This window comes from Lampetra planeri, chromosome 78 (assembly GCF_965212315.1).
Source record: "Lampetra planeri chromosome 78, kcLamPlan1.2.h2, whole genome shotgun sequence".
In the NCBI taxonomy this organism is placed as follows: Eukaryota; Metazoa; Chordata; class Hyperoartia; order Petromyzontiformes; family Petromyzontidae; genus Lampetra; species Lampetra planeri.
In genome coordinates this window covers 3,993,590-4,137,768 of record NC_136183.1, presented here as the reverse complement: position 1 = coordinate 4,137,768, position 144,179 = coordinate 3,993,590, and the positions used below count along the sequence as shown (strand labels likewise).

Sequence of the window (144,179 nt, the reverse complement as noted above, 5' to 3'; positions counted from 1 at the left end):
GGCCTGGTAGGATAAAAAAAAACTGTAGAAATAATTAAAAGAAACAAATTTCAAAGTAGTGAGCCAGATGAAGACAAATTAAACTTGAGCAGATAATTAAAGCAAATGCCATCAGGCGAGGGCAGGAGGCAAGGCCCCGCATGGCAAGGCCCCGCGTTGTAATGTTCCAACCTGGACATCGATTCCATATTAATTTGGGAGCTTTCGTGACTGCAGGAATTATTCTTTGGTTCTTTTCGGTTAAGTCACGTCTAAAAATAAAATAATAAATCAAAATAAAACAACACATTACGACGTTTCGATTGCAACACAAGCAATCATCATCAGGCATAAAATAAATAGCAACAAAAATCTAACTAGAAAACTATAGACCGACATACAAGCAGACAGACATCACAACGGCACACATAGAGAGGAGTATACAGGCACACGAAAATTAAATAACCTAGTAAAATATTGAAATGTGATGTAATACAACACAGAGAGTCGGTTAACACACAATTAACGCATGGCCTGGTTGACTACGTGTTTCAAAATTTGCTAAGTTAGAATTTTAAGTGTGAGCAACAAATATCTAACTAGAAAACTATAGACAGACATACAAGCAGACAGACATCACAGCGGCACACAGAGAGAGGACACAAATCGGCTGTGTGAGCAACAAAAATCTAACTAGAAAACTATAGACAGACATACAAGCAGACAGACATCACAACGGCACACAGAGAGAGGACACAAATCGGCACAAAGAGATGGTCGTTTCTGTGACGGTCCCTTAAATATATAGAGGAGGGGGAGGGGACGGGGGGAGGGAGAGGGCGGGGAGATCAATGAGTGCACGCCAACGTACTCCCATTGTAAGTGAGATGATAGACGCGGCACGGGAGGCAAACCTGAAAATTAGGACAAACGCGGCACGGGAGGCAAGCCTGAAAATTAGGAGACAAGCACACGAAAATTAAATAACCTAGTAAATTATCGAAATGTGATGTAATACAACACAGAGAGTCGGTTAACACACAATTAACGCATAGCCTGGTTTATTACGTGTTTCAAAATTTGCTAAGTTAGAATTTTAAGTGTGAAATTTCAAGGAGAGGACACAGGCAGAGAGAACAAATAGCCAGAAAGAAAAAAGGATAAGTTTAAAACTTCCCCGTAGAAGTGGTTCAATCTTAATTTGGGAGCTTTCGTGACTGCAGGAATTATTCTTTGGTTCTTTTCGGTTAAGTCACGTCTAAAAATAAAATAATAAATCAAAATAAAACAACACATTACGACGTTTGTCCTAATTTTCAGGTTTGCCTCCCCTGCCGCGTCTATCATCTCACTTACAATGGGAGTACGTTGGCGTGCACTCATTGATCTCCCCGCCCTCTCCCTCCCCCCCGTCCCCTCCCCCTCCCCTCTATATTTAAGGGACCGTCACAGAAACGACCATCTCTTTGTGCCGATTTGTGTCCTCTCTCTGTGTGCCGTTGTGATGTCTGTCTGCTTGTATGTCTGTCTATAGTTTTCTAGTTAGATTTTTGTTGCTCACACAGCCGATTTGTGTCCTCTCTCTGTGTGCCGCTGTGATGTCTGTCTGCTTGTATGTCTGTCTATAGTTTTCTAGTTAGATATTTGTTGCTCACACTAAAAATTCTAACTTAGCAAATTTTGAAACACGTAGTCAACCAGGCCATGCGTTAATTGTGTGTTAACCGACTCTCTGTGTTGTATTACATCACATTTCAATATTTTACTAGGTTATTTAATTTTCGTGTGCCTGTATACTCCTCTCTATGTGTGCCGTTGTGATGTCTGTCTGCTTGTATGTCGGTCTATAGTTTTCTAGTTAGATTTTTGTTGCTATTTCTTTTATGCCTGATGATGATTGCTTGTGTTGCAATCGAAACGTCGTAATGTGTTGTTTTATTTTGATTTATTATTTTATTTTTAGACGTGACTTAACCGAAAAGAACCAAAGAATCGATTCCATACTCGCTGCTACCCAATTGATATCCCTACAAGAGAGAGACGGAGCGAGGCTCTACCTGGGTAAACAACAACAACAACCACCACCACGACAACAACCACCACGATGTCAACTTCTCACCTCGGATCTCAGTGAGAGCGCGCGCGGTGCAGCTGCTTTCGGATATGTCGTGACGTCACGCGGCAGCAGGAGGTGACATGACGTCACTAGCGGGGTTCATTACACAATCCCCTTCCCCAACGAGCAGCTGTGTTATTGAATAAATTATGTTAATAAGCCGGGCCCATGTGGAGTGATTGGGCTTGGCTGCTAAACCTGTTGCAATGAACTAGAGACGGTTTTCATGAATAAATTATGTTAATAACCCGCCAGTGACTGGGCGTAGCTTTTCCCAAAAAAGGATTTTTACTGGAACAGAAATCGACAGTGACCAACTAGACGTGACGTCACGCTCAAAAGCGCGGTCGAAGGGGGGTTGGGGGGTTGAATACCTTGGTGACATGACGTCACTAGTGGGGTACAGCTCTCCCTCGCGTCTCACGCCGACAGGTTAATGAGTGGTGACGTCAGAGAGCGAGGTCAGGGTTAGAGTTTAAGTTTATTTAGATTACATTTCTATTGTTGCCTCTCTTGAACAGAGACCCCTTGGGTGCGTGAGTTCAACAACAACGTGAACATTATTGTGTGTGTACACTGTGTATGTGTACAAACTGTGTGTGTGTACACTGTGTACAAACTGTGTGTGTGTGTTCACTGTGTATACAATGTGTATGTGTACACTGTGTGTGTACAAACTGTGTGTGTGTGTGTACACTGTGTTGGCACAGTCGGGGGTACAGATGGTGCATCGGCCAGTCAACTGAGTCAGTCGACCCATGGCACCTGGGTCTACCCCGTGCACATAGCCTGGCACAAGCGCCATGGTGACGTGACCGCCACTTAGTGGCGAATGGCGGTTGTTATTGTTACTGTGTGTGTCCGGCAAAACAAGAGATGGCACCTCAGCCAGCCATCTCATTGAGTAGCCATTACCAGATCAGCAGATGCAACAGGGCTGACCAGCAGGGAATAATCCTTTAACTATAACCAGTCATCGATAAGCATATTATTTTTAACCGCGACGAATGCAATTCATTTATACGGCCATTGTGAGCTTCTCAAACTACATAATTATTGAAGATGCTATGTGATGTGTAATAAACCCCGTTGAGACAATGTCGTGAATTGAGAATTCTTTATTCAGTTTCGTTCACAGCTTCCACCACATTCGTTCCTCCAGTTCCCTTGCTCCTTCACGCTGTTGGCTGACAGCGTGAGAGACTGCGGGGCCCGCCACGTGGCAGGCTCCGGACCACGGCACCAGCGTGGCTTCTCCGCTCCTTTAAATCCCTGGCCCACGTGATGCCCCGCAGCCAATCCTCAGCCACAACCCTGGGACTTTCCCGAAGCTACTGTACGGCTCCAGGGCCACGCCCCTAACTCGACTCCCCATTGGTTGCAGGCTGAAGCCAGCAGAGCCAATCATCATCATCCAGGTGTAACCTCACATTACAAATGTAATGCATTGGGCCAGAGTGAATTTCTGTCACAAGACGAGTTGAACAGGAAATGGTTCCAACTCCTGGTCACGCACCTTTAGATGGGCCTGCCAAAAATCATAAAAATCCTCAACGAATGTGAGCAGAGGCAGAGACATCGAAATCAAGGAACCCAAAGCACCAAGCCTATTTAGGGTACCATAGGCCTTAATTACATCAAGAAAGCAGAGATCTAGTTTCTAGTAAAAATCCGTACTCCCCTGCTGTACTCGATTGCAGTGGCGGCTCCTGCAAAATCTCTCAGGGTGGGGGGGGCAAATGTGTGGATGACTGTTAAGGATAAGGTCCACCCATGCAATGGATAAATTAACAGCTTAAGCATGTAAAGACAACTTTAATATTGATGAAAAATAAAGTGACTCTTACAATACATCTCCTTGTTTGTTTCTATATTCACTATTATTACAATCCACTCAGTTTCTTTTATTAAAGATTCCACTAGGTGGCGACAAATAATATTGACTGAAACGTGCTTACGTATGATGACGTAAGCACGTTAGTGCGAGCCCTCCCGGAAGCCATAGAGAATGCATTGCAGCGCCTACCATTCGAAAAAAAACATCTTTGAATGTAAGTCTATGGGAACACTCTGGGCGATTCTCAGCCAGAGTGAAATCGCCCAAAAGGAGGCGGTACTCCACAGAACGTGACATGACGCTGATTGGACTATATCCAGAGGCACAGTAACGGCTAGCGTAACTCTTGTGGTTGAATGAGATTTTGAATGTGATTGAAAAAGTCCCTTTCACACTTTGGTGGTGCGTCGCCCAATCGCCCTAATGAAGAAACCGCCCCTGCTCGATTGACAGAAAATACAGCCGCCCCTTGAATATCGGAGGTTACGTTCTTGGAAAATGCCGCGCGACGGCTAAATACGCGATATTCAATACGTAAGCCTTACCCAAGTAATGGCGTTAGGTAAACGTCAACTAAAATTTATATTACAATTTAAATACGTACTGTATTCCAAATCAACTAAAAACTAAACAATTGAAATAAACATTGGGAAACCGTGTCTCGTGCTTTTGGTTACAGGTCAACCCAACACTAATGGTCACACATGCTGTCTGCTTCTACTCGACATTGTACGAAAAGTCCGCCCAAACCTCCACATCTACAAATGGATGTGATTAGTCTCTGGCTCCATTAGCGACCTGGAAGTCAAACCCTAGAGCCTTCACAGGTCACCTTCACAAATGGTGACGTTTCCCAGCTGCCATCTTTATTGGGTCCTTGAATCACAAAAGATGGGTTTATGGAACTTCAAATTTCACACGTCAATCTCAGACTCTGCTCCTTGTAGACCTCCTTACGCGTGTTTCAGTTTCAAAACAATTCAAAATGCCTTCCAAGTGTACATTAAGTGGTTTTTAATGTGTGTTCCCTGGCAGTTGTGAAGATTTGATTACTTTGTAAATGCATTCCAAGACAGTGCAGTCGTTAGATTCCGAGGAGGCGAGTTCTGCTCTTGGTGACATCACAAGCCAGAGAGAGGAGGAGGCCCTGACGTAACCCACTCGTTAATTTGAGGTGATGTCTTCAGAGGAAGCGTCTACATATTTAAGTAAACATGTGGTAAACAAGGTGGGATATCAATGGACACATACAGAAAGTGTAATTTAAATGGAAGTAAAAATTCAATAAAAACCTAGGCTAGAATACAAATCTGTAACAAAAATCCGCGATGCCTTCAAATGTTTTACACAAACTATAAATAACACTGCCTTTTAGGAATGCATGTGTTCAGTACAGGCCACCTGTGGACTGGTTTTGGTGTACAATGTCTCAACAGTCGGGCTTTGCTTCAACTGATGTTCATCAGCAAGGTCCATTTCAAGTCTCAGTTCGACAAAATGTATATACGTAGTACAAAATGATAATTAGTGTTGTTGTGGAGAATGTATCTCCTATACGTAACTTTTAAGTGGCATACCTTAACTGATAAATTATCCGACTATGCTCCCGATTTCAAAGACAATGAGTTGCCCCAGAGTCAGATGCGGCCTGATTCACAAAAATACCCTTTGACCCGTACCACCAAAACAGATACTTTGTCCGGACATCACATATTCCATGTTTGACATTAATACACAAAATGTTGCATGTACGTACAGAATCAGACAGGTATTCTTTCAATTATGATTCAAAAGAATCAAAAGGCACATTGGCAACATTTTATTACTATAATGAACTGTACTGCATCACGTCACAACGTATTTACAAGTTGATCTCTGACGAGATTAGGCCTATATGTGCAGCACTCTCATAGAGGGAATCCAAGTAGTAGTACATTCTCTATTTGTTGCAGAGGTTCAAGGTTCAAATCCGACTGGTATATCAATCATCGCCCCCGACTTACAAACTCATATCCACATGCAAGCCAGTGAACGGTCATCTTGTGGCAAACAGGGGCAGATGCCCATTATGGGCACCCTTCGAGTGTTTAAGATGAGATATGTTAAAAAACACATGAGTCGCTCCTGATTCGAGAACGACCCAACCCACAGATCCACAAATACTGGCCACTCTTACACTGCAGTTTGAACCGAGAAATTGAGTGTTCAACTTCACATTATATTCATTAGAAAGGCCTGTGACAAAGGTGCATCCATTGGAGCTTAATTGTCTCAAGCTTGCACATCTACCTGGTCTCCATTTGACTTTGTATTGTCTAAGAAGTCCACCCACACCTCCACATCCACAAACTCCTGGGAGTTGCCTCGCTCTGCCTCACAGTCAGAATTTAGTTCCTGCTTCACACTGCCTCCATCTATGTGAAGGTCTGATTTTGGAGTTGAATCATCTTCAAATTTAACCTTCACTTCTACGCTCTTCACTGTTACTTCTTCACATTTCACCTTCGCCTCTTCATATTTTACCTTGATACCTTTAAAAGTGTCCAGGCTAGGGTTGTCTTCTGGTTCTTGTTTCATGAACAATGGGGTCATTGCAGCACTTTGACTTTCACAAGCTGATTTCAGATTACACTTCTTGTGGATTTTCTGATGCGTGTGTGTTCTCTGGTGTTTTTTAAGATGTGATGACTGTAAAAATTCCTTCTCACACACACTGCACTTGAAGGGGTTATCTCCTTTGTGTATTCTCTGGTGTCTTTTAAAAAGAAATGAACTTGAAAACGCCTTCTCACACACAGTGCACTTGAAAGGTTTCTCTCCTGTGTGTGTTCTCTGGTGTGATTTAAGAATTGATGGCTTTGCAAACGCCTTCCCACACACACTGCACTTAAAAGGTTTATCTCCTGTGTGTGTTCTCTGGTGTTGTTTAAGAGCAGATGAATCTGAAAACGCCTTCTCACACACAGTGCACTTGAAGGGTTTCTCTCCTGTGTGTGTTCTCTGGTATCTTTGAAGAAGTGATGACTGTGCAAACGCCTTCTCACACACAGTGCACTTGAAAGGTTTCTTTCCTGTGTGTGTTCTCTGGTGTCTTTGAAGATGTGATGACTTTGCAAACGCCTTCCCACACACACTGCACTTAAAAGGTTTCTCTCCTGTGTGTGTTCTTTGGTGGGTCTAAAGATATGACGACCATGAAAATGCCTTCTCTCACACAGTGCACTTGAAAGGTTTCTTTCCTGTGTGTGTTCTCTGGTGTTTATTAAGAGACGATGAATATGAAAATGCCTTCCCACACACACTGCACTTGAAGGGTTGATCTCCTGTGTGTGTTCTCTGGTGGGTCTGAAGATTTGATGACTTTGCAAACGCCTTCCCACACAGAGTGCACTTGAAAGGTTTCTCTTTCTGTGTGTGTTCTCTGGTGTGATTTAAGAATGGATGACCGTGCAAACGCCTTCTCACACACAGTGCACTTGAAAGGTTTCTCTCCTGTGTGTGTTCTCTGGTGGTTCTTAAGATGTGATGACTGTGCAAACGCCTTCCCACACAGAGTGCACTTAAAAGGTGTCTCTCCTGTGTGTGTTCTCTGGTGTTGTTTAAGAGTAGATGAATCTGAAAATGCCTTCCCACACACACAGCACTCTAAGGGTTTCTCGCCTGTGTGTGTTCTCTGGTGCTGTGTCAAGTTTCCAGTACGATCCGTGCTGTTTGCATGCTGGTCGCATTGTTTCCTTCTTGTACTGAACTGCGCTGAGTGCCTTTGCTCCATCAGGCCAATTCTGCAGAGAGAGCGTCAGCTGCAAACAGAAAAGCATGTCCACACCATCTATGTGAGTATTGAGGCACAGAGAAATGCATATAAACACAGTCACACATGACTTACACATCTATAAATATTCATATTTTCATGATATAGTGAAAGAGATTCCCCAATTCATCACAAAGGGCTGTTAAGGCACACAATGCGAGGGCAAATGGTCATAAATATGCCTGGACACCCTAGTGTCTTCAAAATTAATGTTTACCAAAAACTCCAAGCACACAATTTTGGTTGTCTAGCTACAACAGGAATATTTATTTAAGAAAAATTAGCTAACATAGCAAAGGCTGTTGAAAAGAACACTATTTGTATTATGCAGAAATGTATAAATTAATGTTCATTTGCAACTTAGAGGTGTGAAGCCAGGCTCAGATGAGCTTGAATGCGAGGATGAACAGATCTAACTTAAGCTGCATATGTGCAGTGTTAATTTCCTGACTGTTTCCATTCTTATAAAATTTTGTTCTGTACCTGTTGAATTCCATGATGAAATGGGGCCTTGCATATGTTCTATAAAAAGATCACCTCCCTGGGAAAATCTTGACTTAAAACTTTCGTGACAGCAGGAATTCATATTCTCTGGTTATTTTGGTAAAGTCACGTAGATAGAAAATAATAATACAAATAAAGTGAATAGAAGAAAAAAAACGCCTAATGTAGACTGTAGCCTGGTTCTTAACCTCGGCGAGTGTATTGGCAGTCTATAATGTAGACTATTGCCTGTTTTTTTGACGAGACCTTTGCAATGGACTAGACCTTGGCGATGGACACTCACAGCTTTGTGTAATAACAGCCATAGAGGGTTCACGTGGGGATTGGCTTGCCGGTCCCGCTTTGTAGCCAATAAGGGGTGAGCCAGGGAACATGGCCTCGGCGTGATCACGGCACGTTAGCAGGGGTGATTGGCCTGGACAATCGGGGCCTCAGCTAATGGGAAGCCGGATCAGAGGCGTGGTCCCGGGATTGACAGGGAACCATCGGGAACGGTCAACGCTGTCTACGGAGGATTGGCTGGGGGGTACCACGTGACGAAGGGATTAAGAGAGCGAGGGAGAGAGAAGTCGGGAGCAGACTTGGGAACGAGAAGAGCAGGAGTCACGCGCGTACGGGGCTCTGGGTGCCACGTGCGCGGTGGGGACTTGGCGGGAAGTCTGCCCGCTTTCCGTTGTCTGTCAGCAACGGGGAGTGTGTGAAGTGTAACTGTGGAAGTTGAAAATAAAAAGGACTGATTCCGGAAGCCGTCTCAAGAAGGTTTATTACATTGGTGTCAGAAGTTCTTCTGCGACCGTTTGGACGATCGTCAAGATGACCAAGCACCTCAGAAAAAAGAACCTGCCCGAGCCTCCATCGGAGGAAGAGGCCGAGACGGACGAAGATGAGCTGTTGGGGGCTACAGCCCCTATGCCGCCTGCTGATACTGCTCTCCTCGACGCCTCTCAGCGTCGACTGGGAGAAGATGCGACCACCGCAGGAACGAAAGACGGATGGCGGCTGATGGCGGAGCAGATCGGGTCGTTACGCGTCATTCTGCTGAGTCTGGTGACCGCGGTAGCGTCCTCACCAGCCGTGGGTCGCCAGATTGCGGATCAGCTGGACGCCGCGGGAAGGGGTCCTACAAAAAAATCGGAGTCCGCCATTGCTCCTGCCACGCGGGAAGAAGCCGACGTTTTGGGCGGGGCGGCTGCGCTGGAGCCGTCGGCCGCCATTTTGGGCGCGCCTGCCGCCACGCGGCCGCCGGACGCCATTTTGCCTGCGACGGGTGGAGCGCGGGAACCGCAGTCGGAGACGCCCGCGGCGCGCGCTTGCCACCGCAGACATCGCCTTCCACAGATTAAAGAATTTCTCGCCGGGGGCGATTGGAGTGCTTTTACGTGGCGCTTCGAGTCAGCCTTTAGATCCGTGCATTGGACGGAGGAGGAGGCGCTGGGAGCGCTACCTACACTGCTTGATGATGTTTCTCTGGGGGTCTTCCGCTCCATTCCGGCGTCCAAGAAGAAGACACTGCGAGATGCATTCGCAGAGATGGCGGAATTTTACGACCCACCGACGTCAGCCACCAGAAAATTTATGTCGCATCGCCGAGGATCGGAGGAGTCGCCTTTGGCTTATCGGGGGGCGTTGATGGCGCTGGCCATGGCTGCCTATCCCGACGCGACGGCCGATCATTTGGATCCTCTCATCCTTTCCCGTATGCTGGATGCTGGAGTTGTCTCAGGAGCTCAACATTTCTCTATCAGTGTGCGGCCACGAACCGCTTACATCGCGATGGGTGGCGCGCTGCCTGGACGCTAAGTTTAACATCAAGCGCTGGGACCAGATGGCGGAGTGGACGGGGAAACCCGAAATCGACAGGCCGCCCTTGGGGTGGTCTCCACGACGGGTCGTGCACTGCTCCGACGACTCTGGCGACGACGACGTGCTGGCTGCTGCTGTTCCGCATGGGATTCCGGGACGGCGGCTGCGCGACCAGCGTGGTGACTACGCAGGCCGTCCACGTGCGGGGGCCGGGTCATCCGACCGCCGGCCGACGACGGCCGCGTGTTTCAAGTGCGGCAGACGAGGCCATTTCGCCCGCGACTGCCGCTGCCGACCTCTGCTGTCGCCTCTTCCGCCAAGGGGACCTCCATCTCCTCCACCTGCTGCGGAACTGCAACAACCTCGGGCGAGTCGGCACAAATCGGACACCCGGCAGGTCGTGTCACATCATTCATCCACTCGCACTCATTCTTACACTCTTAAGGATCATTTTACTTCTCCTGCACCATTTACACACTCTGCTACACAGTGGAAGAAATTGGCTCGCAGGGTTGTGGCTGCGGCGTCAGGCTCGTCGACGGTACGGGGTACCATCGACGGCGTTGACGTCCGTATTTTGGTGGACACTGGCGCATCTGCCACCATCATTTCAGATGTTATTTTTCATTTGTTGTCCATTCCTACGTCGCGGATACGCAGGGTTAATGATGCGTGTGTTGCCGCAAATGGGGGTAGCATGGGTATCTTTGGTCAGGTAGATGTGAGCATCGCTATCGGAAATATTACCCCCGCAGGACCTGTGTTGATCTCTCGCTCGCTAGCTGTCCCATGCTTGCTTGGTACTGATTTCCTGCGCCGGATGCCGCTGAAAATACGGGTCGACCAGGATTATTTGGAAATGCCGGGGGGTCGTAGGATGTCGTTCCTGCCTTCCCTGCTGGCCAGTGCGCCTACAGGTAACGCAGTTACTGCCGTAGTCGCTGCTACGGTGGAGGTTCCGTCGGGAGCGCAAATGCTCATTCCGCTGCGTTACCGAAAACCCCTTCAAATTGAAAGGAATGCGAAGGGCGTGCTATTATCCCCATCAAATTCGGTAGCTAAATCTTTTTCCTTGGTGGCGGCACAAACGATCGTGCGACCAGGTCAGGCACCTTTCATACAGGTGTTGAATGGGGGACCTGACCGCGTTGTTGTTCCGGAGGGATCGGTGCTGGCTCACGCCACTACCGATTTCGCCTCTTGTGACAAAACGCCGCGCGCCCGGATGCCCGCTGGTGGGCCTCCACACGATTGTTCGCAAGAACGCTGGATCGCAGATTCATGCGGGGAAAATTCTTCTTTGTCGAATGAGCAAAGGAATGCTCTGCGTTCATTATTGCTACGGTATGCGGATGTTTTCAGCAGAAATGAATTTGGACCTCGGCCGCACGTCGCTTTTGTCGCACCATATTGACACCGGTGCGACACCTCCCATCTGTATGCACCCTCATCGCATGAGCCCAGCGGAAAGGGAACACGTGCGCGGAGCAGTAGATGAATTGCTGGCGGCGGATATTATTTCGCCGTCCAACAGCCCTTGGGGCGCGCCCGTCGTTCTGGTTAAGAAAAAAGATGGTGGTACAAGATTTTGCGTTGATTTCCGCCGGTTGAACAAAATTTCGGTGGCGGACGCGTACCCTTTACCGAGGATGGATGACTCATTGGATGCTTTATCGGGTGCTAAATTATTTTCCACCCTTGATCTGTCCTCGGGCTTTTGGCAGCTTCCCCTCGATGATGAGTCAAAAGCCAAAACGGCATTCCGCACGCCGCAAGGTCTCTTTGAATTCAATCGGTTGCCTATGGGCTTGAATGCGGCTCCAGTGACGTTTCAACGGCTCATGGAATTGGTGTTGGCTGGACTACAGTGGGAAACGTGCTTCATATATTTAGACGATATCATTGTTTTCAGCCGCACGTTCGAGGAACACCTCCAACGCCTGGAGACGGTTTTCCAAAGAATGCGGGCGGCTGACCTCAAGTTTAAGCCTAGAAAATGTCACCTTTTGCAACACTCCATCCGTTACTTGGGTCATATTGTCAGCTCGGACGGCGTGTCCACTGACCCTCTGAAAATCAAATGTGTTCGAGAAGTGGCCCACACCCACTTCCGTGGGTGATGTTCGGCGGTTTATTGGATTCGCTTCCTATTATCGCCGCTTCGTTAAGAACTTTGCGACGTTGGCGAAACCATTACACGTTCTAACGGGCAAAAATCAAAGGTTTAAATGGGGAGCGGAGGAAGAAAGTTCTTTTAGATCACTTCGGGAACACCTCGCCACGGCGCCTACACTAGATTACCCAGACTTCTCACAGCCGTTCATCCTTGATACGGATGCTAGTGATATCGGCATTGGGGCCGTTTTGTCGCAACGTAAGGACGGGGTTGAGCGAGTGGTGGCGTACGGCAGCAGGGTTCTGTCCCCTGCGGAAACGCGATATTGCGTGACAAAGCGGGAACTTTTGGCGATTGTGCATTTTGTTCGATTGTACCGGCCGTACCTGTATGGAAGGAAATTCCTCGTTCGCACTGATCATGCGGCTTTGCAATACTCCTTGAAATTGGACCAGCCGTCAGGCCAATTGGCTCGGTGGTTGGAATCGTTACAGGAATTTTCCTTCCATATTACAAAGAAGTTGAAAATAAAAAGGACTGATTCCGGAAGCCGTCTCAAGAAGGTTTATTACATTGGTATAGAAAAAAAGTCCAGGCAGCTCCAACATAGTGTTACAGAGCCTAATGAAAGAATGCTGCTAGACTAATTTGAAGTGAGACTTTGGATGCCAAACCAGAGCTGGTCGTGAACACATTAACCAGTTATAGGAGCTCCTCCACCACGTGTAGAACGACCTGATTATTCATGGAGAGCTGAGCAGGTGCAGTGTTGAATGACATTAAATTCCCAGGGAGGTGTTCTTTGGGTCTTTTGGTAAAGTCACGTCACTTAACCGAAAGACCCAAAGAATATGAATTCCTGCAGTTACGAAAGCTTTAGGTCAAGATTTTCCCAGGGAGGTGATCTTTTTGTAGAACATATGCAAGGCCCCATTTCGTCATGGAATTCTCCAGGTACAGAACACGATTCTCCAACTCAATATCATTGAGTAGCCATGACCAGATCATCAACATGCGTAACATGGTTGACCAGCCGGGGACGATCCCTTGACTATAACCAGGCATCGATTAGGGTATCATTGTTACTCTATGAAATGCATTTTTTATAGGGCCATTGCGAGCTTCTCAAAACACAATTATTTGAAAATGTTACGTAATGTAATGCATGGGGCCAGAGGGAATTTCGTCCACAGGCCAAATTGAACAGGAAAGGGATCCGACTCCGGGTCACGCAGCTTTAGATGGGCCATCCAAAAATCATAAAAATCCTCAACGAATGTGAGCAGAGGCAGAGATATCTAAAACAAAAAACAATCCAAAACCCCAAGCTTCTTTATGGTACTATAGGCCGTAATTACACCAAGAAAGCAGAGATCTAGTTTCTGCTGAAAATCCGTACTCCTGTGCTATAGCTGATGGACAGAAAATACTGCAGCCCCTTGAATAGCGAGGAGGTTACATTCTTGGAAAGTGCCGTGTGAAAGGTAGAATGGCAATATTCAATACTTAAGCCTTACCTAAATAATAGGGTTACGTAAACGGCAACTAAAATATACATCACAATTGAAATAAGTACTGTATTGTATTCCAAATAAACTAAATTACTGAAATAAATGTGGAGAAACCGTATACAAAACATTCCAAGATGAGTATAAATGTATATAAATAAAGCAGACTTACTGTGTTTTTTTGAGAACCAATTGCACCAACACTTTGAAACAAACACACATCAAAAATTCCATGCGTACTCAAGGGAAAGTTATTATGTTTTTCACACAATTTTTACCTTACCTGTTCACCTTCAACACCTGTAACACCTGCACACTCCAACACCCCGCCGCTGCTATATTTTTTCTCATTTACCACATTATCCTTACATATAATCAGGCCTGCATTTTTGCCACAAAATTCATTAACTTCCGGCTCCTTATTGTCCTCTCTGCACACGCACGGCTCACCTCTAATATACTGTAATATTTCATCATGGAACCTTTGCCAGTACCAAAATATGAGAATAGGTTTTCCCTGTTTTTCTGGCAACAAAACAGGTGTTAAGATGTTAAAACACCAAACTGAAACCTTTGACAAGGAATCATGTGTGCATTAACCACAATACTTGTGGTCAGAATGCAAAAAAAACACTCTGATAGAAAATGCATGGTCTGCTGCTGAGGCAGACTGTTTTAAAAGGTTTGAAATGGGTGTAGCCCAAGGGTCTTAAAGAAGTGGCCGGGGCAAGTGATGTTAATGTAATAAATTAGCATGTTAATGTGAAATCGAAGAGTGGTGCAATCCAAAGCGGCCTCCCTACAAGACAGAGGAGTGAGGCTCTACCTGGGTAAACAACAACTACCACCACGACAACAATAACCACGATGTGAACTTCTCACTTCAGATCTCCATGAGCGCGCACGAAAATAAATCACGCTTGCTAACACAGAGCGCACGGCCGGGATACACTGCCGAGATCATCGATGACCTCGCCATCGAGAAAGTTCAGCAGCATCTGACAAGCACAACGGGGTGTCAGCCAGATGCGAACTGCCCATATCCCCCATATAACACCCCAAGTCTTCTTCCAGAGGAGGAGGTGAGGGGGGGGGGGGGACGAGGGAGCCTCCGGGACCCCGTGAGACAACCCCAGGATGGGTGGTAGGGATACAGACCGGCATAAGAGATATCACAGGCCATGCGACCCAAGTACGCGAGGAGGTAACCCAAGTATGCGGGGAGGTGACCCAAGTACACCTGAATGTGACCAAGCTGCAGTCCACAGCGGAGATAGTCCAATCCGAGGTGGGAGGGCTATGCTCCATGGTCGGGGGGCTAACCAGGCGAGTATCTCAATAAGAGGCAGAACTCGAACAAATGCGCACTGGGAGGGTAAGGGGGAGTGGGCAAGGGGCCTCTTATGGAGACACCGCCCTTCCCCTTGCGTGCTATCTATGCGACCAATGGGGGCATCTCGTGAGAGACAGTCCCCAGATCGCCCGCGTGAGAGAAGCATCAGGGTTAAACACCAAGGCCTCCCTAAAGAGGGGACCACAGAGGGGTGCAATCCACGTGGTCCCAACACAAATAAACTTTCGTGATAATGGTGAGCGAGTGACCCCCACACAGATGCCGACAACAACACCCCAGAATGCGGCGACTGCGGGTGACTGGCTGCGGGAGCTGGTGGCAGGAATAATGGGGGCCACGTCGCTCGTAGAAGGGCAGGTGAACAGGCGGCGTACCCGGATTCTGCTGGACACGGGGGCGGCGGTAACGTCACTCGTGAGTGCAACACACTGCAGCGTGATCGGGGTTGACGTGAGCCGCCTACAGGCCCCGGATCGTGCGCTGCACACTGCAAGTGGAAGTGGGATGGGACTGCTGGGGAGGGTCACCCTTAAGGGTCGCCACGGACACCAGGTGTGTAACCAGGAGTTATACGTGTCGAGCGTGTTATGCCACGAGTGTATTGCAGGTACCGACCTCCTGGGAAAGTTGGGGCTCAGCGTGCAGCCACCGTGGAGGGCAGCGGGGAGCGGATTCCTTTCTTGGGACAAGAGCCGGGTTGCCCTCGCTTCAAGCCCGTGGCCGCTATCCTGGCGTCGGCCGTCACCGTCGGCATTGGTGTTCCACTGGGTTTTCCGTTTTTCTTCCAAACCTAAACTCAAAATATATTTGGTGGTGGTCAAACAGTCCAATGCAGGACCCTCCTGAAACATAATCTTTAACTGCTAAATAACAAATTAAATTGAAAAACCCTGAAACACAGTACAATATTTTTATTTTACCAGGTGAGGCCCACTGAGCTGCATAGTTCTTTTTCAGAATCGACCTGGACACAAATGATAGCTCAACTTTGTGGGGTATAATATGGAAATGTTTTGCAGCAAAATTCTCAAAATGCATGTTTCTAAATGTGGAGAAAAATCAATGCCACAACAGGGAGAGAGAGAAAAAATAAAAAAATGTAAACTGCAATCATAAATGCGTCAGGGTTGGAATCGAACCCACGCCATTCTGCATACCATGTGAGGTAGTTGACATCTTGCCACCCTAGTACAATATATCACACACAAACAAATTACAGTGAAACCTTGGATAAGCCACTTTTTGTGAACTGGTCGCGTCTGAAAACAAGAGCGGTATAGCAGCTGAAGTCGGCTTGACCTGGTAGGATAAAAAAAACTGTAGAAATATTTTAAAGAAAAAAAATTCAAAGTAGTGAGCCAGATGAAGACAAATTAAACTTAAGCAGAGAATTAAAGCAAATGCAATCAGGCGAGGGCAGGAGACAAGGCCCCGCATGGCTAGGCCCCGCGTTGTAATGTTCTAACCTGGACATCGATTCCATCCTCGCTGCTACTCAATTGATATCCCTACGAGAGGAGCGAGGCTCTACCTGGGTAAACAACAACAACCACAACAACCACAACAACAACCACCACAACAACCACCACCACGATGTCAACTTCTCACCTCGGATCTCAGTGAGCGCGCGTGTGGACTGGCAGCTTCCTGGTGTCTCGTGACGTCACGCGGCAGCAGGAGGTGACATGACGTCACTAGCGGGGTTCATCACACAATCCCCTCCCGCAACGAGCGACGGTGTAATTGAATAAATTATGTTAATGAGCCGGGCCCACGTGGGGTGATTGGGCTTGGCTGCTGAACCCGTCGCAATGAAATAGCGACGGTTTTCCTTAATAAATTATGTTAATGAACCGCCAGTGACTGGGCGTGGCTTTTCCCAGAAAATGATTTTTACTGGAACCGAAATCGAGTGACCAACTAGACGTGACGTCACGCTCAAAAGCGCGGTAGAGGGGGGGGTTGGGGGGTTAAATACCTTGGTGACATGACGTCACTAGCAGGGAACAGCTCTCCCTGGCGTCTCACGCCAAGTTAATGAGTGGTGACGTCAGAGAGCGAGGTCAGGGTTAGAGTTTAAGTTTATTTAGATTACATTTATATTGTTGCCTCTCTTGAACAGAGACCCCTTGGGTGTGTGAGCTCAACAACAACGTGAACATTATTGTGTGTGTACACTGTGTGTGTACACTGTGTATGCAATGTGTATGTGTACACACTATGTGTGTGCGTGTACACTGTGTGTTGGCACAGTCGGGGGTACAGGTGGTGCATTGGCCAGTCAACAGAGTCAGTCGACCCATGGCACCTGGGTCTATCCCGTGCACATGGCCTGGCACAAACGCCATGGTGACGTCACCGCCACTTAGTGGCGAATGGCGGTTGTTGTTCTTGTAACTGTGGACAGTGCTGTGGGGGGAGGGCCAATTCCGATTAGCCTTTCCCCTCGTGGCATTCGTAGCTACCACATCAGCTAAATGGGGGCTCTGGATGGGTGTGAGGGGCTGGTAACCCCTCCACCTTCAATAAATTACCACTAAACCACGTCTAAGATTGCACTTGAAGGGTTTCTCTCCTGTGTGTGTTCTCTGGTGTATATTAAGAGCAGATGAAACTGAAAATGCTTTGCCACACACACTGCACTTGAAGGGCAATTTTCCAGTGTGTTCTCTGGTGGCTCTGAAGAACTGATAACCATGCAAATGTATTCTCACACACAGTCCATTGAAGGGTTTCTCTCCTGTGTGAGTTCCCTGGTGCTGTGTCAAATTTCAAGTACGATCCGTGCTGTTTCCTTCTTGTACCGAGCTGCGCTGAGTGCCTTTCCTCCATCAGACCAATTCTGCAGAGGAAGCGCAATATACACAGTCACACATGACTTACACGGCTATACTTTTTCATATATTCATGATATAGTAAAAAAGATTCCCCAATTCATCACAGGGGCTAAGGCACACAATGATAGGGCTAATGGTCATACATATGCCTGGAAACCTTAGTATCTTCAAAATGAATGTCAACCCAAAACTCCAAGCACACAATTTTGGCTGTCTGGCTACAAAAAGAATATTTATAAAAATTCAGCAAACATAGCAAAGGATGTTGAACATAATACTCTTTGTATTAATGTTAAATCGCAACTTAGGAGGTGTGAAGCCAGGCTCAGAATTGTTTGAATGCTTTGATGAACAGATCTAACTTCAGCTGGAAATGTGCTGTGTTAATTTCCTGACTTTATTCATTCTTAGAAAAAGTTCCAGAAAAAAACAGAAATAAACAATTGTTTTGATTTAACCTGCGTGTTCAATTGAGTTAATATATTTTACATCAGATACAAACTTGACACTGTCACACACTGGCATGGTAAATATGTGGTGGTGTGTCCAGAACCATGCCTGGCAGCCTTCATCTGCTCAGTATTAATGTTTCCTCACTTCACCATGTAATTAATTGAGGATCAATCAACATAGAAGTCCATAATAAGTTCGGCTTTCACTTCTCAATAATGTTTGCTGTCGACGATTATCAAACTCTAATTTTTGAATTCATAATGCAGTGATATAACTGCGCCACCGCTCCTCACATAGATAAAGTTTTACATACACATACATTGCACGTGGATCATTAACACGTGCTATAAAAAACAGCCACCATTCCAATCAGATGCTTACCCTGGTTTCTCACCGTTCGTGGCTCCGCCCCCTACCTGCCTGCTAACCCGTCTGTGTTGTGTGTGTCTTAACCGCTATCTCCGCCTCGCTGTGCGCTGCGTTGCACCGCTGAGTAGTTAACCTTGCGTCCAATAAACCCTCAGAGCCAGGATGAACATCTGACTCCAAACGTCATTTATTGAATTTAACGAGGTAAAACTGGTAAGAAAACAGCACTGATACAACATCTGTTAATACACGGAAACACCAACACAATGAATGAACACCACATCATCATACCATTGTCTTAGATAACATGTTTCTCAACAATAGATCCTGGATGGACCAGGCCCCTACATTACCACTGAATAACTATACAAGAGCATAAGCTGCTGTTACATAAAGGCACATCGTGTATTCATCACATTGCACCCCAAATGTACATTATTACACATAACACTGAATTGTGGATGAGATATTTCGTCATCCTTGCTCTCAGGATCGCAATAAAGTTACTTGGGTACAAGTTTGACTCGATTTATTAAATTACAAGTAACATTCACAATAAGGAAAGTACAGTAGCAGGCTTCGTTGTTAACTAGCACTCGTATTTATCATAACAATTTAACAGCATTATAAAGGCATTTGCATCATTATAACGGTCATTCTAACATTATAACAGCATTGCCAATATATGAACATAAACGGACTTACAGACAATGCTTCTTAAAGTCCCACAATGGACAATTGCGGCTGGCTTCACTGGGACGCGATGTGTGCCGCCATCTTGAATTATGTGTGTAATGGCCGACACCCCCGTGGTTTAGCGGGAATCTTAAATCGCAACTTCCTGGTCACGTGACCAAAATTAGCATCAAAAACAGGAAATTCCTGTGTACATACGCCCCCCCCCTCCCCCCACCTGCCGTGAGGCTAAACCCCTGCCGTGAGGCAGAACAGTCTATAATCTGTTGCCTGCTTCTTTACCTCACTCAGTGTACTGCCAGCCTTTCATGTCGACTGTATCCTGCTTTTTCAGCTGCTGACCATATTACCAGCTTTTTATGTCTACTGTAGCAATGCTTATGTCATTGAGTCAGCATACTGGCAGTCTGTAATCTAGACTGTAGCCTACTTCTCAACTTACCTGTACGTACTGCTGCTCTTTAATGTAAACTTATTTCATCTTATTTCTTCACTGCATTTCTATTGTTTCGATTGCGCACGTCACGCTATTTACTGATATGTAGTACTGCGATGCCGATTAATATGTTATACTGCTAAATACGTTGGATTTTCTTAGCTACAGCTCATTGCATTTCGTCTATCGTTTTGTGACATTTGTGGGAACATCACCCATTTAAATTTTGCCTTTACTTTCCACCAAAGCGGGGAGCACGCAGGGAGGATCAATGCCCCAAATATTGTTGACCTTGCTTTCTTACGGTGGGTGAGGATCATTGTGAGAGAGACATTGTTCTTCCATACCAAGAAAACACCATCGCACAATTTCTTGACACTAACGGAGCATACGATGCCCTACAATAACACATTTTTCGTGCGTAAGGCCAAGATGGGTATCACGTCAAGATTCCTCCAATTACAAAGCTGCAGAACAAGACATCCTCACGAAACTGTCTCCTTTAAAAAAAACATATATTCCTTCGTGATCATGGACAGAGGAGGACACCACATTATGGTGCGCCAACCTCTTTCACCAGTATGCTGTCGATGAGTATGCCAACATTGAGAGTGAGCGCCTTCTTTACATTCTACTGAATCAAAACCGCCTGCGTGTGAACAGTATGCACATCTCTGGGACTCCATCAATGCCGAAGGAGATGCAAACTGTCACAATGTGGGCTGATTAGTTATTTTGCCTTCATCTTTCACAGGTTCACCAAGATACATGCATGAGAAGACTCGGGATGCCATGACGTACATCAGCCAATATGCCACTCCCCATCTCTTCATCACCTTCACTTGCAATCCCAAATGAAAGGAGATCCAGGTTTACCTTTATCCAATCCAAAAGCGACCAGACAGACATGACATCTTAGCGAGGGTCTAAAATGCAAAGTTTATGACCTCATGATGCTTATTATGACCAACGAAGGCGACATGTTTGGATAGGCAAGCAGTAACTTGCACACCATTGGGTGGCAAAAACGTCGTCTTCCTCATGCTCACATTTCGCTATGGATGAGGGAAATAATTCATGCAAGTCACATTGACACATTTATCAGTGCTGAGCTATCTCACCCCCATCCAGACCCTGCCCTTTTTTCTATGTGGTCTGCAATCAAATGGTCCATGGCCCATGTGTCCAGTTCTATCCAAATGCGCCATGTATGCAAGACCACAGGTGTACCAAGAGGTATCCACGGAACTACTTGAAAGACATTCAGTCGGCCCATGATGGCTATCGTCACAGACATACTGAGCATGGATTTCAAACAACGCTCAGACCTGCCACTAACTCGCTAATTAAGGTTCACAACCGGTGGATCATTCCCTACTGCCCTCTTCTGTGCAAGATCTTCCAGGCCCACTTTACCGTGAAATTCTGCTATTCTAAAAAAAGCCATCAATTATGTTTGCCAATACATCAACAAATGCTCGGACATGCCTGTCTTTGCCTTACAAAACAGAGGGGCAAAGTGTGCATGAGCTTAACCTTTCTTTCCAAGGAAGATACATCAGCAACAATGAGGCCATTTACAGAATTCTTGGCTTCCCCATCCATGACCGTTCCCCCACAGTTGTCCATTTGGCACTTCACCTCCAAAATGGTCAACACATCTACATCACCAAAGGAAATGCCCCACAACAGGCCCTGGCTCCACAAGATACCACCCTTATGGCGTTCTTTGTTTGGTGCACAAGTGACCCATTTGCTGCCAACCTGCTCTACCATTAAGTTTCCTCCTACTATACATGTGTAATAAAGGATTTCGCCGACACACTGCTGGGTCTCCGTCTCTCTCTCTTTATTCTCGTTTGACTCTCGCACTCCGCTGGTCCCGACAGCGGACCGGCTGCTCCTCTCGCGCGCCCCGCACGCGCCTTCTGTCAGTCGCACTGATCCCCGCTCCCGCACACCGTTGGCTGACGCTGTGCTCGAAGCGTCTCCAGCCACGTGGCTGATGGCGCGGGTACCCTTCGGCCACCCAACGTGGTCCTGCTCGGTGACTCCACCAACTGACCCGGAGCCCCTTCCGGATCCCACTTATATTCCCTTCACCACGTGATCCTGTCTCCACCCTCTCACCACGCCCTTCACCGAACCTTCCAGATCCTGACAACCCATAGCGCCCCGCTGGCTCCACCCTTAGGTTCCGCCCCTGCTCTCCTCGCATCCGATTGGACCGGAGGTGAGCGGCGGACCTTCACGTACGCCCCCATACTGGGCCCCGCCCCCAATACCCCGGGCCGTATGATTGGCCCAGAGCCGAGCAGCGAAACCCCGCTTACGCTCGCATTACACATGGACTGCTAAAAAAATTGGAAGCGACGTGCTGCTGTTGGTGAATCTGATGGCTTAGGACGAGTCTACACAGTTCATCCCAAGGCAGTGGCCTCAAGGTGCACATGGCCTGGCACAAGCGTCGTGGTGACGTCACCACCACTTAATGGCAAATAGCGGTTGTTGTCTCTATCAGCGTCAATCCAACCATATTCAACTACTGTCAGTAGCAACACGCGCCTGTTCAACTTCCACGGCCCACGACTACACGCGACTCAAACTTGCTCCGAGTTTCTGTGTATCTGGAACTTCTTTCACACCATACATAGCCGACCGTGCTAATCTATAGGTATCTGTGTGTACTTTGAACCTCTTTCGCACCATACGTAACCAACGGTGCTAATCTATGGATCTCTGTGTGAGTCTCTGTGTATCTAGAACTTAATTCGAACCATGCGTAGCTGTCCCTGCAGAGTAGGAGCGGCTGGTATCTGTGGAGCTGTAGGCTGGGTAAATCTGTCGGCAGGAGCGAGAGACAATGAAGCTCCCGCGCATTCACTCGTTACCAACATCATATTTCCACTCATAAGTTGCTTGCCTAATTGCCTCAGCAACTCAGTGTTTCGTATCGAATCTCATCTCAAACAATCTAAAGGTGCCCCCTAAGTGGCAGCTGCCCCTGTGTGGCACAAGGTGGCCCTGCACCGGCCTGCACGTGGACATGAGTCTGTCGGTAGGGGGCGATCATTGACGTGCCATCTCCATTGTGTAGTTTCTGGATAATGTTTGGCATTACCCCAATGTTGACCCGTGACACCAACATGCAATGACCTGTGCGTTGTGAATGACACAACGCTATGTTTTACATCTGCCGTTAAGCAGACTGCGCATATTTTTGCGAATGTTACTGGGGTTGCCAGGTGTGCCTGTCGAATTTGAACCTTGAACCTCTGCAAAAAAACAGAGAATGCGCTACCATATTATTGGTTCTTTTGGTAAAGTCACGCAGATAGAAAACGAACAATAATATATAAAATAATGAATAAATAAAAGTTGGAAAATAATAAATTGGTGAAAAGATGCCATTGGTCGACTGACTGAGATGACTGTGCCCCCCACAGTGTACACACACAGTGTACACACACAATGTACACCCACAGTATACACACACACAGTGTGAACACACACACAGTGTGAACACACACACAGTGTGAACACACACACACACACACAGTGTGTGTACACTGTGTGTGTGTGTACACTGTGTGTGTGTACACTATGTGTGTGTGTACACACTGTGGGGGGCACAGTCATCTCAGTCAGTCTGATGTGTACACACACAGTGTACACACACACAGTGTGTACACACAATGTACACACGCACAGGGTACACAAACACAATGTACACACTGTCCATGTGTGTACACACACACACAATAATGTCCACATTGTTGTTGCTGAGCTCACACACCCAAGGGGTCTCTGTTCAAGAGAGGGAGCAATGAAAATTAATCTAAATCAACTTAAACTTCAAACCCGCTCTGTGACGTCACCACTCATCATTACCTGATCGGCGTGACACGCCAGGGGGAGGTGTACCTAGCTAGTGACGTCATGTCACCAAGGTATTCACCCCACCCCGTCCAACGCGCCCATGAGCGTGACGTCACCTCTGCCTGGGTCACTTCCGTTATCTGTTCAAGTACTATCCTTATTTGGGCAAAGCCACACCCAGTGACTAGCGGCTCATTAACATAATGTATTCGTGAAAGCCGTCTCGAGTTCGTTGTGACCGGTTCGGCACCCACGCCCCATCCCTCCACGTTTGGGCCAGGCTCATTAACATAATTGATTTAAGTTACAAAGCCGCTAAATTTCGATTTAAAGCTTTCGTGACTGCAGGGACTCATCTTCTTGGTTCTTTCGGTAAAGTCACGTAGAAGGGAAGTAATAAAATAATAAAAATAAAACACAATAAAATAATTCTCACGACGTTTCGGCCACAACGCAAGCAGCCGTCTTCAGGTGAAAACCAGGTCCGTCGAGGCGACAGAGTCTGAATGAAACAGCACACGAGCTTGGAGCATATATATAAGCTGGCCGCCTAGACAAAGGAATTTTCATATCAAGTGGAATTTAGCTGCTGCAGCAGCTGCTGCTGCAATTAGCAGCAGCAGCAACTGCAGCAGCAACTGCAGCTCCCTTTGATGCTGTTAATCCTGCATAATGCACATGCATATGTAGTACTAATCACATTCCTGCATTTCCCATAAATATGCTAAATTCCACTTGATATGCAAATTCTTTTGTCTAGGCGGCCAGCTTATATATATGCTCCAAGCTCGTGTGCTGTTTCATTCAGACTCTGTCGCCTCGACGGACCTGGTTTTCACCTGAAGACGGCTGCTTGCGTTGTGGACGAAACTTCGTGAGAATTATTTTATTGTGATTTATTTTTATTCTTTTATTACTTCCCTTCTACGTGACTTTACCGAAAGAACCAAGAAGACAAAGCCGCTAATTGTGGGAGGGGAGTGTCTTGTACCACGCAAGTGACGTCATGTCACCTGCTGCTGCCGCGTGACGTCACGAGGTAACGGAAAGTTACTGCTCCGCGCGGGAACTGAAATCCGAGGTGAGAAATTCTCATCGCGGTTATGGTGGTTGTGGTGGTGGTGGTTGTGGTGGTTGTTGTTTACAGAGGTAGAGCCTCGCTCTCTCGTACGGATGTCATTTGAGTAGCAGCGAGCATGGAAGCGATGTCCAGGTTGGAACTTTAGAACGCGGGGCCTTGCCTCCTGCCCTCGCCTGATCGCATTCGCTTCAATTCTCTCGCTTAAGTTTAATTTATCTTCACCCGGCTCGCCACTTTGTAACTTTGTTTAAATATTAACACGGTTTTTATTGTTTACCAGGCCAAGCCCGCTTGAGCTGCTCTACCGCTCTTGATTTCAGAAGCGACCTGCCCACAACAACAACAAGGTGAGGCTCGTCAACAGCGTGGCGGTGTTCACTCTCTGCATGTGGAGGTGAAACCAGGGGATCCGGAGGGAAATCCACGCGACCACGGGGAGAGAGAGAGAGACACGCAGCCTCGGCTGTGTTGATTGATCCTCAATGAATTACTTGGTGGAGTGAGGAAGCATTAATACTGAGCAGGTGAAGTTGACCAGGCATGGGTCTGGACACACCTGTTAACTATGCCAGTGTCAAATTTGTGTTTGCAGTAAAGTCTATTAACTCTGTTGAACACGGAGGTTATATCAAAACGGTAGTTTATTTTTGTTTTCCTCTGGAACTCTTTATACGACTGGAAACAGTCAATGCAAACATGACTCCTTGTAAAAAGGTGTCAGTTTTGTTGCCAGATAGAAGGGTAAAAAAACAATTAATATTTTTACTGGCAAATGAGGTTCCCATAGTGTAGAACAGTCAAGAAGTTAACACAGTACACACATGCAGCTGAAGTCAGATCCGTTCATTCCAGCGTGCAAGGACATCGTGAGCCTGGCTGGCTTCACACCTCTAAGTTGCAATTGAACATTAATTTATGCATTTTTGCATAACAACTTTTGCTATTTCAGCTGAATTTAGCTTTCATAAATATTCCTTTTGTAGCTAGACAGCCGAAATTGTGTGCTCGGGAGTTTTGGGTTAACATTCATTTTGAAGATACGAAGGCAATCACGTCATCCGGAGAACGGCCAGCAGTAATCAGTATCGTGTCATCTACAAAAAGATTTACCCTGGAATGATCTAGATCAGTGCCCAAGTCATTGACATAAAGAGAGAACAAGAGGAGGCCGAAGGACGGAACCCTGTGGAATCCCTTTTGTTATCTTAACACTGACCTTCAACCATCTGAATACAGTTTGGGTGCGAGAAAAGAGGTACATTTTTAACCATTCTACTGCGTGTTTGGAGAAACCGAGGCAACTTAGTTTACTAAACAGGGTGTTGTGGTCGACTGTATCAAAGGCTTTGGACAAGTCAAGAAAAAGACTGGCGCAGTACTACATATTATCAAGGCTACTAATGCAGCAGATGTGCTGTATTTTTTCGGAACCCAGATTGTGTTAGATGTAATAGATTGTTGTCGGACAGGAAACTGCTCATTTGGTAGTTTAATAATTTTTCAAAAATTTTCGTCAACGGGGACAAAATTGAGATAGGTCGGTAGTTATTTGGATCATCTTTAGGGCTCCCTTTGTGAAGTGGACGAACATAGGAATGTTGGATGGACCAGTTGAAAATATGGGCTATAGGTTTATATATTAGGTGACCAACAGTTAGCAGAGCAAAGACGGGAATACTATCTGCTCCGTTAGAGGGGAGGACTTTTTGAGGTAGGACAGTTTCAGAACATTACTTTCGTGGATTGGCTGGAAACTAAATTCGTTTAATGTTTGGACAGGTGTATAGGAATTTGCATGAGCAGGGGTGACTCCCAGTACATTATCAAAAAGGTTACCAGCTTCAGAAAAATTAAGGTTAAAATTGTCAACAATTTTTTTGGGCTCTAAAAAATAATCCCCATTTTGGTTACGCTCAACGGGCAGATTATCTGTGTTAGATGCCTTTTCGATACTTTTGATTGTTTTCCAACCTGGTGTCAAGGACATGGGCCCGCATCCGCTGTTCCGTCACTATGTGGTCCAGAAGATGTTCTTGCTTGGACCCGGCATGCATCCATGATGTGGTGTTGATGTGCCGATGCCGGAACAGCGTGTTGGTAATTACAAGCCCATGGGCTGCACAAAAATCGAGCAGCCTCCTACCGTTGTTATTGAGCTGATCTGGTCCATGCCTTGCAATCACTCCAGTCCAGGTGCCAGCATCATGACCAACACGGGCATGGAAGTCACCCAACAAGATGACTATCTCGTGGGGCCACTTGAGCTAGCACCTGTGACAGGAGGTCATGCACACACACACACGAACTCGCACACACAACGCACTCACATATATGGACTAACACACCCACATGGACGTACCCACGCACACACAAACTTTTATAGAGTAAATAAGTTTGTAAATAGTTTTTATGTATGTGACTTTAGCACTACATTTTTAATTTAACTACTGTAAAGTTGATGGATGCGAAAATGTAATAGCACTGGCTCACTTACAGGACTTATGGCGTGGTACCTGGGTTCTTTTTTTTTTTAAACCAAATCCTTTGCAAATTTTGTACACAGACAGACACACAAACAGAAATAATGACGTTTATAAGTCAGATGTTAATGATCCATGTGAAATGCATGTATATTTAAGAGTTTATCTTTGTGGGGAGCTGTAGCGCAGTTATTTCACTGCATTATGAATTCAACAATTAGTTTCATTATCGCCAACAGCAAACATGATTGATAACACTGCGTAACAAAAAAAAATTGTCCCTGCATAGTAAGGGTTATTTTCTAATTGCTTATGCCTCAAAAGTACAGAAAATGGCTATTTTTCCCCACAAACTTTGCTTTTGTGACCAGGACAGTGATATTTTGAAATGTACCTATTTTCAATGAGAAAATGTGTGCATTTGTGTCATTCCTTAACGTAAAGTCCTGGTCACGAAAGGAAAGTGTGTGGGCATAACCAATAAAAAAAATAACACTAGCCATCCAGGGACAAAAATCGTGTTACATAGTGTAAGTGAAAGCTGAACTTGTTGTGGGCTCCTGCTATGTTGATTCATCTTGAATTAATTACATGGTGAAGTGTGAGGAAGCATTAATACTGAGCAGATGAAGGTAGCCAGGCATGGTTCTGGACACACCACCACCTTTTTACCATGTGGGTGTGTGACAGTGTCAAGTTTGTATTTGCAGTAATATATATAATGTATATAACTTTTGTTATATAAAATTTCTAGTAAGATATTAATTTTGTGAGTGTAGTCATACCCCTCCCCCCTCATTCAAGACGTAATTTAGAGAGCGAAAGCGCCGAGTACGTAAATCGCTAACATAAGAACCCGTTAATCTCTTCTCGCATCATTCATACGATGATGCGGTGAAGTAAACGTTCATATGATATTACGGTGAATGCTTCCAAAAACAAAACTGTACCCAAATATTACTGTTAACTTACTTTCAATAGAAACATGAATTGCTCATACTAATATTCTCTCTCTCAGAATCGACCGACTTATGTAGCAGACGAAACAATCATCTTGTTGAACGATTCTAAACCTTGATGCGGCAATGTTAGTTTTCTCTGTTCAAGGTTTTCTCAGTGTTATTAAATGTTTTTACATTTAGTTTACTATTACACAGAATTCTATGGCGTAATTAACTATTTTTGTGCTTAATAATCTTAAAAAAACTATATTTAAATACAGTTCATAGGAGTCTGGAACGGATTAATCGTATTTACATACAATCCAATGGGGAAATTAGGTTCGAGTCACGACCAAATCGGGTTGCGACCAAAGTTATGGAACGAATTATGGTCGTGACCAGAGGTTCTACTTTACACCACACTCCCGGTCAAAGTGCTCCATCTAATGGGGAAATGGGGGCATTACAGGAGGAAGGTAAAATTTAATTTAATAATAATATTTGGACAAGTTCGGCGGGCCGGATTTAAAAGCCCAATGGGCCGTATACGGCCCGGGGGCCGTACTTTGCCCATGTCTGAGCTAGAGTCTGTCGCCAGGGAAAGAGAGACCTGGACCACCCTACTCAGCATGCTGCCACCACGACCCTCACCAGGACAAGCGTTTTCAGAAACTAACGAACACAGCTGTGATTCTTCTAGTTTTACACGGGCCCGCTCACCATCATGAAGGTCCTTAATGATCGTGAGCGGAGGGTCAGGGACTCAGAAATCACGAAGAACAACCCAGAGCCCAGGCCTACTAATGGTATCATAGGCCTTGATCAGGTCAATAAAGCAGAGATGTAGGTCTAGTTGGAATTCCCTACACCTCTGCTGTAGCAGACTGACAGAAAATATGGCATCTGTGCAGGACCGCCCTTTCCTGAAACCGCAATGGGGCTCTGCAAGCCTCTTCTCGGCGTGCCTAGCAAGGCGATGTTGAATAATCCTTGCCAGGACCTTCCCTGGCACACTAAAGAGTGAGATGCCCCTGTAGTTGTTACAGTCTGTGCGGTCCCCCTTCTTAAAGAGGGGGACCACTAGGGTATCCTTCCAGTCCTGCGGAACCCATTCAGTGGTCCAGACTGTTGTTATGATGTCATGTACAGTGAGGGAAAAAAGTATTTGATCCCCTGTTGATTTTGTATGTTTGCCCACTGACAAAGAAATGATCAGTCTATAGTTTTAATGGTAGGTTTATTTGAACAGTGAGAGACAGAATAACAACAAAATCCAGAAAACGCATGTCAAAAATTGAATAAATTGATTTTGCATTTTAATGAGGGAAATAAGTATTTGACCCCCTCTCAATCAGAAAGATTTCTGGCTCCTAGGTGTTTTTATACAGGTGAAGTATTGGAAATGACGGCAGGAAACTCCTTGACGGGTAACACACTTCTTTTATTAAATCTTCGCTTATCTCGATACAACGTGTAGTCTCTATTCTTCCGAGTACGGTCACCAGACACCGGTACAACTCGTAACCTCTATTCTTCTTATAACACACTGTACTGGACTCGTGTAGACTCCAGGCCTCTGGCTACACACGCCTCACTCGTCTCGTGTAGACTCGCCTCGTGTAGACCCTATGCCTCTGGCTACACCCACATCACTCGTCTCGTGTAGACTCTTCTCGTGTAGACCCTATGCCTCTGGCTACACACACATCACTCGTCTCGTGTAGACTCTTCTCGTGTAGACCCTATGCCTCTGGCTACACACACATCACTCGTCTCGTGTAGACTCTTCTCGTGTAGACCCTATGCCTCTGGCTACACACACATCACTCGTCTCGTGTAGACTCTTCTCGTGTAGACTCGTCTCGTGTAGACCCTACGCCTCTGGCTACACCCACATCACTCGTCTCGTGTAGACTCTAGGCCCCGGCTACACACTCTGCATGCTGACACTGCATGCTCACTCTACACTCCGCCTCTGGGTTACACAGAGTCCCGGTCCTCACAGGACAGCGGGACTAGGTACCGCAGGGCCCTGTCTCTTCCTCCCGTCTTCAGTCTTCGCTGGTTACACTCTCCCCGTGCGCCTGTGCGCATCACCTTATATAGTCCCTCCTCCCGGGAGACGGAGCGGATGCGGACCTCGATGCGAGCATCGCTTGTTAGTGAACCAATCACAACGCGCTATCTCTACGATTTTCTTTTCCCCAACGCGTGTTTCCACTCACCAACCAATCACGCCGCGCTGCCACCCGATCACTCCCACACCAGCACGTCACCGGCACCCAGCCAATCAGCACCACACAACCCACGATCCCGCGCTGACCCCTGATCCCTCACCGTCAGCGCGCGTCACCACACACACATCCAATCACAACGCGCTGGCACCTGATCGCTACCCCAGCGCGTATCACCACTACATCACCCCCCCCCACATAGCTCGCAGCCGTCCCGGCTGCTAACCAACAACCTCCCACATCGTTAACACAACAAAACCCCCCTCCCCAGTGTGCCCCGTAACACAACAACAACAACACAACAGCAACCTATGTACAATTTGACAATTAACACAAGAAAAGTTAACAATACCACACACAACACCTTATATATAAAAAAAACTATATACAGCCCGACGAACAACATAATAAAAGCGATTTCTAGAAAATGAACGCGCCCCGCGTCTCTGCAACTAACGAAGTGACGAGGCGCTCCCACTGCTTCGACTCCTCACGTGGCAGGTCAAACAAAGTAGCGCGACCTGGCGCGAGTCCGTCTGGCCGGTCCGTCATACGGGACGGGACACTGACGACCGTCCGGCGGCTCCGGCTGCTCTAGACGGCGTGGAACGGGCCTGAAAGGGCCGGCCCCGCCGCGAAGATCCGGCCGCCGGTGGTCGGCAGCTGTCAGTTCCGAGACACCTGGGAGCAGATCAGGCGGAGACATGTGAGGATCAGGCAGAGACATTTCCCCCTTAGGGTCGTCGGTCACGTCACATGCTCGGCCCTCACGACACAATGGGAGGCCATATGGAGGCGAGAACGGTTTCAGTCGGGAGGGGTGGACGTACCACCGTCGTTTTCCCCATTTTATCTGAACGCACTGGGGCCGTGCAACGCGCACGATCTCCACGGGCCCCCGCCATGGCCTCAACAATTTAGGCGACGTAGCCAAGGGCGCCTGAGGGCAATGCAGCCAGGCCCTGTCACCAGGTTTCCATTCGTGCACGGACACCTTCCGTGCCCGCAGTCGTTCATTAGCAATTTGGCGAGCCCGCGAATTAAGCCGTGCGGCCTCCCTTGCTTCTGTTAGCTTGTGAATATTGAATTTAATGTGTTCCGCCAATTCAGAATTGGTTCGTGGAGCGGACAGGCCAAGCTGCGTTTCCATGGGCGGGTCGGCTTCCCGACCGTACATCAAATAGAATGGGGAAAACCCCGTCGCTGCATGGGGGGCCATTCTGTACGCGGCAAGGACCCCCGGGACCTGCAGGTCCCAATCTACATGTGCCTCACACACCTGCTGGCACAGCATAGAAGTCAAAGTCTTGTGAAGTCTTTCCACCATCCCGTCTGTCTGCGGGTGGTACGGGGAGGTACGCACCTTTTTAGTACCCAATAGATCGCACACCTCTTGCAGCAATTTACTCGAAAATTTTTTACCTTGGTCGGTCAGCAAGCGTTCGGGAGCCCCCTTGTCCAGGACATAGCCCTGGACAAAGGCGTCCGTCACAGCCGCTGCCGACTGGTTGGCGAGAGGCCACGCCATAGGCCACCGGGTGAAATATTCGACCCCCACCAACAGGTATTTATTCCCTCTAGGCGTGACTGGAAAAGGCCCCAAAATATCGAGTGCAACGAGCTCGTTAGTGCGCGAGACCTGAATAGATTGCAGCGGTGGATTAGCTGGCACGGGCGGTGGTTTCCGTCTGGCGCACTCAACGCACCCCTTCAGAATATTTACCACGTCACTCCCCATTCCCGGCCAATAATAGTCACGCTGAAGCAGGGCAAGCGTTTTGTTTACTCCCAAATGCAAGAGGCGTTCGTGTGCGGCCAAAACAACTTTCCCCCTTACAGCAGAAGGCACGACCAGCGCATGCCGCCGGGACAAACTGTCCCATCTCATCAACATGCCCTGTTTAAGTACATAGGAGCCAGTTCGCTCCTGGTCCTCTTTAGGACCACCAACCCTGCGGCGCAATGCTAGCAGGGAGCTGTCCGCCATTTGAAGGCGGCCCCACTCCCCCAGCGACAGTGAGAGCAGCGAGTCCCGATCCTGAGAGGTAGCGGGGACATCCCCGATTGGCGCGCCCGCAGTCGCAGCCAATGTCCCCTTATCTTCCACAACCGGCGGTTTACAGCGCGCCGATCCCGATAGACACGCACATTTCTGACACGGCAACAATCGGCATTTGTGTGTCGCAACCCCTTACGGTATGTGGTCGTGAACTGATAGTCTTGGAGGACTTCCAACCACCGTGACAATTGGCCCGAGGGTTGGGCGACCCTCAATGAATACTGTAGCGCCGCGTGGTCCGTCCGGACCGTAAAGTGACGCCCATAGAGATACGGTCTGAACTGTTGTACAAAAAAAACAATGGCGAGCAGTTCACGACGGGTGACGCAGTAGCGCTGCTCCGCCGGAGACAACACCCTGCTACCATAAGCGACCACCCTTTCAACTCCTCCAACGACCTGGGACAGTACCCCCCCAATGCCCGTGTTGCTAGCATCCGTGTCTAGCAAGAAGGGACTCGCAAAATCCGGATAACGCAAGGGTGGGGCACCCACCAAAGCGTCCCGGAGGGCGCAGAACGCGGCCTCCTCTTCCGGTCCCCATTTGAACTTCACACCCTTCGCCGTAAGAGCGTGCAAGGGTTTTGCAATAGTGGCGAAGTGCTCAACGAATCGGCGATAATACGAAGCAAACCCAATGAAACTGCGCACGTCTGCAACCGACTTGAGTGTTGGCCATGAACCGACACAGTCCGTCTTTGCGGGATCAGTAGAGATCCCCGAAGAGTCGACAATGTGACCCAAGTATCTAACGGACTTACGAAAAAGGTGGCATTTGGCCGGTTTAAATTTCAATTTAGCCGATCGCATTCGCAAGAACACCCCTCTCAATCGCTGGAGGTGTTCCTCAAATGTTTTACTGAAAACAATGACATCGTCAAGGTAAATCAAGCACGTCTCCCATTGCAAGCCCGACAAAACCAACTCCATAAGGCGCTGAAACGTCGCTGGAGAGGAGTGAAGTCCCATGGGTAACCGGTTAAACTGGAATAGGCCCCCTGGAGTCCGGAATGCTGTCTTAGGTTTAGACTCTTCGTCGAGTGGCAACTGCCAGAATCCCGATAACAAATCAAGAGTCGAAAAATATCGCGCACCAGACAATGCATCGAGGGACTCGTCCATCCTGGGGAGCGGATACGCGTCAGCCACAGAGATCTTATTCAGGCGACGGAAATCTACGCAAAATCGCAAGGACCCGTCATGCTTCTTAACCAGCACAATAGGTGCTCCCCACGGACTGGAGGAAGGCGAAATAATGTCGGCTTCAAGCATATCGTTCACGGCCGACTGAACATGTTCCTTTTCAGCAGGACTCAGCCGGAAGGGATTTAACCTGACCGGCGCCGCATCGCCCGTGTCAATGTGGTGGCGTATTAAATCCGTACATCCAATATCATATTTATGTTTACTGAACACATCAGAAAATTCCATTAGTAACTCGCGCAGCGCACCCAACTGCACCCCTGACAAATCGTCCGAGCCCGCGCACAGCGAATGGACCCATTCAAGGTCCTCCCTCGGTTCAATGTTCTGCGCGGGGCTCGGATCGACGTGCGCAACCAGCCGCTCCTCCGCAGGAACCCGCGCCGCGTGAGCCAGCACGGTACCCTGCTGGATGACGGCTGGCCGCGATCCAGCGTTTAAAACCATGACAAACGGATCCTTGTCCGCCCGAACCAAAGTGTGAGCCACCGACAAATCGACCCCTCCGATAGCCTTGTTAGAAGGACCCAAAAGCATGCCTTGTTCCGAAGTCCCCTCCCCCCACGGTTTTCGCAACCAGAGGGGAACTAACATTTGTGAACCCGGGGGCACGTGCACGGTCTGCGTCGCCAACGCTTGTATCGTGGCGCACGCCGTCCGAATCTCCGTAGGGCTCGTCAAAAATGAAATGCGGCGACCCGAAGGTAGTTCAATGCAACGTTGATCGATTAGAATTTTAATGGGCATCTTAGCCAAAAAATCAGTGCCCAATAGACAAGGAACCGCCAAAGAAGACAAAACGAAAACGGGTCCCGACAATTTGATATCTCCAATGCAAATGGACGCCCTAATCTGACCGATAATGCCCAACGATCCCCCATTTGCGGCGAAAAACGGCACATCCACTGGGAGCAGCGGATGGCACTGGACGGGGAGAATGTTATAAATGAGGTCAGATATAATAGTCGCCGATGCTCCCGTGTCCACCAATACCCTGACCTCTACCCCATCAATAGAACCCGCAACGACGGATGAACCCGCTGAAGCAGCCACAATTCTATGCCCCAACTCCGACCACTCAATGTCTCTCCGGTCCCGGCCGAAACCCCCTCGCCGAACCGAATCCCCGAACCCTAACCGGCCCTCTTCCGTCGCACCGCGACGGCCCATGCGTGTCGAGTGTGTGGGCCGAGCATGTGAGGTGCCGCGACTTGCCGGGGTTTGTAGGGATGCCTTGGGGCCCTGGTCGTCGTCCAGCCGAGATCCCATGGCGCGCTGACGGGGAGCGCGGCAACCCGACGCCACGTGGCCCCGGAGGCCGCAGTTGTAGCACGTGATGAGGGTCGTCGGTGATCTCGGTTGCTCCAGCTTGCGGGCCGATCGCAGGGGCGACCGACCCCCCGATCTCCAGTCCCCCGGTCGTCCCGCGGTGAACGCCTCCTCTCGCGGACCGACGACTTGGGGTTCGGTGATCACCGGACCCGGAGCTGAGGCCACAGCAGCGTTGCGGACGACCCCCTGTTTGCGTTGAAGGGCCTCGTGCGCTTGTATACTCGTAGCGACCCGTAAGGAAGAAATGTCGATCTCGTCGGCCGTGTTGATGGGGACCCCCAGGTCCTGCGCCAACTTAAGCAGCTGCTCCAAAACCATCGCATCTTGGCCCTCCTCGTCCATCCGAGGGAATGCTGCATCGGCGAGAGCCAGCAACGCGTGCGATAGGCGAGCGCGGTCTCCGTGTCCGCCTTCCGCCTCGCATTAAAATGATGGCGGCACGCCGAGGGAGGTCCGTAGACCCTGGCCATGAGACCCAGCGCTGCCTTAAGCGTGGATCGGTCCGATCTCCGAGCCGACATGAAGGCCGCGAGCGCGTTGTCGTCCAACATGGCAGGCGGTGCCCGCAGCGCCGTAGCATCGGACCAGGCCGACATCTCCTGATGCGCCAAAAACCTGCGCTGAAACTGGCCCCAGTCCCCGCCTTCCGCCTTGAAGGCTGACAATGCGGGGAGGCGCTGTTGAAAAATGAAGTCGTCCTCCGCGTCGTGGTTCCTTCCCGCCGCCCCGTCGGTGTGTAAGATGGCGGCCCCAATGGCGGACGACTGATGGCGGTCCGCAGCGCGCGTCGATGACGTAAGATGGCGCGCTTGGAGAGCCGCCGCCACGTGGCGGTCGCCGTTCCCGCCAAAAGTCGATGCCGATGAAATGGCGGGAATCGCCAAGTCATTTTGGCGGGAATCTGCGGGGCGACCCTGTAGAATGTCCGCTGCCGTCTCCGCTCCCGCCGACGAGCTGATCTCCGCCAGGATGGACGCGGCGGCGAGCAGCAGCTCCGCCAGGCGAGAGTGCGCCTCCCGGAGCACGGCCTCGGTCCCCCGCCGCTCCTCCGGCGCCGCCGGCGGATCCTGCAGCGTGGGCCATTCTTCGTCCTCACCCCCCGACGGCAGCTGGCCCGGGTCGTCAAGGTTGTCCTCGCGGTCACTCCCGTGGGTCCGAATGGTCTTCCTCGTATCCATGCTTGGAAGACAGTTTCACTTCTGACGCCAGTTGAAGTATTGGAAATGACGGCAGGAAACTCCTTGACGGGTAACACACTTTTATTAAATCTTCGCTTATCTCGATACAACGTGTGGTCTCTATTCTTCCGAGTCGGTCACCAGACACCAGTACAAATCGTAACCTCTATTCTTCTTATAACACACTGTGCTGGACTCGTGTAAGCTCCAGGCCTCTGGCTACACACACCTCGCTCGTCTCTTGTAGACTCGCCTCGTGTAGACCCTATGCCTCTGGCTACACACACATCACTCGTCTCGTGTAGACTCTTCTCGTGTAGACTCTTCTCGTGTAGACTCTATACCTCTGGCTACACACACATCACTCGTCTCGTGTAGACTCTTCTCATGTAGACTCGTCTCGTGTAGACTCTTCCCGTGTAGACCCTATACCTCTGGCTACACACACATCACTCGTCTCGTGTAGACCCTACGCCTCTGGCTACACCCGCATCACTCGTCTCGTGTAGACTCTAGGCCCCGGCTACACACTCTGCATGCTGACACTGCATGCTCACTCTACACTCCGCCTCTGGGTTACACAGAGTCCCGGTCCTCACAGGACAGCGGGGCTAGGTACCGCAGGGCCCTATCTTCTCTTCCGCCCGTCTTCAGTCTTCGCTGGTTACACTCTCCCCGTGCGCCTGTGCGCATCCCCTTATATAGTCCATCCTCCCGGGAGACGGAGCGGATGCGGACCTCGATGCGAGCATCGCTTGTTAGTGAACCAATCACAACGCGCTACCTCTACGATCCTCTTTCCCCAACGCGTGTTTCCACTCACCAACCAATCACGCCGCGCTGCCACCCGCTCACTCCGACACCAGCACGTCACCGGCACCCAGCCAATCAGTACCACACAACTCACGATCCCGCGCCCAACCCTGATCCCTCACCGTCAGCGCGCGTCACCACACACACACCCAATCACAACGCGCTGGCACCTGATCGCTACCCCAGCGCGTATCACCACTACATATGCATTCCTCTGTGCCTCAATACTCGCATAGATGGTGTGGACATGCTTTTCTATTTGCAGCTGACGCTCTGCAGAATTGGCCTGATGGAGCAAAGGCACTCAGCGCAGTTCAGTACAAGAAGGAAACAATGCGACCAGCATGCAAACAGCACGGATCGTACTGGAAACTTGACACAGCACCAGAGAACACACACAGGAGAGAAACCCTTAGAGTGCTGTGTGTGTGGGAAGGCATTTTCAGATTCATCTACTCTTAAACAACACCACAGAACACACACAGGAGATAAACCTTTTAAGTGCACTCTGTGTGGGAAGGCGTTTGCAAAGTCATCAAATCTTAAGACCCACCAGAGAACACACACAGGAAAGAAACCTTTCAAGTGCACTGTGTGTGAGAAGGCGTTTGCACAGTCATCACATCTTCAAAGACACCAGAGAACACACACAGGAGAGAAACCCTTCAAGTGCACTGTGTGTGAGAAGACATTTTCATGGTCGTCATATCTTCAGACCCACCAAAGAACACACACAGGAGAGAAACCTTTTAAGTGCAGTGTGTGTGGGAAGGCGTTTGCAAAGTCATCAACTCTTCAGACCCACCAGAGAACACACACAGGAGATAACCCCTTCAAGTGCAGTGTGTGTGGGAAGGCATTTTTTGATTCATCTACTCTTAAACAACACCAGAGAACACACACAGGAGAGAAACTTTTTAAGTGCAGTGTGTGTGGGAAGGTGTTTGCAAAGTCATCAATTCTTAAATCACACCAGAGAACACACACAGGAGAGAAACCTTTCAAGTGCACTGTGTGTGAAAAGGCGTTTGCACGGTCATCCATTCTTAAATCACACCAGAGAACACACACAGGAGATAAACCTTTTAAGTGCACTCTGTGTGGGAAGGCATTTGCAAAGTCATCAAATCTTAAGACCCACCAGAGAACACACACAGGAGAGAAACCTTTTAAGTGCAGTGTGTGTAAAAAGGTGTTTGCACAGTCATCCATTCTTAAATCACACCAGAGAACACACACAGGAGAGAAACCTTTTAAGTGCACTCTGTGTGGGAAGGCGTTTGCAATATCATCAAATCGTAAGATCCACCAGAAAACACACACAGGAGAGAAACCTTTTAAGTGCACTCTGTGTGGGAAGGCGTTTGCAAAGTCATCAAATCTTCAAACCCACCAGAGAACACACACAGGAGATAAGCCCTTCAAGTGCAATGTGTGTGGGAAGGCATTTTTTGATTCATCTACTTTTAAACAACACCAGAGAACACACACAGGAAAGAAACCTTTCAAGTGCACTGTGTGTGAGAAGGCGTTTGCACGGTCACCAGATCTTCAAAGACACCAGAGAACACACACAGGAAAGAAACCTTTCAAGTGCACTGTGTGTGAGAAGGCGTTTGCACAGTCATCACATCTTCAAAGACACCAGAGAACACACACAGAGAAACCCTTCAAGTGCACTGTGTGTGAGAAGGCATTTTCATGGTCGTCATATCTTCAGACCCACCAAAGAACACACACAGGAGAGAAACATTTTAAGTGCAGTGTGTGTGGGAAGGCGTTTGCACTGTCATGCATTCTTAAATCACACCAGAGAACACACACAGGAGATAAACCTTTCAAGTGCACTGTGTGTGAGAAGGCGTTTGCATGGTCGTTCATTCTTAAATCACACCAGAGAACACACACAGGAGAGAAACCCTTCAAATGCACTGTGTGTGAGAAGGCATTTTCATTGTCATCATATCTTCAGACCCACCAGAGAACACACACAGGAGATAAACCCTTCAAGTGCAGTGTGTGTGGGAAGACATTTTTAGATTCATCTGCTCTTAAACAACACCAGAGAACACACACAGGAGAGAAACCTTTTAAGTGCATTCTGTGTGGGAAGGCGTATGCAAAGTCATCAAATCTTCAGTCCCGCCAGAGAATACATACAGGAGATAAACCCTTCAAGTGCAGTGTGTGTGAGAAGGCATTTTCAGATTCATCTACTCTTAGAAGACATCAGACAACACACACAGGAGAGAAACTCTTCAAGTGCAGTGTTTGTGGGAAAGCGTTTGCACATTCATCAAATCTTAAAAAACACCAGAGAACACACACGCATCAGAAAATCCACAAGAAGTGTAATCTGAAATCAGCTTGTGAAAGTCAAAGTGCTGCAATGACCCCATTGTTCATGAAACAAGAACCAGAAGACAATCCCAGCCTGGACACTTTGAAAGGTATCAAGGTGAAATATGAAGAGGCGAAAGTGAAATGTGAAGTAACATTGAAGAGCGTAGAAGTGAAGGTTAAATTTGAAGATTCAACTCCAAAATCGGACCTTCACATAGATGGAGGCAGTGTGAAGCAGGAACTAAATTCTGACTGAGGCAGAGCGAGGCAACTCCCAGGAGTTTGTGGATGTGGAGGTGTGGGTGGACTTCTTAGACAATACAAAGTCAAATGGAGACCAGGTAGATGTGCAAGCTTGAGACAATTAAGCTCCAATGGATGCACCTTTGTCACAGGCCTTTCTAATGAATATAATGTGAAGTTGAACACTCAATTTCTAGGTTCAAACTGCAGTGTAAGCGTGGCCAGTATTTGTGAACCTGTGGGTTGGGGCGATCTCTAACCAGGAGTGACTCAAGTGTTTTGTATCATATCTCATCTTAGACACTCGATGGGTGCCCATAATGGGCATCTGCCCCTGTGTGCCACAAGGTGACCGTTCACTGGCTTGCATGTGGATAGGAGTTTGTAAGTCGGGGGCGATGATTGATATGCCAGTCGGATTTGAACCTTGAACCTCTGCAACAAATAGAGAATGTACTACTACTTGGCTTCCCTCTACGAGAGTGCTGCACGTATAGGCCTCATCGAGTCAGAGATCAACTTGTAAATACATTGCAACGTGACGCAGTACATTTCGGTATAGTAATAAAATGTTGCCAATGTGCCCTTTGATTATTTTGAATCATTATTGAAAGAATACCTGTCTGATTTTGTACGTACATACAACATTTTGTGTATTAATGTCAAACATGGAATATGTGCTGTCAGGACAAAGTATCTGTTTTGGTGGTAACCTGTACAAAAACTCACGTGAGAGCTGTTATTTTTGTGATACGAGTCAAAGGGTATTTTTGTGAATCGGGACGCATCTGACTGGGGCAACTCATTGTCTTTGAAATCGGGAGCATAGTCGGATCATTCATCAGTTAAGGTATGCCACTTATAAGTTACGTATAGGAGATACATTCTCCACAAGAACACTAATTATCATTTTGTATTACGTATACATTTTGTCGAACTGAGACTTGAAATGGACCTTGCCGATGAACATCAGTTGAAGCAAGCCGGACTGTTGAGACATTGTACACCAAAACCAGTCCACAGGTGGCTTGTACTGAACACATGTGTAGTGCCATAAGAGAGGAGGGGCTGCTGGGGGCTCTAGGATCCTAGGCAGATAAGCCCTCGGTGCCAGGCGCTAGGATCCCAGGCACCCCAAACAGTTAAGCCCCTTGACGCCACCAACGGGGGGAGGGGCTGTGCGTGCTCTGTGGGATATCTGGGGGCGCACACAACCCCACCCCTCGTTGGGGACGAGGCATAAAAGGGCAGCTCCCTGGCCGATCGGGGGCAGTTGCAGCTCAAGACCCAAGATCAGCCAGCTTAGGACTCTGGACCCCCTCGTCCCGCTTGTCCGTGTAAGGGCCGGAACGCTGTGAGGGCCAGTGGTGGGACTCTGGGACTCCCGGCTCTACGTCCTTGTAAGGGCGAGTTCCGAGGAAGCCAGAGTCCAGACCCGCACCTTGGCTGGGTCGGGTCAATTAGCCTCCCCTAGGGTAATTGCAGCCGGAGGAGCCCAGAGCGTAGCCAGAGTAGTGTATCTAGGCTGTGTACCTAGGCTGTAACAGAGTGTCAGGACTGTTGGAGTGTTGTATTGTAATAAAGAAGATACCTCTACAAGTGTCTCCGGAACCCATTACACATGCATTCCTAAAAGGCCGTGGTATTTACAGTTTGTGTAAAACATTCCTTTGTTTCGTGTAGAGAACGTTGAATGAAAGATGTCTGCCGATCTGTTTTTTCGCAAGGAGGTACTTTAACGAGCACATTTGAAGGCATCGTGGAATTTTTGTTACAGATTTGTATTCTAGCCTAGGTTTTATTGAATTTTAACTTCTATTTAAATAAAACTTTAGATATATCTGTCTGCATTGATATCCCACCGTGTTTACCACATGTTTACCTAAATATGTAGACGCTCCCTCTGAAGACGTCACCTCAAATTAACGAGTGGGTTACGTCAGGGCCTCCCCCTCTCTCTGGCTTGTGATGTCACCAAGAGCAGAACTCGCCTCCACGGAATCTAACGACTGCACTGTCTTGGAATGCATTTACACAGTAATCAAATCTTCACAACTGGCAGGGAACACACATTAAAAACCACTTAATGTACAATTGGAAAACCTTTTGAATTGTCTTGAAACTAAAACACGTGTAAGGAGGTCTACAAGGAGCAGAGTCTGAGATTGACGTGTGAAATTTGAAGTTCCATAAGCCCATCGTTTGTGATGCAAGGACCCAATAAAGATGGCAGCTGGGAAACGTCACCATTCGTGAAGGTGACCTGTGAAGGCTCTAGGGTTTGACTTCCAGGTCACTAATGGAGCCCGAGACAAATCACATCCATTTGTGGATGTGGAGTTTTGGGAGGACTTTTCGGACAAGGTCGAGTAGAAGCAGACAGCATGTGTGACCATAAGTGTTGGGTAGACCTTTAACCAAAAGCATGAGACACGGTTTCCCAATGTTTATTTCAATTGTTTAATTTTTAGTTGGTTTGGAATACAGTACGTATTTCAATTGTGATGTAAATTTTAGTTGACGTTTACCTAACGCCATTACTTGGGTAAGGCTTAAGTATTGAATATCGCGTTTTTAGCTGTCGCGCGGCATTTTCCAAGAACGTAACCTACGATATTCAAGGGGCGGCTGTATTTTTTGTCGATCGAGTACAGCAGGCCTATGGTACCCTAAATAGGCTTGGTGCTTTGGGTTCCTTGATTTCGATGTCTCTGCCTCTGCTCACATTCGTTGAGGATTTTTATGATTTTGGGCAGGCCCATCTAAAGCTGCGTGACCAGGAGTTGGAACCATTTCCTGTTCAACTCGGCTTGTGACAGAAATTCACTCTGGCCCAATGCATTACATTTGTAATGTGAGGTTACACCTGGATAATAATGATGGGCTCTGCCGGCCTCAGCCCGCAACCAATGGGGAGTCGAGTTAGGGGCGTGGCCCTGGAGCCGTACATTAGCTTCGAGAAAGTTCCAGGGGTGTGGCTGAGGATTGGTTGCGGGGCATCACGTGGGCCAGGGATTAAAAGGAGCGGAGAAGCCACGTGGCTGGTGCCGTGGTCTGGAGCCTGCCATGTGGCAGGCCGCGGGAATCTCTCACGCTGTCAGCCAACAGCGTGAAGGAGCAAAGGAACTGGAGGAACGAATGTGGTGGAAGCTGTGAACGAAACTGAATAAAGAATTCTCAATTCACGACGTCGTCTCAACGGGGGTTATTACACATTACATAGCATCTTCAATAATTATGTAGTTTGAGGAGCTCACAATGGCCGTATAAATAAATTGCATTCGTCGCGGTTAAAAATAATACGCTTATCGATGACTGGTTATAGTTAAGGGATTATACTGGTAGGAACGAAGTGAACCAGCCTACAATAGATTATATCGTCCGTCCGTCTGATGTCCGATTACGTGTAGCAACATCGCCCCCTACTGCAAACACTTGGTAGGACCCTACAAAAACCTTTAGACTCAGTGAGGCTTCCCTGGCTAAACAAGTGTAACATTCCCTTATAATTCCCTGAGATAGCTTTTAATAAAACATTTCAATTTAAAATTAACTCACAGCGGCCTAAAGCCTACAGCTAGGCCTAAAGCCTAGAACTAGGCCTCAAACTCTCCCTTCGTATCGTACCCCCGCCATTTCATTTTATTATAGCCATTCATTTGTTCGTTCCTACCAGCCCACCCCGCAGGGACCTGTTTCCCTGCTGGTCAGCCCTGTTGCATCTGCTGATGATCTGGTAATGGCTACTCAATGAGATGGCTGGCTGAGGTGCCATCTCTTGTTTTGCCGGACACACAGTTACAATAACAACAACCGCCATTCGCCACTAAGTGGCGGTCACGTCACCATGGCGCTTGTGCCAGGCTATGTGCACGGGGTAGACCCAGGTGCCATGGGTCGACTGACTCAGTTGACTGGCCGATGCACCATCTGTACCCCCGACTGTGCCAACACAGTGTACACGCACGCACAAAGTGTACACACACAGTTTGTACACACACAATGTACACGCACAGGGTACACACACACAGTGTACACACACAGTGTACACGCACAGGGTACACACACACAGTTTGTACACAGTGTACACACACACAGTGTACACACACACAGTGTACACGCACACAGTGTACACGCACAGGGTACACACACACAGTTTGTACACACAGTGTACACACACACAGTGTACACACACACAGTTTGTACACACAGTGTACACGCACACAGTGTACACACACACAGTGTACACACACACAGTTTGTACACACAGTGTACACACACACAGTGTACACACACACAGTTTGTACACACAGTTTGTACACACAGTGTACACACACACAGTGTACACACACACAGTTTGTACACACAGTGTACACGCACAGGGTACACACACACAGTGTACACACACACAGTGTACACACACACAGTTTGTACACACAGTGTACACACACACAGTGACGTCACCACTCATTAACTCGTCGGCGTGAGACGCCAGGGAAAGCTGTTCCCCGCTAGTGACGTCATGTCACCAAGATATTCAATCCCCCCCCTCCACGGCGCTTTTGACTGGCGGTTCATTAACATAATTTATTCATTAAACAGTCTCTATTCATTGCGACTGTATGCTAAATTCCTCTTCATATGCACATTCTTTTGTTAAGGCGCTCCTCCTCGCTACACCTATATAAGCTCCTAGCTTGATAATGTCTCATTCTTCGCCTGAGGACGGCTGCTTGCGTTGTGGCCGAAACGTCGTGAGAATTGTTTTATTATGTTTTATTATTTTATTACTTCCCTTCTACGTGACTTTACCGAAAGAACCAAGAAGATGAATCCCTGCAGTCACGAAAGCTTTAAATCGAAATCATTGCGACGGGTTCAGCAGCCAAGCCCAATCACATTTTATTCTTAGGTTTTTTCGGTAAAGTCACGTAGGTAAAACATCAAAATTAATGAAAATAAAATAAAAATTTTATTTTATTTTATTTTATTTTCATTAATTTTGATGTTTTACCTACGTGACTTTACCGAAAAAACCTAAGAATATGATTCCTTGCAGTCACGAAAGCTTCAAATCTAGAATTAAGCCCAATCACCCCACGTGGGCCCGGCTCATTAACATAATTTATTCAATTACACCGCTGCTTGTTGGGGGAGGGGATTGTGTGATGAACTCCGCTAGTGACGTCATGTCATCTCCTGCTGCCGCGTGACGTCACGATATATCCGGAAGCTGCTGCACCGCGCGCGCGCTCACTGAGATCCGAGGTGAGAAGTTGACATCGTGGTGGTTGTTGTTGTTTACCCAGGTAGAGCCTCGCTCCTCTCGTAGGGATATCAATTGAGTAGCAGCGAGTATGGAATCGATGTCCAGGTTGGAACATTACAACGCGGGGCCTAGCCATGCGGGGCCTTGCCTCCTGCCCTCGCCTGATTGCATTTGCTTTAATTATCTGCTCAAGTTTAATTTGTCTTCACCTGGCTCACTACTTTGAAACTTTGTTTCTTTTAAGTATTTCTACAGTTGTTTTATTATCCTACCAGGCCAAGCCCACTTGAGCTGCTATACCGCTCTTGTTTTCAGAAGCGACCAGCCCACAACAAAGTGGCTTATCAACGTGTGGAAATGTCTGTCGGTCAAATACTCTAAACGCGTGGTGATGTTGACTCTAAATGTGGAGGGGAAAACCCTGAGAATCCGGAGGAAAATCTACGCGACCACGGGGAGCGAGAGAGACACGCAAACTCCAAATATACAGGAGGGGTCGCGATCGAACCCACCACCTCCTGTAAACCAGGAGAGGCAGTTAACATCTCCCAGCCACCATGGTGCACACTCGAGTATATTCCACAATGAGTCTCAGCACTCTAATTCAGGAGCGTTCTGCCGAGTTGGTTTTGCTGATGCACCCTTTAGACCGATGAACAACTATTTTTATTATAATAGTTTTTTTACCCTTTTATCTGGCAAGAAAACTGACTCGTTTTTTACGAGGAGTCATGTTTGCATAGACCACAATACCTGCAGTCATAATGCAAACAAAAAACATAACTCTGATAATGTATGCACTGTCCTTGAAGTTGATTGGTCCACACCCGAGACAGCTTTCCTTAGAGCCTAGTCCCTCTCTCTGATGGTGCATTGTCTTTGAGTTGTGCGCATTTTGGCGTCATCTGGTCCAACACCATGTGAGACTAGGCTCTAAGGAAAGCTGTCTCGGGTGTGGACCAATCTACTTTAAGGACAGTGCATACATTATCAGAGTTATGTTTTTTGTTTGCATTATGACTGCAGGTATTGTGGTCTATGCAAACATGATTCCTCGTAAAAAACGAGTCAGTTTTGTTGCCAGATAAAAGGGTAAAAAAATACAATTATATTTTTTTTATGGCAAATGAGATTCCAATGGTGTAAACTATTTTTATATTACCAATCAAGGCTCACAGAGCTGTTAGATCTTTTGTCAGAAGCCACCTGGCCATAGATGATAGATCAACGAAATGGCTTTTCACGTGGAAGATTGTAGCAGCCAAATAATCTAAATGCATGTTACTAAATGTGGAGGGGAAAATCGAAGGACCCAGAGAAAAAATAATCCGAGTGAGCGAGTGTACTCATTTGTGTTAGTGTACTCCGTGAGCGTGCTCTGCGTGCGCGAGTTCGATTCCAACCCTGACGCATTTATAATTGCAGTTTACATTTTTTAATTTTTTATTTCTCTCCCTGTAGTGGCATTGATTTTTCTCCACATTTAGAAACATGCATTTTGAGAATTTTGCTGCAATACATTTCCATATTATAACCCACTAAGTTGAGCTATCATTTGTGTCCAGGTCGATTCTGAAAAAGAGCTATGCAGCTCAGATGGCCTCACCTGGTAAAATAAAAAATATTGTACTGTGTTTGAGGGTTTTTCAATTTAATTTCTCATTTAGCAGTTAAAGATTATGTTTCAGGAGGGTCCTGCATTCGACTGTTTGACCACCACCAAATATATTTTGAGTTTAGGTTTGGAAGAAAAACGGAAAACCCAGTGGAACACCAATGCCGACGGTGACGGCCGACGCCAGGATAGCGGCCACGGGCTTGAAGCGAGGGCAACCCGGCTCTTGTCCCAAGAAAGGAATCCGCTCCCCGCTGCCCTCCACGGTGGCTGCACGCTGAGCCCCAACTTTCCCAGGAGGTCGGTACCTGCAATACACTCGTGGCATAACACGCTCGACACGTATAACTCCTGGTTACACACCTGGTGTCCGAGGCGACCCTTAAAGGTGACCCTCCCCAGCAGTCCCATCCCACTTCCACTTGCAGTGTGCAGCGCACGATCCGGGGCCTGTAGGCGGCCCACGTCAACCCCGACCACGCTGCCGTGTGTTGCACTCACGAGTGACGTTACTGCCCCCGTGTCTAGCAGAATCTGGGTACGCCAACCTGTTCACCTGCCCTTCCACGAGCGACGTGGCCCCCATTATTCCTGCCACCAGCTCCCACAGCCAGTCACCCGCCGTCGCCGCATTCTGGGGTGTTGTTGTCGGCATCTGCGTGGGGGTCACTCGCTCACCATTATCACGACAGTTTATTTGTGTTGGGGCCACGTCAATTGCACCCCTCCGTGGTCAACCTCTTTAGGGAGGCCTTGGTTTCGATTTAAAGCTTTCGTGACTGCAGGGATTCATCTTCTTGGTTCTTTCGGTAAAGTCACGTAGAAGGGAAGTAATAAAATAATAAAAATAAAACATAATAAAATAATTCTCACGACGTTTCGGCCACAACGCAAGCAGCCATCCTCAGGTGAAGAACATGTCTGTCGATAAGACAGAGTCTAAATGACACGTCTTAGGCTTGGAGTGTCTATTTAAGCTGTGAGGGAGGAGGAAGAGAGCCTTGACAAAAGAATTTGCATTTGAAGAGGAATTTAGCATATTTATGGTAAATGCAGGAATGCGAAGTGCTAATTGTGAAATGCGTGGGAGGTGGGCGGGGGGTTTTCAAAGTCATATTATGCCCGTGCATTATGCAGGATTAACAGCATCAAAGGGAGGGGGCAGGGGCAGCACCAACAAAGGGAAGGAATGTGAATAGTATGCAGCTGCAGCAACCAAACAACCACGTAAAAAACTAAAGTATAAACGTCATAGTATCATCAGTATACTAAATATACTCTCTAATAAGCTGAGCTACTAACAGTAAGTAATACATTACAATTCTATGTCGCAAAAAATATAATATGCTTCCAGCTAAACTTTTTTCCTTACATCAAACAGGTCTAACCCGTACTATATGCTGCCATAGACAAACCCAACATTAAATTATATACTGTATTACTATACACCACCTTATACATTGTTATATTACACTATGTATTATTCTACCCACCCTAATGTATATCACACTGCTATATATTCACTATACAATTACGATACTATATATTACCTTGTACATTGTACATTGTATTAAGCATATAAATGTTATGCAGGGAATGGATTCTTTGCTCTGCTACTCTCCCATTCTCATATTTCGTTGCTGCCTCTTAGTATCTTTCACACGACGGTCAATGGTACAGTGTATAATAACAAATAGCATAACATTTATATGCTTAATACAATGTACAAAGTAATATATAGTATCGTAATTGTATAGTGAATATATAGCAGTGTGATATACATTAGGGTGGGTAGAATAATACATAGTGTAATATAACAATGTATAAGGTGGTGTATAGTAATACAGTATATAATTTAATGTTGGGTTTGTCTATGGCAGCATATAGTACGGGGTAGACCTGTTTGATGTAAGGAAAAAAGTTTAGCTGGAAGCATATTATATTTTTTGCGACATAGAATTGTAATGTATTACTTACTGTTAGTAGCTCAGCTTATTAGAGAGTATATTTAGTATACTGATGATACTATGAAGTTTATACTTTAGTTTTTTACGTGGTTGTTTGGTTGCTGCAGCTGCATACTATTCACATTCCTTCCCTTTGTTGGTGCTGCCCCTGCCCCCTCCCTTTGATGCTGTTAATCCTGCATAATGCATGGGCATAATATGACTTTGAAAACCCCCCGCCCACCTCCCACGCATTTCACAATTTGCACTATTCGCATTCCTGCATTTCCCATAAATATGCTAAATTCCTCTTCAAATGCAAATTCTTTTGTCAAGGCTCTCTTCCTCCTCCCTCACAGCTTAAATAGACACTCCAAGCCTAAGACGTGTCATTTAGACTCTGTCTTATCGACAGACATGTTCTTCACCTGAGGACGGCTGCTTGCGTTGTGGCCGAAACGTCGTGAGAATTATTTTATTATGTTTTATTTTTATTATTTTATTACTTCCCTTCTACGTGACTTTACCGAAAGAACCAAGAAGAGGAGGCCTTGGTGTTTAACCCTGGTGCTTCTCTCGCACGGGCGATCTGGTGACAGTCTCTCACGAGATGCCCCCATTGGTCGCATAGATAGCACGCACGGGGAAGGGCGGTGGCTCCATAAGAGGCCCCTTGCCTACTTTTCCTTACCCTCCCAGTGCGCATTTGTTAGAGTTCTGCCTCTTATTGAGACACTCGCCTGGTTAGCCCCCCGACCATGGAGCATAGCCCTCCCACCTCGGACTGTACTATCTCCGCTGTAGACTGCAGCTTGGTAACATTCAGGTGTACTTGGGTTACCTCCTCGCGTACTTGGGTCGCATGGCCTGCGATATCTCCTATGCCGGTCTATATTCCTGCCACCCATCTTGGGGTTGTCTCACAGGGTCCCGGAGGCTCCCTCGTCCCCCCCCCTCACCTCCTCCTCTGGAAGAAGACTTGCAATGGTGCTATCCCGTCCCAGCCGTCGGAATTCCGCATAATCGCGAGCAAATCTCTCGCACACACACGTGCGAGTGCTCGGCAAGGGTGTTAGATAGGGGATATGGGCAGATCGCATCTGGCTGCCACCCCGTTGTGCTTGTCAGATTCTGCTGAACTTTCTCGGCGGCGAGGTTATCGATGATCTCGGCAGTGTATCCCAGGCGTGCGCTCTGTGCTCGCAAGCGTGATTTATTTTTGTGCGCGCTCACTGAGATCTGAAGTGAGAAGTTTACATCGTGGTTATTGTTGTCATGGTGGTCGTTGTTGTTTACCCAGGTAGAGCCTCGCTCCTTCTCTCTTGTTGGGAGGCCGCTTTGGATTGCACCACTCTTCGATTTCACATTAACATGCTAATTTATTACATTAACATCACTAGCCCCGGCCAATTTTTTATGACCCTTGGGCTACACCCATTTCAAACCTTTTAAAAACAGTCTGCCTCAGCAGCAGACCATTCATTTTCTATCAAAGTGTTTTTTTTTGCATTCTGACCACAAGTATTGTGGTTAATGCACACATGATTCCATGTAAAAGGTTTCAGGTTGGTGTTTTAACATCTTAACACCTGTTTTGTTGCCAGAAAAATGGGGAAAACCTATTCTCATATTTTGGTACTGGCAAAGGTTCCATGATGAAATATTACAGTATATTAGAGGTGAGCCGTGTGTTTGCAGAGAGGACAGTAAGGAGCCGGAAGTGAATGAATTTTGTGGCAAAAATGCAGGCCTGATTATATGTAAGGATAATGTGGTAAATGAGAAAAAATATAGCAGCAGCGGGGTGTTGGAGTGTGCAGGTGTTACAGGTGTTGAAGGTGAACAGGTAAGCTAAAAATTGCGTGAAAACATAATAACTTACCCTTGAGTACACATGGACAATTTGGGGTGTGTAGGTTTCATAGTGTTGGCGCAATTTGGTTCTCAAAAAAACACAGGAAGTCTGCTTTATTTATATACATTTAAACTCATCTTGGAATGTTTTGTATACGGTTTCTCCACATTTATTTCAGTAATTTAGTTTATTGGGAATACAGTACAGTACTTATTTCAATTGTGATGTATATTTTAGTTGCCGTTTACCTAACCCCATTATTTAGGTAAGGCTTACGTTTTAAATATCGCCATTTTACCTTTCACACGGCACTTTCCAAGAATGTAACCTCCTCGCTATTCAAGGGGCTGCTGTATTTTTTGTCCATCAGCTATAGCACAGGAGTACGGATTTTCAGCAGGAACTAAATCTCTGCTTTCTTGGTGTAATTACGGCCTATAGTACCATAAAGAGGCTTGGGGTTTTGGATTATTTTTAGTTTTAGATATCTCTACCTCTGCTCACATTCGTTGAGGATTTTTATGATTTTAGGCAGGCCCGTCTAAACCTGTGTGACCAGGAGTCGGATCCCTTTCCTGTTCAACATGGCTTGTTGCCGAAATTCCCTCTGGCCCCATGCATTACATTACGTAGCATTTTCAAATAATGATGTGTTTTGAGAAGCTCACAATGGCCCTATAAAAAATTGCATTTCATATAGTAACAATGATACGCTAATCGATGCCTGGCTGAAGTCAAGGGATTGTCCCCTGCTGGTCAACTTTGTTACGCATGTTGATGATCTGGTCATGGCTACTCAATGACATTGAGTTGGAGAATCTTGTTCTGTACCTGGAGAATTCCATGACGAAATGGGGCCTTGCATATGTTCTACAAAAAGATCACCTCCCTGGGAAAAGCTTGACTTAACGCTTTCGTGACTGCAGGAATTCATATTTTTTGGGTCTTTCGGTAAAGTGACGTGACTTTACCGAAAGACCAAAAGAACACCTCCCTGGGAATTTAATGTCATACAACACTGCACCTGCTCAGCTCTCCATGAATAATCAGGTCGTTCTACACGTGGTGGAGGAGCTCCTATACCTGGTTAATGTGTTCACGACCAGCTCTGGTTTGGCATCCAAAGTCTCACTTCAAATTAGTCTAGCGGCATTCTTTCATTAGGCTCTGTAACACTATGTGGAAGCTGCCTGGACTTTTTTACATACAAAGCTGTGAGTGTCCATCGCCAAGGTCTAGTCCATTGCAAATGTCTAGTCCATTGCAAAGGTCTCGTCAAAAAAACAGGCAATAGTCTACATTATAGACTGCCAGTACGCTCACCGAGGTTAAGAACCAGGCTACAGTCTACATTAGTAGGTTTTTTTCTTCTATTCACTTTATTTGTATTATTATTTTCTATCTACGTGACTTTACCGAAATAACCAAAGAATATGAATTCCCGCTATCACAAAAGTTTTAAGTCAAGATTTTCCCACGGAGGTGATCTTTTTGTAGAACATATGCAAGGCCCCATTTCGTCATGGAATTCAACAGGTACAGAACAAGATTTTATAATAATGGAAACAGTCAGGAAATTAACACTGCACATATGCAGCTGAAGTTAGATCTGTTCATCCTTGCGTTCAAGCTCATCTGAGCCTGGCTTCACACCTCTAAGTTGCAAATGAACATTAATTTATACATTTCTGCATAATACAAATAATATTTTTTTCAACAGCCTTTGCTATGTTAGCAAATTTTTCTTAAATAAATATTCCTGTCGTAGCTAGACAACCGAAATTGTGTGCTTGGAGTTTTTGGTAAGCATTCATTTTGAAGACACGAGGGTATCCAGGCATATTTATGACCATTGGCCCTCTCATTGTGTGCCTTAACAGCCCGCGTGATGAATTGGGGAATTATTTTCACTATATCATGAAAATATGAATAAGTATAGATGTGTATGTCATGTGTGACTGTGTATATGCATTCCTCTGTGCCTTGATACTGACGTAGATGGTGTGGATATGTTTTTCTGTCTGCAACTGACGCTTCCTCTGACTCTTCTTCTGCAGAATTGGTCTGATGGAGCAACGGGACTCGGCGCAGCTCGGTACAAGAAGGAAACAATGCGACCAGTATGCAGACAGCATGGATCGTACTGGAAGTTTGACACAGCACCAGAGAACTCACACAGGAGAGAAACCATTCAAGTGCACTGTGTGTAACAAGGCATATGCACAGTCATCAACTCTTCAGATCCACTAGAGAACACACACGGAAGAGAAACCTTTCAAGTGCAGTTTGTGTGTAAAGGTATTTTTAGGTTCATCTCCTCTGAAACGACACCAGAAAACACACAGGGGAGAGAAACCCTTCAGGTGCCTTTTGTGCGATAAAGCATTTGCAAAGTCATCATATCTTCAAACACACCAAAGAACACACACGGGAGAGAACCCCTTCAAGTGCATTGTGTGTGAAAAGGCATTTGCAAAGTCAAAACTTCTTAAGAGACACCAGAGAACACACACAGGAGAGAAACCCTTCAAGTGCACTGTGTGTGAGAAGGCATTTACAGAGTCATCACTTCTTAAAATACACCAGACAACGCACACCGGAGAGAACCCCTTGAAGTGCACTGTGTGTGAGAAGGCATTTTCAACGTTGTCACATCTGAAAACACACCAGAGAATGCACACAGGAGAGATCCCCTTCAAGTGCACTGTGTGTGGAAGTGCATTTGCATGGTCATCAGATCTTAAAATACACCAGAGAACGCACACAGGAGAGAAACCCTTCAAGTGCACTGTGTGTGAGAATGCATTTGCACAGTCATCAAATATTAAAATACACCAGAGAATGCACACAGGAGAGAAACCCTTCAAGTGCAGTGTGTGTGAGAAGGCATTTGCAACGTTATCAAATCTTAAGCGCCACCAGAGAGCACACACAGAAGATAAACCCTTAAAGTGCACTGTGTGTGAGAAGGCATTTGCAACGTTATCAAATCTTCAGAGCCACCAGAGAACACACACGGGAGCTAAACCCTTCAAGTGCACTCTGTGTGAGAAGACATTTGCACGGTCATCACATCTTCAGAGCCACCAGAGAACACACACAGGAGAGAAACCCTTCAGGTGCACTATGTGTGAGAAGGCATTTGCACAGTCATCACATCTTCAGAGCCACCAGAGAACACACACAGGAGAGAAACCCTTCAGGTGCACTGTGTGTGAGAAGGCATTTGCAACGTTATCAAATCTTCAGAGCCACCAGAGAATGCACACGGGAGCTAAACCCTTCAAGTGCACTCTGTGCAGGAAGGCATTTGCAACGTTATCACATCTTCAAAGACACCAGAGAACACACAGGCATCAGATGATCCTCAAGGAGCGGAGTCTGAAATCGGCTTGTGTAAATCCAAGTGCTGCAATGAGCCCATCCCTGCTGAAAAAAGAACCAGAATTTAATTCTAGCTTGGACGCAATAAAATGTGTCAAGGTGGATTTTGAAGAGGTGAAATGTGAAGAAGTGATGGTGAAGAGCGAAGAAGCGATGGTAAAATGTGAAGATGAAGATTCAACTTCAAAATCGGACCTTCACATCGATGGAGGCAACGTGAAGCAGGAGGAGAATTCTGACTGTGAGGCAGAGCGAGGCAACTCCCAGGAGTTTGTGGAAGTGGAGGTGTGGGTGGACTTCTTAGACAATACTAAGTCAAATGGAGACCGGGTAGATGTGTAAGCTTGAGACAATGAAGCTCCAAAAGATGCACCTTTGTCACAGGCCTTTAATTAAAATAACGTGAAGTTGCACACTCAATTCCTAGGTTCAACCTGCAGAGTAAGAGCAGCCAGTATTTGCGGACCTGTGGGTTGGGTAGATCTCTAACCAGGAGCCAGAGCCAATAAGCTCCGAAGCATTCTCTATGTTATACTATGTTATAATAATTTTAGCATTTGTATGGTGCTTGCTTAATCGCCTCAGCAACTCAGTTGTTTTGTATCATCTCGTCACAAACACTCGAAGAGTATGTTGTATATATGCCTTTTCCATAAAATTATATCGAGTGATCTTTTTCTATTTTTTAATAATTTTGATTGGGGTGTAGAGCTGTGGCATGGAAAGGGTGAGTCTCCCCCCTGCCTTGCCACGCAAAAGACAGCTGGAGGATAATTACTCACAAGCCTGCTGGGGAAGTCATAAAATGTAATTTAAAAAATGGCAAACCCAAGGGGGGGGGGGGGCTAATGAGATTCTTCGAGAAATCCCCAGTTGACTTCAAGAGAAGACCGCCATAAAGGAAAAACCCCACAATAAAACAAAAGACAAAAACAGCAGGGGTCATGAACCTCCCTTGGACAGCGAAATTCACCCAAGGGCAGTTAATCATTACGAGTTAACTAGGGTTTTTTAAATACAACAGTAAGGTTTGAAGCTTAGCTATATCTTCAACCTCAGGATATCAAAATATTACTTGAGAATGAGAAGCACGGATCCCTGGCAATACAGACTGGGAGCAAATGTTAATTAAACCCTCGTAATATCCTTGGTAACAACTATGGTATACCACGAATCTTGGTTAAGCAAGAACAAAGTAATTATGAAAGTATTAGACTTAGGGTCATTCAGAAGAGATAATGCGAAATGTCATTCACACACGACCAAGATAATATGTATTTCACGGGATCAGAGCCTCGCCAACCACCTTTGTCTTCTAGTCGCTAACACAGTACATGGTCAGTTTAACACGTAGGCTTTCGCGACCAATATTAGTCAAATGTGTCGTAACCCTCCACCACCCGACGCTGCCAAACAGTAAAAAAATGTGTCGCGTTTACCAAGACAAATAGTTCACTACTTTAGCCCACCAGTGTGTTGACGAGTGATTCAACATCATTTAAAATTTTGAGTACGTTTCGCTGGTAATTACATCCAGCATCATCGGGCAATTTGCCAGAATGATGAGGCCCTCCACTCGCTCCCGGTCTTAAATAGAGCAACAGGGTGACGTCATCTTTTAGCTAAATTTGGTGCAGTGATTCGAGGCGGAGACGGGGAGGGAATTGTAATTATATAATTGACTAGCCTTACTACCTGGCCTCGCCCGGGACTTGGATTCACCACGCCTGGCCGCCTTTGTCTCCCCAGTGGCGATGTTCACACACCACACCAGTTACTCGTTTGAGGCTGAGTCGACCTAGGGGAGGCCCAGGACCGGTTCAAATAATCGTCACCGGTAGTGGCCGTGAGCGGGAATCGAACTCTGGTCGCCGGGTTCGTAGCGCAGCGCGCGAATCGCTACGCAGTCGCTGCCCCCCCCCCCCCCACACAGGATAAAGACAAAGATCCCCCGTGTAGCCTGTGAAACTGTAGGGCGCAAGTGCTGTTAATGAGCACCTATGAAGGCCGGCACGGCACACGAGGGGGTGGGTGGCCAGCACCACGCCCGGCCACCTTTGTCTCCCCAGTGGCGATGTTCACACACCACAGCAGTTACTCGTTTGAGGCTGAGTCAACCTAGAGGAGGCCCAGGATCGGTAGAAATAATCATCACCGGTGGTGGCCATGAGGGGGAATCGAACTCGGGTCGCCGGGTTCGTAGCACAGCGCACTAACTATTACACTACAATGCGTTATGCTTCCACATGCGCGGGTCACATTACAGATTTGACGTCACAGCTCACCGTGCAAAAAATATATGCCCCCCCCCCCCCCCCAAAAAAAAGTTTATTTTTATAATTTTTGGATGGTGTACAGTCTGGAAATTATCCACATGGCAAGTTTGTTGCATGTCGGGAAGTACGCTAAACATTTTGAACAGACACATAATCACAACTTTGCCTTTTATGTGTAACTAGCGGTAAGTACCTGGCGTTGCTCGGGCGAAAAAGGCAGACACACACATGGACTTACACACAGAGATCGACCCACACATAGAAACACATCGACTTAGACGCACATGTAGTGGTGGTGTTGACGTGCGCCGACAGTGATGGATCACGGGGCGGCACGGGGTGCGGGGTTGGGCATGCGATGTGGGCGTGGTGTGGACGCGCGTGCCGGGAGTGAGGGATTACGGGGCGGCGCGGCGTGGGTGGTGAGGCGCGCTGACACGAGGTGGGAAAAGAGGATCGTAGCCAGCGCCCAGTGATTGGTCAAATGGGATGGGTGCTCTCAGCGACGTCCGCAGGAGGGGCATAAAGGGTGACGCGCGAGAGCACTCGTGGTTGTTGTTAACCAGTTGAAGATTGAAGACGGAGTTGAAGAAGTAGTGCCCTGAGACCCCTAGTCCCGCCGTCCTTGTCAGGACCGGGGCCCTGTGTGGCTCGGAGGCGAGACCGTGGGACCCGTGGTCCGACGCCCATGTGGGTCGGGACTGTGGGGTCCCAGGGTTGAGACGGACACCCCGGCTGGGTGTGTTCCGAGAGCCCGTGCTGGTGTAGCCAGGAGAACCGTGTGGGTTAGGCTGGTGTTAGCCACCCGTGTAACTAAGTGGGTGTTGGTCACCCGTGTAACTATAGTTGGTGTTAGTCACCCGTGTAACTATAGTCGTTGAAATAAAAGAGTGTGTTACCCGTGAAGTCGTCTCCCTCCGAGTTACTACATTACACACACATACACATATGTGTAACGGGTTCCGGAGACACTTGTAGAGGTAACTTCTTTATTACAACACAACACTCCAACAGTACTCCAACAGTCCTGATACTCTGTTACAGCCTAGGTACACAGCCTAGATACTCTACTCTGGCTACGCTCTGGACTCGCCCTCACAAGGTCGTAGAGTCGGGAGTTCCAGAGTCCCAGCGCTGGCTCTCACAGCATCCCAGGGTCTTCAGATGGCTGGTCGTGGGTCTTGGGTCTTGAGTTACAACTGGGCCCCGATCGTCCAGGGAGCGCCACCAGACATCCCACAGAGCACACACAGCCCCCCCCCCCCCCCCCCCCCCCCGTTGGCGGCGCCCAGAGGCTTAAGCGTCTGGACCCCCTGGGAACCCAGCGCCCAGGGGATTAAGCGCCTGGCCCGCCCAGGGACCCAGAGCCCCCAGCAGCCCCTCCCTTCTTATGTCACTACATATGGTTAAACCCAAGATAGATCGTTAGCAGACCAGCCAAAATGTTTGTAACCGGCGAAGATGTTCCATTAGGGGGGTGCATGCCTCGCAAGCGTAGAGAAGGGAGGGAATTACCGTGGCCGAGAAGACCTGGAGCTTCATGCGCAGCGAGAGATCAGGTAGCTTCCACACAGCGTAACGCAGCTGATGAAAAGAGAATAGCGCTCGACTGATTTGGAGTGAGACCTCCGCTGTTAAACCGGAGCCGGTCATGAGCACACTGGCCAGGTATGGGAATCTCTCCGATCTCTCCATAGCAGTGAACAGCAATCACCAGAGCATGGGCATACATAACATGGTTGAGCAATAGGGAGACATCCCTTGACCGCACACGGGATTCGATCAGCCTCCCATTGTATCTGTACCTTATGGTAATTCCTCGGGTACAGCCATTGAAGGCTTCACGAACTACGTGGTCAAAAGATATGTTAAATATTGTGTAGCCAGAGGACATCCCTGTGCACACCCCAAGGTGTAGAGCAGGGGTCCTCAAACTACGGCCCGCGGGCCACATGCGGCCCACCGAGGACATTTATCCGGCCCGCCGGGTGTTTTTGCCGCCGCTGCCTGTCTGTTACTTTTTTTCTACATGAGAAGGACGGTCATTGGTGGAAGAGGGAGAGGGGGTGGCCGCCGCCGAATGGCTGGCCGGCTGAAGCGCTGGATCATGGGAATTGTAGTCTGGCCGCAATCAAGTTTCAGGCGGTGGGAGGAACCGAACAGCGCAGCCGGACTACTACTCCCACCTCCCAGGACTCAGAGGAAGCCAGGGCATGTGGGAGGGGCCGGCTGCGCGGTGACTTGTGGGCAGTGAAAGCCGGAAGCTGGTTCATGGGAGAGAGAGCGCGGGAGACGTGACAGACTGAGTATCACAGCGCAGCCACAGTCTTTTAGAGCAGAGGCAGCTTGGAGGAAGTTGGCAGCATCATTACCCCCCGAACCAAAGAGGTTAGACAGATGACACCCACAACCCATGGTCACTAATTGGGCTGCGCTTGTGAGCACTAATTGGGCTGCGCTTGTGAGCACTAATTGGGCTGCGCTGGTGAGCACTCATTGGGCTGCGGTGGTAGGCACTAATTGGGCTGCGGTGGCGAGCACTGATTTGGCTGCGCTGGTGAGCACTGATTGAGCTGCGGCGGTGGGCACTGATTGAGCTGTGGCGGTGGGCACTCATTGGGCTGCGCTGGTGAATGGTTCAATGGGCCAATTGACTGGACTTGCCCCCCAGGCCTAAGGCTGCCAGCCCTCCCCTGGCTGCGCTTGACTGGCTCTCCCTCCCTCAGCTCCCTCACTTGCCCCTCGGCTCCACTCCCAGTGATATTCCTGTGTGTTGGGGATGTAGATCCCCAGCACACACACCGCTGAGTAAATGATAGAGGGGTAATAACAGAGTGATCTCTGATCTCTGGAGGGGCTGCCTGCTGTTTTCCCGTGCTGGTCAGTGACAGACAGCCGAGGAGTAGGAAACCCAATTTAAATGACAGTAAGTGCATTTATATTCTGATTGCTATTCAGTTGTATGAGGTTATATGTTGTATGTTGTGTAAGCCCCGGTTCATACTGTTGCGATCTCTGAGCAGTGCGAGTTCAGCCATATGCTTGTATGGCTGAACTTGCATTAGATTCGGAAGAAAAAAGGCACATGTGCCTTCTTTTTTCCTGCAGTGGAATCGGATCGCATGGGTCTTCTCCCCCATGCGATCAGATTCCTATGCGAGTTCGCAGATCGCACTGCGATCTGTGAACAAAACCTCTGGTGTTATTAACTTTTTAATGGCACCCGCACCAGTGTGAGCCTGCGGTAAAAGCGGAGTTCCCCCAATCAGACTGCATTGATGGGCAGTGCAGTCTGTATGTCTCTGTGTGGGCAAAGTTATTGCTGGTATATTGTTTTTGTAGAGCTGTATATATATTGGTATTTTACTACTATGAGATCTCTTTTACCAGTGGCAAAATATAATAGTAGGTTTTTACCCTTTTAACTGGTACAAAACTGACACCTTTATTCAAGGCATCATGTTTGCAATGACCACAACACAAGTAGTCAAAAAAGCAAACAAAAAGAAGCAACTCTGATAAGGATGATAATATGCACTGTCCTTGAAGTTGATTGGCCCACACCCGAGACGGCTTTCTTTAGAGCCTAGTCCCCATTGGTGTAGAAGGCGCCTTCTGGTGTCATCTGGCCCTACACCAATGGGGACTAGGCTCTAAAGAAAGCCGTCTCGGGTGTGGGCCAATCAACTTCAAGGACAGTGCATATTATCATCCTTATCAGAGTTGCTTCTTTTTGTTTGCTTTTTTGACTACTTGTGTTGTGGTCATTGCAAACATGATGCCTTGAATAAAGGTGTCAGTTTTGTACCAGTTAAAAGGGTAAAAACGTACTATTATGGTATTTTACTAATAGCAATTTTGACTCCCTAGGAAACAATGATGTCAAGAAATAGAAAAATTGACTCGGAGTGTAGGATATTCAAAGAACAGTGGACTTATGATCTATTTTTTCATGCAGTACAAGGAAAGAGCTGTGTGTCTGATATGCCAGAATATAGTGTCTGTGTTCAAAGAATACAATTTACGTCGACACTATGAAACTCAACATAAAGATAAATATGATTGTTTGGTCGGAGAAGTGAGAAAAGATAAAATATTAAAACTGAAAAATACATTAACAACTCAGCAAAATACTTTTGAGAAGCAGAAGCAGCTAAATATTTCATCACTGCGAGCAAGTTTTCAAGTTGCCAAGCTAATAGCGTGCACTGGCAGACCATTCGTGGAGGGAGAATTTGTTAAAGAATGCCTTCTTTCTGTTGCCAAAGAGATGTGTCCAGAGAAGGCCGATTTATTTAGTACAGTGAGTCTTTCAGGACCTACAATTACACAGAGGATTGAAGAAATGGGAGACAATTTGCATCAGCATTTGCAAAACTCCACAAAAAAACTTTCCTATTTTTCCTTGGCACTCGACGAAAGCAATGATGTTCGTGATTCTGCACAACTTTTAATTTTTATTCGTGGGACGAATGACTATTTCGAAGTCACAGAAGAGCTTGCTGCACTGCAAAGCATCAAAGGAACAACTACAGGAGAGGATATCTATGTAAAGGTTTGCCAAACTGTGAATGGTTTGGAGCTGAACTGGGCTAAACTCGCCAGTGTGATAACTGATGGTGCTCCTAGCATGGTGGGGTCTAAGAAAGGAGTAATTGCTCGCATTAACCAAGAGATGGACAAACATAACCATTCTCATCCAATAGCCATACACTGCCTCATCCACCAACAAGCGCTGTGTAGTAAATCACTGAAGTGGGACTGTTATGAAAATTGTGGTATCTTGTGTTAACTTCATTAGAGCTCATGCACTAAACCACAGACAATTTCAGGAATTTCTGTCTGAGCTAAATGTTGACTATGAAGATGTTCTATACCACACAGAAGTCCGTTGGCTGAGTCGAGGGAGAGTTTTGAAACGTTTCTATGACTTACTTCCACAGATTACAGCTTTTCTGCTTTCAAAAAACAAAGAAGTACCAGAGCTCAATGATGCAGAATGTAAATGGCACCTTGCCTTTCTGACAGATGTAACAGAGCTACTCAACAGTTTCAATGTGCAACTTCAAGGAAAGGGGAAGCTCATCTGTGATATACAATCACATGTCAAAGCATTTGAAGTAAAATTAGGCCTCCTCATCAAACAAGTGAAGGAGGAAAACTTCTGCCATCTCCCCACAACTCAAAATCTGTTAGCGGAAAAACCATTGGTTGCATTCATGTGTGGATTCACTGGAAAAATTGCAAAAGGAGTTCCAATTTAGATTTAAAGAGCTTCATCTCCATGAACAGGACATACAGCTTTTCCGTAACCCATTTTCTATTGACATTGAAAATGTGGATACAATTTACCAAATGGAATTGGCTGAACTGCAGAATTGTGACTCTGAAAGACGCATTCAAGTCAAGCAGCCTTCATAATTGATATGCATCTCTCCCCTCTGAGACATATCCTCATCTCAGGAACCATGCACTCAAAATTGCAACCATCTTTGGCAGCACTTATGTCTGTGAACAGACTTTTTCCAAAATGAAACATTTGAAATCTCCAACCAGATCTAGACTAACGGATGCACACTTGCATCACTTGTTACGACTAGCAGTGACAAATATGGAACCGGACATTGACCATCTCATTAGCCAAAAGCAGGCCCATAGTTCCCATTGAAATACTGGCAAGTTTGTTGATTTAACCTTGCTTGTTCTTCATTTTTAATATTGTATTTGTTCCCGTTTTGTTTCTTCACTTCAAAATAAGATATATGCAGTGTGCATAGGAATTTGTTCATAGTTTTTTTTAACTATAGTCCGGCCCTCCAACGGTCTGAGGGACAGTGAACTTGGCCCCCTGTTTAAAAAGTTTGAGGACCCCTGATCTAACCTAAGTCTCATTTTTTGTCTGTTTCTGTCCGTCCGTCCGTCTTCGTACGCTCGCGGGGGATTTGGCTCTCGGACCGTGGGGTTTGTCGGAACATTTTTTTGCCGGGAGGCACGCCCCGAGCCCCGCGGTGGGAATAGGCATTTCCGTTTTTCGTCCCTAAACTTTAAAGCGGTTTAATTATTGATGTAGCGCGATTTTTATTTATTTATTTAGCACGCCGTTGCGCATGCGCGAAGCGCTGACCAAGGGTTGCCCCTGGCAACGGGCAGCGCGCCATTTCTCACCCGCGTTAAAAATATGCGCACACATTTACACGCGACGCTGAGGTAAATACATCAAAGTTTCACGTCCTCTTCTCTCTCCCCCCCACCCCAATGTGTGCAATTACTATTATAGGGTCGGTAGATGATAAAATTATAGAGATTAGATAGTTTTATTCTAGCGCGGGGCGGTGGTGGTAGCGGCCCAGCCCCCAGCCTCGCCCGGCTGGGCAATCTAGGCGAGGCCAGAGGCTCTGCACGGGACTAGGCCTCGACACCCCACTCTTGTTAGAGTCGATATACCCAGCGTTGCCTGGGGGAAAATACATTTAAAAACTTTTGAAAACTTTAAAACATAACATAGCAATGAAAATAAAACTCAGTTAATTGAAATAAACCCGAGCGCGCCACGAATCGATTCTTTAAATATAGACTGTACAAATAGTTATTAAGCTGGGTGAGTGTACTGGCAGTCAGTAATGTAGACTGTAGCCTGGTTATTAAGTAAAGTGAGTGTACTGGCAGTCTATAATGCAGACTGTAGCCTGGTTATTAAGCTGGGTGAGTGTACTGGCAGTCTATAATGTAGACTGTACAAATAGTTATTAAGCTGGGTTAGTGTACTGGCAGTCAGTAATGTAGACTGTAGCCTGGTTATTAAGTAAAGTAGCAGGTACCACCACAGTCAGTATGCACTGCTGTACTCATAGCAGGTACCACCACAGCAGTATGCACTGCTGTAATCATAGCAGCTACCACCACAGTATGCACTGCTGTCGTGAAAGCAGGTACCACCAGTCAGTATGCACAGCTGTAGTCATAGGATACCACCACAATCAGTATCCACTGCTGTAATCATAGCAGGTACCACCATAGTCAGTATGCACTGCTGTAGTGATAGCAGGTACCACCTCAGCCGGTATGCACTGCTGTAGTGATAGTAGATACTGCTATCGAGTTGGTAGATACTACTATATAGAGTTAGTAGATACTAAAACAGTCAGTATATACCACTACAGTCAGCCAATACTGCTACAGTCAGTATATACTACTATACAGTCAGTACATACTAGTACGGTGAGTAGCTATTAAAGTCCGTAGATACTACAATAGAGAGTAGATCTTGCTATAGAGTTAGTAGTTACTACTATAGTCAGTGGATACTACTATAGTCAGTGGATACTACTATACAGTTAGTTGTTACTACTATAGAGTCGGTAGATACTACTGTAGGCCCAGTAGATACTACTACGGTCAGTCGTTACTACAATCAGTAAATAATACTCCAGTCAGTAGCTACTATTGGCTCAGTAGATACTACTGTACAGTCAGTAGATACAACTACAGAGTCAATAGATACTACTTCCTCTGTTGTATGTAGGGTGGTGTAAATATAATTTTTGAGGGGGGGTGTCCACAATTTTCGGAAACCTTTTACATCAACTATTTACCCCACAATTTCTACAACATTTTGGACTTTTGCAAGCTTCTTCTAATTTTGTTGGTGGAGAAATGTACAAACGGCCCACCGGGCTTTCACAATACCTTAGTATCTGTGTGTGTATATGTAAGGTTTTTAAGAGACAACAAACTCCGTAATAAGAAGGCTCAGCTAATCGAGTCTCTCACCTTTCTGAAGAGATGCCGCGACTCTAAGGTAATACCAATCTCATTTACTCTAACTTCTGCTGCTGTAACTCATTCCACAAGTAGTGACTAATTCCATGCCTGCATTTCCATAAATATGCTAAATTCCTCTTGATATGCAAATCCCTTTGTCAAGGCGCTCTTCCCCCTCCAACCCAGATTAAATATACGCTGCCAAGCCTGGTGGTGTTCATTCAGACGCTGTCTTTCCGACAGACCTGTTCTTCACCTGAAGACGGCTGCTTGCGTTGTGGCTGAAACGTCGTGAGAATTCCCTTATACGTGACTTTACCGAAAGAACCAAGAAGATGAATCCCTGCAGTCATGAAAGCTTTAAATCGAAATTTTTAAGAGAAGTTTTTAAAGATATTTTTCACCCGGGCAACGCCGGGTACTTACCGCTAGTACCTAATAAATGAAACTGAAAACATAGTCTGGAACAAGCGTCGTGGTGATGTCACCGCCACTTCGTGGCGAATGACAGTTGTCTTCTTTTGGCTTCCGAGGTGCTGCGTTCCTTGGAACGAAAATACCTCAGGTCCCGAGCAGGGGCGCTGGGTCAGCGTGTGTGTTGAGCACACGGCGCTCTCTGCTGCTTCGTCAGTCTCTCCACCGCTGAGGTGATTGCCGAGTCGGCACGCTGGTCACTGTCGGCAGTGCCCGTGTTGGCAGGGATGATGGGTCCGGCTCCGTCTGCGTCGATGTGCGCGATCATCCCGTCACCAGAAACCACTCGCACCAGACATTGTTGATCCTTGTAGACTGTGGAGCGCCTGTCGTCTCCCCCCCCCCTCTTCAAGAGAGTCCTCTTCCAGTTGTTTGTACGACTCGTGCTGCAGAGAGGACACGCTACAGATCAAGTTATATCGTTCCGTGTCAGTCTCTGATCCGACCCTCAACTAAACTTCGCCTGTGGGTTGCGATTTCAAGGGACACTCTCACGAATAGTGGTTGCACCAGTTTTCCCTCAAAGGGTTGACTTTGATCTGAGCACAATCCGAACGATTGTCACTCTATGATCGTGTTTGCTGTACAGAACGATCTCGCCATCGGTAATAGTAATGCTTGGCACTCTTCCCCAGGTCTGGATTGCAATACTGCGAGCACCAGCCATGGCTGGCAGCCTCAATGACGCAACAACAAAAAAACTCTCCGTGATGCGTGGCTTCTGACGATGCAGAGCTCCCTATCAATTTGCCAGTCACGAGGGCAATCCCCAGAGCCGACCACTCGCAGTACTTCTTCTTCTTTCATATGGCATTGTGAAAAGGAACAGTTTTTATTTCAAATGATCGTCATGAATGAATGCAAAGGTTTCTTATCCAGTGTGAATTTTAGCGATACCGCCAGGATGTGCATGGATGGAGCATTCATCGGTGATGTGCTTGATGGTTTGGACTTCTCCAGTCGCAGTTGGGTGTTTCGTTGAACAGTGCTGATTTCTATTCTTGCTTATATATGATATTTTCCACCTGTTGTCTATATTTGGTCTGAAAAATTATAAAAATGTAAAAAATGAAATGAATTTTTTGAAAAAACTGTTCCCGAAATTATGCTAATTTATGTAATCATGAAAATGTTGATTATATGCTAATTAGGTAGGTGTAATTGTATTCAGTTATGCAAATGTATGTAATTATGCTAATTAATTCAAATATTTCTTCTGCTTCGTTGTCTAGGGTTGTATTATCACTGGTCAACAAAAAACACGTTTTTTTCTGGCCTGGACTTTTGCAGCTGTTCTAGACTAATTTCAGGGTGCTGATTCCAAATCTGATCTCAGATTTGCTCTATCACATCTCATTTTATGCTATCGGCATACCCCATTTTCATTGATTTTACCCGAAATTAACTCTGTCACATATGATTGCAAGTTGTTGCGAGTCAGTAACTGCTTTAGTGTTAAAATATGGTGCTGTATTTTTAGGATAGTGTTTATAATACATTTATGTAGATATCCACATTTATTTAATATTTTTCTTCTGCAGTTTTTATTGAAAATGCAATATTTGATATCTCAAAAACCTGATGTGATAGACACAAACTGATGCCAGATTTGGAATCAGCACCCCAAAATTACCTTAAGACCATTGGAATACCTTATGCCAGAAAAAGTGTTGACCAGTGAATTATCAATCAGGATAATACAATGATTCTCACTTTAACTTTTACTGATTATGTCTTAGTGTGTTATATCAGGTCTCAAAATTCAGATCTCTCCGCAGGATATAGTTCTTATAATTAATATTATTATGCATGGACTTAGGAAGGCACCACTCAGACTCTTCTGTGTTAAGCAACTTTAATCTCTAAAAAACACGTAACATTCTAATATGCGAACTCTTATGCAAGGAATGCCAACACAGTACTCCTGGAGATGTCCTCATTGAACCGTACATTTAACCCTCAATAATTATGTTTGTCAAACTGGGTAACAGAACAATTGGCTCATTCTTCAGAATAAGGTGATCATACACAGCGACAGGAAATTAATGTGACAATATTCATACGAACAGTAATAAAGAAACATGTGCCTAAGCAAAGGTAGACCTCAATGAATTCATTTTTTAGATTATGCAATTAACGTAATGCCTTGGAACAATGGTGTGCAGTAGTGTGCTTGCTTGTCTAACAAATGTGCATCAATTGGCTAAGGGCTTTAATACATTCGCCGGCAAGATTATGTGATGAAAATAAAGTTTTTAACACAATTGTATCCCTGTTTGTGTGTATTCGTTTTGGGCAGCGTTCCCCACAATTCCATCACGGGTTGGAAGTGTTTAACATTTTTTGCATCAGACTTGCAGTCGCTGTCAAAAAGGGGCGCTGTGGCCTTTGAAGTCGTGAAGTCGTGACCTATTGTGCAAGGGTGTGCTTGCTGTCACCATGTATTCCGTCCTCTCATCACGGGTTGGAAGTAAAAAAATATATTATTTACAGTGAGGGAAAAAAGTATTTGATCCCCTGCTGATTTTGTACGTTTGCCCACTGACAAAGAAATGATCAGTCTATAATTGTAATGGTAGGTTAATTTGGAGAGACAGAATAGCAACAAAATCCATAAAAACGCATGTCCAAAATGTTATAAATTGATATAGATACAGTAATCCCTCGCCACTTCGTGGTTCAAGTTTCGCGGCCTCAGTGCATCGCGGATTTTTCAAAAATATTAATCGAAAAAAAAATTCAAAAATACCGCCATATTGGCAGCCGTATTGCGGAAAGCAGCGTTGTTTCATCGTGATGCGCGAGAGAAACGGTTTCCCAGGATGCCAGACAAAGAGAGAAACTCTCTCAGAGGCTTTGTACATACCCACGGGCACTCAGACAAGGCACGTGATTGGTTCCCGGCGCGAGATCGACGAATGAGAGCACGGGTGGATGTATCCCGTGAGCTGGTTGGCTGCGCATCATCGTTGTCATTGTCGTCGTCGTCATTACTGGAGTCAAGTCTCAAGATACTTCTAGATTTGAAGCTTTCGTGACTGCAATGATTCATATTCTCAGGTTTTTTCGGTAAAGTCACGTAGGTAAAACATTAAAAGTAATGAAAGTAAAATAAAACAAAACAAAAATAAAAATAAAATTCACGACGTTTCGGAGGCAACACAAGTCTCCGTCATCAGGTGGGACCGTCACAGCCAGATTAGCTGCATCAAGTGAAGCAATGATTCAAAATGTAATCCCTTATAAGCAAGTTGAAGGGGGGGAGGAGAGGGGGGGGGAGTTCATCAGAATGTGGTAGCCAATGAATGGAACGTATCGGGAGGGAGGGGGGTGGGAGGGGGAGGGAGCCAACAAAACATTTGGCGACGGCTTGGACGCGGCTGCTGCGCACGCCAACACAATGGGCAGAAAGGGGGGAGGGGAGGTCTGATACACATGATAGAACAAAGGAACGAAAATGCCCATGTTTATACCAATGCAGGCTGAAAAATGAAGAGAGTACTGTTAAAAATAACTGGGGATGTTAACACTCGGTGAAGTAAATTAAAATAGTGCCTGTCAGATAAGATGGTCCAAAAAGTGTAATTAAGTCTTTTTTGCGTGGTTAATAACATCTTTCCAGTGATTACTGAGTTTGTACCCATCATCACGGTTGAAATTATGTCTGTGTTTGTATATTTGTATGGCTTCGTGTACAAACCTTTGATGGTAGCCAGGAGGCTTGCAGAGAACCTTGGTCTCGGAAAAGACAATATCATGAGAGCCCGCCGAGTTGTAGCAATGATCGGCAACGGCCGAAGAATCAGTTCTGCCGTGTTTCAGATCTGACTTGTGCTCGCGGACACGATCAGCAACATGACGTTTTGTTTCTCCAATGTTACATTGGAGAAACAAAACGTCATGTTGCTGATCTGAAACACGGCAGAACTGATTCTTCGGCCGTTGCCGATCATTGCTACAACTCGGCGGGCTCTCATGATATTGTCTTTTCCGAGACCAAGGTTCTCTGCAAGCCTCCTGGCTACCATCAAAGGTTTGTACACGAAGCCATACAAATATACAAACACAGACATAATTTCAACCGTGATGATGGGTACAAACTCAGTAATCACTGGAAAGATGTTATTAACCACGCAAAAAAGACTTAATTACACTTTTTGGACCATCTTATCTGACAGGCACTATTTTAATTTACTTCACCGAGTGTTAACATCCCCAGTTATTTTTAACAGTACTCTCTTCATTTTTCAGCCTGCATTGGTATAAACATGGGCATTTTCGTTCCTTTGTTCTATCATGTGTATCAGACCTCCCCTCCCCCCTTTCTGCCCATTGTGTTGGCGTGCGCAGCAGCCGCGTCCAAGCCGTCGCCAAATGTTTTGTTGGCTCCCTCCCCCTCCCACCCCCCTCCCTCCCGATACGTTCCATTCATTGGCTACCACATTCTGATGAACTCCCCCCCCCCTCTCCTCCCCCCCTTCAACTTGCTTATAAGGGATTACATTTTGAATCATTGCTTCACTTGATGCAGCTAATCTGGCTGTGACGGTCCCACCTGATGACGGAGACTTGTGTTGCCTCCGAAACGTCGTGAATTTTATTTTTATTTTTGTTTTGTTTTATTTTACTTTCATTACTTTTAATGTTTTACCTACGTGACTTTACCGAAAAAACCTGAGAATATCTCAAGATACTACTGTCATTGGTGAGTGTAGAACACCATAATACGTATCGTATGAGAGAGAGAGAGTGAATGTATAATATTAAGGTTTTATAATTAAATAGATTTAAGTAAAATATATATATAAAGTATAAGTATACATATTTTAAACATTCTGGTACCCACACACACACGGAAATTCCTAGGGGGCCAATCCTACTTCGCGGATTTTCACCTATCGCGAGGGGTTCCGTTCCCCATTAACCGCGATAAACGAGGGATCACTGTATACCCAACCCACAGGTCTGCAAATACTGCCCCCTCTTACTCTGCAGGTTGAACCTAAGAATTGAGTGTTCAACTTCACATTCTTTCATTAAAGGCCTGTGACAAAGGTGAATCTACTGGGGCTTCATTGTCTCAAGCTTACACATCTACCGGGTCTTCATTTGACTTTGTTTTGTCTAAGAAGTCCACCCACACCTCCACTTCCACAAATTCCTGGGAGGTTCCTCGCTCTGCCTCACAGTCAGAATTCTCCTCCTGCTTCACGTTGCCTCCATCGATGTGAAGGTCCGATTTTGGAGTTGAATCTTCATCTTCACATTTTACCTTCACATCTTCGCTCTTCACCATCACATCTTCACATTTTACCTTCACTTCTTCGCTCTTCACTATTGCCTCTTCACATTTCACCTTCGCCTCTTCAAATTTCACCTTGATACATTTCATAGTGTCCAAGCTGGAATGTACTTCTGGTTCTTTTTTCAGGAGGGATGGGCTCATTGCAGCACTTTGACTTTCACAAGTAGATTTCAGACTACACTCCTTGGGGATCTTCTGATGCCTGTGTGTTCTCTGGTGTCGATGAAGAACTGATGACTGTGCAAATGCCTTCTCACAGACAGTGCACTTGAAGGGTTTCTCTCCTGTGTGTGTTCTCTGGTGTTTTTTAAGAATCGGTGAATCTGCAAATGCCTTCCCACAGATAGTGCACCTGAAGGGTTTCTCTTCTGTGTGTGTTCTCTGGTGTTTTTTAAGATGTGAGGACTGTAAAAATTCCTTCTCACACACACTGCACTTGAAGGGGTTATCTCCTTTGTGTATTCTCTGGTGTCTTTTAAAATAAAATGAACTTGAAAATGCCTTCCCACACACACTGCACTTGAAGGGTTTCTCTCCTGTGTGTGTTCTCTGGTGGATCTGAAGATCTGCTGCCCGTGCAAATGCCTTCTCACAGACAGTGCATTTGAAAGGTTTCCTTCTTGTGTGTGTTCTCTGGTGTTCTTTAAGAGTCGATGAATCTGAAAATCCCTTCCCACACACACTACACCTGAAGGGTTTCTCTCCTGTGTGAGTTCTCTAGTGCTGTGTCAAACTTCCAGTACGATCCGTGCTGTTTGGATACTGGTCGCATTGTTTCCTTCTTGTACCGAGCTGCGCTGAGTGCCTTTGCTCCATCAGACCAATTCTGCAGAGGAAGCGTCAGAGGAAACGTCAGCTGCAGACAGAAAAACGTATTCCATACCATCTACGTCAGTATCGAGACAAAGAGGAATGAATACAATCTTTGATTTCAAGATTTTGTGACTGCAGGAATTACTCTTTGGTTCTTTCAGTAAAGTCACGTAGAAAGTATAAGGAAATAAATAAATAAATATTGCACAGCGTTTCGATTGCAACATAAGCAACCGTCATCAGGTGAGAACTGTATGTAAATGCAAGCTCGGAGAGAAACATATACAGAGAGAGAGACAAACAGACACGGAGAGAGACAAACAGACAGAGACAACCAGAGAGAGACACACACAGAAGAGACACACATAGAGACACACGCAGAGAGACAGAGAAGCAACGCCTCTGTGACGAGGTATATAGTGAGAGGGGGGGTTGGGGCATAGAAATTAGCATGTTAATGAGAGACAAGGGGGGGGATGGGATCTGCAGCAGGCATGTCGAGCCAAGGGGAGATGGGATCTGCGGCAGGGGAAGAGAAATTGGAAGCTTGAGAAATCAACCTCGTGAACTTAATGCAATGCAACACAGTCGGCTAACACAACAGTTAACACTTTACTTGGTTGATTACGTTCTTCCAAAGAATGCAAAATTTGAAGTTAAGTATGAGTTGTGTGGCTCAGATTTGCTTGAATGCTTTGATGAACAGATCTTACTTCAGCTGCATATGTTCCGAGATATTTTCCTGACCGGTTTCTATTCTTATAAAAAGTTCCAGAGATAAACTATTTTTTTTTATTTAACCTCATTGTTCAGTATTAATCTTGATTTAAAGCTTTCATAACAGCAGGAATCCATACTCTTTGGTTCTTTCGGTAAAGTCACGTAGGTATAAAATAAATAACGACGTTTCGGGCGCAACACAAGCATCCGTCATCAGGTGGGAAAGCATGGTCTGCTGCTGAGGCAGACTGTGTTGCGCCCAAAACGTCGTGATCTATTTTATTTTATTAGAGTTTGTTCATAATGCAGTGAAATAACTGGACCACCGCTCCCCACATAGATAAACTCTTACATGCACATACATTTGACATGGATCATTAACATATATAAACAAAACATTCACCATTCATGACGAATTGGAAGTAACCTTATCACAGTGCTAATTCCATGATAGGTGCAATTTAAGGCCATGTGAGTGGCCTCAAATTGGTCTCATATGGACTAGACCTTGGCGATTGACACTCACAGCTTTGTAAGGAGCAAAAGTCCAGGCAGCTTCCAGTGTTGCACAGTCTAATAAAAGAATAGTGCTCGACTAATGTTAAGTGAGACTTTGGCTGCCAAACCAAAGCTGGTTGTGAACACATCAACCCGGTATGGGAGCTCCTCCAACACTTGTAGAACTGCCTGATTATTCATGGAGAGTTGAGCAGGTGCAGTGTTGTATGACATGACATGACATTCCTAGGCAGGTGATTTTTTTTGTGGAACATTTGCAAGACCCCATTTCACGATGGAATTATCCCTAATTCCATCTCATTGAGTAGCCATTACCAAATCATGAGCAGATGTAACATGGTTGACCAGCAGGGAACGATCCTTTAACTATAACCAGGCATCGATTAGCGTATCATTGTAACCGTAATAAATGCTACGGCTTTTATATGACCATTGGGAGCTTCTCAAACTACATAATTATTGAAGCTGCTATGTGTAGTGACATCGTTGGATGTCACTGTGTGAAGCTGGCCTGGGAGAGAGGCACGGCATGCCATGTATTGAAATCGCAGACACCACTGAAGGTGGATGCATTACCGGCCCTAACGGGACTCGGGGTGCACTGAGAGCAATGGATGGCACCACGCTCTGCGTGCAGTGCCAGCCCCTACAAGATAGAGTGCAAGGGTGCCGGCCATGGAACAGAGTTGCAAGGGGCCATGGCACTCTGGGTGACCCCGGAGGACACGTGACCGGAGATGACGATTGCTTGTTTCGATCAAAACGTCGTGATATTTTTTTATTACCTTTATTTTCATTTTTTTTTATTATAAAATTTTCTATCCATGTAAGCTTTAACTGCTGTTGACATTTATGTCAAAATTGAAGCTTCATTCGGTTAAACCCACCAGATGGCAAAACATCCAACATTGTCTATCCTGAAGCTCTCCAAAGGCAACGAATTTAAAAGCTGTCATTATGAAACAAACAAGCCCTGCGATTGTATAACACAACCAAGAAACCGTGACAATATACACACATTCACAGACTTCATTGGCAGAATTCAATAATTCCAATAAAGCCAACATTGCAAGACATTAATCTTAATGTTTGATTACTGAGACCCTATGCAAAGCCAGGTAACTTAGCAAGTATTGAATAAATACTATACTTCCGATGATCATATTTGTGCATCAGTGGGGAGCGGTAGTGCAATGGTTAGCGTGCTGCGTTATAAACCCAGCGACCCGATGCATCTTCCCACAAAACCAAGGCACAACATTTGGTTGTCGCCTGCTGAAGCTGGTTGTAATTACTGGCGAAACGTCGTAGTCAGATTGTAAATGTTGTGGCTTGGCTCTCCAACACACAACCGGTGTAGTGCTGCACTCGTGACGAATTGGCCACGTGCTGTTTATGTGACAACCCCTTCCTAATTGGCTGTCGGGTTTACCAACACATTTCTATTTTTACGCGATCTAACCCAAACAAACCTGTATTAAGGATGTATATTTATAATTTGCGTGTCTCTCTCCTTGTGGTCGTGTGGATTTTCCTCCGGATCCACATGGTTTTTCCCTCCCTTTAGAGTGTTTGACCGATACACATTTCCACACGTTGATAAGCCACTTTGCTGTGGGCAGGTCGCTTCTGAAAACAAGAGCGGTATAGCAGCTGAAGTGGGCTTGGCCTGGTAGGATAAAAAAAAACTGTAGAAATAATTAAAAGAAACAAATTTCAAAGTAGTGAGCCAGATGAAGACAAATTAAACTTGAGCAGATAATTAAAGCAAATGCCATCAGGCGAGGGCAGGAGGCAAGGCCCCGCATGGCAAGGCCCCGCGTTGTAATGTTCCAACCTGGACATCGATTCCATATTAATTTGGGAGCTTTCGTGACTGCAGGAATTATTCTTTGGTTCTTTTCGGTTAAGTCACGTCTAAAAATAAAATAATAAATCAAAATAAAACAACACATTACGACGTTTCGATTGCAACACAAGCAATCATCATCAGGCATAAAAGAAATAGCAACAAAAATCTAACTAGAAAACTATAGACCGACATACAAGCAGACAGACATCACAACGGCACACATAGAGAGGAGTATACAGGCACACGAAAATTAAATAACCTAGTAAAATATTGAAATGTGATGTAATACAACACAGAGAGTCGGTTAACACACAATTAACGCATGGCCTGGTTGACTACGTGTTTCAAAATTTGCTAAGTTAGAATTTTAAGTGTGAGCAACAAATATCTAACTAGAAAACTATAGACAGACATACAAGCAGACAGACATCACAGCGGCACACAGAGAGAGGACACAAATCGGCTGTGTGAGCAACAAAAATCTAACTAGAAAACTATAGACAGACATACAAGCAGACAGACATCACAACGGCACACAGAGAGAGGACACAAATCGGCACAAAGAGATGGTCGTTTCTGTGACGGTCCCTTAAATATAGAGAGGAGGGGGAGGGGACGGGGGGGAGGGAGAGGGCGGGGAGATCAATGAGTGCACGCCAACGTACTCCCATTGTAAGTGAGATGATAGACGCGGCACGGGAGGCAAACCTGAAAATTAGGAGACAAGCACACGAAAATTAAATAACCTAGTAAATTATCGAAATGTGATGTAATACAACACAGAGAGTCGGTTAACACACAATTAACGCATAGCCTGGTTTATTACGTGTTTCAAAATTTGCTAAGTTAGAATTTTAAGTGTGAAATTTCAAGGAGAGGACACAGGCAGAGAGAACAAATAGCCAGAAAGAAAAAAGGATAAGTTTAAAACTTCCCCGTAGAAGTGGTTCAATCTTAATTTGGGAGCTTTCGTGACTGCAGGAATTATTCTTTGGTTCTTTTCGGTTAAGTCACGTCTAAAAATAAAATAATAAATCAAAATAAAACAACACATTACGACGTTTGTCCTAATTTTCAGGTTTGCCTCCCCTGCCGCGTCTATCATCTCACTTACAATGGGAGTACGTTGGCGTGCACTCATTGATCTCCCCGCCCTCTCCCTCCCCCCCGTCCCCTCCCCCTCCTCTCTATATTTAAGGGACCGTCACAGAAACGACCATCTCTTTGTGCCGATTTGTGTCCTCTCTCTGTGTGCCGTTGTGATGTCTGTCTGCTTGTATGTCTGTCTATAGTTTTCTAGTTAGATTTTTGTTGCTCACACAGCCGATTTGTGTCCTCTCTCTGTGTGCCGCTGTGATGTCTGTCTGCTTGTATGTCTGTCTATAGTTTTCTAGTTAGATATTTGTTGCTCACACTTAAAATCCTAACTTAGCAAATTTTGAAACACGTAGTCAACCAGGCCATGCGTTAATTGTGTGTTAACCGACTCTCTGTGTTGTATTACATCACATTTCAATATTTTACTAGGTTATTTAATTTTCGTGTGCCTGTATACTCCTCTCTATGTGTGCCGTTGTGATGTCTGTCTGCTTGTATGTCGGTCTATAGTTTTCTAGTTAGATTTTTGTTGCTATTTCTTTTATGCCTGATGATGATTGCTTGTGTTGCAATCGAAACGTCGTAATGTGTTGTTTTATTTTGATTTATTATTTTATTTTTAGACGTGACTTAACCGAAAAGAACCAAAGAATCGATTCCATACTCGCTGCTACCCAATTGATATCCCTACAAGAGAGAGACGGAGCGAGGCTCTACCTGGGTAAACAACAACAAAACCACCACCACGACAACAACCACCACGATGTCAACTTCTCACCTCGGATCTCAGTGAGAGCGCGCGCGGTGCAGCTGCTTTCGGATATGTCGTGACGTCACGCGGCAGCAGGAGGTGACATGACGTCACTAGCGGGGTTCATTACACAATCCCCTTCCCCAACGAGCAGCTGTGTTATTGAATAAATTATGTTAATAAGCCGGGCCCATGTGGAGTGATTGGGCTTGGCTGCTAAACCTGTTGCAATGAACTAGAGACGGTTTTCATGAATAAATTATGTTAATAACCCGCCAGTGACTGGGCGTAGCTTTTCCCAAAAAAGGATTTTTACTGGAACAGAAATCGACAGTGACCAACTAGACGTGACGTCACGCTCAAAAGCGCGGTCGAAGGGGGGTTGGGGGGTTGAATACCTTGGTGACATGACGTCACTAGTGGGGTACAGCTCTCCCTCGCGTCTCACGCCGACAGGTTAATGAGTGGTGACGTCAGAGAGCGAGGTCAGGGTTAGAGTTTAAGTTTATTTAGATTACATTTCTATTGTTGCCTCTCTTGAACAGAGACCCCTTGGGTGCGTGAGTTCAACAACAACGTGAACATTATTGTGTGTGTACACTGTGTATGTGTACACACTGTGTGTGTGTACAAACTGTGTGTGTGTACACTGTGTACAAACTGTGTGTGTATAAACTGTGTGTGTGTTCACTGTGTATACAATGTGTATGTGTACACTGTGTGTGTACAAACTGTGTGTGTGTGTGTACACTGTGTTGGCACAGTCGGGGGTACAGATGGTGCATCGGCCAGTCAACTGAGTCAGTCGACCCATGGCACCTGGGTCTACCCCGTGCACATAGCCTGGCACAAGCGCCATGGTGACGTGACCGCCACTTAGTGGCGAATGGCGGTTGTTATTGTTACTGTGTGTGTCCGGCAAAACAAGAGATGGCACCTCAGCCAGCCATCTCATTGAGTAGCCATTACCAGATCAGCAGATGCAACAGGGCTGACCAGCAGGGAATAATCCTTTAACTATAACCAGTCATCGATAAGCATATTATTTTTAACCGCGACGAATGCAATTCATTTATACGGCCATTGTGAGCTTCTCAAACTACATAATTATTGAAGATGCTATGTGATGTGTAATAAACCCCGTTGAGACAATGTCGTGAATTGAGAATTCTTTATTCAGTTTCGTTCACAGCTTCCACCACATTCGTTCCTCCAGTTCCCTTGCTCCTTCACGCTGTTGGCTGACAGCGAGAGAAAGAGACTGCGGGGCCCGCCACGTGGCAGGCTCCGGACCACGGCACCAGCGTGGCTTCTCCGCTCCTTTAAATCCCTGGCCCACGTGATGCCCCGCAGCCAATCCTCAGCCACAACCCTGGGACTTTCCCGAAGCTACTGTACGGCTCCAGGGCCACGCCCCTAACTCGACTCCCCATTGGTTGCAGGCTGAAGCCAGCAGAGCCAATCATCATCCAGGTGTAACCTCACATTACAAATGTAATGCATTGGGCCAGAGTGAATTTCTGTCACAAGACGAGTTGAACAGGAAATGGTTCCAACTCCTGGTCACGCACCTTTAGATGGGCCTGCCAAAAATCATAAAAATCCTCAACGAATGTGAGCAGAGGTAGAGACATCGAAATCAAGGAACCCAAAGCACCAAGCCTATTTAGGGTACCATAGGCCCTAATTACATCAAGAAAGCAGAGATCTAGTTACTAGTAAAAATCCGTACTCCCCTGCTGTACTCGATTGCAGTGGCGGCTCCTGCAAAATCTCTCAGGGGGGGGGGGGCAAATGTGTGGATGACTGATAAGGATAAGGTCCACCCATGCAATGGATAAATTAACAGCTTAAGCATGTAAAGGCAACTTTAATATTGATGAAAAATAAAGTGACTCTTACAATACATCTCCTTGTTTGTTTCTATATTCACTATTATTACAATCCACTCAGTTTCTTTTATTAAAGATTCCACTAGGTGGCGACAAATAATATTGACTGAAACGTGCTTACGTATGATGACGTAAGCACGTTAGTGCGAGCCCTCCCGGAAGCCATAGAGAATGCATTGCAGCGCCTACCATTCGAAAAAAAACATCTTTGAATGTAAGTCTATGGGAACACTCTGGGCGATTCTCAGCCAAAGTGAAATCGCCCAAAAGGAGGCGGTACTCCACAGAACGTGACATGACGCTGATTGGACTATATCCAGAGGCACAGTAACGGCTAGCGTAACTCTTGTGGTTGAATGAGATTTTGAATGTGATTGAAAAAGTCCCTTTCACACTTTGGTGGTGCGTCGCCCAATCGCCCTAATGAAGAAACCGCCCCTGCTCGATTGACAGAAAATACAGCCGCCCCTTGAATATCGGAGGTTACGTTCTTGGAAAATGCCGCGCGACGGCTAAATACGCGATATTCAATACGTAAGCCTTACCCAAGTAATGGCGTTAGGTAAACGTCAACTAAAATTTATATTACAATTCAAATACGTACTGTATTCCAAATCAACTAAAAACTAAACAATTGAAATAAACATTGGGAAACCGTGTCTCGTGCTTTTGGTTACAGGTCAACCCAACACTAATGGTCACACATGCTGTCTGCTTCTACTCGACATTGTACGAAAAGTCCGCCCAAACCTCCACATCTACAAATGGCTGTGATTAGTCTCTGGCTCCATTAGCGACCTGGAAGTCAAACCCTAGAGCCTTCACAGGTCACCTTAACAAATGGTGACGTTTCCCAGCTGCCATCTTTATTGGGTCCTTGAATCACAAAAGATGGGTTTATGGAACTTCAAATTTCACACGTCAATCTCAGACTCTGCTCCTTGTAGACCTCCTTACGCGTGTTTCAGTTACAAAACAATTCAAAATGCCTTCCAAGTGTACATTAAGTGGTTTTTAATGTGTGTTCCCTGGCAGTTGTGAAGATTTGATTACTTTGTAAATGCATTCCAAGACAGTGCAGTCGTTAGATTCCGAGGAGGCGAGTTCTGCTCTTGGTGACATCACAAGCCAGAGAGGAGGAGGCCCTGACGTAACCCACTCGTTAATTTGAGGTGATGTCTTCAGAGGAAGCGTCTACATATTTAAGTAAACATGTGGTAAACAAGGTGGGATATCAATGGACACATACAGAAAGTTTAATTTAAATGGAAGTAAAAATTCAATAAAAACCTAGGCTAGAATACAAATCTGTAACAAAAATCCGCGATGCCTTCAAATATTTTACACAAACTATAAATAACACTGCCTTTTAGGAATGCATGTGTTCAGTACAGGCCACCTGTGGACTGGTTTTGGTGTACAATGTCTCAACAGTCGGGCTTTGCTTCAACTGATGTTCATCAGCAAGGTCCATTTCAAGTCTCAGTTCGACAAAATGTATATACGTAGTACAAAATGATAATTAGTGTTGTTGTGGAGAATGTATCTCCTATACGTAACTTTTAAGTGGCATACCTTAACTGATAAATTATCCGACTATGCTCCCGATTTCAAAGACAATGAGTTGCCCCAGAGTCAGATGCGGCCTGATTCACAAAAATACCCTTTGACCCGTACCACCAAAACAGATACTTTGTCCGGACATCACATATTCCATGTTTGACATTAATACACAAAATGTTGCATGTACGTACAGAATCAGACAGGTATTCTTTCAATTATGATTCAAAAGAATCAAAAGGCACATTGGCAACATTTTATTACTATAATGAACTGTACTGCATCACGTCACAACGTATTTACAAGTTGATCTCTGACGAGATTAGGCCTATATGTGCAGCACTCTCATAGAGGGAAGCCAAGTAGTAGTACATTCTCTATTTGTTGCAGAGGTTCAAGGTTCAAATCCGACTGGTATATCAATCATCGCCCCCGACTTACAAACTCATATCCACATGCAAGCCAGTGAACGGTCATCTTGTGGCAAACAAGGGCAGATGCCCATTATGGGCACCCTTCGAGTGTTTAAGATGAGATATGTTAAAAAAAACACATGAGTCGCTCCTGATTCGAGAACGACCCAACCCACAGATCCACAAATACTGGCCACTCTTACACTGCAGTTTGAACCGAGAAATTGAGTGTTCAACTTCACATTATATTCATTAGAAAGGCCTGTGACAAAGGTGCATCCATTGGAGCTTAATTGTCTCAAGCTTGCACATCTACCTGGTCTCCATTTGACTTTGTATTGTCTAAGAAGTCCACCCACACCTCCACATCCACAAACTCCTGGGAGTTGCCTCGCTCTGCCTCACAGTCAGAATTTAGTTCCTGCTTCACACTGCCTCCATCTATGTGAAGGTCTGATTTTGGAGTTGAATCATCTTCAAATTTAACCTTCACTTCTACGCTCTTCACTGTTACTTCTTCACATGTCACCTTCGCCTCTTCATATTTTACCTTGATACCTTTAAAAGTGTCCAGGCTAGGGTTGTCTTCTGGTTCTTGTTTCATGAACAATGGGGTCATTGCAGCACTTTGACTTTCACAAGCTGATTTCAGATTACACTTCTTGTGGATTTTCTGATGCGTGTGTGTTCTCTGGTGTTTTTTAAGATGTGATGACTGTAAAAATTCCTTCTCACACACACTGCACTTGAAGGGGTTATCTCCTTTGTGTATTCTCTGGTGTCTTTTAAAATAAAATGAACTTGAAAACGCATTCTCACACACAGTGCACTTGAAAGGTTTCTCTCCTGTGTGTGTTCTCTGGTGTGATTTAAGAATTGATGGCTTTGCAAACGCCTTCCCACACACACTGCACTTAAAAGGTTTATCTCCTGTGTGTGTTCTCTGGTGTTGTTTAAGAGTAGATGAATCTGAAAACGCCTTCTCACACACAGTGCACTTGAAGGGTTTCTCTCCTGTGTGTGTTCTCTGGTGTCTTTGAAGATGTGATGACTGTGCAAACGCCTTCTCACACACAGTGCACTTGAAAGGTTTCTTTCCTGTGTGTGTTCTCTGGTGTCTTTGAAGATCTGGTGACCGTGCAAACGCCTTCTCACACACAGTGCACTTGAAAGGTTTCTTTCCTGTGTGTGTTCTCTGGTGTTGTTTAAAAGTAGATGAATCAAAAAATGCCTTCCCACACACACTGCACTTGAAGGGCTTATCTCCTGTGTGTGTTCTCTGGTGGGTTTGAAGAATTGATGACTTTGCAAACGCCTTCCCACACACACTGCACTTAAAAGGTTTCTCTCCTGTGTGTGTTCTTTGGTGGGTCTGAAGATATGACAACCATGAAAATGCCTTCTCACACACAGTGCACTTGAAAGGTTTCTTTCCTGTGTGTGTTCTCTGGTGTTGTTTAAGAGTAGATGAATCTAAAAATGCCTTCCCACACACACTGCACTTGAAGGGTTGATCTCCTGTGTGTGTTCTCTGGTGGGTCTGAAGATTTGATGACTTTGCAAACGCCTTCCCACACAGAGTGCACTTGAAAGGTTTCTCTCCTGTGTGTGTTCTCTGGTGTGATTTAAGAATGGATGACCGTGCAAACGCCTTCTCACACACAGTGCACTTGAAAGGTTTCTCTCCTGTGTGTGTTCTCTGGTGTGATTTAAGAAGGCATGACCATGCAAACGCCTTCTCACACACAGTGCACTTGAAAGGTTTCTCTCCTGTGTGTATTCTCTGGTGGTTCTTAAGATGTGATGACTGTGCAAACGCCTTCCCACACAGAGTGCACTTAAAAGGTTTCTCTCCTGTGTGTGTTCTCTGGTGTGATTTAAGAATGGATGACCATGCAAACACCTTTTTACACACACTGCACTTAAAAGGTTTCTTTCCTGTGTGTGTTCTCTGGTGTTGTTTAAGAGTAGATGAATCTAAAAATGCCTTCCCACACACACTGCACTTGAAGGGTTGATCTCCTGTGTGTGTTCTCTGGTGGGTCTGAAGATTTGATGACTTTGCAAACGCCTTCCCACACAGAGTGCACTTGAAAGGTTTCTCTCCTGTGTGTGTTCTCTGGTGTGATTTAAGAATGGATGACCGTGCAAACGCCTTCTCACACACAGTGCACTTGAAAGGTTTCTCTCCTGTGTGTGTTCTCTGGTGTGATTTAAGAAGGCATGACCATGCAAACACCTTCTCACACACAGTGCACTTGAAAGGTTTCTCTCCTGTGTGTGTTCTCTGGTGGTTCTTAAGATGTGATGACTGTGCAAACGCCTTCCCACACAGAGTGCACTTAAAAGGTTTCTCTCCTGTGTGTGTTCTCTGGTGTTGTTTAAGAGTAGATGAATCTGAAAATGCCTTCCCACACACACAGCACTCTAAGGGTTTCTCTCCTGTGTGTGTTCTCTGGTGCTGTGTCAAGTTTCCAGTACGATCCGTGCTGTTTGCATGCTGGTCGCATTGTTTCCTTCTTGTACTGAACTGCGCTGAGTGCCTTTGCTCCATCAGGCCAATTCTGCAGAGAGAGCGTCAGCTGCAAACAGAAAAGCATGTCCACACCATCTATGTGAGTATTGAGGCACAGAGGATTGCATATAAACACAGTCACACATGACGTACACATCTATAAATATTCATATTTTCATGATATAGTGAAAGAGATTCCCCAATTCATCACAAAGGGCTGTTAAGGCACACAATGCGAGGGCAAATGGTCATAAATATGCCTGGACACCCTAGTGTCTTCAAAATTAATGTTTACCAAAAACTCCAAGCACACAATTTTGGTTGTTTCGCTACAACAGGAATATTTATTTAAGAAAAATTAGCTAACATAGCAAAGGCTGTTGAAAAGAACACTATTTGTATTATGCAGAAATGTATAAATTAATGTTCATTTGCAACTTAGAGGTGTGAAGCCAGGCTCAGATGAGCTTGAATGCGAGGATGAACAGATCTAACTTAAGCTGCATATGTGCAGTGTTAATTTCCTGACTGTTTCCATTCTTATAAAATTTTGTTCTGTACCTGTTGAATTCCATGATGAAATGGGGCCTTGCATATGTTCTAGAAAAAGATCACCTCCCTGGGAAAATCTTGACTTAAAACTTTCGTGACAGCAGGAATTCATATTCTCTGGTTATTTCGGTAAAGTCACGTAGATAGAAAATAATAATACAAATAAAGTGAATAGAAGAAAAAAAACGCCTAATGTAGACTGTAGCCTGGTTCTTAACATCGGCGAGTGTATTGGCAGTCTATAATGTAGACTATTGCCTGTTTTTTTGACGAGACCTTTGCAATGGACTAGACCAGGGGTCTGCAACCTTTAAGACATAAAGAGCCACTTGGACCCGTTTCCGAAGGAAAAAATAAACTGGGAGCCGCAAAACCATTGCAACTATTAAAACAAATATAACACTGCATATATTGTTTCTTACCTTATTGCTATATACAGGATCGTGCAGTCAGCTGTCAATCTGAATAAAAAAAGGACTTTTTCACTTAACAATGTAAAATATATTTTTGCAAATTAATAGCTAAATTACCTGGTTAATGGGATTTTTGCTCCTGAACCTCAGTGCACAGTGTCTGCACATCAGGGCTGTAAGACGTCACCTTCATTTTCACACAGGCTTGCAAGCTGTCATCTGTGAGGCGTGATCGATGTTTGTTTTTAATATAGTTCATGTTGGAGAAGACCTGCTCACATACATATGTGGAGCCGAAGATCGACAGGACTCCAAATGCATACTTTTTCATGTTTATATAAGTGTTGGGGATGGCATTCCATGTTTCGAATACAAGTTTGTCCTGTTTGGGAAGGTTTTCAATATCACTCCATTTATGATTCTGAGCCAGAATGGCCTTCTGACGGGCAACATCCTCAAGAGTAGCGGTCAAGCATTTGAACTTGGACACCCATATATCTTTGTCGGCTATATCGGCCAGTTCCATCTCAAGATCAGGTTGACTTACACCTGCAAATGCAGTCATATTCAATAGGGATGGATCGATCGCCAGGGGAGTGACAGGGAAGGATAATGTCGTTTTTTCCTCTCTGAACTCACAGAATCGTTTCCCAAACGAACTTTGCATTGTGGTGATTGCAGACTTGAAATATTCCAAATTTATCGTATCATGACTTTGTTTGAACTCTCTCAAAGAGGGAAAGTGAGACAGTGTACCTCTCTGTAAATCTTTGACAAACACTGTCAACTTGCGCTCGAATGCCAAAACCTCCTCCAGCATGTGCAGGGCTGTGCCTCCTTTCCCCTGAAGGGTTGTATTTAGCGTGTTTAGATGTGCTGTCATGTCTACCATAAAATGTAATTTTTCCAGCCACTCTGGCTGTTCCAGCTCAGCAAAGGTGAGCTCTTTGCTGCCCAGGAAGGTTTTTACTTCTTCCAAACATGTGACAAAGCAACGGCAACGTTATTGCCTGTCACCGGGCGGGCAGTGTGGAGCTGAGCGGCGACCTGTCAGCAGCGGCAACGCCAGAGCAGGTGTCACAGTGCGCCTCCTCCCCTCGCTAGCATCCGCCCCGGAGCCGCGGTCAAGGTTCAAAAGAGCCGCATGCGGCTCCGGAGCCGCAGGTTGCCGACCCCTGGACTAGACCTTGGCGATGGACACTCACAGCTTTGTGTAATAACAGCCATAGAGGGTTCACGTGGGGATTGGCTTGCCGGTCCCGCTTTGTAGCCAATAAGGGGTGAGCCAGGGAGCATGGCCTCGGCGTGATCACGGCATGTTAGCAGGGGTGATTGGCCTGGACAATCGGGGCCTCAGCTAATGGGAAGCCGGATCAGAGGCGTGGTCCCGGGATTGACAGGGAACCATCGGGAACGGTCAACGCTGTCTACGGAGGATTGGCTGGGGGGTACCACGTGACGAAGGGATTAAGAGAGCGAGGGAGAGAGAAGTCGGGAGCAGACTTGGGAACGAGAAGAGCAGGAGCCACGCGCGTACGGGGCTCTGGGTGCCACGTGCGCGGTGGGGACTTGGCGGGAAGTCTGCCCGCTTTCCGTTGTCTGTCAGCAACGGGGAGTGTGTGAAGTGTAACTGTGGAAGTTGAAAATAAAAAGGACTGATTCCGGAAGCCGTCTCAATAAGGTTTATTACATTGGTGTCAGAAGTTCTTCTGCGACCGTTTGGACGATCGTCAAGATGACCAAGCACCTCAGAAAAAAGAACCTGCCCGAGCCTCCATCGGAGGAAGAGGCCGAGACGGACGAAGATGAGCTGTTGGGGGCTACAGCCCCTATGCCGCCTGCTGATACTGCTCTCCTCGACGCCTCTCAGCGTCGACTGGGAGAAGATGTGACCACCGCAGGAACGAAAGACGGATGGCGGCTGATGGCGGAACAGATCGGGTCGTTACGCGTCATTCTGCTGAGTCTGGTGACCGCGGTAGCGTCCTCACCAGCCGTGGGTCGCCAGATTGCGGATCAGCTGGACGCCGCGGGAAGGGGTCCTACAAAAAAAATCGGAGTCCGCCATTGCTCCTGCCACGCGGGAAGAAGCCGACGTTTTGGGCGGGGCGCATGCGCTGGAGCCGTCGGCCGCCATTTTGGGCGCGCCTGCCGCCACGCGGCCGCCGGACGCCATTTTGCCTGCGACGGGTGGAGCGCGGGAACCGCAGTCGGAGACGCCCGCGGCGCGCGCTTGCCACCGCAGACATCGCCTTCCACAGATTAAAGAATTTCTCGCCGGGGGCGATTGGAGTGCTTTTACGTGGCGCTTCGAGTCAGCCTTTAGATCCGTGCATTGGACGGAGGAGGAGGCGCTGGGAGCGCTACCTACACTGCTTGATGATGTTTCTCTGGGGGTCTTCCGCTCCATCCCGGCGTCCAAGAAGAAGACACTGCGAGATGCATTCGCAGAGATGGCGGAATTTTACGACCCACCGACGTCAGCCACCAGAAAATTTATGTCGCATCGCCGAGGATCGGAGGAGTCGCCTTTGGCTTATCGGGGGGCGTTGATGGCGCTGGCCATGGCTGCCTATCCCGACGCGACGGCCGATCATTTGGATCCTCTCATCCTTTCCCGTATGCTGGATGCTGGAGTTGTCTCAGGAGCTCAACATTTCTCTATCAGTGTGCGGCCACGAACCGCTTACATCGCGATGGGTGGCGCGCTGCCTGGACGCTAAGTTTAACATCAAGCGCTGGGACCAGATGGCGGCGTGGACGGGGAAACCCGAAATCGACAGGCCGCCCTTGGGGTGGTCTCCACGACGGGTCGTGCACTGCTCCGACGACTCTGGCGACGACGACGTGCTGGCTGCTGCTGTTCCGCATGGGATTCCGGGACGGCGGCTGCGCGACCAGCGTGGTGACTACGCAGGCCGTCCACGTGCGGGGGCCGGGTCATCCGACCGCCGGCCGACGACGGCCGCGTGTTTCAAGTGCGGCAGACGAGGCCATTTCACCCGCGACTGCCGCTGCCGACCTCTGCTGTCGCCTCTTCCGCCAAGGGGACCTCCATCTCCTCCACCTGCTGCGGAACTGCAACAACCTCGGGCGAGTCGGCACAAATCGGACACCCGGCTGGTCGTGTCACATCATTCATCCACTCGCACTCATTCTTACACTCTTAAGGATCATTTTACTTCTCCTGCACCATTTACACACTCTGCTGCACAGTGGAAGAAATTGGCTCGCAGGGTTGTGGCTGCGGCGTCAGGCTCGTCGACGGTACGGGGTACCATCGACGGCGTTGACGTCCGTATTTTGGTGGACACTGGCGCATCTGCCACCATCATTTCAGATGTTATTTTTCATTTGTTGTCCATTCCTACGTCGCGGATACGCAGGGTTAATGATGCGTGTGTTGCCGCAAATGGGGATAGCATGGGTATCTGTGGTCAGGTAGATGTGAGCATCGCTATCGGAAATATTACCGCCGCAGGACCTGTGTTGATCTCTCGCTCGCTAGCTGTCCCATGCTTGCTTGGTACTGATTTCCTGCGCCGGATGCCGCTGAAAATACGGGTCGACCAGGATTATTTGGAAATGCCGGGGGGTCGTAGGATGTCGTTCCTGCCTTCCCTGCTGGCCAGTGCGCCTACAGGTAACGCAGTTACTGCCGTAGTCGCTGCTACGGTGGAGGTTCCGTCGGGAGCGCAAATGCTCATTCCGCTGCGTTACCGAAAACCCCTTCAAATTGAAAGGAATGCGAAGGGCGTGCTATTATCCCCATCAAATTCGGTAGCTAAATCTTTTTCCTTGGCGGCGGCACAAACGATCGTGCGACCAGGTCAGGCACCTTTCATACAGGTGTTGAATGGGGGACCTGACCGCGTTGTTGTTCCGGAGGGATCGGTGCTGGCTCACGCCACTACCGATTTCGCCTCTTGTGACGAAACGCCGCGCGCCCGGATGCCCGCTGGTGGGCCTCCACACGATTGTTCGCAAGAACGCTGGATCGCAGATTCATGCGGGGAAAATTCTTCTTTGTCGAATGAGCAAAGGAATGCTCTGCGTTCATTATTGCTACGGTATGCGGATGTTTTCAGCAGAAATGAATTTGGACCTCGGCCGCACGTCGCTTTTGTCGCACCATATTGACACCGGTGCGACACCTCCCATCTGTATGCACCCTCATCGCATGAGCCCAGCGGAAAGGGAACACGTGCGCGGAGCAGTAGATGAATTGCTGGCGGCGGATATTATTTCGCCGTCCAACAGCCCTTGGGGCGCGCCCGTCGTTCTGGTTAAGAAAAAAGATGGTGGTACAAGATTTTGCGTTGATTTCCGCCGGTTGAACAAAATTTCGGTGGCGGACGCGTACCCTTTACCGAGGATGGATGACTCATTGGATGCTTTATCGGGTGCTAAATTATTTTCCACCCTTGATCTGTCCTCGGGCTTTTGGCAGCTTCCCCTCGATGATGAGTCAAAAGCCAAAACGGCATTCCGCACGCCGCAAGGTCTCTTTGAATTCAATCGGTTGCCTATGGGCTTGAATGCGGCTCCAGCGACGTTTCAACGGCTCATGGAATTGGTGTTGGCTGGACTACAGTGGGAAACGTGCTTCATATATTTAGACGATATCATTGTTTTCAGCCGCACGTTCGAGGAACACCTCCAACGCCTGGAGACGGTTTTCCAAAGAATGCGGGCGGCTGACCTCAAGTTTAAGCCTAGAAAATGTCACCTTTTGCAACACTCCATCCGTTACTTGGGTCATATTGTCAGCTCGGACGGCGTGTCCACTGACCCTCTGAAAATCAAATGTGTTCGAGAAGTGGCCCACACCCACTTCCGTGGGTGATGTTCGGCGGTTTATTGGATTCGCTTCCTATTATCGCCGCTTCGTTAAGAACTTTGCGACGTTGGTGAAACCATTACACGTTCTAACGGGCAAAAATCAAAGGTTTAAATGGGGAGCGGAAGAAGAAAGTTCTTTTAGATCACTTCGGGAACACCTCGCCACGGCGCCTACGCTAGATTACCCAGACTTCTCACAGCCGTTCATCCTTGATACGGATGCTAGTGATATCGGCATTGGGGCCGTTTTGTCGCAACGTAAGGACGGGGTTGAGCGAGTGGTGGCGTACGGCAGCAGGGTTCTGTCCCCTGCGGAAACGCGATATTGCGTGACAAAGCGGGAACTTTTGGCGATTGTGCATTTTGTTCGATTGTACCGGCCGTACCTGTATGGAAGGAAATTCCTCGTTCGCACTGATCATGCGGCTTTGCAATACTCCTTGAAATTGGACCAGCCGTCAGGCCAATTGGCTCGGTGGTTGGAATCGTTACAGGAATTTTCCTTCCATATTACAAAGAAGTTGAAAATAAAAAGGACTGATTCCGGAAGCCGTCTCAAGAAGGTTTATTACATTGGTATAGAAAAAAAGTCCAGGCAGCTCCAACATAGTGTTACAGAGCCTAATGAAAGAATGCTGCTAGACTAATTTGAAGTGAGACTTTGGATGCCAAACCAGAGCTGGTCGTGAACACATTAACCAGTTATAGGAGCTCCTCCACCACGTGTAGAACGACCTGATTATTCATGGAGAGCTGAGCAGGTGCAGTGTTGAATGACATTAAATTCCCAGGGAGGTGTTCTTTGGGTCTTTTGGTAAAGTCACGTCACTTAACCGAAAGACCCAAAGAATATGAATTCCTGCAGTTACGAAAGCTTTAGGTCAAGATTTTCCCAGGGAGGTGATCTTTTTGTAGAACATATGCAAGGCCCCATTTCGTCATGGAATTCTCCAGGTACAGAACACGATTCTCCAACTCAATATCATTGAGTAGCCATGACCAGATCATCAACATGCGTAACATGGTTGACCAGCCGGGGACGATCCCTTGACTAGAACCAGGCATCGATTAGGGTATCATTGTTACTCTATGAAATGCATTTTTTATAGGGCCATTGCGAGCTTCTCAAAACACAATTATTTGAAAATGTTACGTAATGTAATGCATGGGGCCAGAGGGAATTTCGTCCACAGGCCAAATTGAACAGGAAAGGGATCCGACTCCGGGTCACGCAGCTTTAGATGGGCCATCCAAAAATCATAAAAATCCTCAACGAATGTGAGCAGAGGCAGAGATATCTAAAACAAAAAACAATCCAAAACCCCAAGCTTCTTTATGGTACTATAGGCCGTAATTACACCAAGAAAGCAGAGATCTAGTTTCTGCTGAAAATCCGTACTCCTGTGCTATAGCTGATGGACAGAAAATACTGCAGCCCCTTAAATAGCGAGGAGGTTACATTCTTGGAAAGTGCCATGTGAAAGGTAGAATGGCAATATTCAATACTTAAGCCTTACCTAAATAATAGGGTTAGGTAAACGGCAACTAAAATATACATCACAATTGAAATAAGTACTGTATTGTATTCCAAATAAACTAAATTACTGAAATAAATGTGGAGAAACCGTATACAAAACATTCCAAGATGAGTATAAATGTATATAAATAAAGCAGACTTACTGTGTTTTTTTGAGAACCAATTGCACCAACACTTTGAAACAAACACACATCAAAAATTCCATGCGTACTCAAGGGAAAGTTATTATGTTTTTCACACAATTTTTACCTTACCTGTTCACCTTCAACACCTGTAACACCTGCACACTCCAACACCCCGCCGCTGCTATATTTTTTCTCATTTACCACATTATCCTTACATATAATCAGGCCTGCATTTTTGCCACAAAATTCATTAACTTCCGGCTCCTTATTGTCCTCTCTGCACACGCACGGCTCACCTCTAATATACTGTAATATTTCATCATGGAACCTTTGCCAGTACCAAAATATGAGAATAGGTTTTCCCTGTTTTTCTGGCAACAAAACAGGTGTTAAGATGTTAAAACACCAAACTGAAACCTTTGACAAGGAATCATGTGTGCATTAACCACAATACTTGTGGTCAGAATGCAAAAAAAACACTCTGATAGAAAATGCATGGTCTGCTGCTGAGGCAGACTGTTTTAAAAGGTTTGAAATGGGTGTAGCCCAAGGGTCTTAAAGAAGTGGCCGGGGCAAGTGATGTTAATGTAATAAATTAGCATGTTAATGTGAAATCGAAGAGTGGTGCAATCCAAAGCGGCCTCCCTACAAGACAGAGAAGGAGTGAGGCTCTACCTGGGTAAACAACAACTACCACCACGACAACAATAACCACGATGTGAACTTCTCACTTCAGATCTCCATGAGCGCGCACGAAAATAAATCACGCTTGCTAACACAGAGCGCACGGCCGGGATACACTGCCGAGATCATCGATGACCTCGCCATCGAGAAAGTTCAGCAGCATCTGACAAGCACAACGGGGTGTCAGCCAGATGCGAACTGCCCATATCCCCCATATAACACCCCAAGTCTTCTTCCAGAGGAGGAGGTGAGGGGGGGGGGGGACGAGGGAGCCTCCGGGACCCCGTCAGACAACCCCAGGATGGGTGGTAGGGATACAGACCGGCATAAGAGATATCACAGGCCATGCGACCCAAGTACGCGAGGAGGTAACCCAAGTATGCGGGGAGGTGACCCAAGTACACCTGAATGTGACCAAGCTGCAGTCCACAGCGGAGATAGTCCAATCCGAGGTGGGAGGGCTATGCTCCATGGTCGGGGGGCTAACCAGGCGAGTATCTCAATAAGAGGCAGAACTCGAACAAATGCGCACTGGGAGGGTAAGGGGGAGTGGGCAAGGGGCCTCTTATGGAGACACCGCCCTTCCCCTTGCGTGCTATCTATGCGACCAATGGGGGCATCTCGTGAGAGACAGTCCCCAGATCGCCCGCGTGAGAGAAGCATCAGGGTTAAACACCAAGGCCTCCCTAAAGAGGGGACCACAGAGGGGTGCAATCCACGTGGTCCCAACACAAATAAACTTTCGTGATAATGGTGAGCGAGTGACCCCCACACAGATGCCGACAACAACACCCCAGAATGCGGCGACTGCGGGTGACTGGCTGCGGGAGCTGGTGGCAGGAATAATGGGGGCCACGTCGCTCGTAGAAGGGCAGGTGAACAGGCGGCGTACCCGGATTCTGCTGGACACGGGGGCGGCGGTAACGTCACTCGTGAGTGCAACACACTGCAGCGTGATCGGGGTTGACGTGAGCCGCCTACAGGCCCCGGATCGTGCGCTGCACACTGCAAGTGGAAGTGGGATGGGACTGCTGGGGAGGGTCACCCTTAAGGGTCGCCACGGACACCAGGTGTGTAACCAGGAGTTATACGTGTCGAGCGTGTTATGCCACGAGTGTATTGCAGGTACCGACCTCCTGGGAAAGTTGGGGCTCAGCGTGCAGCCACCGTGGAGGGCAGCGGGGAGCGGATTCCTTTCTTGGGACAAGAGCCGGGTTGCCCTCGCTTCAAGCCCGTGGCCGCTATCCTGGCGTCGGCCGTCACCGTCGGCATTGGTGTTCCACTGGGTTTTCCGTTTTTCTTCCAAACCTAAACTCAAAATATATTTGGTGGTGGTCAAACAGTCCAATGCAGGACCCTCCTGAAACATAATCTTTAACTGCTAAATAAGAAATTAAATTGAAAAACCCTGAAACACAGTACAATATTTTTATTTTACCAGGTGAGGCCTACTGAGCTGCATAGTTCTTTTTCAGAATCGACCTGGACACAAATGATAGCTCAACTTTGTGGGGTATAATATGGAAATGTTTTGCAGCAAAATTCTCAAAATACATGTTTCTAAATGTGGAGAAAAATCAATGCCACAACAGGGAGAGAGAGAAAAAATAAAAAATGTAAACTGCAATCATAAATGCGTCAGGGTTGGAATCGAACCCACGCCATTCTGCATACCATGTGAGGTAGTTGACATCTTGCCACCCTAGTACAATATATCACACACAAACAAATTACAGTGAAACCTTGGATAAGCCACTTTTTGTGAACTGGTCGCGTCTGAAAACAAGAGCGGTATAGCAGCTGAAGTCGGCTTGACCTGGTAGGATAAAAAAAACTGTAGAAATATTTTAAAGAAAAAAAAATTCAAAGTAGTGAGCCAGATGAAGACAAATTAAACTTAAGCAGAGAATTAAAGCAAATGCAATCAGGCGAGGGCAGGAGACAAGGCCCCGCATGGCTAGGCCCCGCGTTGTAATGTTCTAACCTGGACATCGATTCCATCCTCGCTGCTACTCAATTGATATCCCTACGAGAGGAGCGAGGCTCTACCTGGGTAAACAACAACAACCACAACAACAACCACCACAACAACCACCACAACAACCACCACAACAACCACCACCACGATGTCAACTTCTCACCTCGGATCTCAGTGAGCGCGCGTGTGGACTGGCAGCTTCCTGGTGTCTCGTGACGTCACGCGGCAGCAGGAGGTGACATGACGTCACTAGCGGGGTTCATCACACAATCCCCTCCCGCAACGAGCGACGGTGTAATTGAATAAATTATGTTAATGAGCCGGGCCCACGTGGGGTGATTGGGCTTGGCTGCTGAACCCGTCGCAATGAAATAGCGACGGTTTTCCTTAATAAATTATGTTAATGAACCGCCAGTGACTGGGCGTGGCTTTTCCCAGAAAATGATTTTACTGGAACCGAAATCGAGTGACCAACTAGACGTGACGTCACGCTCAAAAGCGCGGTAGAGGGGGGGGGGTTGGGGGGTTAAATACCTTGGTGACATGACGTCACTAGCAGGGAACAGCTCTCCCTGGCGTCTCACGCCAAGTTAATGAGTGGTGACGTCAGAGAGCGAGGTCAGGGTTAGAGTTTAAGTTCATTTAGATTACATTTATATTGTTGCCTCTCTTGAACAGAGACCCCTTGGGTGTGTGAGCTCAACAACAACGTGAACATTATTGTGTGTGTACACTGTGTGTGTACACTGTGTATGCAATGTGTATGTGTACACACTATGTGTGTGCGTGTACACTGTGTGTTGGCACAGTCGGGGGTACAGGTGGTGCATTGGCCAGTCAACAGAGTCAGTCGACCCATGGCACCTGGGTCTATCCCGTGCACATGGCCTGGCACAAACGCCATGGTGACGTCACCGCCACTTAGTGGCGAATGGCGGTTGTTGTTCTTGTAACTGTGGACAGTGCTGTGGGGGGAGGGCCAATTCCGATTAGCCTTTCCCCTCGTGGCATTCGTAGCTACCACATCAGCTAAATGGGGGCTCTGGATGGGTGTGAGGGGCTGGTAACCCCTCCACCTTCAATAAATTACCACTAAACCACGTCTAAGATTGCACTTGAAGGGTTTCTCTCCTGTGTGTGTTCTCTGGTGTATATTAAGAGCAGATGAAACTGAAAATGCTTTGCCACACACACTGCACTTGAAGGGCAATTTTCCAGTGTGTTCTCTGGTGGCTCTGAAGAACTGATAACCATGCAAATGTATTCTCACACACAGTGCACTTGAAGGGTTTCTCTCCTGTGTGAGTTCCCTGGTGCTGTGTCAAATTTCAAGTACGATCCGTGCTGTTTCCTTCTTGTACCGAGCTGCGCTGAGTGCCTTTCCTCCATCAGACCAATTCTGCAGAGGAAGCGCAATATACACAGTCACACATGACTTACACGGCTATACTTTTTCATATATTCATGATATAGTAAAAAAGATTCCCCAATTCATCACAGGGGCTAAGGCACACAATGATAGGGCTAATGGTCATACATATGCCTGGAAACCTTAGTATCTTCAAAATGAGTGTCAACCCAAAACTCCAAGCACACAATTTTGGCTGTCTGGCTACAAAAAGAATATTTATAAAAATTCAGCAAACATAGCAAAGGATGTTGAACATAATACTCTTTGTATTAATGTTAAATCGCAACTTAGGAGGTGTGAAGCCAGGCTCAGAATTGTTTGAATGCTTTGATGAACAGATCTAACTTCAGCTGGAAATGTGCTGTGTTAATTTCCTGACTTTATTCATTCTTAGAAAAAGTTCCAGAAAAAAACAGAAATAAACAATTGTTTTGATTTAACCTGCGTGTTCAATTGAGTTAATATATTTTACATCAGATACAAACTTGACACTGTCACACACTGGCATGGTAAATATGTGGTGGTGTGTCCAGAACCATGCCTGGCAGCCTTCATCTGCTCAGTATTAATGTTTCCTCACTTCACCATGTAATTAATTGAGGATCAATCAACATAGAAGTCCATAATAAGTTCGGCTTTCACTTCTCAATAATGTTTGCTGTCGACGATTATCAAACTCTAATTTTTGAATTCATAATGCAGTGATATAACTGCGCCACCGCTCCTCACATAGATAAAGTTTTACATACACATACATTGCACGTGGATCATTAACACGTGCTATAAAAAACAGCCACCATTCCAATCAGATGCTTACCCTGGTTTCTCACCGTTCGTGGGTCCGCCCCCTACCTGCCTGCTAACCCGTCTGTGTTGTGTGTGTCTTAACCGCTATCTCCGCCTCGCTGTGCGCTGCGTTGCACCGCTGAGTAGTTAACCTTGCGTCCAATAAACCCTCAGAGCCAGGATGAACATCTGACTCCAAACGTCATTTATTGAATTTAACGAGGTAAAACTGGTAAGAAAACAGCACTGATACAACATCTGTTAATACACGGAAACACCAACACAATGAATGAACACCACATCATCATACCATTGTCTTAGATAACATGTTTCTCAACAATAGATCCTGGATGGACCAGGCCCCTACATTACCACTGAATAACTATACAAGAGCATAAGCTGCTGTTACATAAAGGCACATCGTGTATTCATCACATTGCACCCCAAATGTACATTATTACACATAACACTGAATTGTGGATGAGATATTTCGTCATCCTTGCTCTCAGGATCGCAATAAAGTTACTTGGGTACAAGTTTGACTCGATTTATTAAATTACAAGTAACATTCACAATAAGGAAAGTACAGTAGCAGGCTTCGTTGTTAACTAGCACTCGTATTTATCATAACAATTTAACAGCATTATAAAGGCATTTGCATCATTATAACGGTCATTCTAACATTATAACAGCATTGCCAATATATGAACATAAACGGACTTACAGACAATGCTTCTTAAAGTCCCACAATGGACAATTGCGGCTGGCTTCACTGGGACGCGATGTGTGCCGCCATCTTGAATTATGTGTGTAATGGCCGACACCCCCGTGGTTTAGCGGGAATCTTAAATCGCAACTTCCTGGTCACGTGACCAAAATTAGCATCAAAAACAGGAAATTCCTGTGTACATACGCCCCCCCCCCCTCCCCCCACCTGCCGTGAGGCTAAACCCCTGCCGTGAGGCAGAACAGTCTATAATCTGTTGCCTGCTTCTTTACCTCACTCAGTGTACTGCCAGCCTTTCATGTCGACTGTATCCTGCTTTTTCAGCTGCTGACCATATTACCAGCTTTTTATGTCTACTGTAGCAATGCTTATGTCATTGAGTCAGCATACTGGCAGTCTGTAATCTAGACTGTAGCCTACTTCTCAACTTACCTGTACGTACTGCTGCTCTTTAATGTAAACTTATTTCATTTTATTTCTTCACTGCATTTCTATTGTTTCGATTGCGCACGTCACGCTATTTACTGATATGTAGTACTGCGATGCCGATTAATATGTTATACTGCTAAATACGTTGGATTTTCTTAGCTACAGCTCATTGCATTTCGTCTATCGTTTTGTGACATTTGTGGGAACATCACCCATTTAAATTTTGCCTTTACTTTCCACCAAAGCGGGGAGCACGCAGGGAGGATCAATGCCCCAAATATTGTTGACCTTGCTTTCTTACGGTGGGTGAGGATCATTGTGAGAGAGACATTGTTCTTCCATACCAAGAAAACACCATCGCACAATTTCTTGACATTAACGGAGCATACGATGCCCTACAATAACACATTTTTCGTGCGTAAGGCCAAGATGGGTATCACGTCAAGATTCCTCCAATTACAAAGCTGCAGAACAAGACATCCTCACGAAACTGTCTCCTTTAAAAAAAACATATATTCCTTCGTGATCATGGACAGAGGAGGACACCACATTATGGTGCGCCAACCTCTTTCACCAGTATGCTGTCGATGAGTATGCCAACATTGAGAGTGAGCGCCTTCTTTACATTCTACTGAATCAAAACCGCCTGCGTGTGAACAGTATGCACATCTCTGGGACTCCATCAATGCCGAAGGAGATGCAAACTGTCACAATGTGGGCTGATTAGTTATTTTGCCTTCATCTTTCACAGGTTCACCAAGATACATGCATGAGAAGACTCGGGATGCCATGACGTACATCAGCCAATATGCCACTCCCCATCTCTTCATCACCTTCACTTGCAATCCCAAATGAAAGGAGATCCAGGTTTACCTTTATCCAATCCAAAAGCGACCAGACAGACATGACATCTTAGCGAGGGTCTAAAATGCAAAGTTTATGACCTCATGATGCTTATTATGACCAACGAAGGCGACATGTTTGGATAGGCAAGCAGTAACTTGCACACCATTGGGTGGCAAAAACGTCGTCTTCCTCATGCTCACATTTCGCTATGGATGAGGGAAATAATTCATGCAAGTCACATTGACACATTTATCAGTGCTGAGCTATCTCACCCCCATCCAGACCCTGCCCTTTTTTCTATGTGGTCTGCAATCAAATGGTCCATGGCCCATGTGTCCAGTTCTATCCAAATGCGCCATGTATGCAAGACCACAGGTGTACCAAGAGGTATCCACGGAACTACTTGAAAGACATTCAGTCGGCCCATGATGGCTATCGTCACAGACATACTGAGCATGGATTTCAAACAACGCTCAGACCTGCCACTAACTCGCTAATTAAGGTTCACAACTGGTGGATCATTCCCTACTGCCCTCTTCTGTGCAAGATCTTCCAGGCCCACTTTACCGTGAAATTCTGCTATTCTAAAAAAAGCCATCAATTATGTTTGCCAATACATCAACAAATGCTCGGACATGCCTGTCTTTGCCTTACAAAACAGAGGGGCAAAGTGTGCATGAGCTTAACCTTTCTTTCCAAGGAAGATACATCAGCAACAATGAGGCCATTTACAGAATTCTTGGCTTCCCCATCCATGACCGTTCCCCCACAGTTGTCCATTTGGCACTTCACCTCCAAAATGGTCAACACATCTACATCACCAAAGGAAATGCCCCACAACAGGCCCTGGCTCCACAAGATACCACCCTTATGGCGTTCTTTGTTTGGTGCACAAGTGACCCATTTGCTGCCAACCTGCTCTACCATTAAGTTTCCTCCTACTATACATGTGTAATAAAGGATTTCGCCGACACACTGCTGGGTCTCCGTCTCTCTCTCTTTATTCTCGTTTGACTCTCGCACTCCGCTGGTCCCGACAGCGGACCGGCTGCTCCTCTCGCGCGCCCCGCACGCGCCTTCTGTCAGTCGCACTGATCCCCGCTCCCGCACACCGTTGGCTGACGCTGTGCTCGAAGCGTCTCCAGCCACGTGGCTGATGGCGCGGGTACCCTTCGGCCACCCAACGTGGTCCTGCTCGGTGACTCCACCAACTGACCCGGAGCCCCTTCCGGATCCCACTTATATTCCCTTCACCACGTGATCCTGTCTCCACCCTCTCACCACGCCCTTCACCGAACCTTCCAGATCCTGACAACCCATAGCGCCCCGCTGGCTCCACCCTTAGGTTCCGCCCCTGCTCTCCTCGCATCCGATTGGACCGGAGGTGAGCGGCGGACCTTCACGTACGCCCACATACTGGGCCCCGCCCCCAATACCCCGGGCCGTATGATTGGCCCAGAGCCGAGCAGCGAAACCCCGCTTACGCTCGCATTACACATGGACTGCTAAAAAAATTGGAAGCGACGTGCTGCTGTTGGTGAATCTGATGGCTTAGGACGAGTCTACACAGTTCATCCCAAGGCAGTGGCCTCAAGGTGCACATGGCCTGGCACAAGCGTCGTGGTGACGTCACCACCACTTAATGGCAAATAGCGGTTGTTGTCTCTATCAGCGTCAATCCAACCATATTCAACTAGTGTCAGTAGCAACACGCGCCTGTTCAACTTCCACGGCCCACAACTACACGCGACTCAAACTTGCTCCGAGTTTCTGTGTATCTGGAACTTCTTTCACACCATACATAGCCGACCGTGCTAATTTATAGGTCTCTGTGTGTACCTTGAACGTCTTTCGCACCATACGTAACCAACGGTGCTAATCTATGGATCTCTGCGTGAGTCTGTGTGTATCTAGAACTTAATTCGAACCATGCGTAGCTGTCCCTGCAGAATAGGAGCGGCTGGTATCTGTGGAGCTGTAGGCTGGGTAAATCTGTCAGCAGGAGCGAGAGACAATGAAGCTCCCACGCATTTACTCGTTATCAACATCATATTTCCACTCATAAGTCGCTTGCCTAATTGCCTCAGCAACTCAGTGTTTCGTATCGAATCTCATCTCAAACAATCTAAAGGTGCCCCCTAAGTGGCAGCTGCCCCTGTGTGGGCACAAGGTGGCCCTGCACCGGCCTGCACGTGGACATGAGTCTGTCGGTAGGGGGCGATCATTGACGTGCCATCTCCATTGTGTAGTTTCTGGATAATGTTTGGCATTACCCCAATGTTGACCCGTGACACCAACATGCAATTCCTGTGCGTTGTGAATGACACAACGCTATGTTTTACATCTGCCGTTAAGCAGACTGCGCATATTTTTGCGAATGTTACTGGGGTTGCCAGGTGTGCCTGTCGGATTTGAACCTTGAACCTCTGCAAAAAACAGAGAATGCGCTATCATATTATTGGTTCTTTTGGTAAAGTCACGCAGATAGAAAACGAACAATAATATATAAAATAATAAATAAATAAAAGTTGGAAAATAAATTGGTGAAAAGATGCCATTGGTCGACTGACTGAGATGACTGTGCCCCCCACAGTGTACACACACAGTGTGAACACACACACACAGTGTACACACACACACAGTGTACACACACACACACAGTGTACACACAGTGTACACATACAGTGTACACACACAGTGTACACACACACACAGTGTACACACACAGTATACACACACAGTGTGTACACACACACAGTGTACACACACAGTGTACAGACACACACAGTGTACACACAGTGTACACACACACAGTGTGTGTGTGTACACTGTGTGTTTGTACACTGTTGAGCACACTGTGTGTGTACACTATGTGTGTGTGTACACACTGTGGGGGGCACAGTCATCTCAGTCAGTCTGAAGGTAGCCAGGCACACACAGTGTACACATACAGTGTACACACACAGTGTACACACACACACAGTGTACACACACAGTATACACACACAGTGTGTACACACACACAGTTTACACACACAGTGTACAGACACACACAGTGTACACACAGTGTACACACACACAGTGTGTGTGTGTACACTGTGTGTTTGTACACTGTTGAGCACACTGTGTGTGTACACTATGTGTGTGTGTACACACTGTGGGGGGCACAGTCATCTCAGTCAGTCTGATGTGTACACACACAGTGTACACACACACAGTGTGTACACACAATGTACACACGCAAAGGGTACACACACACACAATGTACACACTGTCCATGTGTGTACACACACACAATAATGTCCACATTGTTGTTGCTGAGCTCACACACCCAAGGGGTCTCTGTTCAAGGGAGGGAGCAATGGAAAATTAATCTAAATCAACTTAAACTTCAAACCCGCTCTGTGACGTCACCACTCATCATTACCTGATCGGCGTGACACGCCAGGGGGAGGTGTACCTAGCTAGTGACGTCATGTCACCAAGGTATTCACCCCACCCCGTCCAACGCGCCCATGAGCGTGACGTCACTTCTGCCTGGGTCACTTCCGTTATCTGTTCAAGTACTATCCTTATTTGGGCAAAGCCACACCCAGTGACTAGCGGCTCATTAACATAATGTATTCGTGAAAGCCGTCTCGAGTTCGTTGTGACCGGTTCGGCACCCACGCCCCATCCCTCCACGTTTGGGCCAGGCTCATTAACATAATTGATTTAAGTTACAAAGCCGCTAAATTTCGATTTAAAGCTTTCGTGACTGCAGGGACTCATCTTCTTGGTTCTTTCGGTAAAGTCACGTAGAAGGGAAGTAATTAAAGAATAAAAATAAAACACAATAAAATAATTCTCACGACGTTTCGGCCACAACGCAAGCAGCCGTCTTCAGGTGAAAACCAGGTCCGTCGAGGCGAAAGAGTCTGAATGAAACAGCACACGAGCTTGGAGCATATATATAAGCTGGGCGCCTAGACAAAGGAATTTTCATATCAAGTGGAATTTAGCATATTTATGGGAAATGCAGGAATGTGATTAGTACTACATATGCATGTGCATTATGCAGGATTAACAGCATCAAAGGGAGCTGCACTTGCGGCTGCAGTTGCTGCTGCTGCAGATGCTGCTGCTGCAGATGCTGCTGCTGCAGATGCTGCTGCAGTTGCTGCTGCTGCTGCAGATGCTGCTGCTGCAGTTGCTGCTGCTGCAGCAGCTGCTGCTGCAGTTACTGCTGCTGCAGTTGCTGCTGCTGCAGTTGCTGCTGCTGCTGCAGATGCTGCTGCTGCAGTTGCTGCTGCTGCAGATGCTGCTGCTGCAGTTGCTGCTGCTGCAGTTACTGCTGCTGCAGATGCTGCTGCTGCAGATGCTGCTGCTGCAGATGCTGCTGCTGCTGATGCTGCTGCTGCTGCAGATGCTGCTGCTGCAGTTACTGCTGCTGCAGATGCTGCTGCTGCAGATGCTGCTGCTGCTGATGCTGCTGCTGCAGATGCTGCTGCTGCAGTTGCTGCTGCTGCAGATGCTGCTGCTGCAGTTGCTGCTGCTGCAGTTGCTGCTGCTGCAATTAGCAGCAGCTGCAATTAGCAGCAGCAGCAACTGCAGCCGCAAGTGCAGCTCCCTTTGATGCTGTTAATCCTGCATAATGCACATGCATATGTAGTACTAATCACATTCCTGCATTTTCCATAAATATGCTAAATTCCACTTGATATGCAAATTCTTTTGTCTAGGCGGCCAGCTTATATATATGCTCCAAGCTCGTGTGCTGTTTCATTCAGACTCTGTCGCCTCGACGGACCTGGTTTTCACCTGAAGACGGCTGCTTGCGTTGTGGACGAAACGTCGTGAGAATTATTTTATTGTGATTTATTTTAATTCTTTTATTACTTCCCTTCTACGTGACTTTACCGAAAGAACCAAGAAGACAAAGCCGCTAATTGTGGGAGGGGAGTGTCTTGTACCACGCAAGTGACGTCATGTCACCTGCTGCTGCCGCGTGACGTCACGAGGTAACGGAAAGTTACTGCTCCGCGCGGGAACTGAAATCCGAGGTGAGAAATTCTCATCGCGGTTATGGTGGTTGTGGTGGTGGTGGTTGTGGTGGTTGTTGTTTACAGAGGTAGAGCCTCGCTCTCTCGTACGGATGTCATTTGAGTAGCAGCGAGCATGGAAGCGATGTCCAGGTTGGAACTTTAGAACGCGGGGCCTTGCCTCCTGCCCTCGCCTGATCGCATTCGCTTCAATTCTCTCGCTTAAGTTTAATTTATCTTCACCGGGCTCGCCACTTTGTAACTTTGTTTAAATATTAACACGGTTTTTATTGTTTACCAGGCCAAGCCCGCTTGAGCTGCTCTACCGCTCTTGATTTCAGAAGCGACCTGCCCACAACAACAACAAGGTGAGGCTCGTCAACAGCGTGGCGGTGTTCACTCTCTGCATGTGGAGGGGAAACCAGGGGATCCGGAGGGAAATCCACGCGACCACGGGGAGAGAGAGAGAGACACGCAGCCTCGGCTGTGTTGATTGATCCTCAATGAATTACTTGGTGGAGTGAGGAAGCATTAATACTGAGCAGGTGAAGTTGACCAGGCATGGGTCTGGACACACCTGTTAACTATGCCAGTGTGGGACAGTGTCAAATTTGTGTTTGCAGTAAAGTCTATTAACTCTGTTGAACACGGAGGTTATATCAAAACAGTAGTTTATTTTTGTTTTCCTCTGGAACTCTTTATACGACTGGAAACAGTCAATGCAAACATGACTCCTTGTAAAAAGGTGTCAGTTTTGTTGCCAGATAGAAGGGTAAAAAAACAATTAACATTTTTACTGGCAAATGAGGTTCCCATAGTGTAGAACAGTCAAGAAGTTAACAGTACACACATGCAGCTGAAGTCAGATCCGTTCATTCCAGCGTGCAAGGACATCGTGAGCCTGGCTGGCTTCACACCTTTAAGTTGCAATTGAACATTAATTTATGCATTTTGCATAACACCTTTTGCTATTTCAGCTGAATTTAGCTTTCATAAATATTCCTTTTGTAGCTAGACAGCCGAAATTGTGTGCTTCGGAGTTTTGGGTTAACATTCATTTTGAAGATACGAAGGCAATCACGTCATCCAGAGAACGGCCAGCAGTAATCAGTATCGTGTCATCTACAAAAAGATTTACCCTGGAATGATCTAGATCAGTGCCCAAGTCATTAACATAAAGAGAGAACAAGAGGAGGCCGAAGGATGGAACCCTGTGGAATCCCTTTTGTTATCTTAACACTGACCTTCAACCATCTGAATACAGTTTGGGTGCGAGAAAAGAGGTACATTTTTAACCATTCTACTGCGTGTTTGGAGAAACCGAGGCAACTTAGTTTACTAAGCAGGGTGTTGTGGTCGACTGTATCAAAGGCTTTGGACAAGTCAAGAAAAAGACTGGCGCAGTACTACATATTATCAAGGCTACTAATGCAGCAGATGTGCTGTATTTTTTCGGAACCCAGATTGTGTTAGATGTAATAGATTGTTGTCGGACAGGAAACTGCTCATTTGGTAGTTTAATAATTTTTCAAAAATTTTCGTCAACGGGGACAAAATTGAGATAGGTCGGTAGTTATTTGGATCATCTTTAGGGCTCCCTTTGTGAAGTGGACGAACATAGGAATGTTGGATGGACCAGTTGAAAATATGGGCTTTAGGTTTATATATTAGGTGACCAACAGTTAGCAGAGCAAAGACGGGAATACTATCTGCTCCGTTAGAGGGGAGGACTCTTTGAGGTAGGACAGTTTCAGAACATTACTTTCGTGGATTGGCTGGAAACTAAATTCGTTTAATGTTTGGACAGGTGTATAGGAATTTGCATGAGCAGGGGTGACTCCCAGTACATTATCAAAAAGGTTACCAGCTTCAGAAAAATTAAGGTTAAAATTGTCAACAATTTTTTTGGGCTCTAAAAAATAATCCCCATTTTGGTTACGCTCAACGGGCAGATTATCTGTGTTAGATGCCTTTTCGATACTTTTGATTGTTTTCCAACCTGGTGTCAAGGACATGGGCCCGCATCCGCTGTTCCGTCACTATGTGGTCCAGAAGATGTTCTTGCTTGGACCCGGCATGCATCCATGATGTGGTGTTGATGTGCCGATGCCGGAACAGCGTGTTGGTAATTACAAGCCCATAAGCTGCACAAAAATCGAGCAGCCTCCTACCGTTGTTATTGAGCTGATCTGGTCCATGCCTTGCAATCACTCCAGTCCAGGTGCCAGCATCATGACGAACACGGGCATGGAAGTCACCCAACAAGATGACTATCTCGTGGGGCCACTTGAGCTAGCACCTGTGACAGGAGGTCATACACACACACACACGAACTCGCACACACAACGCACTCACATATATGGACTAACACACCCACATGGACGTACCCACGCACACACAAACTTTTATAGAGTAAATAAGTTTGTAAATAGTTTTTATGTATGTGACTTTAGCACTACATTTTTAATTTAACTACTGTAAAGTTGATGGATGCGAAAATGTAATAGCACTGGCTCACTTACAGGACTTATGGCGTGGTACCTGGGTTCTTTTTTTTTTAAACCAAATCCTTAGCAAATTTTGTACACAGACAGACACACAGACAGAAATAATGACGTTTATAAGTCAGATGTTAATGATCCATGTGAAATGCATGTGTATTTAAGAGTTTATCTTTGTGGGGAGCTGTAGCGCAGTTATTTCACTGCATTATGAATTCAACAATTAGTTTCATTATCGCCAACAGCAAACATGATTGATAACACTGCGTAACAAAAAAAAATTGTCCCTGCATAGTAAGGGTTATTTTCTAATTGCTTATGCCTCAAAAGTACAGAAAATGGCTATTTTTCCCCACAAACTTTGCTTTTGTGACCAGGACAGTGATATTTTGAAATGTACCTATTTTCAATGAGAAAATGTGTGCATTTGTGTCATTCCTTAACGTAAAGTCCTGGTCACGAAAGGAAAGTGTGTGGGCATAACCAATAAAAAAAATAACACTAGCCATCCAGGGACAAAAATCGTGTTACATAGTGTAAGTGAAAGCTGAACTTGTTGTGGGCTCCTGCTATGTTGATTCATCTTGAATTAATTACATGGTGAAGTGTGAGGAAGCATTAATACTGAGCAGATGAAGGTAGCCAGGCATGGTTCTGGACACACCACCACCTTTTTACCATGTGGGTGTGTGATAGTGTCAAGTTTGTATTTGCAGTAATATATATAATGTATATAACTTTTGTTATATAAAATTTCTAGTAAGATATTAATTTTGTGAGTGTAGTCATACCCCTCCCCCCTCATTCAAGACGTAATTTAGAGAGCGAAAGCGCCGAGTACGTAAATCGCTAACATAAGAACCCGTTAATCTCTTCTCGCATCATTCATACGATGATGCGGTGAAGTAAACGTTAATATGATATTACGGTGAATGCTTCCAAAAACAATACTGTACCCAAATATTACTGTTAACTTACTTTCAATAGAAACATGAATTGCTCATACGAATATTCTCTCTCTCAGAATCGACCGACTTATGTAGCAGACGAAACAATCATCTTGTTGAACGATTCTAAACCTTGATGCGGCAATGTTAGTTTTCTCTGTTCAAGGTTTTCTCAGTGTTATTAAATGTTTTTACATTTAGTTTACTATTACACTGAATTCTATGGTGTAATTAACTATTTTTGTGCTTAATAATCTTAAAAAAACAATATTTAAATACAGTTCATAGGAGTCTGGAACGGATTAATCGTATTTACATACAATCCAATGGGGAAATTAGGTTCGAGTCACGACCAAATCGGGTTGCGACCAAAGTTATGGAACGAATTATGGTCGTGACCAGAGGTTCTACTTTACACCACACTCCCGGTCAAAGTGCTCCATCTAATGGGGAAATGGGGGCATTACAGGAGGAAGGTAAAATTTAATTTAATAATAATATTTGGACAAGTTCGGCGGGCCGGATTTAAAAGCCCAATGGGCCGTATACGGCCCGGGGGCCGTACTTTGCCCATGTCTGAGCTAGAGTCTGTCGCCAGGGAAAGAGAGACCTGGACCACCCTACTCAGCATGCTGCCACCACGACCCTCACCAGGACAAGCGTTTTCAGAAACTAACGAACACAGCTGTGATTCTTCTAGTTTTACACGGGCCCGCTCACCATCATGAAGGTCCTTAATGATCGTGAGCGGAGGGTCAGGGACTCAGAAATCACGAAGAACAACCCAGAGCCCAGGCCTACTAATGGTATCATAGGCCTTGATCAGGTCAATAAAGCAGAGATGTAGGTCTAGTTGGAATTCCCTACACCTCTGCTGTAGCAGACTGACAGAAAATATGGCATCTGTGCAGGACCGCCCTTTCCTGAAACCGCAATGGGGCTCTGCAAGCCTCTTCTCGGCGTGCCTGGCAAGGCGATGTTGAATAATCCTTGCCAGGACCTTCCCTGGCACACTAAAGAGTGAGATGCCCCTGTAGTTGTTACAGTCTGTGCGGTCCCCCTTCTTAAAGAGGGGGACCACTAGGGTCTCCTTCCAGTCCTGCGGAACCCATTCAGTGGTCCAGACTGTTGTTATGATGTCATGTACAGTGAGGGAAAAAAGTATTTGATCCCCTGTTGATTTTGTATGTTTGCCCACTGACAAAGAAATGATCAGTCTATAGTTTTAATGGTAGGTTTATTTGAACAGTGAGAGACAGAATAACAACAACAAAATCCAGAAAACGCATGTCAAAAATTGAATAAATTGATTTTGCATTTTAATGAGGGAAATAAGTATTTGACCCCCTCTCAATCAGAAAGATTTCTGGCTCCTAGGTGTTTTTATACAGGTAACGAGCTGAGATAAGGAGCACACTCTGAAAGGGAGTGCTCCTAATCTCAGCTTGTTACCTGTATTAAAGACACCTGTTCACAGAAGCAATCAATCAGATTCCAAACTCTCCACCATGGCCAAGACCAAAGAGCTCTCCAATGATGTCAGGGACAAGATTGTAGACCTACACAAGGCTGGAATGGGCTACAAGACCATCGCCAAGCAGCTTGGTGAGAAGGTGACAACAGTTGGTGCGATTATTCGCAAATGGAAGAAACACAAAATGACTGTCAATCTCCCTCGGCCTGGGGCTCCATGCAAGATCTCACCTCGTGGAGTTGCAATGATCATGAGAACGGTGAGGAATCAGCCCAGAACTACATGGGAGGATCTTGTCAATGATCTCAAGGCAGCTGGGACCACAATCACCAATAAAACAGTTGGTAACACACTACGCCGTGAAGGACTGAAATCCTGCAGCACCCACAAGGTCCCCCTGCTCAAGAAAGCACATATACATGCCCGTCTGAAGTTTGCCAATGAACATCTGAATGATTCAGAGGACAACTGGGTGAAAGTGTTGTGGTCAGATGAGACCAAAATGGAGCTCTTTGGCATCAACTCAACTCGCCGTGTTTGGAGGAGGAGGAATGCTGCCTATGACCCCAAGAACACCATCCCCACGGTCAAATATGGAAGTGGAAACATTATGCTTTGGATGTGTTTTTCTGCTAAGGGGACAGGACAACTTCACCGCATCAAAGGGACGATGGACGGGGCCATGTACCGTCAAATATTGGGTGAGAACCTCCTTCCCTCAGCCAGGGCATTGAAAATGGGTCGTGGATGGGTATTCCAGCATGACAATGACCCAAAACACATGACCAAGGCAACAAAGGAGTGGCTCAAGAAGAAGCATATTAAGGTCCTGGAGTGGCCTAGCCAGTCTCCAGACCTTAATCCCATAGAAAATCTGTGGAGGGAGCTGAAGGTTCGAGTTGCCAAACGTCAGCCTCGAAACCTTAATGACTTGGAGAAGATCTGCAAAGAGGAGTGGGACAAAATCCCTCCTGAAATGTGTGCAAACCTGGTGGCCAACTACAAGAAACGTCTGACCTCTGTGATTGCCAACAAGGGTTTTGCCACCAAGTACTAAGTCATGTTTTGAGAGGGGTCAAATACTTATTTCCCTCATTAAAATGCAAATCAATTTATAACATTTTTGACATGCGTTTTTCTGGATTTTGTTGTTATTCTGTCTATTACTGTTTAAATAAACCTACCATTAAAATTATAGACTGATCATTTCTTCGTCAGTGGGCAAACGTACAAAATCAGCAGGGGACCAAATACTTTTTTCCCTCACTGTATGCAGCTGAAGTTAGATTTATTCATTAGAGCATTCAAGCAAATCTGAGCCTTGCTTCCACCTCGAAGTTTCGATTGAACATTAATTTATGCATTTCTGCATAATACAAATAGTATTATTTTCAAGACACTTTGTTATTATAGCTGAATTTTTCTTCAATATTCCTTTCATAGCTAGACAGCCAAAATTGTGTGCTTGGAGTTTTGGGTAAAGATTCATTTTGAAGATACTAGAGCATCCAGGCATATTTATGACCATTGGCCCTCTCATTGTGTGTCTTAACAGCCCGCGTGATGAATTGGGGAATTATTTTCACTATATCATTAATATATGAATAAGTATAGATGTGTAAGTCATGTGTGACTGTGTATATATGTGCATTCCTCTGTGCCTTGATACTGACGTAGATGGTGTGGATATGTTTTTCTGTCTGCAGCTGACGCTTTCTCTGACTCTTCCTCTGCAGAATTGGTCTGATGGAGCAAAGGGGCTCGGCACAGCTCGGTACAAGAAGGAAACAATGCGACCAGTATGCAAACAGCACGGATCGTACTGGAAGTTTTACACAGCACCAGAAAACTCACACAGGAGAAAAACTATTCAAGTGCACTGTGTGTGACAAGGCATATGCACAGTCATCAACTCTTCAGATCCACCAGAGAACACACACGGAAGAGAAACCTTTCAAGTGCAGTTTGTGTGTAAAGGTATTTTTAGGTTCATCTCCTCTGAAACAACACCAGATAACACAGGGGAGAGAAACCCTTCAGGTGCCTTTTGTGCGATAAAGCATTTGCAAAGTCATCATCTCTTCAAAAACACCAAAGAACACACATGGGAGAGAACCCCTTCAAGTGCAGTGTGTGTGAGAAGGCATTTGCAAAGTCATTAAATCTTCAAAGACACCAGAGAACGCACACAGGAGAGAACCCCTTCAAGTGCACTGTGTGTGAGAAGGCATTTGCAAAGTCATCAAATCTTCAGAGTCACCAGAGAACGCACACAGGAGAGAAACCCTTCAAGTGCACTATGTGTGACAAGGCATTTACAGAGTCATCAAATTTTGAAAGACACAAGAGAACACACACAGGAGAGAAACCCTTCAAGTGCACTGTGTGTGAGAAGGCATTTACAAAGTCATCACAACTTAAAAAACACCAGAGAATGCACACAGGGGAGAAACCCTTCAAGTGCACTGTGTGTGAGAAGGCATTTACAGTCATCAAGTCTTGACGACCACCAGAGAACGCACACAGGAGAGAAACCCTTCAAGTGCACTGTGTGTCGAAGCGCATTTGCAAAGTCATCACATCTTCATAGACACCAGAGAACACACACAGGAGAGAAACCCTTCAAGTGCACTGTGTGTGGGAAGGCATTTGCACGGTCATCACATCTTCAAAGACACCAGAGAACACACAGGCATCAGAAGATCCCCAAGGAGCGGAGTCTGAAATCGGCTTGTGTAAATCCAAGTGCTGCAATGAGCCCATTTTTGCTGAAAAAAGAACCAGAATTTAATTCCAGCTTGGACGCAATGAAATGTGTCAAGGTGGATTTTGAAGAGGTGAAATGTGAAGAAGTGATGGTGAAGAGCGAAGAAGCGATGGTAAAATGTGAATATGAAGATTCAACTCCAAAATCGGACCTTCACATCGATGGAGGCAACGTGAAGCAGGAGGAGAATTCTCACTGTGAGGCAGAGCGAGGCAACTCCCAGGAGTTTGTGGAAGTGGAGGTGTGGGTGGACTTCTTAGACAATACAAAGTCAAATGGAGACCCGGTAGATGTGTAAGCTTGAGACAATGAAGCTCCAATATATGCACCTTTGTCACAGGCCTTTAATTAAAATAACGTGAAGTTGCACACTCAATTCCTAGGTTCAACCTGCAGAGTAAGAGCAGCCAGTATTTGCGGACCTATGGGTTGGGTAGATCTCTAACCAGGAGTAAGAGCCAATAAGCTCCCAAGCATTCACTGTATTATGATAATATTTGCATTAATGTGGAGCTTAATTTCCCATAATTAGATCGCGTTAATTTCAATGTTTGGTGAAACCCGCCACTACGCGATTTGTTCTCCAACACACCGGTGTGCTGTACTAGTGAAGTGTAATAACGCCGATTGTTGTCCAGCAACGGCAACTGCGGTGGACAAATAGTACACACGCCAGTGAGCATATACACGGGTGTGTCGGCAGGGCAGAAAAACTGGGGCAAGGGTCACGGAAGACCCCATCTGGAAGCTCCTGGAACCTGCTAGTGGGTTCGAGAAGGGAGGCGCGGCCAGGGCGGAGCCAGGCCACACTGGGTAGCATAAAAGCAGCTGAGAGTGGGAGCTCAGGGCTGTCAGTTTTGGGAGTGTGCTCATCTCATCGTGGCTGTCATCTTCGCCGCCTTCGTCAATGCCGTCTTTGCTAGATATTGCACGGCCGGATAGTTGTTGGCTGTCTCGGTCAGCGCCATTGGTGTTACATGCTCAGGGTTGTGTTTATGCTAGGTTTGACAACGAGGGAGTGCGATGGCAAACCTGTGAAGGTATTACTAAAGGTGCCCTCTTAGAAACCTTGTCTCCCGCAACGATGACACTACAACTGGTGCTAGGAGTGGGGTGAAGAAAGAACCCACCTATAGTGTCATTGGAGGATGGGAATGGCGAAACATTCATCCCTCCGGCAGCCACGGGAACCCAGTTACGAAGCCCATTGGCGGAGAGAGAGCGGCTGCGGATCGGCGGGAGAGTGGCAAAAAATTGGCGAGAGAGGAGCCCGATGCTCCGCGATCATGCGCCGAGCACGCGGCATGGCCGAGGACCACTGTGTTGAGGGGAGCGCGGGGAAGTGCGGGAGTCGCTCCACAGCCAGCGGCGTGTAAAGGAGTCACGAGGGGACCCTGACGGCGATCCCCGTCTCTGTCGGAGAGCGGAGGAGCCTGGGCCGGAGACCACGCATATAGTGGGTGCCATTTTGCCCGTGGAGGGCTTGGCATGGCTGGCGGGCGCTATTTTGCGAAGAGCGCGGGACAGCGCTGGAGGGGCAGCGGAGATAATGGCGCTGCAAGGGGATATTTTTGGCCTCCCGTGTGATGCCCACACGAGATTTCTCCAATGGAAGTGAGGGGCAGCCGAGACACCCTTCACTTTCCGGGAGGCGCTGCTGGTGCTGGGGCAGACCGCATACCCCCAGACGGGTGAGATGGCGCTCGACTCCTTGGCAGTGGAAAGACTGCTGGCGCGGGAGTCGGGGATCGTCCTGCCCTTCGTGGAAGGCTCGGGAAATTCAGGGCCACGAGGCCCGCCAGCATTGGCCCCAAGTGGAGGCTTGGCCGTGGCGGGAGGAGGACATGGTGGCTGTGGTGTGTGGCCTGGGGACGCACGGGAGAAGTCCCCCGCGGGTGGGTTGGCAACCGGAGAAGCCCCTCCGCCCTGGGGTCCCACTGCCAAGTATTTCAGGTGTAGTCAGCCGAGCCACATCGCCATAGAATGCCGGGGTGTCAGTATGGTGCCGGCAACGCCACCGTAGCACTCAGACCTGCCGGCAACATTTTCCCAAGCTGCACCGGATCCGAGTCTCTGATGCTTTCCGTGACTGCCGTGTGCAAAGTGTCAGGGACTGGATCTGATTAGATGCTACTTCGGATTTCAGGGACGGGCCGTGCCCTTAGGTCATTGTTTTTTTGTTCCCATTCCTCGGAATCCCAAGGAATGCAAAACCCTGCCAAGGTGGGGGTGACCAGTGTCGAGGACCGGCTCACGTGAGCTATGTTCTGGTAAAGGCGGACTCTCCCTTGTAAGGTGGGATTCGGGGGGGTTGTGTGTATTGTTTGGCTTGTGTTATCGGTTCTCGTGGGGGGGGGGTGGTGTCACCGTTGTGTGGTCCCTGATGGGGTTCTTGCCCATGCTGCAGTTGCGCTGCTTGTTGGCGGTTTGTGGGGGGGTGCCGCGGGTTGTTCTTTTTGTTGGCGGTCCGCGGGGTGCGCCGGAGTTGCGCTACGTGGTTGTGGTTCGCGGGAGATGCTGCGGTTGTGCTGTATGGTCGCGGGAAGTGTTGCAACCAAGGTTTTCTTTTTTGGGGTAAATTGTTTTTTTATGTTGGTGGTGTTCCTCGGTGTTGGGGTTGCTCTTCCTGTCCACCGGTTGCAGTTGCAATGGCAACTGCGGTGGACAAACAGTACACACACCGGTGAGCACATACACGAGTGTGTCGGCAGGGCGGAGGAACTGGGGCAAGGGTCATGGAAGACCCTATCTGGAAGCCCCTGGAACCTGCTAGAGGGTTCAAAAAAAAGGCGTGACCAGGGCGGAGCCAGGCCGCGCTGGGTAGCAATAAAGCAGCTGAGAGCGGGAGCTCACCGCTGCCGGTTCTGGGAGTGGGCTCGTATCGTCGTTGCTGTCATCTTCACTAGATATTGTGCGGCTGGATAGTTGTTGGCTGTCTCGGTCAGCACCATCGGTGTTACACGGTCAGGGTTGTGTTTAGGCTAGGCTAGACGACTAGAGAGAGCGCATTTATATTTATGTGATCTAACCCAAAAAAAATCTTACGGATGATATTGGTCGCGAAAGCCTACGCGTTAAACTTGCTTAATTGCCTCAGAAGGCGCCTTCTGGTGTCATCTGGCCCTACACCAATGGGGACTAGGCTCTAAAGAAAGCCGTCTCGGGTGTGGACCAATCAACTTCAAGGACAGTGCATATTATCATACTTATCAGAGTTGCTTCTTTTTGTTTGCTTTTTTGACTACTTGTGTTGTGGTCATTGCAAACATGATGCCTTGAATAAAGGTGTCAGTTTTGTACCAGTTAAAAGGGTAAAAACCTACTATTATGGTATTTTACTAATAGCAATTTTGACTCCCTAGGAAACAATGATGTCAAGAAATAGAAAAATTGACTCGGAGTGTAGGATATTCAAAGAACAGTGGACTTATGATCTATTTTTTCATGCAGTACAAGGAAAGAGCTGTGTGTCTGATATGCCAGAATATAGTGTCTGTGTTCAAAGAATACAATTTACGTCGACACTATGAAACTCAACATAAAGATAAATATGATTGTTTGGTCGGAGAAGTGAGAAAAGATAAAATATTAAAACTGAAAAATACATTAACAACTCAGCAAAATACTTTTGTGAAGCAGAAGCAGCTAAATATTTCATCACTGCGAGCAAGTTTTCAAGTTGCCAAGCTAATAGCGTGCACTGGCAGACCATTCGTGGAGGGAGAATTTGTTAAAGAATGCCTTCTTTCTGTTGCCAAAGAGATGTGTCCAGAGAAGGCCGATTTATTTAGTACAGTGAGTCTTTCAGGACCTACAATTACACAGAGGATTGAAGAAATGGGAGACAATTTGCATCAGCATTTGCAAAACTCCACAAAAAAAACTTTCCTATTTTTCCTTGGCACTCGACGAAAGCAATGATGTGCGTGATTCTGCACAACTTTTAATTTTTATTCGTGGGACGAATGACTATTTCGAAGTCACAGAAGATCGTGCTGCACTGCAAAGCATCAAAGGAACAACTACAGGAGAGGATATCTATGTAAAGGTTTGCCAAACTGTGAATGGTTTGGAGCTGAACTGGGCTAAACTCGCCAGTGTGATAACTGATGGTGCTCCTAGCATGGTGGGGTCTAAGAAAGGAGTAATTGCTCGCATTAACCAAGAGATGGACAAACATAACCATTCTCATCCAATAGCCATACACTGCCTCATCCACCAACAAGCGCTGTGTAGTAAATCACTGAAGTGGGACTCTGTTATGAAAATTGTGGTATCTTGTGTTAACTTCATTAGAGCTCATGCACTAAACCACAGACAATTTCAGGAATTTCTGTCTGAGCTAAATGTTGACTATGAAGATGTTCTGTACCACACAGAAGTCCGTTGGCTGAGTCGAGGGAGAGTTTTGAAACGTTTCTATGACTTACTTCCACAGATTACAGCTTTTCTGCTTTAAAAAAACAAAGAAGTACCAGAGCTCAATGATGCAGAATGTAAATGGCACCTTGCCTTTCTGACAGATGTAACAGAGCTACTCAACAGTTTCAATGTGCAACTTCAAGGAAAGGGGAAGCTCATCTGTGATATACAATCACATGTCAAAGCATTTGAAGTAAAATTAGGCCTCCTCATCAAACAAGTGAAGGAGGAAAACTTCTGCCATCTCCCCACAACTCAAAATCTGTTAGCGGAAAAACCATTGGTTGCATTCCCAAACAAAACATGTGTGGATTCACTGGAAAAATTGCAAAAGGAGTTCCAATTTAGATTTAAAGAGCTTCATCTCCATGAACAGGACATACAGCTTTTCCGTAACCCATTTTCTATTGACATTGAAAATGTGGATACAATTTACCAAATGGAATTGGCTGAACTGCAGAATTGTGACTCTGAAAGACGCATTCAAGTCAAGCAGCCTTCATAATTGATATGCATCTCTCCCCTCTGAGACATATCCTCATCTCAGGAACCATGCACTCAAAATTGCAACCATCTTTGGCAGCACTTATGTCTGTGAACAGACTTTTTCCAGAATGAAACATTTGAAATCTCCAACCAGATCTAGACTAACGGATGCACACTTGCATCACTTGTTACGACTAGCAGTGACAAATATGGAACCGGACATTGACCATCTCATTAGCCAAAAGCAGGCCCATAGTTCCCATTGAAATACTGGCAAGTTTGTTGATTTAACCTTGCTTGTTCTTCATTTTTAATATTGTATTTGTTCCCGTTTTGTTTCTTCACTTCAAAATAAGATATATGCAGTGTGCATAGGAATTTGTTCATAGTTTTTTTTAACTATAGTCCGGCCCTCCAACGGTCTGAGGGACAGTGAACTTGGCCCCCTGTTTAAAAAGTTTGAGGACCCCTGATCTAACCTAAAAGTCTCATTTTTGTCTGTTTCTGTCCGTCCGTCCGTTTTCGTACGCTCGCGGGGGATTTGGCTCTCGGACCGTGGGGTTTGTCGGAACATTTTTTTGCCGGGAGGCACGCCCCGAGCCCCGCGGTGGGAATAGGCATTTCCGTTTTTCGTCCCTAAACTTTAAAGCGGTTTAATTATTGATGTAGCGCGATTTTTATTTATTTATTTAGCACGCCGTTGCGCATGCGCGAAGCGCTGACCAAGGGTTGCCCCTGGCAACGGGCAGCGCGCCATTTCTCACCCGCGTTAAAAATATGCGCACACATTTACACGCGACGCTGAGGTAAATACATCAAAGTTTCACGTCCTCTTCTCTCTCCCCCCCACCCCAATGTGTGCAATTACTATTATAGGGTCGGTAGATGATAAAATTATAGAGATTAGATAGTTTTATTCTAGCGCGGGGCGGTGGTGGTAGCGGCCCAGCCCCCAGCCTCGCCCGGCTGGGCAATCTAGGCGAGGCCAGAGGCTCTGCACGGGACTAGGCCTCAACACCCCACTCTTGTTAGAGTCGATATACCCAGCGTTGCCTGGGGGAAAATACATTTAAAAACTTTTGAAAACTTTAAAACATAACATAGCAATGAAAATAAAACTCAGTTAATTGAAATAAACCCGAGCGCGCCACGAATCGATTCTTTAAATATAGACTGTACAAATAGTTATTAAGCTGGGTGAGTGTACTGGCAGTCAGTAATGTAGACTGTAGCCTGGTTATTAAGTAAAGTGAGTGTACTGGCAGTCTATAATGCAGACTGTAGCCTGGTTATTAAGCTGGGTGAGTGTACTGGCAGTCTATAATGTAGACTGTACAAATAGTTATTAAGCTGGGTTAGTGTACTGGCAGTCAGTAATGTAGACTGTAGCCTGGTTATTAAGTAAAGTAGCAGGTACCACCACAGTCAGTATGCACTGCTGTACTCATAGCAGGTACCACCACAGCAGTATGCACTGCTGTAATCATAGCAGCTACCACCACAGTATGCACTGCTGTCGTGAAAGCAGGTACCACCAGTCAGTATGCACAGCTGTAGTCATAGGATACCACCACAATCAGTATCCACTGCTGTAATCATAGCAGGTACCACCATAGTCAGTATGCACTGCTGTAGTGATAGCAGGTACCACCTCAGCCGGTATGCACTGCTGTAGTGATAGTAGATACTGCTATCGAGTTGGTAGATACTGCTATATAGAGTTAGTAGATACTAAAACAGTCAGTATATACCACTACAGTCAGCCAATACTGCTACAGTCAGTATATACTACTATACAGTCAGTACATACTAGTACGGTGAGTAGCTATTAAAGTCCGTAGATACTACAATAGAGAGTAGATCTTGCTATAGAGTTAGTAGTTACTACTATAGTCAGTGGATACTACTATAGTCAGTGGATACTACTATACAGTTAGTTGTTACTACTATAGAGTCGGTAGATACTACTGTAGGCCCAGTAGATACTACTACGGTCAGTCGTTACTACAATCAGTAAATAATACTCCAGTCAGTAGCTACTACTGGCTCAGTAGATACTACTGTACAGTCAGTAGATACAACTACAGAGTCAATAGATACTCATAATCAACGTTTTTGGGTTTAGATCGCGTTATTTATAAATGTGTCGTAACCCTCCACCACCCGACACGGCCAATCAGTAAAAATGTGTCACGTTGACAAAAGACAAATAGTTCACTGCTTTAGCCCACCGGTGTGTTGAAGCCACAACATTTACAATTTGAGTATGACGTTTCGCTGGTAATTGCATCCAGCATCATCGGGCAATTCGCCAGAATGGTGAGGCTCTGCTGTTTCTCCCGTTCTTATATAGAGCAGCAGCAGGGTGACGTCATCATTAACTCATTAACTCATCAGGTGCTGATTGGCCGTGTTGGGTGGTGGAGGGTTACGACACATGTATAAATAACGCGATCTAAACCCAAAAACGTTGATTATGAATAACATTGGTCGCGAAAGCCTACGTGTTAAACTCAATAGATACTACTTCCTCTGTTGTATGTAGGGTGGTGTAAATATAATTTTTGAGGGGGGGTGTCCACAATTTTCGGAAACCTTTTACATCAACTATTTACCCCACAATTTCTACAACATTTTGGACTTTTGCAAGCTTCTTCTAATTTTGTTGGTGGAGAAATGTACAAACGGCCCACCGGGCTTTCACAATACCTTAGTATCTGTGTGTGTATATGTAAGGTTTTTAAGAGACAACAAACTCCGTGATAAGAAGGCTCAGCTAATCGAGTCTCTCACCTTTCTGAAGAGATGCCGCGACTCTAAGGTAATACCAATCTCATTTACTCTAACTTCTGCTGCTGTAACTCATTCCACAAGTAGTGACTAATTCCATGCCTGCATTTCCATAAATATGCTAAATTCCTCTTGATATGCAAATCTCTTTGTCAAGGCGCTCTTCCCCCTCCAACCCAGCTTAAATATATGCTGCCAAGCCTGGTGGTGTTCATTCAGACGCTGTCTTTCCGACAGACCTGTTCTTCACCTGAAGACGGCTGCTTGCGTTGTGGCTGAAACGTCGTGAGAATTCCCTTATACGTGACTTTACCGAAAGAACCAAGAAGATGAATCCCTGCAGTCATGAAAGCTTTAAATCGAAATTTTTAAGAGAAGTTTTTAAAGATATTTTTCACCCGGGCAACGCCGGGTACTTACCGCTAGTACCTAATAAATGAAACTGAAAACATAGTCTGGAACAAGCGTCGTGGTGATGTCACCGCCACTTCGTGGCGAATGACAGTTGTCTTCTTTTGGCTTCCGAGGTGCTGCGTTCCTTGGAACGAAAATACCTCAGGTCCCCAGCAGGGGCGCTGGGTCAGCGTGTGTGTTGAGCACACGGCGCTCTCTGCTGCTTCGTCAGTCTCTCCACCGCTGAGGTGATTGCCGAGTCGGCACGCTGGTCACTGTTGGCAGTGCCCGTGTTGGCAGGGATGATGGGTCCGGCTCCGTCTGCGTCGATGTGCGCGATCATCCCGTCACCAGAAACCACTCGCACCAGACATTGTTGATCCTTGTAGACTGTGAAGCGCCTGTCGTCTCCCCCCCCCCTCTTCAAGAGAGTCCTCTTCCAGTTGTTTGTACGACTCGTGCTGCAGAGAGGACACGCTACAGATCAAGTTATATCGTTCCGTGTCAGTCTCTGATCCGACCCTCAACTAAACTTCGCCTGTGGGTTGCGATTTCAAGGGACACTCACGAATAGTGGTTGCACCAGTTTTCCCTCAAAGGGTTGACTTTGATCTGAGCACAATCCGAACGATTGTCACTCTATGATCGTGTTTGCTGTACAGAACGATCTCGCCATCGGTAATAGTAATGCTTGGCACTCTTCCCCACGTCTGGATTGCAATACTGCGAGCACCAGCCATGGCTGGCAGCCTCAATGACGCAACAACAAAAAACTCTCCGTGATGCGTGGCTTCTGACGATGCAGAGCTCCCTATCAATTTACCAGTCACGAGGGCAATCCCCGGAGCCGACCACTCGCAGTACTTCTTCTTCTTTCATATGGCATTGTGAAAAGGAACAGTTTTTATTTCAAATGATCGTCATGAATGAATGCAAAGGTTTCTTATCCAGTCCAATGATGTGGTTGATGCAGTGTGAATTTTAGCGATACCGCCAGGATGTGCATGGATGGAGCATTCATCGGTGATGTGCTTGATGGTTTGGACTTCTCCAGTCGCAGTTGGGTGTTTCGTTGAACAGTGCTGATTTCTATTCTTGCTTATATATGATATTTTCCACCTGTTGTCTATATTTGGTCTGAAAAATTATAAAAATGTAAAAAATGAAATGAATTTTTTGAAAAAACTGTTCCCGAAATTATGCTAATTTATGTAATCATGAAAATGTTGCGTATATGCTAATTAGGTAGGTGTAATTGTATTCAGTTATGCAAATGTATGTAATTATGCTAATTAATTCAAATATTTATTCTGCTTCGTTGTCTAGGGTTGTATTATCACTGGTCAACAAAAAACACGTTTTTTTCTGGCCTGGACTTTTGCAGCTGTTCTAGACTAATTTCAGGGTGCTGATTCCAAATCTGATCTCAGATTTGCTCTATCACATCTCATTTTATGCTATCGGCATACCCCATTTTCATTGATTTTACCCGAAATTAACTCTGTCACATATGATTGCAAGTTGTTGCGAGTCAGTAACTGCTTTAGTGTTAAAATATGGTGCTGTATTTTTAGGATAGTGTTTATAATAAATTTATGTAGATATCCACATTTATTTAATATTTTTCTTCTGCAGTTTTTATTGAAAATGCAATATTTGATATCTCAAAAACCTGATGTGATAGACACAAACTGATGCCAGATTTGGAATCAGCACCCCAAAATTACCTTAAGACCATTGGAATACCTTATGCCAGAAAAAGTGTTGACCAGTGAATTATCAATCAGGATAATACAATGATTCTCACTTTAACTTTTACTGATTATGTCTTAGTGTGTTATATCAGGTCTCAAAATTCAGATCTCTCCGCAGGATATAGTTCTTATAATTAATATTATTATGCATGGACTTAGGAAGGCACCACTCAAGACTCTTCTGTGTTAAGCAACTTTAATCTCTAAAAAACACGTAACATTCTAATATGCGAACTCTTATGCAAGGAATGCCAACACAGTACTCCTGGAGATGTCCTCATTGAACCGTACATTTAACCCTCAATAATTATGTTTGTCAAACTGGGTAACAGAACAATTGGCTCATTCTTCAGAATAAGGCGATCATACACAGCGACAGGAAATTAATGTGACAATATTCATACGAACAGTAATAAAGAAACATGTGCCTAAGCAAAGGTAGACCTCAATGAATTCATTTTTTAGATTATGCAATTAACGTAATGCCTTGGAACAATGGTGTGCAGTAGTGTGCTTGCTTGTCTAACAAATGTGCATCAATTGGCTAAGGGCTTAATACATTCGCCGGCAAGATTATGTGATGAAAAGAAAGCTTTAAACACAATTGTATCCCTGTTTGTGTGTATTCGTTTTGGGCAGCGTTCCCCACAATTCCATCACGGGTTGGAAGTGTTTAACATTTTTTGCATCAGACTTGCAGTCGCTGTCAAAAAGGGGCGCTGTGGCCTTTGAAGTCGTGAAGTCGTGACCTATTGTGCAAGGGTGTGCTTGCTGTCACCATGTATTCCGTCCTCTCATCACGGGTTGGAAGTAAAAAAAAAATATTATTTACAGTGAGGGAAAAAAGTATTTGATCCCCTGCTGATTTTGTACGTTTGCCCACTGACAAAGAAATTATCAGTCTATAATTTTAATGGTAGGTTAATTTGGAGAGACAGAATAGCAACAAAATCCATAAAAACGCATGTCCAAAATGTTATAAATTGATATAGATACAGTAATCCCTCGCCACTTCGTGGTTCAAGTTTCGCGGCCTCAGTGCATCGCAGATTTTTCAAAAATATTAATCGAAAAAAATTCAAAAATACCGCCATATTGGCAGCCGTATTGCGGAAAGCAGCGTTGTTTCATCGTGATGCGCGAGAGAAACGGTTTCCCAGGATGCCAGACAAAGAGAGAAACTCTCTCAGAGGCTTTGTACATACCCACGGGCACTCAGACAAGGCACGTGATTGGTTCCCGGCGCGAGATCGACGAATGAGAGCACGGGTGGATGTATCCCGTGAGCTGGTTGGCTGCGCATCATCGTTGTCATTGTCGTCGTCGTCATTACTGGAGTCAAGTCTCAAGATACTACTGTCATTGGTGAGTGTAGAACACCATAATACGTATCGTATGAGAGAGAGTGAATGTATAATATTAAGGTTTTATAATTAAATAGATTTAAGTAAAATATATATATAAAGTATAAATATACATATTTTAAACATTCTGGTACCCACACACACACGGAAATTCCTAGGGGGCCAATCCTACTTCGCGGATTTTCACCTATCGCGAGGGGTTCCGTTCCCCATTAACCGCGATAAACGAGGGATCACTGTATACCCAACCCACAGGTCTGCAAATACTGTCCCCTCTTACTCTGCAGGTTGAACCTAAGAATTGAGTGTTCAACTTCACATTCTTTCATTAAAGGCCTGTGACAAAGGTGAATCTACTGGGGCTTCATTGTCTCAAGCTTACACATCTACCGGGTCTTCATTTGACTTTGTTTTGTCTAAGAAGTCCACCCACACCTCCACTTCCACAAATTCCTGGGAGGTTCCTCGCTCTGCCTCACAGTCAGAATTCTCCTCCTGCTTCACGTTGCCTCCATCGATGTGAAGGTCCGATTTTGGAGTTGAATCTTCATCTTCACATTTTACCTTCACATCTTCGCTCTTCACCATCACATCTTCACATTTTACCTTCACTTCTTCGCTCTTCACTATTGCCTCTTCACATTTCACCTTCGCCTCTTCAAATTTCACCTTGATACATTTCATAGTGTCCAAGCTGGAATGTACTTCTGGTTCTTTTTTCAGGAGGGATGGGCTCATTGCAGCACTTTGACTTTCACAAGTAGATTTCAGACTACACTCCTTGGGGATCTTCTGATGCCTGTGTGTTCTCTGGTGTCGATGAAGAACTGATGACTGTGCAAATGCCTTCTCACAGACAGTGCACTTGAAGGGTTTCTCTCCTGTGTGTGTTCTCTGGTGTTTTTTAAGAATCGGTGAATCTGCAAATGCCTTCCCACAGATAGTGCACCTGAAGGGTTTCTCTTCTGTGTGTGTTCTCTGGTGTTTTTTTAAGATGTGAGGACTGTAAAAATTCCTTCTCACACACACTGCACTTGAAGGGGTTATCTCCTTTGTGTATTCTCTGGTGTCTTTTAAAATAAAATGAACTTGAAAATGCCTTCCCACACACACTGCACTTGAAGGGTTTCTCTCCTGTGTGTGTTCTCTGGTGGATCTGAAGATCTGCTGCCCGTGCAAATGCCTTCTCACAGACAGTGCATTTGAAAGGTTTCCTTCTTGTGTGTGTTCTCTGGTGTTCTTTAAGAGTCGATGAATCTGAAAATCCCTTCCCACACACACTACACCTGAAGGGTTTCTCTCCTGTGTGAGTTCTCTAGTGCTGTGTCAAACTTCCAGTACGATCCGTGCTGTTTGGATACTGGTCGCATTGTTTCCTTCTTGTACCGAGCTGCGCTGAGTGCCTTTGCTCCATCAGACCAATTCTGCAGAGGAAGCGTCAGAGGAAACGTCAGCTGCAGACAGAAAAACGTATTCCATACCATCTACGTCAGTATCGAGACAAAGAGGAATGAATACAATCTTTGATTTCAAGATTTTGTGACTGCAGGAATTACTCTTTGGTTCTTTCAGTAAAGTCACGTAGAAAGTATAAGGAAATAAATAAATAAATATTGCACAGCGTTTCGATTGCAACATAAGCAACCGTCATCAGGTGAGAACTGTATGTAAATGCAAGCTCGGAGAGAGACATATACAGAGAGAGAGACAAACAGACACGGAGAGAGACAAACAGACAGAGACAACCAGAGAGAGACACACACAGAAGAGACACACATAGAGACACACGCAGAGAGACAGAGAAGCAACGCCTCTGTGACGAGGTATATAGTGAGAGGGGGGGTTGGGGCATAGAAATTAGCATGTTAATGAGAGACAAGGGGGGGGATGGGATCTGCAGCAGGCATGTCGAGCCAAGGGGAGATGGGATCTGCGGCAGGGGAAGAGAAATTGGAAGCTTGAGAAATCAACCTCGTGAACTTAATGCAATGCAACACAGTCGGCTAACACAACAGTTAACACTTTACTTGGTTGATTACGTTCTTCCAAAGAATGCAAAATTTGAAGTTAAGTATGAGTTGTGTGGCTCAGATTTGCTTGAATGCTTTGATGAACAGATCTTACTTCAGCTGCATATGTTCCGAGATATTTTCCTGACCGGTTTCTATTCTTATAAAAAGTTCCAGAGATAAACAATTTTTTTTATTTAACCTCATTGTTCAGTATTAATCTTGATTTAAAGCTTTCATAACAGCAGGAATCCATACTCTTTGGTTCTTTCGGTAAAGTCACGTAGGTATAAAATAAATAACGACGTTTCGGGCGCAACACAAGCATCCGTCATCAGGTGGGAAAGCATGGTCTGCTGCTGAGGCAGACTGTGTTGCGCCCAAAACGTCGTGATCTATTTTATTTTATTAGAGTTTGTTCATAATGCAGTGAAATAACTGGACCACCGCTCCCCACATAGATAAACTCTTACATGCACATACATTTGACATGGATCATTAACATATATAAACAAAACATTCACCATTCATGACGAATTGGAAGTAACCTTATCACAGTGCTAATTCCATGATAGGTGCAATTTAAGGCCATGTGAGTGGCCTCAAATTGGTCTCATATGGACTAGACCTTGGCGATTGACACTCACAGCTTTGTAAGGAGCAAAAGTCCAGGCAGCTTCCAGTGTTGCACAGTCTAATAAAAGAATAGTGCTCGACTAATGTTAAGTGAGACTTTGGCTGCCAAACCAAAGCTGGTTGTGAACACATCAACCCGGTATGGGAGCTCCTCCAACACTTGTAGAACTGCCTGATTATTCATGGAGAGTTGAGCAGGTGCAGTGTTGTATGACATGACATGACATTCCTAGGCAGGTGATTTTTTTTGTGGAACATTTGCAAGGCCCCATTTCACGATGGAATTATCCCTAATTCCATCTCATTGAGTAGCCATTACCAAATCGTGAGCAGATGTAACATGGTTGACCAGCAGGGAACGATCCTTTAACTATAACCAGGCATCGATTAGCGTATCATTGTAACCGTAATAAATGCTACGGCTTTTATATGACCATTGGGAGCTTCTCAACCTACATAATTATTGAAGCTGCTATGTGTAGTGACATCGTTGGATGTCACTGTGTGAAGCTGGCCTGGGAGAGAGGCACGGCATGCCATGTATTGAAATCGCAGACACCACTGAAGGTGGATGCATTACCGGCCCTAACGGGACTCGGGGTGCACTGAGAGCAATGGATGGCACCACGCTCTGCGTGCAGTGCCAGCCCCTACAAGATAGAGTGCAAGGGTGCCGGCCATGGAACAGAGTTGCAAGGGGCCATGGCACTCTGGGTGACCCCGGAGGACACGTGACCGGAGATGACGATTGCTTGTTTCGATCAAAACGTCGTGATATTTTTTTATTACCTTTATTTTCATTTTTTTATTATAAAATTTTCTATCCATGTAAGCTTTAACTGCTGTTGACATTTATGTCAAAATTGAAGCTTCATTCGGTTAAACCCACCAGATGGCAAAACATCCAACATTGTCTATCCTGAAGCTCTCCAAAGGCAACGAATTTAAAAGCTGTCATTATGAAACAAACAAGCCCTGCGATTGTATAACACAACCAAGAAACCGTGACAATATACACACATTCACAGACTTCATTGGCAGAATTCAATAATTCCAATAAAGCCAACATTGCAAGACATTAATCTTAATGTTTGATTACTGAGACCCTATGCAAAGCCAGGTAACTTAGCAAGTATTGAATAAATACTATACTTCCGATGATCATATTTGTGCATCAGTGGGGAGCGGTAGTGCAATGGTTAGCGTGCTGCGTTATAAACCCAGCGACCCGATGCATCTTCCCACAAAACCAAGGCACAACATTTGGTTGTCGCCTGCTGAAGCTGGTTGTAATTACTGGCGAAACGTCGTAGTCAGATTGTAAATGTTGTGGCTTGGCTCTCCAACACACAACCGGTGTAGTGCTGCACTCGTGACGAATTGGCCACGTGCTGTTTATGTGACAACCCCTTCCTAATTGGCTGTCGGGTTTACCAACACATTTCTATTTTTACGCGATCTAACCCAAACAAACCTGTATTAAGGATGTATATTTATAATTTGCGTGTCTCTCTCCTTGTGGTCGTGTGGATTTTCCTCCGGATCCACATGGTTTTTCCCTCCCTTTAGAGTGTTTGACCGATACACATTTCCACACGTTGATAATCCACTTTGCTGTGGGCAGGTCGCTTCTGAAAACAAGAGCGGTATAGCAGCTGAAGTGGGCTTGGCCTGGTAGGATAAAAAAAAACTGTAGAAATAATTAAAAGAAACAAATTTCAAAGTAGTGAGCCAGATGAAGACAAATTAAACTTGAGCAGATAATTAAAGCAAATGCCATCAGGCGAGGGCAGGAGGCAAGGCCCCGCATGGCAAGGCCCCGCGTTGTAATGTTCCAACCTGGACATCGATTCCATATTAATTTGGGAGCTTTCGTGACTGCAGGAATTATTCTTTGGTTCTTTTCGGTTAAGTCACGTCTAAAAATAAAATAATAAATCAAAATAAAACAACACATTACGACGTTTCGATTGCAACACAAGCAATCATCATCAGGCATAAAAGAAATAGCAACAAAAATCTAACTAGAAAACTATAGACCGACATACAAGCAGACAGACATCACAACGGCACACATAGAGAGGAGTATACAGGCACACGAAAATTAAATAACCTAGTAAAATATTGAAATGTGATGTAATACAACACAGAGAGTCGGTTAACACACAATTAACGCATGGCCTGGTTGACTACGTGTTTCAAAATTTGCTAAGTTAGAATTTTAAGTGTGAGCAACAAATATCTAACTAGAAAACTATAGACAGACATACAAGCAGACAGACATCACAGCGGCACACCGAGAGAGGACACAAATCGGCTGTGTGAGCAACAAAAATCTAACTAGAAAACTATAGACAGACATACAAGCAGACAGACATCACAACGGCACACAGAGAGAGGACACAAATCGGCACAAAGAGATGGTCGTTTCTGTGACGGTCCCTTAAATATATAGAGGAGGGGGAGGGGACGGGGGGAGGGAGAGGGCGGGGAGATCAATGAGTGCACGCCAACGTACTCCCATTGTAAGTGAGATGATAGACGCGGCACGGGAGGCAAACCTGAAAATTAGGACACTGTGTGTACAAACTGTGTGTGTGTACACTGTGTACAAACTGTGTGTGTACAAACTGTGTGTGTGTGTGTTCACTGTGTATACAATGTGTATGTGTACACTGTGTGTGTACAAACTGTGTGTGTGTGTGTACACTGTGTTGGCACAGTCGGGGGTACAGATGGTGCATCGGCCAGTCAACTGAGTCAGTCGACCCATGGCACCTGGGTCTACCCCGTGCACATAGCCTGGCACAAGCGCCATGGTGACGTGACCGCCACTTAGTGGCGAATGGCGGTTGTTATTGTTACTGTGTGTGTCCGGCAAAACAAGAGATGGCACCTCAGCCAGCCATCTCATTGAGTAGCCATTACCAGATCAGCAGATGTGTAATGCGGGCGTAAGCGACCTTCCGGATGTGACGTCACGGGGGGTGGAGTCATGTGACGTGGGTGGAAGGTTCGGGTCCTTAAGCGGGTAAACCGGAAGGGGAAGTCAGTCGGGGTGTGAGCGGAAAAGAGTGAGGCCACGCGGGCGAGTGAGAAGAGGGGGGGCACCGACGGCCATCGGGAGCCAACCCCGAAGACAAGAGGAAGCTGCGGAGTGGTGTGCAGCTGCAGAGGAGACAGCCAGAAGGGCTGCGTGTTAGAGGCAGCGGTGTGGCTGCCAGGAGGAGCTGCGGAGAGAGAGAGAGACAGCACGAGGCTGTCAGAGCTGCGGAGGGAGAGAGGGAGACAGCACGAGGCTGTCAGAGCTGTGGAGAGAGAGGAGTTGCAGCGAGTACAGCCAAGGGGGGCTGTGTGAGAGAAACAGCAGCGGGGCTGCTGTTGTGGATCGGGCCGACATTGGAGTCAGCACCGTGGAGAAGCTACAGAGTAAAGACAGCCGTGTGGGTGTACAGCACGAACCGAATAAAGGACACTGAGCCAGACATCGTGGTCCAGTCGTTTATTACACTGGTGTCGGAAGTGCAACGGCATGTCGAAACAAGTGAGGAAGAAAGTTAATCCGGCGCCTGCATCGGCTTCTTCGTCCGACGACGACGAACTCCCTCCAACCACGGATCCTGTTGGGGTGGTGGAGGAGAGCCCGGCTGAGGCGACCACGGGAACGGGAGTGGAGGATGTTGGCGCGGTGGCGGGTCCGTCGACATCATCAGACGCGGATCAACGATGGCAAGCGATGGCGGTACAACTGGAGGCACTTAAGGACGTCCTGGCGCATCTATGCCATCTCGTCGCGCCAGGGACGATGGATGATGCAATTGGTGCTCCGCGGGCCGCCACGTTGCCTGTCCTGCCGCCGCCATTGCCCACGCGGCAAGAGGCCGCCATTTTGCGCGCTCCGTGGCGCCAAACCGCCATCTTGGCCACGCCGCGGGCCGACGCCATCTTGAATTTGCCATCACAACCACCACCATTGGAAGACGGCGGGAAGAGGAGTCGGAGTCGCCACCTTACAACGGTTAAAGAATTTTCCGTCGGTGGGGACTGGAGCGCGTTCGCCTGCCGCTTCTTGGCGGCGGTACGCACAGCAAGATGGACCGATGCGGAGGCTTTGGAGGTGTTGCCGACTCTCCTGGACGACGAATCTGTCCGATTCTTCCGTTCCATAACGACCGATAAGAAGGCAACTTTATGTGGTGTTTTTCAAGAAATGGCCGATGCTTATGAGCCACCAGATGATGCGCATCGGCGATTCGCTCAACGACAACGAGCACCAGAGGAGTCGCCCGTGGCGTTCAGGGGTGCGGTGCTGGAGCTGGCCATGGCAGCTTATCCTGAGACGCCACAGGACCTGCTCGAGCCTCTCATATTAGGGAAAATGTTGGAGCTGTCTCGGGATCTAGGGATCCCCATGCCTGTGTTGGCATGAGAAGCTAATTTCCCGGACGGCTGCTAAGTGTCTCGATGCGCAATTCAACCTCCGTCGCTGGAAACAAGTGACGGCGTGGACGGGGGGGCCCGTCAAAGAAGGGGATGCGCTGGGGTGGAACCCTGCGCAGGCTGTCTATGTTCCGGATGACCGGGGCCCTCAACAACTGACGGCCGCCTCCGCTCCATGGACGGGACGCGGCGGGCCGAGACCGCGCGCGGCGCTACCAGAACGGGGCCGTCAGGAGGCGAGGCCTGCGCTTCGGCGCAACGAGGCCGAATGTTTCCGCTGCGGGCGTAGGGGCCACTACGCCAGAGACTGCTGGGCCCGCTTCCCGGCTCCGCCGCAGCAGGAGGCCTCGGCACCGGTCAAGTCGGCTAAAGATCCTCCGAAACAGGCATGTCGGCACGCACCAGACACTCGGCAAGGCTTTACACCTCACCCATCACCGTCGTTGCGCCATCCTAACGTTGTGGTTAAAGCATGCCCTTCGACGGGGCCTTGTCGCTCGGTCACGCAGTGGCGCAAGTTGGCACGGAGAGTCGTCGCGGCCGCTACGGGCTCGTCCACTGTACCGGGGTCTATACAAGGGGTGGACGTACGCATTTTGGTCGACTCCGGCGCGTCTGCGACTATTATTTCGGATGTCATTTTCCATCTGTTGGGCATCCCGCCGGGGGCTGTGCGTCCGGTTTATGGGTCGTGCGTCGCTGCGAACGGGGGTAGCATGGGTATCGTGGGTCAGGTGGATGCTAAGATATCTATTGGGGATGTGTCGGCCTCGGGTGTTGTGTTGATATCGAGATCTTTGGCGGTTCCTTGTTTGTTAGGCACCGATTTTTTGGCTAAGATGCCCATTTTGATCAAAATCAATGAGAATTGTATTGAACTGCCGGGGGGCCGTCAAATCTCGTTTCTGCCGTCGCCCTGGGGGCGACCTGCTTCGGCCGTACAAGTGCAGGCGCTGTCCGTCGCATCTGTGGACATCCCACCTGGTACACAGATGCTTATACCCTTGCGGTATCGGAAGCCCCTGCCTGATCGGCTAGGAGCAGTAGGGGTCTTGTTGTCACCGTCCGCCACGATAACAACCGGGTTGGCGTTAGTGGGGGCACAGACCATCGTCCGGCCGGATCAATTACCGTTTTTACAGGTGCTTAATGCGGGGGGAGAAAACGTCCGTGTCCCGGCCGGTACGGTTGTGGCACATGCCACTACGGCGTTTGCGACCCATGATTGTCCACATAGCCGGGGAGTTGTTGCTGGGGTTTCCGAGCCAAGGAGTTCGGATGATCGTTGGGTTGCTCATTTATGTGACGGAAATTCTTCCCTGTCCATGGAGCAACGTGGTGCGCTGCGTAAATTGTTGTTGACATATTCCGATGTGTTCAGCTCCGATGATTTGGATTTGGGCCGCACTTCGTTGCTTTACCATCACATTGAGACGGGCGATGCTGCCCCTATTCGATTAAATTCGCATCGGATGAGTCCTGCGGAGCGAGAACACGTACGGGGGGCAGTGGAAGACATGTTGGCTGCGGACATTATATCGCCATCTAACAGCCCATGGGGCGCTCCAGTCGTCTTGGTTAAGAAGAAGGATGGCAAATTGCGATTTTGTGTTGATTTCCGCAAATTGAATAAGATATCGGTGGCAGATGCGTACCCCCTGCCGCGTATGGATGACTCCCTCGACGCATTGTCGGGGGCTAAGTTCTTTTCCACACTGGACCTCTCTTCGGGATTTTGGCAGCTTCCCCTTGACGAGTCCTCACGGGAGAAAACCGCATTCCGTACGCCGCAGGGGTTATTTCAATTCAACTGTCTCCCGATGGGATTGAATGCGGCCCCTGCTACATTTCAAAGATTGATGGAGCTCGTTTTGACGGGGTTGCAGTGGGAGACGTGTCTTATATATTTGGACGATATTATTTTCTTCAGCCGCACATTTGATGAACATTTGACGCGGCTGGAGACAGTGTTCACGAGGATGCGTTCTGCCAAATTGAAATTCAAACCAAAGAAATGTCACCTACTGCAACGGTCCGTCCGCTATTTGGGGCACATTGTGAGTGCTGAGGGAGTGTCCACGGATCCGGAAAAGACGGCGTGCGTCCGGGATTGGCCGACTCCGGCCACCGTGGGGGATGTTCGGCGGTTTTTGGGATTTGCCTCGTATTACCGAAGATTTGTGCCGGGTTTTGCGACGATTGCGAGGCCCTTGCATCTCCTTACGGGTAAAGGACGGAAGTTTGTTTGGGGACAGCCGGAGGAGGCGGCCTTTCGGAGTCTGCGTGATCTATTGGCCACGGCCCCAACATTGGATTATCCCGATTTCGATCACCCATTCATTCTTGATACGGACGCGAGTGACACAGGTATTGGGGCGGTGTTATCACAGTCTAAAGGGGGTGTAGAGCGTGTCGTGGCGTATGGTAGCCGAGTCTTGTCTCCTGCGGAAACCCGCTACTGTGTCACTCGCAGAGAACTATTGGCGGTTGTTTTTTTCCTACGGCAATTTCGACCATACCTCTACGGTCGTTCTTTTATTGTGCGTACGGATCATGCGGCCTTGCAATATGCCCTTAAAATTGACCAGCCATCCGGACAGTTGGCACGTTGCTTGGACACGCTACAGGAATTTTCCTTCCAAATTCAACATCGGAAGGGAGTGCGCCATGCGAACGCTGACGCACTTTCCAGATTACCGCGGCGCGCCCCTTGTAAATGTGAGTCGGGGACGCATAGGTGTTCGCCGATTCCAAACCCCCCTCAGCCGCTTACGTTGGCCGTCGAGAAGTCGGACACTCCGATGGAACCGGGACCGGCTGACGGGGTTTTGAATCTGCCGCGGTCTGTCTGGATCCGGGAACAGATGATGGATGAGTCATTGGTGTCCTTGCGGAAGCGGTCTGCTAGGGACAATGGGAGTCCGAGTACGGCTATGGGGCCGCAAACCGCTCTCCGAGATGGTCTGCTTATGTGGCGGGAGGGGTTCCAGGAACGTTGGCGCCTGGTGGTACCAACGTCCTTGCGATTCGAGTTGATTAGAACCCTCCATTGTGACACTCTCTTACATTTAGGGGTGCAGAAGACCTTGTTGACGTTGCAACGTCATTATTTTTGGCACGGCATGGCGACAGATGTCGTAGGGCACGTGCGCGCGTGCCCTGCGTGTGCACGACGTAAGCCGCCGAAACATCCTTACGTGCCGCCTCTCCAGTCGATTCAGGTGTCTCGAGTCAATGAATTGGTGGCACTGGACATATTGGGACCTTTTCCACCATCGGCGAGGGGTAATAAATATTTGCTGGTAGGGGTTGAGTACCTCTCCCGTTGGCCGATGGCCTGGCCGTTGCCCGATCAGTCGGCCGCGGCCATTACCGACGCCTTTTTGTTTGGGTATATTATGGATAAGGGGGCGCCTGAGAGACTCCTCACGGACCAGGGCAGGAATTTCTCTTCTAAATTATTGGCGGAAGTGTGCGCGGGCCTTGGGACTAAGAAAGTACGGACATCCCCATACCATCCGCAGAAGGATGGTATGGTTGAACGGCTGAACAGGACATTGTCTGCCATGCTTTGCCATACCGTGAGTGAACAACAATCAGATTGGGATCTGCACATCCCCGGGGTGCTTTCGGCGTACAGGATGACGCCTCATGCGGCTACAGGATATTCGCCGTTTTACCTTATGTATGGTCGGGAAAACGTGCCGCCGGTGGATGTGCAATTGGGAACTGGGGTGAAGGGACCTCGTAAACCACTTCCTGAATACATTCAGGACACGGTTCGCCGAGTCACGGAGGCGCGGGAGAATGCCCGCGTGGCTACGGCCAAAGCCCAGGCCCAGAACGAGCGATATGCGCGACGGTCTGAGGGGGAGTGCCCTTGGAAGGTTGGGGACCTAGCCTGGCTTCATTGTCCACAGGTACGTCCGGGGACCTCGCCGAAATTGCACAAACCCTGGCATGGTCCCGTACGCCTCATTGCGGTTCCCAACCCACAGTCAGCACGCGTCCAGATTGGGTCTCGTCGCTGGGTTGTGCATACGTCGCGCTTGAAACCATATGTTGCTCCCTTACATGATGCGTCATCCCCCAATGTTGCCTTGCCGGGGTCTGTTGCTGCTGACTCTCCCCTGCCTGCGTCCATTGATCTTGCTAGAGCGCCTGTCGTACCTGTTCCAGACAGGCCGGCCGTGACATTGCGGGGGACGAGGGGCCCTGCTCGGAGGACGCCTGCCAGGTCTGCGGGACCTTCGAGCCCTGCAGCCCTTCCGACCCAGCTGCGGGCACGGTCACAGGACAAGCCCAAGACTAACTCTTTAGGGACACGGGACGTCGGTGGACTTCCAGCTGCGACAGGGGGATTACCCCCTGTCATTCCTCGACTTTCATCGCGTTCCCGTTCTGCGAGTGGGCCGCCGACCGTCCGGGACGGGCCGGCGACCCGCACACGTTCCAAATCGCTTACGTTTCGTTGATTGTTGCTGTCTTGTTATTTTTTTTCTTACAGTTGTATTTATTGCATGCTTTTTGTACGTTCGTTGATGTTAATTGCGTTGTTGTTGTTGTTCTTGCTGTTACATTGTATGCTTAGTGTCCTTTAGGGAGGGAAGCTCGGTTCGCCGCATTACGATTTGCTATTGGTCAGCCGAGGTCGGCTGGGATTTTTCTACGGGGGAGGGTGGTGTAATGCGGGCGTAAGCGACCTTCCGGATGTGACGTCACGGGGGGTGGAGTCATGTGACGTGGGTGGAAGGTTCGGGTCCTTAAGCGGGTAAACCGGAAGGGGAAGTCAGTCGGGGTGTGAGCGGAAAAGAGTGAGGCCACGCGGGCGAGTGAGAAGAGGGGGGGCACCGACGGCCATCGGGAGCCAACCCCGAAGACAAGAGGAAGCTGCGGAGTGGTGTGCAGCTGCAGAGGAGACAGCCAGAAGGGCTGCGTGTTAGAGGCAGCGGTGTGGCTGCCAGGAGGAGCTGCGGAGAGAGAGAGAGACAGCACGAGGCTGTCAGAGCTGCGGAGGGAGAGAGGGAGACAGCACGAGGCTGTCAGAGCTGTGGAGAGAGAGGAGTTGCAGCGAGTACAGCCAAGGGGGGCTGTGTGAGAGAAACAGCAGCGGGGCTGCTGTTGTGGATCGGGCCGACATTGGAGTCAGCACCGTGGAGAAGCTACAGAGTAAAGACAGCCGTGTGGGTGTACAGCACGAACCGAATAAAGGACACTGAGCCAGACATCGTGGTCCAGTCGTTTATTACAGATGCAACAGGGCTGACCAGCAGGGAATAATCCTTTAACTATAACCAGTCATCGATAAGCATATTATTTTTAACCGCGACGAATGCAATTCATTTATACGGCCATTGTGAGCTTCTCAAACTACATAATTATTGAAGATGCTATGTGATGTGTAATAAACCCCGTTGAGACAATGTCGTGAATTGAGAATTCTTTATTCAGTTTCGTTCACAGCTTCCACCACATTCGTTCCTCCAGTTCCCTTGCTCCTTCACGCTGTTGGCTGACAGCGAGAGAAAGAGACTGCGGGGCCCGCCACGTGGCAGGCTCCGGACCACGGCACCAGCGTGGCTTCTCCGCTCCTTTAAATCCCTGGCCCACGTGATGCCCCGCAGCCAATCCTCAGCCACAACCCTGGGACTTTCCCGAAGCTACTGTACGGCTCCAGGGCCACGCCCCTAACTCGACTCCCCATTGGTTGCAGGCTGAAGCCAGCAGAGCCAATCATCATCATCCAGGTGTAACCTCACATTACAAATGTAATGCATTGGGCCAGAGTGAATTTCTGTCACAAGACGAGTTGAACAGGAAATGGTTCCAACTCCTGGTCACGCACCTTTAGATGGGCCTGCCAAAAATCATAAAAATCCTCAACGAATGTGAGCAGAGGTAGAGACATCGAAATCAAGGAACCCAAAGCACCAAGCCTATTTAGGGTACCATAGGCCCTAATTACATCAAGAAAGCAGAGATCTAGTTTCTAGTAAAAATCCGTACTCCCCTGCTGTACTCGATTGCAGTGGCGGCTCCTGCAAAATCTCTCAGGGGGGGGGGGCAAATGTGTGGATGACTGATAAGGATAAGGTCCACCCATGCAATGGATAAATTAACAGCTTAAGCATGTAAAGGCAACTTTAATATTGATGAAAAATAAAGTGACTCTTACAATACATCTCCTTGTTTGTTTCTATACTCACTATTATTACAATCCACTCAGTTTCTTTTATTAAAGATTCCACTAGGTGGCGACAAATAATATTGACTGAAACGTGCTTACGTATGATGACGTAAGCACGTTAGTGCGAGCCCTCCCGGAAGCCATAGAGAATGCATTGCAGCGCCTACCATTCAAAAAAAAACATCTTTGAATGTAAGTCTATGGGAACACTCTGGGCGATTCTCAGCCAGAGTGAAATCGCCCAAAAGGAGGCGGTACTCCACAGAACGTGACATGACGCTGATTGGACTATATCCAGAGGCACAGTAACGGCTAGCGTAACTCTTGTGGTTGAATGAGATTTTGAATGTGATTGAAAAAGTCCCTTTCACACTTTGGTGGTGCGTCGCCCAATCGCCCTAATGAAGAAACCGCCCCTGCTCGATTGACAGAAAATACAGCCGCCCCTTGAATATCGGAGGTTACGTTCTTAGGAAAATGCCGCGCGACGGCTAAAAACGCGATATTCAATACGTAAGCCTTACCCAAGTAATGGCGTTAGGTAAACGTCAACTAAAATTTATATTACAATTCAAATAAGTACTGTATTCCAAATCAACTAAAAACTAAACAATTGAAATAAACATTGGGAAACCGTGTCTCGTGCTTTTGGTTACAGGTCAACCCAACACTAATGGTCACACATGCTGTCTGCTTCTACTCGACATTGTACGAAAAGTCCGCCCAAACGTCCACATCTACAAATGGATGTGATTAGTCTCTGTCTCCATTAGCGACCTGGAAGTCAAACCCTAGAGCCTTCACAGGTCACCTTCACAAATGGTGACGTTTCCCAGCTGCCATCTTTATTGGGTCCTTGAATCACAAAAGATGGGTTTATGGAACTTCAAATTTCACACGTCAATCTCAGACTCTGCTCCTTGTAGACCTCCTTACGCGTGTTTCAGTTTCAAAACAATTCAAAATGCCTTCCAAGTGTACATTAAGTGGTTTTTAATGTGTGTTCCCTTGCAGTTGTGAAGATTTGATTACTTTGTAAATGCATTCCAAGACAGTGCAGTCGTTAGATTCCGAGGAGGCGAGTTCTGCTCTTGGTGACATCACAAGCCAGAGAGAGGAGGAGGCCCTGACGTAACCCACTCGTTAATTTGAGGTGATGTCTTCAGAGGAAGCGTCTACATATTTAAGTAAACATGTGGTAAACAAGGTGGGATATCAATGGACACATACAGAAAGTTTAATTTAAATGGAAGTAAAAATTCAATAAAAACCTAGGCTAGAATACAAATCTGTAACAAAAATCCGCGATGCCTTCAAATGTTTTACACAAACTATAAATAACACTGCCTTTTAGGAATGCATGTGTTCAGTACAGGCCACCTGTGGACTGGTTTTGGTGTACAATGTCTCAACAGTCGGGCTTTGCTTCAACTGATGTTCATCAGCAAGGTCCATTTCAAGTCTCAGTTCGACAAAATGTATATACGTAGTACAAAATGATAATTAGTGTTTTTGTGGAGAATGTATCTCCTATACGTAACTTTTAAGTGGCATACCTTAACTGATAAATTATCCGACTATGCACCCGATTTCAAAGACAATGAGTTGCCCCAGAGTCAGATGCGGCCTGATTCACAAAAATACCCTTTGACCCGTACCACCAAAACAGATACTTTGTCCGGACATCACATATTCCATGTTTGACATTAATACACAAAATGTTGCATGTACGTACAGAATCAGACAGGTATTCTTTCAATTATGATTCAAAAGAATCAAAAGGCACATTGGCAACATTTTATTACTATAATGAACTGTACTGCATCACGTCACAACGTATTTACAAGTTGATCTCTGACGAGATTAGGCCTATATGTGCAGCACTCTCATAGAGGGAAGCCAAGTAGTAGTACATTCTATAATTGTTGCAGAGGTTCAAGGTTCAAATCCGACTGGTATATCAATCATCGCCCCCGACTTACAAACTCATATCCACATGCAAGCCAGTGAACGGTCATCTTGTGGCAAACAGGGGCAGATGCCCATTATGGGCACCCTTCGAGTGTTTAAGATGAGATATGTTAAAAAACACATGAGTCGCTCCTGATTCGAGAACGACCCAACCCACAGATCCACAAATACTGGCCACTCTTACACTGCAGTTTGAACCGAGAAATTGAGTGTTCAACTTCACATTATATTCATTAGAAAGGCCTGTGACAAAGGTGCATCCATTGGAGCTTAATTGTCTCAAGCTTGCACATCTACCTGGTCTCCATTTGACTTTGTATTGTCTAAGAAGTCCACCCACACCTCCACATCCACAAACTCCTGGGAGTTGCCTCGCTCTGCCTCACAGTCAGAATTTAGTTCCTGCTTCACACTGCCTCCATCTATGTGAAGGTCTGATTTTGGAGTTGAATCATCTTCAAATTTAACCTTCACTTCTACGCTGTTCACTGTTACTTCTTCACATTTCACCTTCGCCTCTTCATATTTTACCTTGATACCTTTAAAAGTGTCCAGGCTAGGGTTGTCTTCTGGTTCTTGTTTCATGAACAATGGGGTCATTGCAGCACTTTGACTTTCACAAACTGATTTCAGATTACACTTCTTGTGGATTTTCTGATGCGTGTGTGTTCTCTGGTGTTTTTTAAGATGTGATGACTGTAAAAATTCCTTCTCACACACACTGCACTTGAAGGGGTTATCTCCTTTGTGTATTCTCTGGTGTCTTTTAAAATAAAATGAACTTGAAAACGCCTTCTCACACACAGTGCACTTGAAAGGTTTCTCTCCTGTGTGTGTTCTCTGGTGTGATTTAAGAATTGATGGCTTTGCAAACGCCTTCCCACACACACTGCACTTAAAAGGTTTCTCTCCTGTGTGTGTTTTCTGGTGTTGTTTAAGAGCAGATGAATCTGAAAACGCCTTCTCACACACAGTGCACTTGAAGGGTTTCTCTCCTGTGTGTGTTCTCTGGTGTCTTTGAAGATCTGGTGACCGTGCAAACGCCTTCTCACACACAGTGCACTTGAAAGGTTTCTTTCCTGTGTGTGTTCTCTGGTGTTGTTTAAAAGTAGATGAATCAAAAAATGCCTTCCCACACACACTGCACTTAAAAGGTTTCTCTCCTGTGTGTGTTCTTTGGTGGGTCTGAAGATATGACGACCATGAAAATGCCTTCTCACACACAGTGCACTTGAAGGCTTTCTCTCCTGTATGTGTTCTCTGGTGTGATTTAAGAATGGATGACCATGCAAACACCTTTTTACACACACTGCACTTAAAAGGTTTCTCTCCTGTGTGTGTTCTCTGGTGGGTCTTAAGATTTGATGACTTTGTAAACGCCTTCCCACACAGAGTGCACTTAAAAGGTTTATCTCCTGTGTGTGTTCTCTGGTGTTGTTTAAGAGTAGATGAATCTGAAAATGCCTTCCCACACACACAGCACTCTGAGAGTTTCTCTCCTGTGTGTGTTCTCTGGTGCTGTGTCAAGTTTCCAGTACGATCCGTGCTGTTTGCATGCTGGTCGCATTGTTTCCTTCTTGTACTGAACTGCGCTGAGTGCCTTGGCTCCATCAGGCCAATTCTGCAGAGAGAGCGTCAGCTGCAAACAGAAAAGCATGTCCACACCATCTATGTGAGTATTGAGGCACAGAGGAATGCATATATACACAGTCACACATGACTTACACATCTATACATATTCATATTTTCATGATATAGTGAAAGAGATTCCCCAATTCATCACACGGGCTGTTAAGGCACACAATGCGAAGGGCAAATGGTCATAGATATGCCTGGACACCCTAGTGTCTTCAAAATTAATGTTTACCAAAAACTCCAAGCACACAATTTTGGTTGTCTAGCTACAACAGGAATATTTATTTAAGACAATTTAGCTAACATAGCAAAGGCTGTTGAAAAGAACACTATTTGTATTATGCAGAAATGTATAAATTAATGTTCATTTGCAACTTAGAGGTGTGAAGCCAGGCTCAGATGAGCTTGAATGCGAGGATGAACAGATCTAACTTAAGCTGCATATGAGCAGTGTTAATTTCCTGACTGTTTCCATTCTTATAAAATTTTGTTCTGTACCTGTTGAATTCCATGATGAAATGGGGCCTTGCATATGTTCTAGAAAAAGATCACCTCCCTGGGAAAATCTTGACTTAAAACTTTCGTGACAGCAGGAATTCATATTCTCTGGTTATTTCGGTAAAGTCACGTAGATAGAAAATAATAATACAAATAAAGTGAATAGAAGAAAAAAAACGACTAATGTAGACTGTAGCCTGGTTCTTAACCTCGGTGAGCGTACTGGCAGTCTATAATGTCGACTTGTAGCCTGGTTCTTAACCTCGGCGAGTGTATTGGCAGTCTATAATGTAGACTATTGCCTGTTTTTTTGACGAGACCTTTGCAATGGACTAGACCTTGGCGATGGACACTCACAGCTTTGTGTAATAACAGCCATAGAGGGTTCACGTGGGGATTGGCTTGCCGGTCCCGCTTTGTAGCCAATAAGGGGTGAGCCAGGGAGCATGGCCTCGGCGTGATCACGGCATGTTAGCAGGGGTGATTGGCCTGGACAATCGGGACCTCAGCTAATGGGAAGCCGGATCAGAGGCGTGGTCCCGGGATTGACAGGGAACCATCGGGAACGGTCAACGCTGTCTACGGAGGATTGGCTGGGGGGTACCACGTGACGAAGGGATTAAGAGAGAGAGGGAGAGAGAAGTCGGGAGCAGACTTGGGAACGAGAAGAGCAGGAGTCACGCGCGTACGGGGCTCTGGGTGCCACGTGCGCGGTGGGGACTTGGCGGGAAGTCTGCCCGCTTTCCGTTGTCTGTCAGCAACGGGGAGTGTGTGAAGTGTAACTGTGGAAGTTGAAAATAAAAAGGACTGATTCCGGAAGCCATCTCAAGAAGGTTTATTACATTGGTGTCAGAAGTTCTTCTGCGACCGTTTGGACGATCGTCAAGATGACCAAGCACCTCAGAAAAAAGAACCTGCCCGAGCCTCCATCGGAGGAAGAGGCCGAGACGGACGAAGATGAGCTGTTGGGGGCTACAGCCCCTATGCTGCCTGCTGATACTGCTCTCCTCGACGCCTCTCAGCGTCGACTGGGAGAAGATGCGACCACCGCAGGAACGAAAGACGGATGGCGGCTGATGGCGGAGCAGATCGGGTCGTTACGCGTCATTCTGCTGAGTCTGGTGACCGCGGTAGCGTCCTCACCAGCCGTGGGTCGCCAGATTGCGGATCAGCTGGACGCCGCGGGAAGGGGTCCTACAAAAGAATCGGAGTCCGCCATTGCTCCTGCCATGCGGGAAGAAGCCGACGTTTTGGGCGGGGCGGCTGCGCTGGAGCCGTCGGCCGCCATTTTGGGCGCGCCTGCCGCCACGCGGCCGCCGGACGCCATTTTGCCTGCGACGGGTGGAGCGCGGGAACCGCAGTCGGAGACGCCCGCGGCGCGCGCTTGCCACCGCAGACATCGCCTTCCACAGATTAAAGAATTTCTCGCCGGGGGCGATTGGAGTGCTTTTACGTGGCGCTTCGAGTCAGCCTTTAGATCCGTGCATTGGACGGAGGAGGAGGCGCTGGGAGCGCTACCTACACTGCTTGATGATGTTTCTCTGGGGGTCTTCCGCTCCATCCGGCGTCCAAGAAGAAGACACTGCGAGATGCATTCGCAGAAATGGCGGAATTTTACGACCCACCGACGTCAGCCACCAGAAAATTTATGTCGCATCGCCGAGGATCGGACGAGTCGCCTTTGGCTTATCGGGGGGCGTTGATGGCGCTGGCCATGGCTGCCTATACCGACGCGATGGCCGATCATTTGGATCCTCTCATCCTTTCCCGTATGCTGGATGCTGGAGTTGTCTCAGGAGCTCAACATTTCTCTACCAGTGTGCGGCCACGAACCGCTTACATCGCGATGGGTGGCGCGCTGCCTGGACGCTAAGTTTAACATCAAGCACTGGGACCAGATGGCGGCGTGGACGGGGAAACCCGAAATCGACGGGCGGCCCTTGGGGTGGTCTCCACGACGGGTCGTGCACTGCTCCGACGACTCTGGCGACGACGACGTGCTGGCTGCTGCTGTTCCGCATGGGATTCCGGGACGGCGGCTGCGCGACCAGCGTGGTGACTACGCAGGCCGTCCACGTGCGGGGGCCGGGTCATCCGACCGCCGGCCGACGACGGCCGCGTGTTTCAAGTGCGGCAGACGAGGCCATTTCGCCCGCGACTGCCGCTGCCGACCTCTGTTGTCGCCTCTTCCGCCAAGGGGACCTCCATCTCCTCCACCTGCTGCGGAACTGCAACAACCTCGGGCGAGTCGGCACAAATCGGACACCCGGCAGGTCGTGTCACATCATTCATCCACTCGCACTCATTCTTACACTCTTAAGGATAATTTTACTTCTCCTGCACCATTTACACACTCTGCTACACAGTGGAAGAAATTGGCTCGCAGGGTTGTGGCTGCGGCGTCAGGCTCATCGACGGTACGGGGTACCATCGACGGCGTTGACGTCCGTATTTTGGTGGACACTGGCGCATCTGCCACCATCATTTCAGATGTTATTTTTCATTTATTGTCCATTCCTACGTCGCGGATACGCAGGGTTAATGATGCGTGTGTAGCCGCAAATGGGGGTAGCATGGGTATCTGTGGTCAGGTAGATGTGAGCATCGCTATCGGAAATATTACCGCCGCAGGACCTGTGTTGATCTCTCGCTCGCTAGCTGTCCCATGCTTGCTTGGTACTGATTTCCTGCGCCGGATGCCGCTGAAAATACGGGTCGACCAGGATTATTTGGAAATGCCGGGGGGTCGTAGGATGTCGTTCCTGCCTTCCCTGCTGGCCAGTGCGCCTACAGGTAACGCAGTTACTGCCGTAGTCGCTGCTACGGTGGAGGTTCCGTCGGGAGCGCAAATGCTCATTCCGCTGCGTTACCGAAAACCCCTTCAAATTGAAAGGAATGCGAAGGGCGTGCTATTATCCCCATCAAATTCGGTAGCTAAATCTTTTTCCTTGGCGGCGGCACAAACGATCGTGCGACCAGGTCAGGCACCTTTCATACAGGTGTTGAATGGGGGACCTGACCGCGTTGTTGTTCCGGAGGGATCGGTGCTGGCTCACGCCACTACCGATTTCGCCTCTTGTGACGAAACGCCGCGCGCCCGGATGCCCGCTGGTGGGGCTCCACACGATTGTTCGCAAGAACGCTGGATCGCAGATTTATGCGGGGAAAATTCTTCTTTGTCGAATGAGCAAAGGAATGCTCTGCGTTCATTATTGCTACTGTACGCGGATGTTTTCAGCAGAAATGATTTGGACCTCGGCCGCACGTCGCTTTTGTCGCACCATATTGACACCGGTGCGACACCTCCCATCTGTATGCACCCTCATCGCATGAGCCCAGCGGAAAGGGAACACGTGCGCGGAGCAGTAGATGAATTGCTGGCGGCGGATATTATTTCGCCGTCCAACAGCCCTTGGGGCGCGCCCGTCGTTCTGGTTAAGAAAAAAGATGGTGGTACAAGATTTTGCGTTGATTTCCGCCGGTTGAACAAAATTTCGGTGGCGGACGCGTACCCCTTACCGAGGATGGATGACTCATTGGATGCTTTATCGGGTGCTAAATTCTTTTCCACCCTTGATCTGTCCTCGGGCTTTTGGCAGCTTCCCCTCGATGATGAGTCAAAAGCCAAAACGGCATTCCGCACGCCGCAAGGTCTCTTTGAATTCAATCGGTTGCCTATGGGCTTGAATGCGGCTCCTGCGACGTTTCAACGGCTCATGGAATTGGTGTTGGCTGGACTACAGTGGGAAACGTGCCTCATATATTTAGACGATATCATTGTTTTCAGCCGCACGTTCGAGGAACACCTCCAACGCCTGGAGACGGTTTTCCAAAGAATGCGGGCGGCTGACCTCAAGTTTAAGCCTAGAAAATGTCACCTTTTGCAACACTCCGTCCGTTACTTGGGTCATATTGTCAGCTCGGACGGCGTGTCCACTGACCCTCTGAAAATCAAATGTGTTCGAGAGTGGCCCACACCCACTTCCGTGGGTGATGTTCGGCGGTTTATTGGATTCGCTTCCTATTATCGCCGCTTCGTTAAGAATTTTGCGACGTTGGCGAAACCATTACATGTTCTAACGGGCAAAAATCAAAGGTTTAAATGGGGAGCGGAGGAAGAAAGTTCTTTTAGATCACTTCGGGAACACCTCGCCACGGCGCCTACGCTAGATTACCCAGACTTCTCACAGCCGTTCATCCTTGATACGGATGCTAGTGATATCGGCATTGGGGCCGTTTTGTCGCAACGTAAGGACGGGGTTGAGCGAGTGGTGGCGTATGGCAGCAGGGTTCTGTCCCCTGCGGAAACGCGATATTGCGTGACAAGGCGGGAACTTTTGGCGATTGTGCATTTTGTTCGATTGTACCGGCCGTACCTGTATGGAAGGAAATTCCTCGTTCGCACTGATCATGCGGCTTTGCAATACTCCTTGAAATTGGACCAGCCGTCAGGCCAATTGGCTCGGTGGTTGGAATCGTTACAGGAATTTTCCTTCCATATTACATATCGTAAGAGGGCCCCCGTCACGCGAACGCTGACGCGCTCTCAAGGCTGTCACCCGTTCCTCCGTGCACTTGCCTGACGGGCACGCACCGCTGCGCGGCACCGCTGCGCGGCACCGCCCACCTTGCCCTGCCCGGTTATGGGGGCGATAGCGAATGAGGACGACCAGAAGGTGTCGGTGGACACCGATGATACCTTACGGCTGCCGCACTCGGTCTGGTTACGTGAGCAGGAGGCTGATACCTCGCTGTCTCCGCTACGGAAATTGATAGGGGAACAAAAAGCTCAATTGGCGGGATGGAAGTGGCAGATGTTCCGAGGCAAGTCGGGACTGTTAATGTGCATCGACGGGTTTTCTGACCGACCACGCTTGGTCGTGCCTACTTCGCTTCGCTACGACCTGCTTCGCGCTCTGCACGCTGATAAGTTGATGCACCTTGGCGTCCAGAAGACTTTGGCCGCGATGCAAAAGGATTTTTTCTGGGCCGGCATGACGGCAGACGTCAATGACTTTGTCCGCTCATGCCATGATTGTGCGAAGAGGAAACCGCCTCGGAACCACTATGTACCGCCATTATGTTCCATTGAGGTGTCCCGCATCAACGAATTAGTTGCTCTGGACATTCTGGGCCCGTTTCCCCCGTCGGCTAGGGGCAATAAATACCTTCTGGTCGGGGTGGAATATTTTTCTCGATGGCCGATGGCCTGGCCTCTACCCGACCAAACGGCTGCGTCCATCACCGACGCTTTCTTGAACGCGTATGTCATGGATAAGGGGGCACCTGAGAGGCTGCTCACAGATCAAGGGCGGAACTTCTCCTCTAAATTGCTCAAGGAGGTTTGTGACGCGCTGGGCACAAAGAAAATTCGCACTTCCCCATACCATCCGCAAACGGATGGTATGGTGGAACGATTCAACCGTACCCTCTCGGCTATGCTTTGTCACACGGTCAGTGAAAACCAAACCGATTGGGACTTGCACATACCAGGCGTCTTAGCTGCATACCGCATGGTTCCACACGCGTCCACGGGATACTCACCATTTTTTTTGATGTATGGCCGTGAGAATGTTCCACCCATCGATGTGCAACTGGTTAAGCCGAGTAAACAACCGTCCCACTCCTTGCCTGATCACGTGCGGGACTCGCTTGAACGAGTTACGGAGGCGCGAGAGGCTGCCAGGTGTGCGACGGCCCGTGCCCAGGCAAGGAACGAACGGTATGCGCGTCGATCGCGTACTCGCATGCCTTGGTCAGTGGGAGACCTGGCATGGCTCCACTGCCCCCAGGTGCCGGTGGGCACATCCCCTAAACTGCACAGGCCGTGGCGGGGGCCCGTAACGCTGGTGGATGTTCGGAACTCACAGAGTATCCGCGTTCCGTACGGAAAACGTCGGTGGTATGTTCATTCCTCGCGACTTAAACCCTATGTTGATACGTGTGTCGGTCCCTCATTCCCACTAGCTGACCTGCCGGGTTCTGCCAGACCGATTACGCCGATTGCCACGCCCGTTGATCCCAAGGGGGACTGTGTTGTGCCTCCTACAAATGAACAGGTTCTGAGGGCTGAGGAAGCCCCCGCTGCCCCCCCTCCAACGGGGACTGCCCTGGATATGACCGAGAACCAACAACCTTCTTCTTCTTCAAGCCTACCACCTCCTGTCGATCTGAAGGCAAAGCGACCATGCGCTGGAAGCGGAGAGGGTCCCGCGTCGCGTACGCGATCGAAATCTCTCCCGTTTCGTTAACGTTTGATCGTCTAGCTGTTTCTTCCCTGTCGTTACCGCGCTGCAGGGGCGCCCTAATGTATGTCGGGTTTTTTCATGGGTGACTGTTTTTAAGTGTTGTTCGGCGCGGGGACGCCGTTTCACCCTTTATTGTTAAATGCACCTTGGTGCCCTAATAAAATGTTTTACGGAATTGGTTGATCACCCTTTTCCCAGCCGAGACGGCTGATTTTTTTCACCGGGGGGGGGGGGGGGGGGGGGGTGATGTAATAACAGCCATAGAGGGTTCACGTGGGGATTGGCTTGCCGGTCCCGCTTTGTAGCCAATAAGGGGTGAGCCAGGGAGCATGGCCTCGGCATGATCACGGCATGTTAGCAGGGGTGATTGGCCTGGACAATCGGGGCCTCAGCTAATGGGAAGCCGGATCAGAGGCGTGGTCCCGGGATTGACAGGGAACCATCGGGAACGGTCAACGCTGTCTACGGAGGATTGGCTGGGGGGTACCACGTGACGAAGGGATTAAGAGAGAGAGGGAGAGAGAAGTCGGGAGCAGACTTGGGAACGAGAAGAGCAGGAGTCACGCGCGTACGGGGCTCTGGGTGCCACATGCGCGGTGGGGACTTGGCGGGAAGTCTGCCCGCTTTCCATTGTCTGTCAGCAACGGGGAGTGTGTGAAGTGTAACTGTGGGAGTCGAAAATAA

The 144,179-nt window shown here is 47.0% G+C and overlaps 5 protein-coding genes across 9 annotated transcripts in view; 3 read left to right on the top strand and 2 right to left on the bottom strand.

Annotated features, from left to right (window-relative positions):
• The first annotated feature begins 37,287 nt into the window (after nucleotides 1–37,287).
• Nucleotides 37,288–40,187, top strand: LOC144738129 (uncharacterized). The gene has a single exon (XM_078621055.1). The coding sequence runs from the start codon at nucleotides 37,308–37,310 to the stop codon at nucleotides 39,615–39,617; it is 2,310 nt and encodes a 769-aa protein (XP_078477181.1). The 5' UTR covers nucleotides 37,288–37,307; the 3' UTR covers nucleotides 39,618–40,187.
• A 4,588-nt stretch (nucleotides 40,188–44,775) lies between these two features.
• LOC144738176 (uncharacterized) lies at nucleotides 44,776–56,855 on the top strand. The gene is made up of 3 exons (XM_078621169.1): nucleotides 44,776–44,872; nucleotides 46,614–46,788; nucleotides 52,347–56,855. Exon 3 carries the CDS (start codon nucleotides 52,963–52,965, stop codon nucleotides 54,013–54,015), a length of 1,053 nt encoding a protein of 350 aa, XP_078477295.1. The 5' UTR covers nucleotides 44,776–44,872; nucleotides 46,614–46,788; nucleotides 52,347–52,962; the 3' UTR covers nucleotides 54,016–56,855.
• Nucleotides 56,856–76,399: 19,544 nt separating this feature from the next.
• LOC144738132 (uncharacterized) lies at nucleotides 76,400–92,039 on the bottom strand. 5 transcript variants are annotated; one of them, XM_078621064.1, is made up of 4 exons: nucleotides 91,917–92,039; nucleotides 90,909–91,083; nucleotides 82,705–82,806; nucleotides 76,400–81,689 (listed from the first exon to the last, which is right to left on the bottom strand). In XM_078621064.1, exon 4 carries the CDS (start codon nucleotides 81,659–81,661, stop codon nucleotides 79,406–79,408), a length of 2,256 nt encoding a protein of 751 aa, XP_078477190.1. In that variant the 5' UTR covers nucleotides 81,662–81,689; nucleotides 82,705–82,806; nucleotides 90,909–91,083; nucleotides 91,917–92,039; the 3' UTR covers nucleotides 76,400–79,405. The 5 variants fall into 5 exon arrangements, 4 of the variants coding, with proteins under 4 accessions (XP_078477190.1, XP_078477191.1, XP_078477189.1 ...); XM_078621065.1 differs by lacking the exon at nucleotides 82,705–82,806 and adding an exon at nucleotides 82,597–82,635; XM_078621063.1 differs by lacking the exon at nucleotides 82,705–82,806.
• An 8,881-nt stretch (nucleotides 92,040–100,920) lies between these two features.
• LOC144738192 (uncharacterized) lies at nucleotides 100,921–108,400 on the top strand. The gene is made up of 2 exons (XM_078621202.1): nucleotides 100,921–100,994; nucleotides 107,632–108,400. Exon 2 carries the CDS (start codon nucleotides 108,000–108,002, stop codon nucleotides 108,396–108,398), a length of 399 nt encoding a protein of 132 aa, XP_078477328.1. The 5' UTR covers nucleotides 100,921–100,994; nucleotides 107,632–107,999; the 3' UTR covers nucleotides 108,399–108,400.
• A 23,984-nt stretch (nucleotides 108,401–132,384) lies between these two features.
• The window catches only part of LOC144738159 (uncharacterized), a 17,855-nt gene continuing 6,060 nt past the window's right edge, over nucleotides 132,385–144,179 (bottom strand). The window contains exon 3 of the mRNA XM_078621129.1: nucleotides 132,385–136,753. Coding sequence (XP_078477255.1) covers nucleotides 135,394–136,725 — 1,332 coding nt within the window. The 5' untranslated portion in view covers nucleotides 136,726–136,753 and the 3' untranslated portion in view covers nucleotides 132,385–135,393. The remainder of the gene's footprint in view (nucleotides 136,754–144,179) is intronic.

What these genes read in the sequence shown, in the direction of transcription:
- LOC144738129 (XM_078621055.1), top strand. Translation starts at nt 37,308, where the DNA reads ATGGAGCAAAGGCACTCAGCGCAGTTCAGTACAAGAAGGAAACAATGC.
- LOC144738192 (XM_078621202.1), top strand. Translation starts at nt 108,000, where the DNA reads ATGGGAGAGAACCCCTTCAAGTGCAGTGTGTGTGAGAAGGCATTTGCA.
- LOC144738176 (XM_078621169.1), top strand. Translation starts at nt 52,963, where the DNA reads ATGCACACAGGAGAGATCCCCTTCAAGTGCACTGTGTGTGGAAGTGCA.
- LOC144738132 (XM_078621064.1), bottom strand. Translation starts at nt 81,661, where the DNA reads ATGGAGCAAAGGCACTCAGCGCAGTTCAGTACAAGAAGGAAACAATGC.